Raw genomic sequence first — 101365 nt, forward strand, 5'->3', positions numbered from 1 at the left:
TTTTACATACCAAACAATCGTACCAAAGGTGATTTTTATACACTAATTAGGGGGTACATAAAGAGCCAAAATAGATTTTGTTAATTAACCGGAAGGAAGTTCTTTAAGCTATATATTCTTGGAAGCATCGTATGAGTCGCGGTCTGGTTGTTAGCGCTATGTGTAAAGATGTTTGTAGACCCGATGGTCAGGGGTTCGGTGCTGATCACGCATTAATTTTTAAATTTTTTTTTTTAAACTTTTTTTACATTTCATTTTTCGATATTTCAACGTGAATAAAGTGTTTGATATATAAAAATAATTATTCTTCTTTCGGAACTAGGGAATATTAGCTAAAAAACGGATAAATTTCGACTCAGGAGCTACGCACACGGCTCACTCCGTAACTCCCTTTAATATTGACTTATAATTTTCAAACTCTGCCGGAAATTAGAGTTTTATATACCAAACAATCGTACCAAAGGGGATTTTTATACACTAATTAGGGGGCACATAAAGAGCCAAAATAGATTTTGTTAATTAAACGGAAGGAAGTTCTTTAAGCTATATATTCTTGGAAGCATCGTATGAGTCGTGGTCTGGTTGTTAGCGCTATGTGTGAAGATGTTTGTAGACCCGATGGTCAGGAGTGCGGTGCTGATCACGCATTATTTTTTAATTCTTTTTCTATTTACTTTATTTTATTTTTTTAAATTTATTTTTCGATATTTCAATGTGAATAAAGTGTTATATATTGAAAAATATTTATTTTTCTTTGGGAGACAGGGAATATTAGCTAAAAAGCGGATAAATTTCGACTCCGGAGCTCATTATAGTCGGAATTTCATTTCATTTAAAATCCTCAATATTATATTTTTAAACTCCTCGAAAATGTAGTAAAAGAGGTATACAAATTAACTGTCGCAAACAAATTAATATTAAGTAAGAACGAAACAAAAATGATATGGAAATATGCTGAATCACTAATGAGACCGGGATGAAAGACATCGAAACCTATTTGATTGAATAGTATAACTAGAAGGTGTTTCTAAAATTCTGAAATCTATCAGGCTTTAATTTTTTTTTCTGTCACAAACTTTATCAGTAATTAAAAATAATAAATTCGTTAGATTTCAATATTAGTTCCGTTTTTTCGTTGATTAAATGTTAAACATTAACAGATATTTGTCTATTAAAACATTTCATTCTATAATAAGATACTTATTCGGTAATTGTAATTATCTGAAACTAATTGCTAATTGATATAAAGCTTTAGTGTGTTCCATTGATATGTTGAATGCTCGTTTTGGCTGGATGCCCGGGACAGTTGCTCTTTCACATTCTATCCACTATACACGATCAAGAGCAGAGCTGATACTTTAAACCCGTTAGCAAAAAATCGTCAAAAATTGCAAATAAAATATATTCAATATGAATCTAAAAAAAAAAACTCTATTAAATATATAGTGGCCCAACACGCCAAATTTTTACTCTGTGCTTAAAATGTGTTTCTTTTGTAACTTTTTCCCCTCGTTCAATAGATATATGTGCAATGAAAGAAAGGTTCTACATAATAGTCTCATCACAATTAATATATTTAACAATAAAGTAATATTATCAAATTTTTTAATAATTTAATGTTAATACTCAACAATAAAAAATAGTGATAGTTTACTTTAGGTGTATAGAAATGGAATTGAACTTATAAGGGCCCCATCATTTTCAGTAGCATAGGGCCCTACCAAGCTTAAATCCGTCCCTGTGACAAGGAAATCCCTGGATCAAATATTCGGAGAAATTTTGCCTGCATGACGGACTTTTTTGATGAAACTAACCCGCATTATAGTTGCATGGAGAATGAAACCTGACGACAAGAGGAATCTAACCCATGATCCGTCTACCACTAAGGATACGTTACATCAGCACTATGGTTGGTGCGAGCCGGGTGCAGATTTCGAACCAACAATGTCGGGATTCGAACCCGGTTCACCTTATTGGAAGTCGGAAACTCTATACCTTGAGCCACCATGCTCCCCCTTCTCTGTATTATGCTATCTGCCTCTCTGTTTGGCAAAGGTTTAATAAGAGTAATTCCGTATCGTGTTCTAAAACGCCAACTACAATTTCCAAGGCTCCAAATTGGTTTTAATGATTAAGTATAATCATTTTAAACTTTCCTTTAGCTGATTAAATTTCACAAACTTCAATAGTAAACTAATCTCTTAACAAGTTCATTTTTCCCTTTTTTTTTCAAAGTAAATCACACATATGAATAAGAAAATAAGACTAAATTGTACAAAACTTAACAACATATTATTTACAATTAAATGAACAATGTTTAAAACAAACCAAAGAAATAACAAAAAAATTCCTATTACTTAAATAAAAATAATTTGGAGTGAAATAATTTACAAAACCTTTCTTAAATTAATATTTAAACTGTTTTAGTTTTCTAGTTTAACAAAAATTAACTTAAGTTTTAACGATCGTTATACTTTATTATTATTTTTTTTTTTTGGCGATTAAAGATTATATTTTCATTATAATTTTTACTCTTAAAGCTTTAGTCAAATTTGGGGTAATTTCGAGATGCCATGACTTCTGTAGATGTTCTTTGACCATTTTTTTCGCACGCAATCATAAATGAAGGTTTTAGAATCAGGTCCCAGTATAAGAATGTCCTTTTCTTTATAATGCCTGTGCGAGAATTCTTCTCATGTTTTACAATAATTTTTTCAATATTTTTGGAAATTTAGTTTCCTTATATCATCAATAAGGTGTTGAGTACAAAAAAAAAAAAAAAAAAAAAAATTGATAGAAAACACAAATTTGACCTTGAGTTTAAGATGGCGAGGGCTTCCTAAATGCTTCGAAGTGAGTTGCAGCCTTTTGGTAAACTATTCTTATTAGTACAAGTGCTGCTGTTAGAAAACTCTGTTGTCGCATTAAGGGATGTTTTTTTTTATATTAATATACTATTTTTATAACTGATGGGAGTTTGCAACTATTATTCATGTCTGCTCTTGTTAGGTAAGGTTTAGCTATCTTTGGCTAATTCTTTAATTCACATAAAACAACAATAAGGGGGAAAGCCACCGTTTTAGGAAAACGTTAAAAATTTAACTCCATGTTGCATTATCTGAGCTATGAAAAAAATTGCAGAAAATGAGAAAAAGGCAATGATTTTGATAATTTTCATTTAAGTGGAAAAATATCGCGAAATTAGTGATTTTTTTTTATATAAAAAAAAAGGATTAATAATTATTTTTGTATATATTTAAGTAATTTGCCCGTTCTAATGCCCAGATAATTCTACATGGCATGATGGTATAGATAGATAATTCAAAATTGTAGCTTTCCTTCAAGTGTAAGGCGTTCAAAATAAAACTTTTATTTCCATTGGTGAAAGAGCTTCGAAAAACCACGTTTTGTTTCGAACAAATTTTGGTTGGAATTTTTTTTTTTTTTTTNTAAAGATGGTTTTGTTTCGAACACATTAAAGCTCGAAATTTTTTTTGAAGATTCTAAAACTTTTGGCATCTCAAACTATTATTCCTGCATTTTGGAATTTCAATATTAATTCTTTTTTTNTTTTTTTTTTTTTTTTTTTTTTTTTTTTTTTTATAAAAATTATAAAAATTATTTTAAAAGGCACTAATGAATTTTCTTACGATGTTTCAACCAACTGATTTTTAGTTTCAAGTCAAGTAGTCATCATTATTATAGTCGCAGTTTGTACTACATCCCCTACTATAAGTTAAGAATTAAAAAATATATTAAGGAAATAAAAGTGGATTTTAATTTTTATCCGTCGAATACAGTTTTGAAACTATAATCTATTTCAAGCGTGTTCCTTAAAAATATTATTTTATTTATGTAATAATACGTAATAAAAGTTATTGATATGTTTACCCGATTTCTACCCAGAAACAACAGATGAAGAAACATTAAAATTAAGGAAAGTATTTATAGTCTTCAATACTTCTGTTAACTAAAAGAAAAACTAAAATATTTATAAGTTTTACCTGAAAAGAAATGAATTAGACCATAGCTTAAAAGTTAAAAGTATTATGGTTGTATTATGGTTTGTATGACTTAAGAATTTTGTTTACAAGTGATTTTGATTAGATTGGGCAATGTATTATTCAAAACTATTATTCAACACTATAATTCAACTCATTTTCAAATGATTTTTTTTTTCCTTTTTACAAAACTAAATTCAGTTTTTTTTTCTCTTTGGGCAAAAGGTCTTTTCGAGGGGGAAATGGGAAAAACTCTCCTCATAGTACAGGGAATTTGTTCAATAAGGTCTTTATTTTGGAAAAAAAATTTACAAAACTAAAGGTTTGTTCTGGCTTTTAGAAAACGTTACCTGGGGTTGAATTGAAAATTATTTTAGCATCTCTCAGCAAGGTTTAAACAGATAATATTTTTAGTTTAAATGATGGTTCTTACAAATATGAACAATAATAACACTGGTTAGCGTACACAAACTTGCGTCCATTTACGTCATGGTCAACACTATTTTTTTATTGTAACAACTGGAAAACGAACACATTATTTCTTTCTTGCTCATTATATCTACTATTTTTCATCCCATTATTTCGAGCAAAATCTTTTTAAATAAAATACAGTTCTTTTTATAACCTTAAAAAATATAGTGCTTTTGATATGCAAGCAAATCTTCCTCTCACATTCTATTTTATTATTTGTGACAACAAAACATAATTACTTTAAATTATGGCAAAGTCATCGACTCTATTCTCCAAACGGAGAAATTAAAAAAAGCCTATTTTTTCTAAATAAAAAAGATTGTGAAAAGTGAGTTAAGATAACCTATACTACCTGCAGAGTTCGTTAACGGACTTTAATTATTAAAATTAAAGACACAACAGCCTATTGTGGGCTAGGGAATCACAGAGTAGCCTCTCCAGTTTCATGACAAACAAACGTTGCCGAATTTACTTTTCAGGCAAGATGGCAATCAGAAAAGTCAGGACAAAGTCAGGAAGGTATAAAGAAAAGTCTGAATAATTTCCACACAGAATACTCTTAATAAAATAGAGCAGGAAGATAAACAAATAAAAAATTTATGATTTGCAAAACTAAATAACTTCCAATAAAGTTATTATTAATAACTGCTTCCGATTTCATCAAAGTTAATAATCTAAAATTTTATTAATATAATTATATTTATTTTATTATTTTTATATTGTGTCAACTTGGTTGCTTAGTAACGAAGAAACACTAGGTGCATCAGCTCTCTTGTGCATCACTTATAATGTTTGGCTATTTTCGGGTGACTACGCCAAATATATATAGCTTCCTACCATAATCTGTGGCTCAATTTTTTTGAAATTTTGCCTATCTCCTACGTATTGAAGTTCAGGAATCCAAATGCGCAAAAAAATTGTATGTTTATTCGGAGAAAGTACGTTTTTGCGTCTGATTTCGTAACTTGATAAGATATATCTAATTACTCGCATGGTCACCCTCTTGAACCGAGAGTACGTGAAAATTAAAACGAAAGTTATTCAGGGTGATTTCTTTTTTATTTCGCGTGTGGTGGAGTTTAAAATAATATTCTGAGCCTATTAATAAATCGATTGAATTTATACCTTTCGAAAGACGTTAAACACTTATTCTAAATCTTTAAGAAGCTACTATATTTTCTAATTATGCGGTGGAAAAGATGCCCTTATCTCTACCGAGGTGAGACACCATTGTACACCGCCACAATGAACTTTCTTTCGCCTCACTCAGACAAAAGCATTGCAGGCAACAAAGTGGACATTAGTTAAGCGTCCATGTTCAAGTGACTTACGCCTGGTGCGAGGGGGCGCGGGTTCGAACCCCGGCCGTGGTCTACTTTAAAAAAAATTTCTTTTTTTCTCTTTTGTTTATTTTACATTTTATTATTTATTTAATGTGTTTTTTGATATATTAAAGGATCCTTTATGTAAAAAAAATGATTTTTTTTTTCGAAAAATTTCAAGTAATGCTTAAAAATTGGAAAAATCCCGGAAAATTAGTTTATTTATATTATATACCAGAGGTATTTTCTTCTACTCGGCTTGGAGAAGACATGNTTTTTACATTTTATTATTTATTTAATGTGTTTTTCGATATATTAAAGGATCCTTTATGTAAAAAAAATGATTTTTTTTTCGAAAAATTTCAAGTAATGCTTAAAAACTGGAAAAATCCCGGAAAATTAGTTTATTTATATTATATACCAGAGGTATTTTCTTCTACCCGGCTTGGAGAAGACATGTAAGTTCCTTCACCGATTTTGGACAGGTAGTATACCCCTTAATTCGGCGATTCAACTTGTCCCAGAAGTTCTCGATAGGATTCAGGTCTGGGCTCTGGGCTGGCCAGTTCATTCGATTAACCCCATTGGCACCATACAAAGCCTTGGTGACCCTCGCAACATGATAGCTGGCTTTGTCGTCCTGGAAATAACAGCGGTCCACCCCGTAAAACTGCCACAGCGTAGGAAGCACATTGTCGTCCAAAATAGTGCAGTAGGCATCGGCGTTGAGCTTGCCATAAATGGAGACCAAGGGTCTCAGTCCATACCTGGAGTAACACCCCCAAACCATAATTCCATCTATGCCAAACTTGACTGTTTGCACAACTGGCAGGAGACGATCTCCAGGCATACGCCTGACCCAGACTCTGCTATCCGAACGGTAGAGCGTGAACCTTGATTCGTCGCTCCAAAGAACAGCTTTTCACTGATCTACGGTCCAATTTCGATGTGTTTTGCACCACATTAACCGAACAATGTGGTCGTACTTTGTAATCAAAGGCTTATGGACAGCAGCACGACCATGAAAACCAAGCAGATGTGCTTCCTTACCGATGGTATTAATTTAAACAAGACTCCCAGATGCCTGTTGAAACTCCTGGAGTATGTGGGGGATCGGCTGAGTGCGTTTTTTTCCGAATTTCTCTGGACAAACCCGTCAGTCTCTATCTCCCAGTTTTGTTGGTCTTCCAACTCGGGGCACATTCCAACTCTCACCGCTTACCTACCACTTCTTAATCACATTGGCCACTGTCGAATTTTGGGTAATTCAGCTCGCTAGATATGTCCCTTAGGGATCGGCCATTTTTGTGATACCTGACAATTATACCTTTTTCGAAATCAGAGAGCTCCGAACTGCGTTGCATCTTGCATGGGACTAATGCCGATGTTATTCCCTACACGATATGTACCGGCGGAGGGCGTGACGTCTCTCAGGACCATAGGTGTCCAAATAATTATTGGTAGAAGCTAGGAGAGCTATAAGCTGCAAACTGCATAAAGCTCCAAAACTGATCGCCAGTGATCATTATCATCAAAATTCAAATCTTGTTAATTAGTAGTTCTTATGTAGTAGTTCAATTTTCCAAATACTTTTTTTGCTTTGAAACTTCTTAATTTATATTTTGTATTCGCGATTATTTCCAGAGTCTAAATTATTCATGGCAGTCAACAATTTCTACGATTCATTAAATCTGCAAACTGTGGAAGGCACTGAAACTTTTATAAAATTGGAAAAAAAGTTGCGTGATAATCATTGGTATAAGCCTATGTTGGACCAAGCAGAAGTCTCTCTAAATGTGAACCGAGTCTATCTTGTTTTGGGTAATGATTTATGTATATAAGCAGTCGAACTCGCTTATGACGAACACATTTGCTCGTTATCGAGTGCGGATTCGTGGAAAAAAATTATAAACTCTCATAAACAGTTACTAAATTTTAAAATATAATGTTTGCTTTATTTCTGCACAATACAAAGAAAGTTTTCTTTTCTATTGTCTGTTTATTGTAATATTGTTTTTCGGATCCACTTATACCCCTGCTTTTAAAAAAAAATATTTTAGTATTCTCCAAAACCATTGTATTGGATTCAATTCGAAAGGTAGATTCATTTATTGAAGGTCCCGTTTGATCATCGCTTTCATTATTTTTTTCATGTTTATATTGGGATTGGAGTATGTTCTTACTTTCTCTTGTCTATTGAGAAGCAATTAAAGTTTGTGAAAGTTCGCTTTAAAATTTCTAATGAACCTGTAATCTATTGGCTGAAAAACACTTGTAGAATTTAGTAGACAGGATGCTAAGTGTTCTTAAAAGGTGCTTATTTTCGTTTTTTTAAACCCTTAAAAGTACTTATTTATTGGGTGTTTTGTGTGCCTAATCATTTTAATTAATAACAGTGCTTAATTTTCAAAATGAGATTTCTATGTCGATTTTTGCTACAAATTATGCAAAAAGACTGCTCACATTGTTCTATTAAAGGTTTTCACAATTCATTCAACCTCAATTAATTTTGGCTTAGCGTACGAAGACTTCAATGTTTTGATTAAACACTCGTGGGTTCACAGCTACACACATATTAAGCTGGATTCGGTCGTAAGTATTTTTGTCGTCTCTTGTGAAATTCTGCTTCGCTTTGTAAGAGATTTTCAGGCTCCCCGATTCCATCCAACTGAGCATTGAAAAGTTTATTTTTCTTGTTAATTTCATTGTTGATGAAGCGCCTTTGTCACTGGCAAGCTAATGGCCATGCGATAAATCAGTACCATGTACTAGATTACTACTTATGGATCCTCAAACTTGACAAGGTGATCATTCAATAATTATGTATTTTCATGTGGATACCCAGAAAAAGTTTCCCTTTTATTCATTAAATTTGAGAATTAATTTAGAGTTTTAAGCATAATCTTAAGCGTCCACTAATTCAGGGTTGCCGCAGGCTACTAAAATGCAACTATTTTCGGTAAAAGGCAACTTTCTTTTACCTGAAAAGGCTAAAGAAGCAACAATTTATTATTTTTTTAAAGACTTTTCTGTACTAGTGATGCTTTCTTTAGCATAAATTGGATTGAAAACCTAGAGCCCGCGGGAGCTTCTGAACGCACTGAATTTTTTTCTCCAAAAAATAAATTTTTAATTGTAAATTTGTGTTATCACTTTTTAATTCGTTCAATTTGCACAGATTCTATTGTAAGTCTATTTGGTTTCTCAATCACCTTTTCAATTGGTGCAAAATTCCCATGATATTAAAAAACCCAATTTTTAATAGGACATTAAGATGCATGAATTTCAAATTTGAGTAATCACTTTTCATTATATATGTATTGTTTAATGGCGGGCACTTGGGTCTATTTTCCATTGGTCTCATAAATGCCAGAATTGCTACTCTCTTATCATTACCCAGTGAGCACCTATGGCTAAACCACGGCGCTGGAGTAGCGTTGCCACAACCACAAACCCGTTTATAGGGCGGGTCACAATCACACAGAAGAAAGGACATAGAACACTAAAAGGGAAACTTTTTTTAAAAAAAAGTATATGTTTTTTTTATGAAAAAGTTTTTTTTACTTTTTGAATGAATTCTTGTAAAAGCATTTAATTTCTGCAAATATACTACTAATTTTTTTTATATAAAAATTTAGTGCCACCAACTTAACTAAATGGATCATGGTATATGACAATTTAGTCATTTATTAAAATTTTAATCCTATTTCTAAGGATATTTTGTTTTTATTTAGGCAACTATTTTCATAGTTTTCGGCAACTATTTTCATGCTTTAGAAAACTAAAAGAAACTATTTTTTTCTGAGGCAACCCTACTAATGGCATAAAATTTTTAAAAACTCTTATTCTACTTTATTACTTTTTTTTTCAATTATTGTATTAATTTTAAAAAAATTTGTACTCTTAAGTTGTTCTATGAGAACTTTATAATATTTAGAGGCAAGATAAAGTGAGGGACTTTCAATGTTTTAAAATGCCACAAAATATCTTATGTTTAGTAAAAAGATTTTTCATTCCAAAAAAATATGTTATATAATTTACCATATAATTTTACTTCTATAATAACAGGGGTTTGTCCAGGCCAAATTTACTACCGTTTAACGGTACCTTCACAAATTCCACTTACGGAAAAACGGTAATTTCACAAAATACTTTTTTCTTAAAATTGTATTTTTGTATCTCGTAAGAAACGATAAATCCATATTTTTGTGTTGATTTTTTAATATAATTTTTAATTTTCACAAATTATGTCTAAATTTTCACAAAATAGGTACCTCTCAGAAAAACCTAGACACATTCCTGATTAATTATGTATATTTTATATGGTTAAAATATATATTATACCATATAATGATTTACTTCTGATAAAAATGTTTAGCTTCAATACTCATTGTATTTACATGTCAAAAGTACTTAAATTTTTGTTAAATCATTTCATTAAAGTAATCCTTAACCAGGTAACAAATAATAATAAACATTTTTAGGGGTCATTTGTAATATGAATTTCTTAGTTTGCTTAATTCTTAACATATCTTTATAAATTCAGTACTGGTCAATAATATTAATCATGTCAATATTTTGTTGAATATGCTTTTTTAGATAACTTTTATTTTAATATAAAAAATGCACTCAATAAAAATTTTAAATAATAGTTAATTTAATTATGATTTTATATTATTTTTTTTTACTTAAATAAAGTAATAATTATTATTTAAAAAATAGAATAAGCCATTCAATATTGAATATATTTAAAATTTTGTATAAATTGTTTTTACAGTGGCTGATATAATCGAGAAAAAAGTTCTTTGTCAGATACTAGAAGTTATTTTTTGATGATCATGTCAAGTCTTTGGAAATTATTTTATGTTTTATTAATGTATTTACAAAGATCTTTCACCAATAGGAAGAAGAAGGAAAAATTTATTAGTGCACATATCCTAATTGTAAGGTTAGGATTTTGATGTCAAAAATTGGTTTTGGATTTGATACATCAAAGACTGTATAAATCTGACAAAAACCTGAAACAAGTTACTTTATTAACGTTGGGGACATTTTACTACACATTAAATCCTGCACAATACTTGCATTTTATACAGCTATAATTATGATTTATATACCCGGGATAATTCACAATCACTGTTTCTGGGGTAAATAAAGATCACCTAAGTTTTTTTTTTAAATGAATATGTTTTTTAAATTTGAGAATTGGACAAAAATCCTTGGAACACTTTACTTAAGCACAACTACATTTTGTGGGGTCAGTAGTTAGTGACATTCTCAACCTTCATCTATGAAAAGGTACCCCCTGTCTGGAATAGAGTTTACCTGTCTTATATACTAGTGAATTGGAATTACATTTTTTTAGTGGTAGATACACTTCAGTACTCCCCCACCAGAATTATATCTGTGATAGAACTCGATGAACGGATAGGAATAGTGAATTCATTGTTGTTTCGTGAGAAGCCAGGAGAGCTGTATTGAGATCACCAGACTTTTGAGTGCTGATCGTATGAGTTGTATTAAGTTCACGGTCGAGGTCGCTCATGTGTTGCCATTAGCAGTGTATACGTTGTGTGTGGTCGAGACTGAGTAACAACTGTCAACTTTTCACTGTGGACCATCCATCGAAGTAGGCGTGCTCAAATAGAAGTGGCCGTTGCTGTCAAAGTAGGCATGTTATTATCAAAGTGGGAGTCTCTGTCAAGGTAGGCATGTTCACATCAAATCTGGGTCACCAATTTGGGGACAGTAGTTATCGACAATGCCAACCGTTATTTATGTAAAGGTACCCCAACATAGAATCTAGTTAATGTGTGTTATATACAAGTAAATTGTAATTATATTTTTGCAGTGGTAGATACACTAAATATTTATTTAATAATAATTTTCTAACAAAATCTTTCAAACTGCTTTCTATATTTACCATTTCGAAGATGGGTTTCTGAATATTCTGCAAAGATTATTTTGAGTCACTTTTCCTAAATAGTCTTTGATTATTTGTTTCCATCAAATGTTGTCCCTTACAGAGGGTAATTTCTTCTTATAAATAGTTAACTGGGGCTAGTTAGAGAACTTCGATCCTTGACTCTATGACTCTGCTTAGAGACCTACAGAGTACATGACGCATCGTAAAATCTGTCCTGTGGTCGTTGAGCAGTTATCATGGGTACCTGGAGAAAGTTTCCCTTCAGATCTATGTCTAAATTAAGAAAGTGGCTATCACAGGATTGTGATGGTGTGTCGACGGATCATCCCCAGGAATGTTTCCAAGACCGTCGTCACTAGCCCATTGGGCAGTTCTTGTGTGAGGTAAATAAATAGATAGCTTATAAATATAATTGTTGTTTTATCTTAAATGACTGTTTATATTTGTTAATTGTAAATAAGACAAATGTGATCTGATTTGCACCATTTCTAGTCTGTCTTATCTCCCTTGTATCTCAATTTTACGTGTGTACATTAGTTATAAATTAGCCTAATAAATAGGGTGAGAAAATACAAGCCTAAATAAGATTGGAAGCAAACTTATTGAATCTCTTTCAATGATTAAACATATCTTTTTCATTTAATGAAGAACACCTCAAAAGTGTCGGAATTATTTCTGCTGAACATGAGTTTGCCTAAAATGAAACTAAAAGAAATTCTGTAAATTTTGTAATCAAAAATGAGGAAAGTGGGTAGTGTTTTTTAAAAAGTGCTTATTTTTGTTTTTTAAAAGCTCTTACAGGTGCTTTTTTTCTTTGGGTGTTTTTAAAAAGTGCCTAATTTTCCCTTTTCCAGAGTGAGTTTTTTTTACCATGTTGATTTTCTCCACGAATTATGCAAGAAGACATTGTTCTACTCAACATTTTCATAATTAATGCAATCCCATTCTATTTCAACGTAGCATATATGAAATTGGCACACATTACATTGATTTGCAATACTATTGGTGAAAAAAGCGATTATCTAAATGCAGGATTCAAATATTACGCGTAAATTTCTGTAAAAAAAGTAAAGTTTTTTACGTTTCAAAAGAAAAATCTTTCTGCTAGAAATCTTTTAAGTTCTTCTGCAACAAAGTTGATAACTTTGGCTGTTAGTGAAACTGGGTGGATGATATGTGAAAACCCATTCCTCCAAACCATCTATCAAGTATTTCATCGCTCATTAGTTTGACTATTGTATATGATTATTCGAGATTGTCTGAATTAATTAAATTTCTTTTTATACAGGAGCATCATCAGTGTTCTTGGTTGGATTATTGCTTCAACACGGTGTTTCATTAATCATGAGTGGATTTGGCTTCATCTATCCTCTTTATCAAACGTAATATCTGTCTAAGGTTTTATTATAAACAAAGCAACATATACTTAGTGGCACGTGAAATGCAAATTTGATAATCTAATACTTAAAAGAAAATAGGATGTATTTTCATTATAACCTAGAACTTACTTTTTATATTTTCATTTATACGTTTTAAAACATTGCACATCATGCTTACACATGAGCAAACAATAGTAATGCACATGAACAAATAATATTGTACCAAACTACAATACTTGTATTTTAAATGTCATATCAGCAGATGTCACATTTTAATTTCATTAATTATCAATTTGACAGATTTCATTGCTTAGAACTGAATATCTCATTGTTTGAGGGACTGTTAAGTAAGTTAATAAATTTGTTTCTCTTTCCCTTCCCTTTTCAAAAATTGAATCGTAGATTTAATTAAAGATTAAATTTAATTAATTTTGATTTAACTAATTTTTAATTATAAATTAAATTTAATTAATTTTTTTTCAAATTTAATGAGTTTTTTTTTTTAAATTTTATAACTTTTTTAAATATTCTATTCTTTTAAAAAGTGCTTATTTTTGATTTACATTTTTTAAAAGTCCTTGAAGGTGTTTTTTTTATTCGGATTTTGTAAAAAGTGCTTCAATTTCTACCTTTTAAAAAAAGATTTTTTCTTCGACACGTCGATTGTCGTTCTAAATCACAAAAAATGCATGATTTTCGCAATTTTCTGCGCACTATATATCGAAATTAGCTATTTTTAGTGTGATTATGTAAAGTTTTTGAATTTTATTGATTTTCTGCTTATAACTTAAGAACTTTAAACCAAAGAAAATAATAATTTTTATGACTGCATAGATCCTAATTAAGATTTTTTTTTTTTTTGGAAAGTGATTAAAAAATTTTTTTGAGTGCTTGAAAAGTACTTAAAATCTGCTACTAATTGTTTGTTGAAAAATTTGCCACCCTGTCTATTTCTACTAATATATATTATACCCAGACCTATATTTGTTTGTGTAATTTTTATCCTAACTATCTTGGCAACCTATCTGGAAAGGTCACCAACAAGTTTAAGGGTACATCAGAGTATGAAAGCTCTCTCTAGGACCGAAATAATAAGTGGTGTCACCATTGTGATATGAGGGAAAAAATTGGAGCATCAAAACAGGTATGGAAGAGTGCATGCACTGACAAGTATAAGAGTTTTAAAGAAAGCAAAAGGATAAACCGAAATACTTTCAGAATCCTTATTTAAGTATGTTAATCCATGTTGATATTGTTAAGCAAACGTAATATTTTTACATTAAAAGATCAAAGTAAAAATCTTTCAGCCACAGGGCTGTTTAACAATAAGTCTTTTAAAAATAACTCCAATTTAAACAGATTTAAGATAGTACCGAAACATTTAAAATGGATCACATTTAATTTTTTTTTTTAAATTTTCATTTATTGTAATTTTATAGAGAATTTTAGAATTTGCATATATTATTTAAGTATTCATAATACTTAATATTATTTGATTTTTAACATTAGCATGCCATTTGTAATGGATAATTCAATGTGTATTTTCAGTAGTATCTATATTCAGTTGTATTAATAAAATTTTATTGTTATTTTGATGGTTCTTAATATAATTATAAAATGTAAGTTTTTCTAAACTCTTTAACGTAAAATATTAAAAAATTTATTATTTTGATTTTTAAAAAAATTTAAATATTTATTTTTTGCTTATTTAAAAATTGTGTAGAAAGTAGCTCGAAAATGAATACTAATATTTAAACTGGATTGAAATGATAAAACTTCCTTCCACGAGTTTCGTCACCTACTTGCCGTAGGTACAATAATCTCCCACTACTTTTCATCAAGGAGTAAAAATATTCTTTTACTAAATGATCCTTCATTAAGGAAAAATAATTGTTTAATGAACTATTTATCATCTGAAATCTTCCTTTACTGTATGTTAAAAAGCATTTTGAATGTTTTAGATTTGTAGCCTTAGAAAAACCAAATCCTTTAGTTGAGAAGAAGTGGTTGATATACTGGCTCATTCATGCTGCTTTGAATTTTGCTGAAACATTCATTTTCTTCCTTCACTGGCTTCCAGGATATTGGATATTCAAGGTGTGTGAACAAAAACAAATTTATAATTTACAGCTTTTTTTCTGAATTCTGATCGAAAATTGAACCGCATGTTATACGAAAGAATCTTTTTCTCTACGTAGGTAATGGGGGAATAGTTTGCTGGCACCAGTTGTGATGTAACCGGATGCCACCCTAAAAAGGGGTGTGCCGCCTCGATCAGGGTTTAGTTTATACTGCATCTCATTCCCCAGTGAATGAAAAGAAAAAAAAAAGATGCAGCTTTGATATCTGTACACACCCGTTTTTGAAATTGTTTTTTATCGCCAAGTTCAGCACCAGCTGATAATCTAGTTTCAATTTGTAGGTTGGAAAAATTGTAAACAGAAAGTTCCAGGTGGCGATTGTGAAAGTAGATTGCCATGTTATGTGTGCGATGTAAAATCAGATTTGTTATTGCACAAATAGGATAGAGTTGTTTGGTTAAGTAAAGAAAGATTCCTTGAAGTTTTGGTTTGATACGTAATATTTTTTGTGGAATTATGTGATTAAAATTTTGGTTTAGGAATTAATTTTCTGTCACATTACATTTTGTAATTGCTTTTGGATTTAAACTTGTTGATGTGAAGAGTGGTATTTTTGTTATGTTGATTTGAGTCATTTATGAGGCGAAATTGCAATGGTTGCAGGCTAAGTTTTCTGCGGAAACTGTTCTTGCAGTTCCTGGTTATCCTAATAGTGTGTAAAGTTATTCATGTGCAAATAAAAATGAGTTTTAGATTAATTGTGGCTGTTATTTGAAGATTTATGCTGGGTTAATTTTTGACTTAAAAAATAGCTGGGCACTAGAAGCGCACTATTTCCTCCTAAAAGAAGAAATGTTCACAAATATTTACATAGCTTTTTATAACACCCAAAATATATAAAGTTCTAAATTTTACCATTACTTTTTTTTAAAAGAATTAGTCAGGCTTCGCCATTGTCCTGTATATTTTTTGGGGGGGGGGATATCCTATGTGGGGAGAGAGAGTAATTATCGAACTTGTCAACCTTCATCTATGAAAAGGTAGAATTGGGTTAACATATCTTATATACTAGTGAATTGAAATTGCATTTTTGTAGTGATAGATACACTTCAGTACTCTCCCACCAGAATTTTATCTGTCGATGAATGGATACGACTAGTGAATTCATTGCTGTTTTTGTGAGAAGCTGTAATAAAATTACTGTACTGATCGTGAGAGCTGTATTAAGTTCACAATCGTTATCGCTCCTATGTTGCCATTAGCAATCTAGTGTATACAGACCAACGTTGTGTGTGAATAAGTACCCCAAGAATCGTTAACATGTCTTATATACTAGTGAATTGGAATTGTGTTTTTGTAGTGGTAGATATACTACATCCAATATTTAAAAAAAGTGATTTATCCTATATTTTTGTGGGATAAGGAAAGGATTCAGCCAAATTCTACTGATTGGGATGGATTAATTTTCATTTTTCACCCACCCTGAAAATAGCCTGCTATTTTACTAGGATGGTTCTTCTCTCATATTTGATAGGTACAGGGTATCTGCGCACCTGGAAAGTCATGAATTTTGGTATTGAACAAAATTTGTCGCCATGGTTTTTGCTATTTTTTTAAAAAATATCATAGAAAGTCATGGACTTTGGTCACTGAAAAATCTAATTTTTAAAATTGAATTTACCCCCCACTCCTCAATTTCATTGTTTTCGGAATATCTGAATTTGCAATAAAGTCCCCCCTCACAATCATATTTTATTAAAATATAAAATGTTTTTATCATGTTCTTTCAAAAAATGAAAGAAGGAACATCATTTCTAGATCAAATTATCTTTCAAACTTCTGTGATTTAAAAATTTTATTATTTTTTATTTTGTCAATTTAAAATTCTAGGTGAAGCAAGCCAGTCATTGCCGAATTTTTTTTAAAATTCCGAAATAAGAACAGAAAAATCAGGAGTGTTTCTTTCTTTCTGATGAATACGAAAAGTATCTTTAGAATATAATTCTTCAGAGAAAAAAAAATTATTTGCTTTTGTATTTTTTTCCCAGCTATTTTATTGCTTCAACTCTTTCTTTACTCTGTTTTTAAGATCTATAAATATGAAGATGCAGAGTATAGCAGTTTTCGGTTGTACCTATCATTTCAATTAATGTTATAATAATGTTTTTTTAAATTTACTGTTGTGTTATTGTTGGAGAAAATAGTAACTTTGTTAAGTCATGAATTTGAAAATCTAAAATGTAACAGATACATTTTGTCTTTAAGAATTCATGACTGCAGACACCTTTTTAGAATTTCTTGATATGGTTTAATACAAAGCTGTATGAGAGAGAATAAACAAACAAAGGTTGTTATTTTCAATATAGTTTATTCTTGTAGTGTCAAGAGAACATTTATTAACATATAAAGAAAAATCATTTAATATTATCTCCAACAAAAAAGATTTTTACTTTTTGAAAAACAATAATATATCCATCAAAATAAATTTTAAATTAAATACCTGTATATATTTTCCAAAGAAAATTGAACTTGTAACAGAAATAGTGTCATTAGGTAAGGGTCTGTTTAGAAGAAATTAGGGTCCCTTAACGGTTTCTTCACAAAATATCTTTTCATAAAAACGGGCCCTTCACAAAATACTTTAATTTAAAAATGGACCCTTCACAAAATAATTTATCTTTTAATCGGACCCTTCACAAATTTGTTTATCTTCATTGTTATTTTGTTAATCGAATAAACCTTTCCCAGGAATCTTCCTTTATTCGTCCGAAATGAATATTCTGCTTTCAGCAGTATAGGCTAAATACCAAATATTTGTATGTTGCATCTCTAATTTAGAAGCAGCAATTGTTGTTTATTTTTTAAAATTCAATTTTTATAATTATAATTTTACAGTGTTGAGCATAATCTTGAATGTCTTTACAATTCAAAAACTCTTCAAAGAGGTTTTTTGCAATAACAGGACCCTAGTTGAAAGAATGTGACTTAACGTTTATTTTATATTCACAAATTACTAGTAATTTTTTCACAATTTTACAAAATATCTGGACAGTCCCCTGTTAGTGTTTTTTGGGTTTTTTAAGAGTCTTTTTTTTTTTTAAATTTTATTTATGGATCTCATTTATCACAGATATGCTCCCAAAGAAAATCTTTTTTTTTTCTTGATTAACTTGTTGTCCTTTCATATTTTAAACTGTCAGCCTGAACAGAAAGTCACTGATGTGGTTTCATGCCTAATAAATTTGTCTTCTTCACAGTGTGGCTTCTTGTATTGGTGTTATGCACCTCAGGAGAGAAATGGCTCTGACATTGTCTACGACTATGCAATTCGACCCTTCTTCCGTACAACAAACGAGGAACACCAGAAGACTGCGCCACATTCCATTTACACAGACAGCCTGGAAGGTAAATTTCTTTCTTCTATGGAATATCTATTGATTTATTAAAATAATTTTTACTTATGGACATTTATTATACATTATTGATACACCCAAATTATATTTTCATGTTTGCAAAACTATGCTTTTCTGACCATGTGCAACCACAATTTATATTAGTTTTTCTAACGTCAGATTTTTAATTCAAACCTCATCAAGCTACAAATTAACGGTGGTCCATCGGTTAAAGACCTCTGAAATTTGATTTGCACCCCCTTAAAATAACTATTGATGGTCTTTTGGACTAGCTATAAAAAGATTTTTTTATTTTTATAAAAAGATATTTTAGATTTTGTTATGGAATAGAATATTACACATTATGCAATGCACAATCTCTCTATTGTAATTTTTTGTTTTAATTAACTCTATTATCTTTTTTTAAAGAAGTTTAACAGCAACATGCACAATGTGTACAGACTGGTATTATTTTCTAGTAACTGGTTCTTCAAACCTGTGACTTAATTTTTCCTAATAATAAAATATCAACTTATATTGAAACAACAGACAACATTTTCATTTTGTGCTAACCAATCTTTTAGCCCAAACATAAATATTTACGGCACTCTTGCAAAATCATCTATGTAAGGCAGTGTTTCCCAAAGTGTGGTACGCGTATCCCCAGGGGTACGGGAACAGTTTAGAGGGGGTACGCATTTTTATGCAAAGTATCTTGCAGCAAGCGAAAATTTCAAAAAAGTTTATTTAAAAATAAATCTAGCAATGAAAATTTACGATTACATATTTTTCTATTGGCTATTTTTTGCAGAGAGGCATTGTTAATATTTAATCTTTAGTGGTATCAACAGACAGTTGTGATTTTTGACTCTTGTGCAATTTTTTTATAGTAAAAAATACATAAATTTTTTTTATTAATGGTACACAGCGTTACGAAAAATTTAGAAAGGGTACACAAAAATCATAAGTTTGAGAAACACTGATGTAAGGGATCTTCACTACAGAGCTTCCCTTCCATTGGAACATTTATTCATTTTGAAGATACATGCTTAATTTATATTGATATGACATGTAATGATACAATTTTCACCCTTCATTAACTCCAATTCAATTGAATTTATTTATTTTTTTAAAATAATATAAACAGAATAAGTATGTTCTTTTGAAACGTGAAGTGGCTTTAATGCAACCGGGTGTTTTGTATCTCTGTAAACAATTATTCTTTTCTTTAGATTGATTTTTTTGTTGTTAGAACTGTAAGTCAATCTGTATGCAATCTATTCCAGTTATTGTATCATTGAAGATCGTATCAAATGACAAATTTTAAATAAATAGCATGTTACTTTTATAATTGCTGTAATAGTTATGGTTAACATATGAAGAAAGTGTTTGTAATCTATTAAAAAAGGAAAAAGGCTTAAGATCCAATTTTTCATTAAGGTCAATGCTTAATTTGACAACTTTCAATAATTTTTTTCTTTTAAATATTATAAATGTATCACTAATATAAAATTAGCCAAAGAAATTTCAGCAGGTTTTTTGTTTCCTGCTAAATATGGATTCTGTCTGCCCAAGTTTTCTAAGGTGCATTTTAACCTTTCACATGGTGCGTAGCGTATTTAAAAAGTGCTTAATGGTGCTTATTTTCGATTTTTGAAAGCCCTTAAAGGTGCTTTTTTATGGGGTGTTTTTAAAAACTGCTTAATTTTCCCTTTTCGAAAATGAGAATTTTTTTTTCTTTTCCATGTCGATGTTCGGCACGTATAATGCAAAAGCGTGGTTTTCAAATTGTTCTGTTCAACGTTTTCACAAATCATTCAAACACGATGTATTTCGGCATACTGTCGTTCCTTAGCGTATGAAAGCATCCATCATTTTACATGTTTGATGAAATGCTTCCGGGTTCGGGTGTGCATATACTGAGCTGGATTCAGTGAGAATTATTCATGCACTCTCGTGTGCAACTCGGCTGCATTTTGCAAGAGATTCTCAATTTCCAGCTTCATTTTCCTCACTCTGAAATTGAACCGAAAATCTCTAATCTTTTTAGGGTGGCTAATGTAGTCCAGAAAGAGTTCTTTGTCGGAAACTAGGTATTTTACCATGATCATGTAAAGGCTTTGAAAATTATATTTCATTTTGTTTTTGTATATAGTACTTAAAAATATTTTTGACTGCTTAAAAAGTACTTAAAAGGTGCTTATTTTTTGTTAAAAGATTTAGCTACGCATTATGTTTTAGTAACTGCTTAGTAAGATTAAAACATTATCTTCTACTAATGTGGCTGAAATTATTCATCCCCCTTGTAATGAGAGTTTATAAATGGGAGAAACATTCATGGGGGGTTGTAAATCACATATATTTTGACTGCTTACTTTTTTTTCTTCCCAACACATTGAAGAGTCAATATTTTTTTTCTAAATATATTAACATTTACTCTAAAAAACAAGCATGAATCTTATAAAGTTGACCAGTTGACAGTTTGACCATCTTCTAATTTATTTTCTTAGAGATCTTCATTTATCACACTATGTTCTGCAGCATTTGCATTGCTTCCCGGGTTTTCATGGTCAGTAACGTAACTGCAAAAAAAATCCTCTTCTCCAAATACCAGTCTGTTTAATGGGAAAATGCCAGGTTTTTTAAATCCTGACATTNAAAATCTCTAATCTTTTTAGGGTGGCTAATGTAGTCCAGAAAGAGTTCTTTGTCGGAAACTAGGTATTTTACCATGATCATGTAAAGGCTTTGAAAATTATATTTCATTTTGTTTTTGTATATAGTGCTTAAAAATATTTTTGAGTGCTTAAAAAGTAATTAAAAGGTGCTTATTTTTTGTTAAAAGATTTAGCTATGCATCATGTTTTAGTAACTGCTTAGTAAGATGAAAACATTATCTTCTACTAATGTGACTGAAATTATTCATCCCCCTTGTAATGAGAGTTTATAAATGGGAGAAACGTTCATGGGGGGTTGTAAATCACATATATTTTGACTGCTTACTTTTTTTTTCCTAACACATTGAAGAGTCAGTATTTTTTTTCTAAATATATTAACATTTACTCTAAAAAACAAGCATGCATTTTATAAATTATTTCAAATTTTTATTAATTAAAAAAGAATTGTGTAAATAAACTGCTACAAAAGAAATGCATACATTTCTTTAATGTATATAACATTGTTTGAAGTTTTATTCCTGTTTTAAAATTATAAACACATTTATTTTAATAAAGTTAAAAAGCGCAGCTTTTAAAATAGTTTGAAATAAGATGTTGATAAAACAATGTATGTTTTTTTACATTTTGAAAGTTAATTTCATTCATCGGATTAAAAAGTGAGAGCAAATGTTAATTTTTATTATTGTTTATTTATTTGAAGTGTTTTTCCCCTACCATATTCTTGCAAAATTTTAATACAGATATTCTAAGAAACAGAAGTTATATTCAAGTCATTAATATTTTTATTAGATAAATTTAATTATCAAATATTGTTTCTTGGACAGAATTAGTTAAATTTAATGATAGTTATTTAATCACTAGTTAAATTTAATGATAGTTATTTAATCACTTTTAATAGGCGGGATTTCCCTGTATAAATATTTTGTACAAAGGACATATTATTTATGTTATTTAGTTTTCATACTTGCATTCTATTATTGAAATGTTCATTTTTTTAATAAAACATACAGGCGAGTAGGGCAAAGTTATGCAACTAATACTTATCAGATTATGTATGTATAACAGTTGCTGTGTATATTATTCTAATAAATTTTTCATTTAACCTAATAAAAATTCATTGGTCTATTTGCTGTCTGTACCACATTAAAAATAAATATCTTTAAGATGGTACACATTTTGTGTCGTGCCGACACTGCTTAAGATTTGATACATTTAATTTTCAGTTTCTATAATTAAAACATTGGTCATGGAAAACTACAGCAGCAAAATTTATTTCTAAGGAAAAAATCATATTACGGGGTTCCCACGGTCCCTAAAAACTGCAAGTCCTTCAGTTTCCAGCATCACTATACGTGATTAAAAAAAAATTCAGTCTTACAAAAATATTTAAAACAAAAAATGTTTCTTTTATAACCTAGAATGAGACTATACATGGAGAGTAGAGGAGAGACAAAAAGAGATGTGTGTGAGGGGAGGAAAGCATACCCTTTCATTAGTATATTCTTCCTTTTGCCTAAAATGATGCTCTATGAGGAAAGTGAAGCATTCTAAAAGTAAAAAATAGTGTGGACAAGGGGATACTGCACATGGGATCCTGTTTTTTTTTAGGGGGGGGGGGGGAGAGTTCTAAAGTAGAAGACTCACACTGACCTTCAAAATATCATTGTAAATGTTCTCTCATTGTTCCATAAACAATATATATATTTTTTTTAAAGAAAAATCTTCCATAAAAATCCAACCTAAAATTTTTTTTACATACCGCAGTAAGTTCAGAGTTCAAAATGCTAACTTAGTTGTTCTCTTAATGGTTATTTAAAATAAATGGCTTTTTTCTGTCTAAAAGTAAAAGTAGATAAGTGGTAGAAATGAATGAAGTATTTTACAATAATAAAAAAAGGGAATTTTTCACGATCTATTTCGGCGCACCATTTTGTCAGAAACTAGTTATTTTATCATGATCTTGTAAAGTCTTTGCAAATCATTTTGCATTTCGTAAATGTATATAGTGCTTAAAAATATTTTTGAGTGCTTAAAAGGTGCTTATATTTTATTGAAAAATTTGGTTATGCACCCTGAGATGTTACGCTGATTTATAAACACAAAATTATTCAATTATAGTGTCTTTATAGTTATTTTTCTGTTTTTATGTATTTTAAAACCCAGAAGAGTTAAAAAAATATAATTGTTTTTATTTTTGGAATTCGTTATTCACATGCATGTTCCAAATATTTGCCTTATTTAAAATATAAATCTCAAATGAAAATAGGCAATGAAATAATATCTTCACAAAAATTTCCTCAAAACATTTATAAAATCAAGGTGGTCACTCACCTGGAATACAGGGCCGTAACTACGCCGGGGCACCGCCCCGACGGTCAAGGGGGCCCCATATGAAGAGACCACATCATGTTTTTACAAAATAAAGTACTCTAATTATATATAGGTAGGCAAGAAATTGTGTTAAGATAGAGTTGATGAAAATTTTCATTTTTGTAATTGCGTACCTACTATAACATAAAGGGAAGGGTGAAAAACTGTAAAACACCTTTTCGCGAATTACTTCCCTTTCTCAAAAGAACAAACACGCTTTGTAGAGAAGAGGAAAGGCCACAGCTGNTTTCAAGTAATCTATTTGTTGAGCCTAACAATGCATAAATAATTTTGATGTCAGTAACATATTTATTCATAATTTATAGCACTGTCCAGTTCTTGAGTATCCTCATCATATCATTGCCAAAGAATGTTCATCTAAAGAAGGCTTCAGAATTGTATTTTACACTTGAATTGTGTGTCGTTTTCTCAAAATGTGTTCGTGAATTGAAATAAAATAATGATTTTGTGAAGAATTTTGTCATATTTTATAAACACACTAGTTCTAATTTTATGACTTCATTCTAGAAAGGATTATGTGAATGCATTCTATGGAAGAGCATTTGGAGAAAGGATCCTTGAGGGGCAAATTTAAGGATGAGAGGAACGTCATTATAAGTGATCACAGGGTTGCCGCTCCATAGGGAATTTAAAAATCACCTAAAATAAAAGGGAAAGAGCAGGGAATTTTGTTTCATATTTTCGTCTTTTCAATAATAGTGACCACCCAAAGCGTCATCTATGGGATATTTAACCATGATATTTCAGCTATACTAAACTATTTCATTTACTATAGCATTAAAGTATGTCCAGCTGTTTGTCAAGCCATTCAAACTAATAAATATAGTTAGCTCTCAAAAGAGCACAGTCATTGTTGTTTCCTCATAATATAGTGTGTATAATATCTACGAGGGAAACAAGTGGAATTTTTTTTTACAGATATGAGTAGCAACACCCAGGAAATTCGTTTTAGACGTATACTCATCATGACCAGGTCCATAAGACCCTGAGAACACTGAAAATCTTCTGCTCAACCAACAGAAAAAAACTTCTCCCCATTCTGAAATATTCGTATACATTAAGCATCTTGAGGAAAATTTAATGAATTTTAAAATTTACGTGTGGGTCATCGAATGAAAGGTTTTAATTCACACCCCTTGATTTTAATATATCCACTGTTTACAAATATTTTAGTTTTAATATTCTCATGGATAACTTTTGTTCTTATGATTAGGTTAGGTCTTATGATTAGGTTGACCACAAAATATACTAATTAATTTAGAAAAACCAAGATTTTGATTCTTAACCAACAAAATATGCATAACAATTAATAATATTAACTTTCACTCTTAACATATTTCAAGATATTTCTGTTTATCTTATATGTTGTTTACAATTATAAATTTAGTTTATTCACAGATAGTTCCAGGTCGAAATTAATTGTCATGATTCTTTTATTAAATAAGGTTTGGAGAAAAATTGAATTTTAAGGTATATAATTTTTCCAACTATTTTAAATTAATAAAATGGGTGAAATAGTTCTTAAACAAAATTCAAAAATTATGGCCGTTATGAAATTTAATAACAAAGAAACGATTCAGTTTATTTTGTTCAAACTTAGTATTTTGTTACTTAAAATTACATAGTTTAAAATGATGTAAGAATTTGTATACCTTACAAGTCAAAAATTTTTCACCATTGTTAAAGGCATTGAATAAAAATTATTTTTTACGTCTTTAGATAAACGAATTATAAAATTGTGTGTCAAAATAATCTTAGCAGCTTTAAAACTTCCCAAGATACGCAGAAAGTGAAGTTAACATGAAGGGGGTTCAAACTTTCTATCCGAAATATCAGGACACTATTTTTCAACAGAACAATTAATGACAAACATTATCTTGTGATAGGGATGGACTGAGCCTTTTGACTAGCATTGTCCAACCTGGTTTCTTTCTGTTGAAAAATATAATCTGCTACCAAATCGTGATTTATTTCCCTTAGCTGATCGACAGGAAATTCAAATCGATTTTATCTTTATTGCTTCAGGAAAAGTGTTTGAGGTATGGGGATTCTACTGAGTCCTGGAGAAACATTTTTGTTCAGCATCATCAATGATTCGAGAGCCTTTGCCTTTTCACGAAAATTTTTCCAGGCTAACCTTTTTCCTCCTAGTGTTTTCCAGTTTGTAGTTCTTAAGACCAAAAGGTCTTTTTAGGCCATCTATCCATCTCAGATTTGGCCTGCCTCTTTTTCGTGTGTCAACTGGTATGGCATTGAAAACTTTCTGTGGTACAGTCTTCGTCCATTCTGATAATGTGGCCTGTCCACTTTATTCTTTGTCGTTTAATTAAGTTAATAATGTCAGGTTCATTATACGAATGATAGAGCTCTAGATTTTAACTTCTAAGCCACATACCATTTTTTTTTAATTCCTTCAGAAATACTTTATGGTTCATTCATGAGAAAAGAAGAGCTTCTCACTAAAAAACACTTTCCCTTTTTGTTAAGTTAAAAAAAATATTTACCCTTTTTTTTTAAATTGCTAATACAATAATTCATGTATGTATTAATAATTAAGCGTGCTACCTATAAAAGTTGAATTTAAAATTTTCAGCTTCTAATTTGCTTAATGTAATTAAAATAACTATAATCTTTAAAATTATGTAGATTTTAATGCTGAAAAAAAATATTCTGATATATATTAGTTTAAAGAGTTTATGATCGTTGTTGAAGATGTAGCAAAATGACCGCCGTTTTCCTACAATTTTGCATAAATTATCTGTTGGCTGAAATCAGGGATGAGAGTAGTCAGAAAGTAAAATAGAGGAAATCCAAGAAAAAAGAATATATAAGTCAAAAAAAGTGCGATTTTTAAACTTGTAAACCATGTGATTATAAATCCCGATATGAGGCTTTTAAATCACGTAAATATGAGCTCTACATCGAATTTAAAAAATGCGAAAATACAAATCATGATTTTTTAATTTTTAGATCACGATGCATAATTTTTAAATCGTGCGATATTACAACAGCAAAAACGAATCACGACATTGGATTTTAAGCTCGCGTGAATACGAATTGCTACATAGGGCTTTAAAAGCTCGTAAATACAAATCGCGATATTGATTTTTTAAATCTCGTAAGTAAGAATCGCACTGTACAATATTTAAATCGCCTGAATAAGAATCGCAACGTTCAACTTTTAAATCAGGTAAATACGAAAATCGAGATTTGATAATAAAATCGAGATTTGAAAAATGCATAAATACAAAACACGATATTGGATTTTTAAATCTCGTAAATAAGAATCGCAATGTACGATATTTAAATAGCGTAAATAAGAATCGCAATGCGCAACTTTTAAATCAGGTAAATACGAAAATCGATGATTGATATTAAAATCGCGTGAATAAAAATCGAGATATTTGCAGAGTCTAAAAGGGATTGGCTTTCTTGGGCTTGTTTGTATTGTTTTTGTTTAGACATATTAAAAAAAAATTTACAAAATTAATTGAATGAACAAATAAATAATTTCACCGCAAATCCACCTCTATTTTTGTTTTCCTTTTTTTTTCCACTCCAGAATACAAGGGCGAGTGGTGTTGCTTTTAGGCAACGGAGTACCTGTGCACTAGGCACGCACCTCCGATCGAAATATAAATGAAAAAGATGAAGTAGGGGGTCTGTTAATCTAATAAATTAAAAATAAATTGTAATAAAAGAGGGTGGGGTTAGGTCTAGCTAGTAATTTCATCATGTGGAAAAGATTAGCCGATGACATCCATCACACACTTCTACCTTCCCAACTTCAAAAGAAAAAGGATTACATTTTTATTGGAGAAAAAACAAAAAGGGAGGTTACAAAAGAGGGGATTACAAAGTGGTACATTGGATAAATACATGTAGTTATAATAGGAGACAAAATGTAAACATAGAATCAGTGATGTAAAATCCTTGAGTAACATAAATAGAAGAGAATGATTACAATAATCTGAATTATGTAGCAGAATTGTAGTAAAGATAAAAATTTCAATATACAATTATAGCAAAGAAAAGGAAATTAAAGGTGTAGTACTAAGGTAACTAATGGTATGAGCAGAAGATGGCGCCACCATGGCTGTATTTATAATATTTTGGTGTATGCATACCATAACTAAGCAGTAATAATTTGAAAAACAAGTGACAAAAGGCAGTTAAAAATTTATAATGAAGTATAAGATGTCTAGTATATTAATATTGTTGTCTGGGATGAATGGGTTGTGCGCTTGGTAATAACAAATAATATCCTGTAGCATGAGATATAATAGTGATATAATAAAGAATTTAGTACTGTAGATTTAGGAGCGGGATAAACTGGGTGGCAGGGACATAGTAGCTTGGTTAGAATGATTGGTAGGTAATAGAAAGTTATTAATAATGTTACGACTATAGGTGATACCTTGAGGATTAGCATGTATGTTTTACAGGGGTACAACATGAAAATACTGTAGCAGTGTTGTAGTATTCTTGAGTAACAAAAATTGGAGAGAGAATGTACAACAGTCTGAATTGTGTATCAGAATTCAACAGGGTGATATTAATAATATAACATTAGCAAATATAGAAGTTCAGTAGAAAAACATTGAAAAATAGAGGAAATAAAAAAAAAAATAATAAAGGTTGAATATAACTCATAATATGACAGTAAGATGGCGCCACTATGGCCATGATTTGAATATTTTGATACATGCATACATTCTAAGCAATAATAATCTTAAAATATTTAGGTAAATTTAAGTAAATACAACAAATAAACAGATATGACTAATATTGAAATTATTAGAATCTTAGTGATTTAATAATAATTCATGAGTAAATGTATTATGTTATTGGTAAGTATCAGTAATTATGGCGATAATAATAATAAGAAGAAATTCTCATAATAGAAGAGAGTATGTACAATAATCTGAATTTTGCATCAGAATTCAGCAGGGTAATGATAATAATATAACAGTAGCAAACACAGAAGTTCAGTAGGAAATACATTGTAAGATAGAGATCCAAAAATATAGTATGAGGATAAATTATAAATTGGAAGGTAGATGGCGCCACTATGGCTATGATTGTAATATTTTGATACATGTATGTCATTTCAATCAGTAACAATCTTATATAAATTTAAATAAAAACAACAAATACAAGAGATAAGCGTATATAACTAATAATGAAAGTATAAGGATCTTACTAATTAGATAATAATGCAGGAATAAATAAAGGAATAAAAATATTATGTGTTTGGTAAATATCAGTAAATATGACGATAGTAGTAATGATGATAAATTCACATGATATTAATAATAAGAAATTCACATAATTGGAAGAGAGTATGTACAATAATCTGGATTATGTATCAGAGTTCAAGAGGGTAATAATAATAAAATAACAGTTTCTAACACAAAAGTTTAGTAGGGAAATATTAAAACAATTAAAGAATGAAGATATCTCAAAAAGTTGAAAAGGAGATAGCGCCACTATGGCAATGATTCGAATATTTTGGTATTTGTATACCATATCAATCAGTAACAAACTTATAATAATAAAAGAAAAACGACAAATAAGCAGATATCACTAATAATGAGAGTATTAGGATCTTAGTAATTTAATCACAATTGGGTTATGTGGTTGGTATGTATCAGTAAATATGGCGATAATATTAAGAAATAACAGTAGTATTAGGATTGCGTGAGAGTGGTTAGGAGCAGTTTGAGACGATATTGATATGAACAGAAGATGGCGCCACTATGACTGTGATCTTAATAATTTGGTTCATGCATACCATATCGAGCGGTTCCAGAATACAAGAAACAGCGACGTCTGAATAACGAAAATACGAGCTATCCAGCCGACGGATAAAAGTACAGAAAATCTTATTTTCTGTGCGTGAAATCAGAGAAAATAGCTTATATAAGTAAAAATGCGGAAGGGTGAGCAGCTAGGGCATAGATTGAATTTTCTGTTTATCTTTGAAAATCGTAAATAAATATAATTATTTCACTTCAACGACTGAATTTAAAGAAAAACCGGGATATTTATAAAAAAACGAAACTTTTAGAGAATTGGAGTTTTTGATAAAAAGGCTGAAATTCGAGAGACAAAAAAAATCTCATCCCTGTATAAAGGTCAACCAGTTTTATCCCAAGGAAATGATTNTTCATACTTTATGAGAAGATTTCAATAATTTCGCTCCGCGGAAAATTAAATTCCTCATAAAATATTTTAACTTGTGCAAAAAACATTTTCAGCGGAAATTAGCGGGAAAAATCTGAAAAAAAAAAACGGAAATCCGCGGAAGAATCTCATCCCTGTGAAATGTACTCCTCTGACCATCGAGTGTTGAACGATTGTAATAGTACCAGTCACAGACCAGGTGCAAATGGTTAATAAAGTGAATCGAAGTATATTTGCGAAATAAAATCGTGTCAATTAGGAATATACAGCAGTAGTAATAATTTACATGTTGGAAAAAATCTTGCCATCGCTAATGAATCCCTTTATTTAATTTTGACAAGCAATATTTTTGCCAACCATGTATTTCTAAATAATTTATTTAATGTTACTAAACCAAACATATTTTGCGCAAAAAAAATTTTTTTTTGGCATTTAAGTTTTAAAATATAAAAATTATGCACCATTTAATTAAAATGTATAGCATATGAAAAAAAAAATTCTAGAGTTTTATTATTTTTTGAATAAAAACTATTTTTTTTGAATTTTACCCTCTAAACATTTAGTTCATCACATGAATAAATTTAAAAATAAAACTCTGGAGCTCAATCTTTGATTAGTTAAAAATTAAAAAATCGTCTTTATTTAAAATTCAAAAGTATTTTTTTAAATCTTTTATAAAAAACGAAATATAATTTCTTATTTAATGGATTTCAAGGTGTTCCATGTACATGAATACAATTTTTACTTAATTCTTTAAACAAAAATTATAATGTTATCGAAATTGTTTTAAGAAATTAATTTAGAACTACAAATTCCAAAAGTAAAAACAAAATTTCTAAAGATTTGGTAGTTTCAAAATAAATCAAAACTTCTTGTTCTATTCCAACATTGAAATTTTGATTTCTTTTTTTTCAGTCTGGATATTTTTTACGTTCACTATTTTAATGAATTCTGTAACATTTTCCTGTATTTTAAATTTAAAAATATATATACAGTCAAACCCCGTTATAGTGAACTCCCGGATATAGCGAACGAAATGTTCGCTCCCATGCATTGCTATACATATATATTTTTTGTGGATATACTGAACGAAAAGAAGAAATTGGATAGTATGAACTTTTTTCTGCTGATTTCTTTTCTTCATTTTGAAATTTCTACATAAAATAGTAAAACCGATTTTTAGAACCATCTATTGAGCGTAGCCATTTTTTCTTGTTTGCTTCTTCTATATCAGTTTCCCATCGCTGAATTTTTTGTACGCAAGACGAAGTCATAAAAAATAAAAGTGAAAGCATTTTTTGTTACTACATATTGTTTTTTAATCATTTTTGTATTTCCTTTTTTTTGGTCATTTATTTAAATAAGGTGTCATAAAAGGGAGAAGTTCGGAAAAATGAGTTAAAAATGTTTGCAGAACGGATACAGTGAACCGAAATTTTGGTCCCTTGAAGGCTCACTACAGCAGGGTTTCACTGTATATATATATATTTTTTTTTTTCATGAAGTTTAAGTTACTTTGAATTTCTAATTTCCATAAAAAATACTTAAAAAAATTGTAACTAGTTTTGTTCTGTACTTTTGCTTAAAAGTGCTTGTACTCAGTACTTTTTAAAAGTAACGTCCCCATGCATGCTTCTGAAGTTCCTGCCAAACCCCCTCTTATCTGTTTATGATCTGGCATGTGCTTTCTTCCATTTCTATTATTGATCTGTGCTCTTTAGAAGGGAACTGAATTGGATCGTTAAGAGTTAAAATTCTAATATATAATTGCTTAAAAATTTTATTTGGAAGGTAACTGAATCTTATGGTTTTAGGGGGAACTTTTTCAATACTAAAATCATTCAATTGCTTAAAATTTGTGCAATTTTTATTTGGAAACATTTCCTTCATAAAACTATGAGTTCTTTCTCATTTAGAAGGGAAATATTTGTTTTTTCTTTTACACATACAATGTAATATTTAATTACTTAAAAATTTTATTTGAAAAGGTACTAATGGTTTTGGGGAATGTCATCATCAGTAAGTCCCTCCAATGGTCAAACGAAATATCGTTCTGTCCATTTTATTGATTTTCTGACAGTTCTAAGCTCATCCTTCCGAATGCAGTGTTCTGATTGTTAACTTTGTCATCCAGCTGCGAAAAATTCATATCCTTGCTGACATTAATGACGGCATTCAGCGAAATTTTCGCAATTATGATGGCTCAATTAAGCAAATTAGAAGCCTGATTTTTGTAAGCATATTGCATTTTGAGATATGTAAAAGTAGAGGCTTTTGATTGGCCAAATGTGTCCATCGTCATTGAGAAAATTTAGCTGTATTCCGCTATAGAAAGCCATGGATTTACGAAATTTAGATTTTTTGTGTTAGTTAGATGTTTTGTTTAGATTAATGAGGAAGCTAGCATAAAACTGACGGATTTTACAGTGTACTGATATTTTGTTTAAAAAAAAGTTCATTAAAAAAGGAAAACATAAAATAAACTTTCTTTTCGATTTTGGGGCCCTCTCCTGGGGCAATCGCCCCGTATGCCCCTGCCTTGGTGAGGCTCTGCTACTAAGAGCTATACGAGTTACATTTAATTGCTTATAAATTAAAAATATATAAAATGCTTTAAAGTACGTAAAAATTATAATTTTAAGGGGAAACACTAAGAGCTCTTTTGTTTTCAATTACTTTTCTCAAAAATTTTTCCTACTTTGGAATGTTTCAAATTTTATATAAAAAATTTTCCAATTTGTTCAGTTAGCTTGTGAAATGAGTAAAAAGTAAAATGAATGGCAGACAGATTTCATTTTTGCATTGAAATGTCTTTGATACATGCAAAGTCACTTTTATAATGTTATTGTGGTTTTAACTAATAATCAGAATAAGATTCTTGTGACTACAGTGTTGAAGGGTTATTTTAATTAAGAAACAATCAAAGCTTATTTACACTTAATTCGCAGCTGTTAAAGTAAACTACAATTATGACCAAAAAAAAAATTATTATTAGCGGCTTCCCTGATTATTCCGAGTTAACTGTGTATATTGCAAATATTTATTATCCCGTGTAAACTTGGGCATAGCGGAATTCATCAATATGTTTTGTTTTATCACAGTATAAAAGGAATAATAATCTCCCGTGATTGGAAGTTTGCTAATTTTTGTTTGGGAGTTTTGCTGTTTGTGGGACTGCAGAAGTGTTTTGTGCAATTGTATATACGATGGATGTTGAATTTACATAGAAAAAAAAAAAAAGAGTAAAAAAATGGCACTCACGAGAGAAAGTAATGCAGATGATGAACCTGTGAACATATACAAAGACTAATATTTAACTTTTTCAGGGTGTGTAGCCAAATCTTTGAATCAAAAATAAGCACTTTTTAAAAACTTTTCAAGCACTTTACAAAAATTTTCTACTCAAAAAATTCATATTCAATCAATGATATTATTGAAAAACAAAAACTTTTTATAAACAATTTTAGCGTTAAAAAAAACCCAAAAAGAAACGGGCGTAAATCGAAACAATCAGTACTTTCCCACATCACCGAGTGAATTTAACTTGACCCTGAACTCAGAACAAAAGTACCCTTACCCCCTACGTTAAAAAAAGTGTTAGAAGTAAAATAAAATAAACAAGAACAAAATTAAAATAAATTAAAAAGAAAAACATTTCATAAGGATCTGATATTCTCTATCCAAATAGGAGCGCTCGGGTCTCGGTTTAAAGTGTGCGGGCAGGCACAAGTCATAACGTGGGTACGACATGAAGTTCGCAGGAATGATAATGTAGCAAACTCCTCATTTTTCGTGAAATGCAAGGGATCCACCAGATATCACTGAAGGGAGAAAAAAACAATTTCAGGAAAAAAAGCACTTTTTAAAAACGCCAACTGAAAAAAGCACCTTTAAAAGCTTTTAAAAACGAAATCCCCCAAAAAGCACCTTTAAGTACTTTTTACAAGCGCTACGCACCCTGTTTTTTCATTGGCCCGAGATCATTTGGGATAGTAAACTGATGAAAAATTAAAATTTCAACTTAGAACTTGTGTATTTTGTTTTGTTTTAGTTCCTTGTATTTATTAATGAAATAAAAAAATATGTTGATTTTTTGCATTTTTTTTCTTCGTAAGAGAAGGGGTTAAATCCAACAGAATAAATAGGATATCACATCTATTGAAGGGCTGAGGGTGACTTTTAGGAAGATTATAGGCAACTGAAAAAGATTCTGTGAAAATGAAATAATTTGTTCTAAGAAAACAGCAGGTGACTAAAAATATTTATTTTCAACGGTATTTACAGGATTTTTTTTTTTATAAATTATTTAGTATTAAACAATGTTTATGAAACTTTAATTACAATGTGTAAAAAATGCACATTCTAAATAAAAATTATTTCAACAGAACAAAATCCATTACTTACAAAACAAAGATATCACAGATTTTCAACTAACCTTTTTTTAAAAAGACATTCCTATTATAGGGTGTAAAGGATGTACATTAAAATGAATGAATAAAAATGATTCACAGGGTATGACGGAAACACAAATGCATAGTAATATAAGAATGATAATTAAATTATAAAAGTATACTCAAAAGACATCTTGATTAATGAGAAAAACCTTCCTAAAAGCTAAACGTAGAGCTGCAATGTTGTTATAGAAACTTAACTAAATTGAATTTTAAAATATGCATGCATCGTTTTTATGGTTGAAAACAATTATTTTTAAAAAATAACAAGTTTACTACTAAAAATATTCATTTCTTCCCAGCTAGATAAATTAAGCAACAAATTACGATTAAAATTCAATAAATAACAAGCAAAACGTAACACATTGAGTTTTTGAATGTGCAATGCCAACAGTTGTATTTAAAAAATAAAAATGATCAATGCATGAAGAAGAAAAAAAAACACAGTTTGTCACATTATATACATCAGTGTTCTCCCTAAGCGTTTTTTGATGGGCTTTTAAACAGCCCTTTGATCCCAATAAATGCACCCTCTTTGTAATAATAAGCTGCTATCCTTTAAAAACATTTCTATTTAATTCATATTCCATTTTAAAAATAATTTCCTGTAAAAACAATAATTACACACTGATAAAATTATGGCTTCATTCTAAATACTATTACAAATATTTACTTTGTTAGGATTATTCGCAAACTAGAAGTATCTTTTCAAACTAGAAGTAGAAGGATATTGGTACATTTTAAAACTACTTTTAAAGCAGGTATCTTTTTTTTTTAAATTGCACATTTAAATGTTTATTTTCTTATAATTTTCAGTTCTAATTATAGAAATAAGCAAGTTATTTATCAATGAATCATTTTTCGATAGTTAACTTTTTGAAGAAGAAAAAATATGCAGACCTATTTTTATTAACTACAAATTTTTTTCTTATTTTGATAATGAGAAAGAATTACTTTTTGAAATACACGCATAAAATAGTATAACATGGTAATTTAAAAATTGTTGACAATAAATGTCAGTTATTACATAATTTACACTATATACACATTTTTTACACTGCCCTTTTTTATTCTTAGGGAGAACTCTGTATATTTCATTTAAAGATTTGAGTAATATCACTATAAAACCATAATGACAGTCAGAAAAAAAAAACAGTCATTGCTCTTTATGTTTGAAAACCTTCAAAAACCTTCTCCACCAGCTGGATTTTGTTTTGGTTATGGAGAGGTGATCTTCACTGCTGCATTGAGACATCTCAAATGCTTTCCTCAGTTCATAAACATTCCCCAGTTCAACAGGAGTTGAGGTCATTCCTTCATCTACTCTTTGTCTTCTCGACCTCAGCTTCCTTTTAGATTTACGTTTCAGGATCAGGGTCGATTTCTGGAGGGTGCTCGTAGGGGAGGAGAGGGACTTCTTCAAACTCACCATTATATTCACGACGGATTTAGCGACGGCTTCGGGGGATGCGTTTCTTTCCGAGAGAATCGACCAGTCGGATTCGTCGACGCCGGGAGGTAGCTGCAAAGAAATGTAGATTGAGGTGAGAATAGTTTTAGCCTCGGTACGGGTGACGAATAAGAAGGTCGTCGTCGAGTGTTAAACCCGTTTACTTGAGCACACAAAATTAGGAGCTAAATTTATGATAATACACTAGTCAATTTTGAAAACAAAAAACTTTTTTTTAAATCTTAACTATTTTAATATAGTTATTTTAACACTTCAAGATTTGATAAAAAAGGAAAAAAACAATTATTGCTTCATAACCAGACAAAGAAACTGTGTTGGTATGCTTAAACATCCATCGTTGAATGAGGCCTATTTTAAAACATTACATAATGCATAGATGTAAGGAAAGATTGCAAACTTTAGGAGGCATTGTTAACATCCTTGTTACAGTTGAATAAATATGACGATGATCAACAAAGAAAAGAACTACATCTTTTTAATATTTCATTTTATTTATAAATATTATATAACTTCTTTATTACCTCAGTCCACATACGTACACACAATAAGAAAATTTATAGTTTAACCCTTGCCGGAAAATTCATTTCCATTAAAGCTTTCTGGGGATTCCAATTGATTATTTGAGCAGAATTCGACATAAGTGATTTTTGAAAAATGGACACGTATATCATTTTAAATATGCATATAATTTAATCATTTTAAAAATAATTATTTTCCTTTTAAAGCTTTTAAATTTGTATTTAAAAATAATACAGTCAGGAACATGCCATACGTATACCTTGGTACATTTGGAGAGTGTAGCAGTCTAGTCAAATGTCATTGTGCTATGAGTATTCAATTTTATATCTATTTAGTCAAATTATTATGCATATTTTAATTGTTTAAGATACATTTAATAAGAATTTTGAAATTTTATCAAGAATTATATGAACAGCTTAGTGAAAATGATATTTTAGTGAGCGCTTGATGTTCCTCCTTTTTATTTTTAGTATGCTTGTGAAGGCATAACTCACAAACTTTCAATTAGAACTCTTTTAGCAAGGAAGATTAAAATAATTTATGTGAGCAGCATTTGCTTGTTTTTGTGGATGACATCATCGAATATAATTGGGTTTAAAAATATAAAATACAGATATTTATGCTTAGATTCACAGAATAAAACATTAACAACCTTAATTTGAAGCAAACTGGTATTAAATTTTTTCGTGTCTTCTTAGTTCAAAAACCGATTCAGAAGCAGCGTGAGTGGAATAGGCGATCTTTTTAATTTTGTGCATGAATTTGCAATGTTGTTCATCACTGATTTATTGATTATTTAGTGTTATTTCAAAAAGAAAAACTAGTTTTCACCTAGTAATAACAAACTGAAAAAGTTGCCCAAGTGCAAAATAATAATTATTTTTAATGTGTTTCTGCCTTGAAAAAAAATTTTTTTTTTTACTTTTATTATTACTAGGGCAGTGTGTCTGAAACAAACTAATGCGAACCAGAAGCAAAAAAATTGTATGAAGCGGTTTAAGGGTTATTTCTCTTGTCTTTTTTTTTTTTTTACTATTGATTTGCAAAAAACAAATTTCTCCTCATGTCTTGTATGAAAGCTCTTTTTTCAGTTTTTTTTCTCCCGTATCTCGGCTTTTGATGCCAAGCAAGAGATTGTCTAAGGTTGTTTATTTACTATCTGTCGCCTAGTCACATAAACGGTTCTTCCCACCACTGAATACTCACATAATGTTTACATAGCCAGTTCTTCCACCGCGTATCTTCAGAATGAATAGATTTAGCAATATAAATAAATGTTATATATTTAAATAAAGCTAAATTAAGAACTTTCTTAGAGAAATCTCACTTTTTTTTTAAAAAAAAATGCCACTCAGCCAGTTTTACTGAACTCCTCATATCTATATATTTTTTATAGTTAATGTTTGATTCTTTTTAGTTTTCATTTTGCATCATTAAAATAATTTTAAAATTGAGATTTAAAAACTAATTTATGTAATGCATCAATGAGCTTTCATATTGTATCTCACTGTAAAAAAAAAACTTCATTTTTTTCTGAATAATTATTAAATCATTGCACAATTCTTACTTTAGGTGAAATATTTAAATTTTACTTAGGAAAAACGTAAAATTATTAGCTCTCTGGAAGTATACTTTGTTTATCTTATTATGATGGCAGTTGAGCTCTGCAGCAATGGTTCTGGGATCATTATTAAGTTAATAAGCCTAAAAGGAGATGTGGTTTAAAAGATCTTACTTCAAATATTTTGACAGGCACTCCATAGCATCCACTGGCAGCCCCTCCTGTAGACATGATTGGAATCACAAAATGATCATTCCAAATAAACTCTTCTACCTCGTGCACCACACCAGGTCCACCTACAAAATATTCATTTTGTGAGCTAAGAATATTCTTTCCTTTTTTACTTAATAATAATTTATAGCAATCAACTGCACTATTTAGAGAAGGTGATTTATTACGTCTGTCATTCATCACAGTGAATTTTGAAAGTTTCTTTAATAAAACTGGGTACTTCAAAATACAGGGTATCTGCTACAATTTAGATTTTCAAATTCATGACTTTTCATGATTTTCCATGATTCCAAGAATTTTTCATGAATTAACAAAGTTACTATTTTCACCGAAAAAAACACAACAATAAATTTAAAAAAAAACATTATAACAACATTTATTGAAATGATAGGTATAACAAAAACTGCTATACTCAGCATCTTTATAGATTTTAAATTTAAAAAACAGAGTAAAGAAAGAGTTGAAACAATAAAATAACTGGAAAAAAAAATACAAAAGCAACTAATTTTTTTTTTCTCTGTAGAATTATATTACTAAAGATACTTTTCTTGTTCATCAGAAAGGAAAGAAATACTCCTGATTTTTCTGTTCTCATTTCGGAATATAAAAAAATTCGTCAATGATCAGTTTGCTTCAACTAGAATTTTAAATTGATAAAATTAAAAAAAATTAATAATAAAAATTCTTAAATCACAGAAGTTTAAAAGATAATTCGCTCTAGAAATGATGTTTTTTCTTTCATTTTTTAAAAGAACACCATAATTTTTAAAGAACATGATAAAAACATTTAATATTCTAATAAAATATGAGTGAGTAATGATTTTGTTAGGAATTCAGATGTTTGGAACAAGATGAAATTGGGGGAGGGGATTCTATTTTAAAAATTAGATTTTTTGGAGACCTAAATCCATGACTTTCCATGATTTTTTTTAGAAAATAGAAAAAATCATGACATTTCATGGTAAATTTTGATCAATATATGATTTTTCATGACTTTCCAGGTGCACGGACATTCTGAAAATACAATGATTACTAAACTATTGAAAATTTGGTAATGTTTCCATTGCATAATTTGATATAGAAAAATAATACATAATTAATAAGCTACATTGAATGAACTTGAAAACAATGAGAATGTCGCTTATAATTAAAAACTGTCTAAAAAAAAAGAAGGATATAGAGTAGGCTAAGGCAAAAAATTATCAGATGCTTTTTTGCATTAGAATAAAACTGACTATTCTCATATAACATAAATTAATCTCTCTCCAGTCTAAGAAATATTACTGAGAATAAAAAGTACCTTCAATAACCAAGCATGTGTCCAACAGTCTTGCAACAACAGTTTCTCTCTCTTTGACAGAATCACCTAGAAATACAGTTTTTCCATATGGAAGAGCCTCAAAGCTACCATCAGCAAGGTTTTGTCTAGCTTTGGCTGTGAAATCCTGCAAGAAAACAAATTATGTATCTTTTTAATACAATTTAAATTATGTCTGAGAAAGTTACTTTATTGAACTCTCAAATCACTCTTAAAATTAATTTTTTCCAGATAGTAATTATGAGTACTGGTTTAACAGCTGAAGAGAAAAGTAATTGTATGCCTGATTCTAAATAATAAAGCAACCTAATTATAGAACCCACTTGCTTGGACAGAGTTTTCTTTTATTCAACATTGCCTTGTGTCTAAGTGAAAGTAGTTTTATTTAACAATAACAGTGAATAGTAATAAACAAATGAATAACTATTCATAACATGATAAGATTAGTACAATTTGTTAATTTTAATAATTATGAATGAAGCATCAATCAACAAAATATAAAAAGAAATTGGCAGGTTACAAGTGATATCTGACTAAAGTATATCATGAAAATTATAAGACTTAAAAATGAAAACCAGCACACTATTAAAGAAGGTATCATAAGTTATTCGCTTGTTCATAGACGACATTCCCTTTACTTTTTTAATTAGGGTTTCCATTACATATATCTCCTTTCAGATGCCATCCATGTTTCGAATAATTATTATAATAAACCAAAACATTTCATGATACAACTGTACCATACAATACTAGATTAGACCATTTACTAATTCAACTACTGCTTCAAATGCAGAATGATCTTTTTCAATTCTTTAAGAAAGAAAGTTAAAGGTAAAAAAAATTTAACCACGGAGCAACTATAAATGAATTACATTATAAGTTACAATAAAACTAACATAAATAATATGGCAATAATCATTTAAAAAAAAAAACATGTATTGGGTCATTTCTAGTTTTTTCCTTGCCTAGTTTCTTTCAATTTTTATCTCCAATGCATTATAAGTAGCAGGTTCTCCACTTAGAAATCTCAACCCAGATGAAAACATATACAGGAAATATTAGTATGAAAAAAGTGTATGTAGGTATCATACACTTTTGCATTTAAAAAGTTATAAATTATAATTTTCATAAATACTACATAAACTTTTACCTTTCATAAAAACTTTTTTTTTTTTTTTACAATTTTATTTCTTTATTGTCCAATTTTATAAAATTTTGATATTAAAGCTTAATTAAATAAAAATCAAAATTATAAGCTACATTATTTTACAAAATGAAAATACCTACTTTTTTTAACACTATTGCTTAGATAGATTGAATTATCTTTGAGTAATGGAAAATTATATAAAAAATTATAAAACTTGTTTGAACGAGCACCTAATTTTGTTACAAATAAGTTTAGAAATACGAGTAGAATAGAGTGTGTTAAAACAATCATGAAATGATTGTCTGACTATGAATTACGATGTTCTGTTTTTAAAATACGTCAATACAAATAAGAATATTTGGTTTTAAGTTGCATCATTGCGAATCGAGATGTCTTTTTATTAAACTGCATTAAAACTAATTGGGACGTTTGCTTGGTAAGCATGTGAAAACGAATCGTAATGTTGCATGAATGCTGCTCGAATACGAAGCGTGGTTTTTAATCACGGGCATATGAATCACGATGCCATACTTGTATATTAAAATGGATCTTAGATTTATCATCCCAAATGGTGTTGAAACTTACGAATCGTAATACATGTAAAATAAAAGTGAATCTTAAGCATTAAATTTCGTCCACAAACTATATAAATTGCACGAAAAAAAGACTTTACCCTCTGTTCATAAAATAACTTACAGTTAAATTGTATTGTACAGTTAAACTTCAACAAAATTCCCCATTTTTTGATAGGCCAAACATTAAATGTTAAAAAAAAAATATTTAACTTAGAGAACTTGAATGCAAGAATATAAAAGTAATATTTTGCACAAAAACTTGCCAATTTTAAAATCTCAATTAAACTTAATTTATTAAAAGTTACCTCAGTCATACATTAACCATCATATATATTTATCTTACTAAGAGCCAAAATTAATTTATTCAGAAATAATAATTTTTAAAAACTTGGTATTCTTCAACTACAAATAGGCTTAAGGTTTAAGAAAAATTTCAAAATTAGCAATTGTAAAAAAAAAATTAAAAAAAAAATAAATAAATAAAAATAGTTAATTTTTTCACAAACTATTCTTTAATTCTAAAAAAAATGTTGCAGTCCAATTTTTTAGAAGTTAACTTACTATCAAATTTAAAATTAGCTATTTTTTAGGTTTATTGCAAGATCTTTTTTACAGGCATAAAAATTGCGTTGCTATCAAACTGTTTATACCTCTGAATCTCTCATAGGAAGTATATGAACGACAGACTCTTCATTCTGTTGCTGGTTATTCTCTCTGCATTCATAGAATGTCTTTGCAATGATATCAGCTGCACCAAAAAAACCTCCTGTCACCAGAGACACTCTCTCCACTTTGGCCAACTCTCTTCCAATCGCTCTACAAAATGTAAAAAAACAACTATTTTAGTTTTTGCTTAGAATAAGCTGCTCACCTACCCTCAGGATTGATCCGCTGACAACAATAGTTTATAATGTTAAAAACAAAATAAATAATTACTTGGATTTAGAAAGTAAACAATGGTATTTGGAAGAAAAAATATCAAATCAAAGGAATAAATGAGAAGTAATTTTACTCATAAGAAATCAAATAGAAAAGGTTTTTATTTCCCTTGTATTAAATTTTTCATATTTTCAGAAATTTCAATATAAATTTTAAGATTTATATCGGGGAACACTTAATCCCCTCTCTCTTCTTCTTCTTTTTTGTACTTTAAAAGCACACACGAGAAAAGTAAAAATTGAGATATGAGTACCAGAAATTACAATAACTTTCAAACAACTTGGAATTTCAACTCTGTAGTAATTTAGCTGAGCAGCCCACAATTCTCGAACTAATTACTTTCAGTCTACATTTTTCTATACAATTTCATGCTTCTTTCAGTTTTTCAGCAATCAAAACTTTAAGGCAATCAATAGCCTTAAGGTTACGTAAAGGAAAAAAGAGCTTCCAAACAACATTTAAAAATTTAATAATTAGATCTCTTAATAAATATTACAAAATGTGTGGTAACACTCGTTATAAAACAATAGGACAACGAATATGGCACTCACGGGACCCATGAAATTTTGCATTTCAGAATTAGTCGAATTTCGGATCTCTTTTGGAAATTCCAATACGGCGCCCATATATTACAACAATTCAATTATACCGTTAATTTCAGAAAAATCAATAAATTTAATTAAGTTTTGATCATAGATTATGATGGGGTGAATTTAAAACTATGCCATCTTAAGCAATTTTATTAAAATAATAACCTATATAATAAAAATAACAATATATATTTTTTAACTATACCAAACGCATAAAATATGGAATACAAAAAGCTGCAAAAGGGATAGAATTCACTTTGTCGGTAGTTTCAATGTCGACTGGGTGTGGCCAATTTATGGTCAAATGAAAAATGTGAGGACAAACCAGAGCATATGCACATCTGTCAAGATTGATAGATCAGTTTCTCCCAACTTGCATTTCTGTATTTTCTTTATTGGAAATGCAGTTTTTATTCTATTTTAAACTGCTTTAGAAACAGATGTTTTGTTTGACACAGTATTATTATTTTTTTTTCTATGCTTTTTTTATTACTTACTTCAAGAGAATAAAATTCCACATAAAAAGAGAATATAATTAATTTTTTTTTCTCTTATCAATAAAAATTTCTTTTTTAAAAAAAAAAAAAAAAGAAAGATTGGATTAGGTGCCGAATTAGGGGTCTCATACTATGTGACAAAAAAAATAAATAAATACAGATTTCAAACATTCATGACTAACAGGAAGATGCTCTTATAAATAGTAACCTTTCATTCATGTTCATTGAGCACCTTTGTCATGCTTGTTTTGGAGTGATTTTTTGAACACTATATTAGAATGAATTTGGACCTTCAAATAACATTGTGTTTATGGAAAAGAAAACATTATGCATTGATGGAAGGAACTACTCAGTCTCGTACTATTATGACTTATGTTGTTCGTAATCAGAAATAGTGATACAAAAAAAAGTAAGTTAAATTTTAACAAAACTCTAGAACAAAAAAGTATCAACTACTTTATTCACAGCATTGAAATCAAGAATATCATATCAAAAAATAGTTTAGATAAAAAGAGAGACAAGATTTATAATATCAACTAGCTTCAAAGAAAATCTATAAATGTATTTAAAAAAATATTTATTGAAAAACGTGTAACGTACTTGCATATTTCTTCAGCTCTTTCAGATTGTAGTTTACTGCTACCAGCAACATAAACACACAAGTCTTGGAGAGGTAGGTTTCTTTTTAGAAAATTTACCTAAACACAGGGAAGTTCATGAAAATACATGCAATCAAATGAGGAATAAAAATTGTCTTATTTTAAAGTGTAATTACTAAATAATTCATCTTTGCTTCAGCTGTAGCATCTTTGGGTGTCTCTGAAGAAGATGGATTTAAGGCCCTCTTAACACGTGTCTTCAGAATACTTTCAAATTCAGGATTGTCCTTTTTCTGCAATAAAATATCTATTTAATATCATGAAATGTGCACATCATTTAGAAGAACTCAATTTTGATACAATTAGTTTAATTTTATTCAATAATATTAATCAGGTCCAGAAAAGAATGGTGACTCATTTCGCTTAGTCCACTAATATTTGTCTCAGACCACTATAAAATAAATTATTAGAGGTCTCTTAGGGACAGCAATCAATGGCTTTTGTTTCTCACATATTGGCAAATTTCATTATAAAATAGAACATCGCACTTTTCTGCATTGTAATTTTTTAAAGTTAGTAAATAGGTTTTTTTTAAAATAAAATTTAATAGAGAAAATGTAATGATTAGTAATATCTTTTAGTTATTGATTCTTTAGACCAGTGATTAAATTTTCATAATTTCTGCCCATGATCCTAAGTAACTAAATTTAATTATATATTCCATGTTTAGCAAGTTGATTTCTTAATTTGATACAACTAAAAAAAAAGCCAATATCATAACTGCCAACATGAATAGGGAAAAATCCAGTAGATTTTACGAAATTGCATAAATTTCTTGACACTTGTTACAAAATGTTTTAAATATTTTACACATAGGGAATTTTCGTCATTAAAATAAAAAACTGCAATATTTTCCAGTTATAATTAATACTAAATGAACTTGAAATGTTGTGTATTATGTTTACTTTAAATTTTGAACTGTAATAAGGATATAATTCATTAAAGACAGTTAACTGACTTTTATAAATGATAAATGATTAAAAAAAAAGCCAATATCATAACTGCCAACATGAATAGGGAAAAATCCAGTAGATTTTACGAAATTGTATAAATTTCTTGACACTTGTTACAAAATGTTTTAAATATTTTACACATAGGGAATTTTCGTCATTAAAATAAAAAACTGCAATATTTTCCAGTTATAATTAATACTAAATCAACTTGAAATGTTGTGTATTATGTTTACTTTAAATTTTGAACTGTAATAAGGATATAATTCATTAAAGACAGTTAACTGACTTTTATAAATGATAAATGAGGCCCACTTCTTTATGCATTAGTAACACTTATTTAAGTATTCAAGTAAGTAATAATCTGCTCAAAAATTCTATTTCAATAGGGATTTTTTAAGGAAACTTTTTTAATTTTAGGGAATATTCTAAAATGTACAAAAACCAGGAGAATTTCTATTAAACCAGTGGACCAGGAGAATGTGGCAAAATCCAGTAGAGTTGGCAGCTATGCAATATATAATACTGATTAATATTGAAGATGATTTTACCATAATCATATCATTTCCCATCAATAGCCTAAACCATTTTGGTATTGTGGCAGAATCACAGTTCACAAGGACGACTCGCTTCCTATGCTCACAGTAAAATACCTGTAAGAAAGAAAAAGAATTTATATGTGTCTATGAAATCTCCCGATAAGTTATGTTCAAACAATTTCTGATCAAAAACTGGGTGTTGAGGAACATATTGAAACATTTTAGCTTGCTTTAATAATGAATTTTAATTAATAAATATGCATTTATAAAACTAAACACAGTTTTAATTATGCAATTCCTAAGATTCATTATCTAGTACAATAATATTTTTAATTAATAATAAGTGTGGTTCCTAATTATAACTAAAACACCTCTATCAAATCTCTGTATACCTTATGTTCCATTTAAAAATAAGTTATGATTTTGCTGTATTAAGCCGAACTTGAAAGTAGATCAAAGACATTTTATGCTTGCTATTCAAAAAAAAATAATAATAATAATAATAATAATAAAAATTAGTAGCATATAAATAGACAAATCTGGTTTTGAATGTATGTTGTTGAATTACATTTTTAAATATTTTACTGAGAATTTAGAGTGTTAGGATTATTCTTACCCCTTATTCAAAACAGGAAAATTATAATAATTATCTTTTTTTATATTCCTTTATATAATTTTGTTCATATTGTTTCTCTTCCGAAAGTTAGCTCGGTTTAACTTTATGAAGTGAAATATCTAAACATTTTTTACTCGAGAATTCAAATGTTTATGAGCACAATTTAAATCTTACCTGTTGGTGTGAAAATGCTGACTTTGTATAGGCAGCAGAAACTAATACTATGATCACAGCTGCTTGGTCAACTTTCAGCTGAAAGGTGTGCAGTTGGTCAAGTTTCTCTCGACTAAGAGTTGAGGGTTGACTGATGTCACTTAATTGAGACATTAGGCGAGATAATGGTCTTCGTCCTATTTTTTTTTCAAATAAAAAAAGAATGCAAACTTATCTGTTGATAGTAATGAATAACTGTAATAAAAACAGCACAACAAATTTTCTTTTTTTCATAACTTTGAAATGAATCATTTTTCAACATTTACACTGATTTATGTAACTAAAAATTAAGCATAATACATTTTATGAGAACTCAATGTATTACTTTTTAAACGAAAATGAAGAGCTCTTTATAAAAATAAAGGAACATAAATACAAACAAATAATTGAAGAAAATTGATTAACATTTCAAAGATCAGTAACAGAGAAACTAAAATTAAATAGAAAAAAGTTTCTCTAACAAAACCAATAGTTAAAAAAATGATAAGTTTCTTAAAAAGTTGATCGAGATCACGAAATTTCAAAAAAACTTTCTTTTTTTTTCTCGATAGAACAACATGTCAAGAATATTTTCTCTAAGTTGTAAATCAATCGGAATGGAACACTAGAGGGAGTGCTTTTTGGAACTCTTTTCAATGAACTCCATTTGTTAAGAGCAAAAATAACGAGTTTTTCTAAACTAATTTTTTTAAAAATCATTAGGTGTATCGGTAAACCAAACAATGATGCGCTAACTAAATTTAAATTTTGCACACTTTTTTGAAGGCAAAATTGTCTAGAAATTCAAAGACAGGTATTTTTTACACTAGGAAGCAACTATTTTTCTTTATACAGCTAAATCAAACCAAACTCTTTTTCACATAACTTTAATAAAAATTCAACTATTCTTTTTTAAAATTCTTCACTAGACTTTATTTTCAAATTTTTTTTATATATATATTTTAAACATTGTTGTTTTTTTCTATGTTTTAAGTTTAAATTAAATAAGTCATATTTAAGAAAATATACTCTTATCCTTCTCCCAAAAGAGAACACTTACTTAGTTAGCTATATTGATTTTTTTTTTAAATTTAGTACTTAATCTTTCTTAATGTTGCACTAATGAAAGGGAAAATAATAGTTACCATAAGTAACTCCTGAATAGTTTTTATCACCACCAGAATTAAAAAGTTCTACATCCGTCTGATTGAAAAACACATCTCCCTCTTGTATAGTCGGAAGATGGGGTGTGTTAGGATCAGCAGCGGCGATCTCTTCAGATCCTAAATTTCCTTGATCCAAAAGATCAACAGAGCACCAGACTTCATGACCAATTTTTTCAAACATGTCTTTTAGATCCTGTGCCTAAAATAAACCACTGCTATTACTTACATGCAAAACAATTAAGATATTACTTTTGTCTAATTTAAATAGTTCTTTTGAAATTGAATTTAGATTATTATTTGTGCTTGCTTATGCAAAGAATAGATGTCTTAATACTAAAAGTAGAATAAAAAGGGGAAATAAGAAACATTAGGGATTTTATGTTAGCATTTCGCAGCATAAGCTTTAGTCAAGAGTATTTAGTTTTCATGCTACAAGTTCAAACAATACTAGACATTTTCTTACATTAGTAAAAAGAAAAGATAATAAATTGAAAATTTACAAATGAAAACAAAAATGTAATTTTTAATGGAGGATCCTTTGCATTGTTCTACATACTTTGCTAATATGAAACTTTGCTCAACTATAGCTACACTTTCTGAATGTTCGACTTCAAAGAACCCTGCTCGATACCCTAAATAAAAGCCATTCAAATGACCCTAAAGCACGCCCTCTTTTGATATATTTTTAGTCATTTTAAGGAGAGAAAAAAATTTTCATATTCAATCGCTCTCAAAATCGGAAAGCGTTTTAGATAGTTTTCTAAAAAGAAGAAACTAGTGATCCTTTCTCTTCAGTTGTTACATAAAAATTGGCAATAATGAGTGAGCCTGAAATCTTATTTACATAATAATTTATATTTATGCTTAACTTTACTAATTGTGTTTGATAAGAAGTCAAAACACAAGCTGTTATTATTATACTACTACTATTATTATAACTGTTATTAGATATTTTGCCAGTATTTCTTTTGCAGTGTAAAAATGTTTCTTATATAAATATACAAAATATTAATACAATGTAAAACCTTTAAAATGACCTTTCCAGTGATAAAAAAAATAGGATTTTGTTTTAGTACTTCCAACATGAATCTTTATTTAATAATTAGTAAATTAAAACAAAATACGAGGAATTTCATTTGCACTATAGTTAATGAGCTTCAGTAACAGACAATTCCAATTGTAGAATATTTACAAATAACTCACAAAAACATCTACCTTGCACGTTTACCTTTTTTAGGCATGAGAAAAAAACCAAAATGTCTGAAAATACTCAATTTATGAAGAATAAAAAAAAGAGTAAAACTATTTTAAGCTAAAATTTAAAAAATATCTGTGTACATTGAGAGTTTAATATACTGCTAAGCTTTATTAATAAATCGTGATTAAAGAGAATAAAGTTTAGAAAGAATCCTGTTCTCGATTTAACAAAACAGTCATAAAAATGTTGAAATTCTTTTGAGAGCATTCAAAAGTAATATTAATACAATATATAGAAACATAATAAATAAAAGCATTTTACTTTGGGAATCACTGAATATTGCATTGTTAAAAACAATAGTTATTTAAGATACTTACCAAGTNTATTCTTATTCTCCAAAATAGATCAAAAGAAATATTAATACGATATATAGAAACATAATAAATAAAAGCATTTTACTTTGGGAATCACTGAATATTGCATTGTTAAAAACAATAGTTATTTAAGATACTTACCAAGTACCTTTGCCTGGGATGCGCACTGATCACAATACTTTGTTTCCCATCAACATAATAATCATCTTTTGATAGTGAATAATAATCTTCACCTCTCTGAGACAGCAAGGGTCTGCTTACTTCACGCTATTGGAAAAAATAGCATTTTTATTCTTTGTGTCCAGCAATATGTTTTCATTTATTATCATTTGAACTATTTTTAACGAAATCTGTAGAATTATTGCAATTTCGCAGAGACACGCTACACTAAAATTTTACTAAAAAATGAAATGTCACACAAAATTTTAATAGATGGGCGATTGCAGAGTTAATGCATCTGTTACAAATAACAAATTAAATGCGAAATAAGTTATTCAACGTTTAAAAATAATTAATAGATATACAATAAATTAATGGGTGCAATCTTACTTAATATCAAAAATGACATATTTTGATCATTTTTATCAAAAATTTTCAAATGTACCCAGTTCAAATGCAACACAATTCCAAACGCATTAGGATAATAAATACTAATTTAAAATATTTGCATATTATATTAAGCAAGGCATTAAGAATCTAATATAATTAAAGTAAGTTATCAGAATACAATATATTGATAAAAAGAATAGGACTAGGAGCAAAAAATTGTACAATTGAACCATCACGCTTGCATCATGATAATAATCATCATTTTAAATCATAAACGCTGTGGCGCATCTCTGCAAAATTATAGTAAGTATTTTTTTAAATAACTGTGAAAGCATTGGTTCAATTGTACCCACGTGCAAATTCAAATTCCACAGAAATTATAGTAAATATAAAAAGAATAAAAATATTAATTATCATATAAATTTTAATACAAATATTACGACTCAAATAACTCCAAATGTCAAACTCGATGCAGTAAAACCAAATATTTTGAGCCCAAATGTGTACTTAAATCTATGTAACTTCTTAAAATGACTCTAGGATAAAAAAATGCTTTTAAATAGTTTGGTTTCGGAGAAGGTGGATAAACAAATTTAAAAGGGAAAAACTTTTCCTTTAATATTTGAATCTCTACATTGTCTTCTTTAAATACTTAACTAGGAGAGACAGATTTTAATAAGCATAATTAAAAGAATCGAGGATTCTTATTGCATTTCCCTCAAAATTTAAGAGTTTTAAATTTAAATCTATATGCCTTAATCAGAGACTTCTGCATCGATTTAATAGCTTAAAACATTACATGCACAAATTAAATAGCATATTTAAAATAACCAAAAATAATGTAACCTAGCATGCGGTAATCCAATTATTAAATCTAAGTTTTATTTTGCACACTGAACGCACATCTATGAAATCAAACACTTCTTCCTAAATTAAAAATATAATCATTTTTAAAACTTTAAAATACATATTCAAGTGTATCCTAAAGGATCGTAGCACATAACAGAAGTTTGTTATAAGGCTACAACTGAATTAAGACTGCTTATGTAATGACAGATTATCTCATGAATAAAAATGTTTTATGACACTCATGATTTCTAAACATAAACTTTCAGCATTAAATGGAGATTTCTTTTTTTTAAAAAGTCTTTTTTTTTTTCTCTTTGAAATTGAAAAGAATTCTATTTCAATGATCGGATTATAATGTTACATAAATTAATCTATAATAATAAAATGAAGAGTCTGTGCATGTATCAACTCAAGAATCGTTAATAAAATAGCTAGCATCCTAAAATTTGAACAGTGGATGAAAAGATTCCAAAATTGAATAAAAAAATTTAATTAGGAGAGACATTTGAAAAATTGGATATTTTTTTTCACTAGCTTGTCGCCATTAATAAAAACGAGGAATCGGAAAATTTTCTTTCTTTCAATTATTTCAAAGATTTCATTGTTGATATTTGCTGATGTTCTTTAATGATTAATTATTTTTTAATAGTTATGCCAGAAAAACTCTATGATCAGCATGAACATAATAGTCTTGATAGATTATGTCCCCAAATTATTTGAAACCATGTGTTTCACTTGTTTTTAGTTATGCTTTAAAAGTGTGAATCTATAAAAATCAACAGTAATTGAAATAAATAACAAAATAGGTTGAGTAATGGAAGATAATAATTTTGGTGTAAAGATAATAATTCAAATGAAAATATGAGCTATGTACTAAAAGCAATTATTATTGATGCCAATTATGTTTTATTAATTTTTGCAATAGGCACTAATTGAAATAAAAAATGAGCTATATACTGAAATAAAACTAATTGAAAAATATTATTAAGTTATTTAGAAAATTAAAAAAATTTCATTCTCTATTGATGCTAATGGTACTTGAACTATTTTGGAAAAGCACTTTTGGTATTATGGAAACTGGTGCAATTTTAATAGGTGCCAAATATACTTATATAGGTACAATTAGTACCTATTAAAACTGTATTAATACTCTGCAGTTTTAATACACATTTCTTATGATTTTTCAAAAGGGGGAAAATGTATGATTGTGGTAACTCTTCACTATGACGCAGGGGTGAGTCAAAATTCCTGAAAATTTCTTGTGTAAAATCATTAATGACGCATTTCAATTTAATGTCTTTCTAAATTTAAATCATTGATATTTTTAAAACATGAAATTCTAATATATATGCAGCATAATTTAGATGAATAATTATGAATAGGTTTACTTTTATCTCTAATCACATTTATTATTCTACCAGAAGAAGTATTTACAAATGAAAGAGATGCAAAGTATAAATTCTAGTACTAATATTTTTAAATAAAATATACAAGAATTTTTATTTATAAATGCGATCGATAATTTCTCGAAACTTCTGGATCTCGGATTTCCGGATCGTGGTTAGAGAAAAATCCGGATTTTTTTTTACGGACCACAATCATCTCTGATCATGTGTTGGCTTCAAACAATAGCATCATGCCAAAAAGATACTGATCATATTTATTTTGAAGGAATGAATTATTAAGAAGGTTTGCTTGCCGCCACCAGCAAGAACAAAAAACAACAAATAGAATTATTTTAGCTTGATTAATTGTGTTCAGTTTCAGTGATGTTCAGTACTGATTTATTCATTTCTTTTCCCTGTGCAGAGCATTCAGCTACTATTTAATCCACATCACATCATCATAGACAGCAGTGTTTTCCTACATTTTATCACAATGCAAAATATATTTACATAACATATACATGGAGGACTCTCCCAGTTACAAAACTCATTAAGTATTGCTTTTTAAGATAAGTAAATTATACCGGAAAATACTTATCAAGTTTTGCAATGGGATAATTTGCGCCAGTAATAAAATATAGGGAATCTACACGCATTAACCAATAACAAATATGTATTTACAGTAATTTCTTTGCTGGATGGAGTTCTTTTGGGCAATTTAAAATAATAGTCCTTAAAGCAATCAGCAATCTGACGAGATACTCTCTTGACGCATGCACGATCCCAATGACGATGATCAGTAGCTTTTTCAGGTTCAACTCTAGCTGCATTGAAGAAAAAAATTTCAATTACATAATTAAATAGAATAGAATCACTAAAATACAAAACAATGAAATTTCTAAATTCAACAATCATCTATGACATGTGTAAGACAATTTAATTATTAAAAGTATAAACAGGATTGTGATTGAACAGGAAGAACAAGATTGCGTATAGGACCTTCAGTCCCATCTATTGATTTATTTTCCATGTTCAGAACATGATAACCAACCAAAGAACAAAATTGAGATTTCTTCGGGAAGAAATCTATTTCTTCTAGGACAATGGGAAAAAAACGAAAAAAAAGAAGTAGAAAATACTGGGAAAGTAGAACAAGCTAAAAACTGCACAACTTGATTGTTAAATAAGTGCTATAAGGACTGATTAAATTAATAATTAATAAGGACTGAATAAATAAACTATTATACTACAAGGAAGTTAAGTTTCACGTCTACTTTTTCTTAAAATAACTATTTTCATACTGTTATGAAATCCATATAATCTGTACTAAAATTATTTATTTTAAATGGGATTCATGTTATTCTTATTCTCCAAAATAGATAAGTACACTTAGATCTTGATAAATTATGTATACTTATACTATTTTTTAGTTCATTGCATATTCTTTTATAAAAAATAAAAATAATAATAAATAAATACTTAGCAGTTAATAACTGCACACAGAATTATTTAAAAATTATTGTTTTTGTTATCTGGCCTAATAAAATAAGAACAATGCCATAATGAAACATATAGTAAGGAAAAATAATATTAATATTTATAGTAGATTTAGATAGATAATAATTGCAGATTCTTTAAAAACATTGTTTTAATGTTATTTTTCCTGTTAATTTTTTTTAAAGGCAGCAAAAGAGATAAAGGTGAGAATTTCATGCAATAATAAGAGGATATTTCAATATAAAAGGGACACTTTGAATATGCAAGATAATCAGAAATCAGAAAAAAAACTTTCTCAACAGAACAAACAGAACTTTCTGAAGAAAAAAAAATTTAAAAAATAACCTTACCTTTTCGATTTTTGGAACTTAATGTATGGGGTAGTCCCTCACTTAAAAAATATGGTCGCAATAGTTTAATCAAGTAAAAGATCAAAAGTTTGATTACTTAAATGTTATATTTATTTTTCAAACTCATTTTACAACATTCACTTATCCAAAAATTACCTAAATGATAAAATATTATTTTATTAAAGAACGATATAAAAAAATTTTAAAAAGATATAATATTCGCACCCACTTAAATAATAACAATTATAAGGTTATCTTTCTTCAACAAAAAAGCACCTTTTAAGTACTTTTTAAGCACCATATACATTAACAAAATGAAAAATAATTTTTTAAAACTTTATAATAATTAGTTTCGTTGAAATACTTAGTTTCTGACAAAGAATTTATTTCTTGATTATATTAGCCACCACAAAAAGATCAAAAAATTTGTCGGTTCGATTTTAGAGGGTTTAAAATGATGCCTGAAATTGAGAATAGTTTGGAAAATGCAGCAGAGTTGCAAACGAGAGTGCAAGAAACTCACCGAACCCAGATCAGTAGACGCACATGCGGACCTGCAAGTATTTCATCAAACATGACATAATGGGTGCTTTCATACGCTACGGATCAACGGTAAGCCAAAATGCATTGTTTGAATGAATTGTGAAAACATTGAAGAGAACAAAGTGAAAAAATAGTAAATGGCAAAAATCGGCATAGTGAAGAAAAAATCACATTTTCAAAATGGGAAAATTAAGCACTTTTTTTAAAAAAAACAATAAAAAAAAGCACCTTTAAGAGCTTTTAAAAAACAAAACTTGAAACTAAGCACCATTTAGCACTTCTTAAAAATGCTACAAATGAATTTTTGTGTCATTAACAGGCAAAAAAATTTTTTTGCAGGAAATATAACTATAAGTTGATACTTTTGAATTCCCGCACACAGCAGACTGCAGTCTAGAACGTGGTTACACCTTTAAGCCTTGAGGATTAAAAACATTGAATAATTGTTTCCTTCATTAGAGAAAATACTTTGATTACATAAAATTAAAATATTTAAGAAGTAGGAAATTCCTATTATTAGATTTATTCTCGGAGTTGTGCTTTTCTGTAGAGAAGAACCATCAAGTAACATTTGTTTCAAATAGACATATTGTCATAAAACTAGATTGCAACCAAAAACGTACTTTATTGTTATGAACATTTCTAATGGATGAGACTTACTGTGTTCACTCTCTTGCAATTTCCAAGGTATGTACTGCGTAGAGGCAAATTGAATAGCTAAACAAGGAGGGGGCCACTGATCCATAAAATTCACTGGTATTATCATTTTTCCCAGTACATCAGCTAATTTAACCTGAAAATAATAATCATTCAACAAAACAGTCACTTAAGAAGTTTTAAAAGAAAAATAATTCATCTATTTCTCTTGATATGTCATCCAAAGAAGTCAATTTTATCCCATTTACAGAAATCTCACATAAAAAAGGCTTATATTAAAACAATAGCAATTCATTTCCTAAATTTAGAATATACGAACATCGTCTTAATTCGACAGTAGGAAAAAGATTTAACAAGTGATGAAATTTTTGAGGAGCAAACCTCAAACCTGATACGTATAGATGACACATACAATCTTTATGTAACTCAACAGTCTGAAATAATATTTCTCATTTCATAATATTTACTTCTAAACAAGATATTCCTGGCTGATGCAAGATGCTCATTATAGCAGTTGTAAGAATTTAAATTTTCCAACGAATAAATTCGGTAAAAGAATATGAAATTTTATTAGCAATTTTCAATTAAGATATTAAACACTAATACAAAAATTATTGAAATAGTTTGACAAACAGAAAGTAAAAAAAAGTTAGAAATAAGCTATTTCTTTTGTGCGCGTCACTTGAATCTAAATATAAGTTCTACTAATTTTACATTTGTTATTGACATTTAGATTTTGATTATCATTAGAAGGAAAAGAAGAGAAAATGATAAAACTTTATTTTAGGGACGTAACGAATATTCAGCCACTGTTTAGTACTCAGCTCTTTCACCGAATATTCAGTAAGCTGGATGTTTATCCATATAATTTTTTTTTACTATACATTATTAGAAATAGTTTTTGCACAGATTTTTAAATTTCAAAATAGTTGATCTGAAAGACAAATGGAAAAGGAAAATTTGAAGAATTGAAACTTTATACTAAACTATGAGTTTTGTACAGCTGATTATTATATTCATGTAAGTCATTTTTTTGTAACACTTTTTGTTTAACTGATTCCCTTGCCCCTTTTTTTGAAGAAAAAAAATGCAAAAAAATCAACCTATTTTTTTAAATTTCATTTATAAATACAAGAAACTAAAACAAAACATAATACACAAGTTTTAAGTTGAAATTTAAATTTTTTTTTAATGAGTAAAAAAATATTTAATTTACCTTCAGTTTATTATCCCAAATTATCTCGGGCAAATGAAAAAAGATAAATATTAGTCCTTGTATATGTTCACATCATCTGAAACATCATTTGCATTACTTTCGCTCGCGGACACCATTCTTTTTACTCTTTTTTCTATGTAAATTCATCCACCAATATATAAAATTGTACAAAACACGTCTACAGTCCCACAAATAGCAAAGCTCCCAAGCAAAGATTATCATTATTTTTTGCTTTGCTTTCAGTCAATAAAACAAAATGTATTGACAAAATTAAGCTAAGTCCGAGTTTACTCGAGTAATAAATATTTGTAATTTAGATATACCTGAGTTAACTCTGGATAATCAGAGAAGCGGTTAAAAAAGTGAAATTTTTTTCTGCTTTTGCTATTTCAATTGTAGCTCAACAGTTTAATAGATTTCATTGTTTCTTTTTTCTTGCATGGTAAGACAGACAACTGGTAACATATACATATATATATATATATATATATATGTAATACAAAAATTAAATACTTTTGTATTAATAAAAGAATTAAAACTCTTTCGTTTTCATAAAATGTCTTTGTTAAAGAATAAGCGTAGAGAGATTCTATTTTGGGAATTCAAGGTTGAAAACATACCATTGAAATATAAATAGATTTATATTTCAAAGGAAGAGTTATTTTTAGAATCGTTCCCTTTTTCAATTCCATATAAGGAAGCAGAAATGATTTTCCTTAATGCGTAAGGTTACAAGGAATGTACGAAGGTGCCTTTTTACTTCAAATTTATGTTGGTATAAAACGTAAGAACGCATAGTTTTGCGTGTCCTTTTCATCATGATTTGATCCTGATAAGCTGTTCCGGGATTGTCCGGAGTCTTGTCCACTCCCCCTCCTTTGCAGGAGAGGGGACGTGAATTGTTAGCAACACCAGCCAACATTTAAATAAACCTGTTTAGAACGTATAATGGCTTAAGACTGCAATTATTTAAACTAAATACAACACTGATAACAGGGTTGGAGCCCTGTTATTACATATATATATAACTCTGACTCATGATGTTAATGTCATACTTCAGAACGAAGAAGAATTATTTTTTACTTCTGATTATCTTTTGCTCTTTTTTTATCAGCGTTTTTATTATGCCAGCAGTTTTTAAAGATTGTTTTTAATAAACGTTGTTCTTTTATAGTCACTTTTTTCTAAAAATATGGAAATGTGAAAAAGTTAAACTGAGATTTGGCCTAAAAATGAAGAAAATTTTTTGTTTTGGTTTCTATTTAGCTTCTCCCATTTCAATTTTAGATTTTGTTTTTTCATAGATTTTTTTATTACGACGCGACAATTAAAAGCCTTTCTATTAAACTTTTTTTTCACTTTTTCTAGAAAAAACAGTAATAAGAAAACAAATATTTAACTTTAAATTTCTTTCGTATTTTTATTTTTTCTGTTTTGTTTTTAGATAAACTTTTTATGTGCACTTTTGTGTGCTGCATTTTTAAAAGAGTTTCTGATAGACTATATCCCTTATTAATGCGTTATGGATACTTTTTTATTTCAGAAAATATTTTTTTCAAAATTTAAGTTTTTTTTTTAAGAACTACAAAAATATTTCTTCTATTTTTCTTTTTTTTTTTAATAGCTGTTAGTCTTTTTATATATCGTAAATAATTTTAATTATCTTAATATTTAATCATCTTTATCTTTATATTTGTATTAGGTTTTTTTCCCCTTTATACCCCATACCAATAATATAGCTAAGTTTTGATTATGTTCCAATAATGTCCAAACTAATTTATATATAAAAATTATTTAATAATGATGTTGTTGTTTTTTTAAATGTTGCTAATTGGCTGTCCTACTTTATTTATATCTAACCATAATTTAGTTAGATATTTTAAATTTTGAGTTGAATTTCTTCATTTTTTTCCCACTACATTAAATATATTTATAATTTTTTTTTTTTTAAAAAGTAGCAAAATTTTATTTAAAAAAGTTTACAAAAGCTACAGGGTATCTGCTACATTTTAGATTTTCCAATTCACGACTTTCCACGACTAATTCCAAGAGTTTTTCACGACTTAATGAAGTAACTATTTTCTCAGACAAAAACACAACAATAAATTTAAAAAAGCATTCTAATAACATTCATTGAAATGATAGGCATAACTAAAACTGTTATACTCTGCATCTTCATAGATTTCAAATTTAAAAAACAGAGTAAAGAAAGAGCAATAAAATAGCTGAAAAAAATACAAAAGCAAATAATTTTTTTTTTCTTTTTTGCAGAATTATATTCTAAAGATAATTTTCTTGTTCATCCGAAAGGAAAGAAATACCCCTGATTTTTCTACTCTCGGAATAAAAACAATTTACCAATGCCTGGCTTGCTTCAGCCAGAATTCAAAACAGATAAAATAAAAGTAATAACAAAAATTCTGAAATCACAGAAGTTAAAAAGATAATTCGCTTTAGAAATGTTTTTTCTTTCATTCTTTGAAAGAACGGCATAATTTTTAAAGAACATGATAAAAACATTTCATAATTTAATAAAATATGACTGAGTGGGGATTTTGTTACAAATTCAGATAAAAATCATGACAAATTTTGTTCAATGCCGAAATACATGACTTTTCAAGATACCCTGTATACAAGTTTGTATGCAAAACATTTAAGTAAATAATTTTAGAGATGCTTAAATGAAATGGTTAATACCTCTCTGTTAGTCCATTGAGTTTTTCCATACATTGGTGTGATGAGTGGAACAAAAAGAAAACAATGTGTGACAGCATGATTCAAAGCATCTTGCCAATCAGAACCAGTTTTAATTTCATGAACATCCTGTGTGGAGATAAAAACACTTCTATTACTGAGTTTGCATAAAAGATTCAAGTACGCTGTCATCCAATATCATTTGAAAGAGACAAAACAATGAAAGTAACTCATATTAATCTAGTCTAAAGCACTACTTAAAATAAAAAGGAGAATCTTCATTATTAATACCTTTACTGGTAGCCTTACTTCAGTATTGGCTTTATGTAAGACTGTTTGATACACTGAAACAGAATATTTGCTCTGCTATTGATCTTCCCTTGTTACATTCTATTGCTAAATACCAAAATAGTTTCTATAAATTGTGATCAAAAAATATATTGCTGTCATCATTTTGTCCTATTTCTTCCAGGAAGAAATAACAATGGCCAATACAATTTTTTTTCAATAACACTAACTTACAGTCCCTGGCAAATTATTAGACGATTCTATGTAAAATCTACTTATCAGGTGATACTATACAACTTTATTGTTTTTACACGAGAGAAACCGGTTTGCACTTTTTTATCAATGGGTTAACATTGTAATGCAATACGTTTAAAATAATTACAAATAGGAAGTATATAAAAAATCTCCTGAATAAAAACCCATTACATATATGTTTAAATATAAAAGTATTGCATATTATACTCGTGCAAAACATGTCATTATTAAAAACATTTAACATTGTAATGCAATACGTTTAAAATAATTACAAATAGGAAGTATATAAAAAATCTCCTGAATAAAAACCCATTACATATATGTTTAAATATAAAAGTATTGCATATTAAACTCGTGCAAAACATGTCATTATTAAAAAAACTAAAGCGCGTCTAATAATTTTATCTAATTATAGTAATACTATACTAATATAATGCGTGATATAATTAATATTCTATATTTATATAATAAATCATCTAATTTATCTTATCGTCAAATTTACATTATATATCGCCTAATTTAACCAATGGATACACTAACGTAAACAAGAGCAAACCGCGTGAAAACAATAAAGCTGTTTTGTATCACCTGATAATTATGATTTTACATAGAATCTTATAGTGTGTCTAATAATCTGTTAAGGGACTGTAGATCTAAACAAATTTATTTCAATATCAAACATTTTTTAACATCTATTTTTCCATAGTTTCAAACAGAATTTTAAAATCACATTATTTTAGAGTCAAACTTAATATTACTCGATTATAAATGCTACTTGTACACTATTTGGGACTGCAGATTCAATATGTGGTTTGTATTAGTGTTTATAATTATTTTAAATTAGATTGTGCTTAAAATTTTTTTTTAAAAATTGTAGGAATGTTTGATATTTCATTTAGAAAAAGGTTGGAAAAATCATTTCTGTTTCCTAGCTGATTGTCCATAATTTTGAACACTTTACTTATTTTTGGGTGCCCGTCAATCATTTATTTCTTCTTGAAGGTCCCGAGAATCACATTTTAGTTAAAAAATATACAACTATCGTAGCTTTATGTAAAAATATTTATGTTACCTAATTGAAAGGACCTAGATTTGGAAAATGATAAGATGTATTTGAATTAACCTAAGGTGGTTGCAAGACTCAATTAGAAGAAAGAAAAGAGTTTTACTCGCTGAGGAGAACAATTCAAATACTGTTTTTATGAAAAAATTTTAAGTTTCTTTTAATCTTTAAAAGTTTAAATATGAATATTAAGATTTATATCTGGCAACATGTTAAATGTGTCTCTTTTTCTTTTACAACTTTTAATTGATATTTACTCAAGTGTGCTCTAATAAAATAAAGATCTCGTGAATAAAAACTAAATTTTCAGCATTAACTTTTTGAAAGTTTTAAAATTATAATACAAAATGGCCCTACCAGCATGTCCAATTTGAACTCTAGTTGCATTTTAGTGAATCGATCAACATTGTTCATTGTTTTTTAACTACAGTTGATAATTCTGAAACTAATGATCAAAATTAAATTTTTTATATTCCATCGTATACTCTATACTTTTTCTACATACCTTTATAATTTCAAAGTCTTATAGATATTGAGCAGCTAAGCAAAGTACAACATTAAGCAGAAAAGGAGAAGAAAAAAAATCTTAAAATTTCAATCCCTTTCAAACGAGTTATTAACACCAAGTTGCTTTCCTGCTACCTGGTCTGTATAATACTTTTTTTTAACACAAACAGTTAATAAATCTAGAATCAAACGTTAAACTCTTGTCGCAATCTTTCGACACACCTCAGTCATTTCACGTTGCTATGTTGACAACAAAACAAAATGAACACCCATAGCTGCCAACATGGATAGGAAAAATCCAGTAGATTTTACATAATATAAATTTCCTGATAATTGTGGCATAATGTACTAAATATTTTAGGGAATTTTAGAGATCTTTATTATCATCAGAATAGAAAAACTGCAATAATTTCCAGTTATGATTGATATTAAACATACTTGAAATGTTATGTATTAAGTTTACTCATAATTTTGATTAATAGACATTTAATTCATCAAAGTTGGTTAAAAGTTTTGTTTTAATTGATTTACAAAAGAGAGTTCGGAATAAAAAATAAACTGAACATTTAAGAAAAAAAAAGTTTGAAATGATTTTTATAAATGAGGTTCGTTTCATTACGTATTAGTAATGCTTATCTAAATACTCAAACAATAATCCGTACAAAAATCCTATTCAATAGGGATTTTTTTTTAGAAAACTTTCCCCATTTTAGGGAATTTACTAAAATGTAAAAAAACCAGGAAATCAGTAGAAACTGGCAATAGAGTTGGCAGCTATGAATATTCAAAAGAGCATCACTTAATATAGAGAGACTAATTATGTAATTTCATAAATTCAAGAGAAAAAAAGTTTCTGAAAAATGAGAAGAATAATGAGTACCAGGTATACACTGAATCCCAAAGTGACCAGTTCTTGTTTCAAGTCTAGGGCATACTGGGCAGCTTCTGCTCTTACATAGCTGATCAGAATGGGTCTGACTAAAGAGTTTTTTCCTATTCTTGGTCTTTTATCACTGCTTCTTAATTTGATTGAAAATTGGCTTTCAGGTCTGAAAATATACAGTTTAAATACAATGTTTTACTATCATTTCAATCAACATCACATCCAAGAGTGAAAACTTACTGCTGTAGGGAAAGACAATCTATTCAAAAGGTACCTCAACATTGAATCAAGTTAGCATTACACTAGTCAATTGATGTTTAATAATCATAGTGGTAATTACGCCACAATACTCCCCCCCCCACTAGAATTTTATCAGGGATAGAATTCGATGAACGGATACCACTAATTACTGTATTTGTGAAAGACCGGGAGGAGAGATGGTTTAAAGTCACCGGGTTTTCTTTAGCCATGAGAGCGGTATTAAGTGTAGGGTTGTGGTCACTCCTGCGTTGCCACTAAAAGTCGAGTGTGTGCAGAAACCAGTTGTGTGTGAGACTGAGAAGCATCAGCGTGAGGAGGACCATGTCGCAGTCACAAAGTAGAAAGACGACTGTTGTACGTGGACCATTCATCGAAATAGGCGTGATCATATCACCAATGTGGGGGCTAGATCATTAGACAATGCGAACCTTCATCTATCAAAAGGTAATTATTTAAAAAAATTTTCAACTTTACTTGATCATTACCATTTTGTTAAAATCTTTTTTCAGTGACCGTACAAGTTGGCAGGTGTGTGTGTATATGTATATATATAGAGAGAGTATGCATGTCAGAAGGCGTAACCCCCTCCAAACATACAGTAAAACTGTGCCACTGCTTGCAAATGTAAAATTTTGTTTGACAATTCTCTCTAGGTGTTCTAATTTTTGGCAATTATATGTAAAATCTTTTTTTAAACAAAATCATACATGTTTTCCTTCTGCCTTTGGATAACTTGACCAGTTCGTGCCTGAGTGTGCATGTTATAAACAGAAACATGCATTTAATGTTAAAACAATAAAAAATTAAATACACATTTTCCTTTTACTTGAATAACTAATTTAATTTAAAATGAAAAAAAAAACTGCTTCTGCTTACAGATTGTAGACTGGACTAGGAGTCAATTACAATAATTGACATTATTGATAACACTGAATATTAATTCCAATAGCAGGCTGTCAAGAAAGGAAATAAAGGTGGTCAACAAAAGGTAAGTTTTTTTCTTTCTTTCATGAAGTGTACAGAAAAATTTCAACTGTAAAGAAACTGTAAAGAAACTTCTTCTGTAAAGAAACATAATTTGGTCAAAGGTAAACATAACGTCATAAGCATAATAAAATTAGGCTTGTTTTTTCCATTTCTCTAACGATAACACACATAAAAATGTGTTCCAATTGTTTTTAATCCTTCTTCATTCATAATCCCTCCCCTTTTTTTATGTACAATCTTGATCGCTTGAACAGTAAAAAATTTATTTATCTCAAAGAGAGAAAAATATTGCAGTAACAGCAGAAGACTTGTCATTTTTTGTATCTTTAATACTAGCATTTTGATGGTGGCTTGGAAACTTCCTTAACATTCTGTACCTGTTACATTGAGCTTTCACTGTCATTTACATATATAAAAATATGTATTTTTCTAAGAATGCCAGCCTATTCCTCAATTAAATATGAAAAAAATAGGTAGAACTTAATATAAAAAAACTAATAAATATATTCAGGGTGCATAGCCAAATCTTTCAACAAAAAATAAACACCTTTTCAGTAATTTTTAAGCACTCAAAAATTATTTTTAAGCACTATATACATTAACGAAATGCAATATAATTTTCAAAGACTTTACATGATCATGATAAAATAATTAGTTTCTGACAAAGAACTCTTTTCTTGATTACCTTAGTCATTATAAAAAGATCGAAAGATTTTTCAGTTCGAAATCAGAAGGTGGAAATATCTTGCAAAATGCAGCAGAGTTGCACACAAGAGTGAACTAATCTCACCGAAAACAGCTCACTATACGCAGTAGTAGAATAAATCTAACATGTAAAATGACTGAAGTTTTCATACACTATGGACCGACGGTAAGCTGAAATAGACTGTGCTTGAATAAATTGTTAAAACACGCTTTTGCATCATTAGAGAAATGCAAAAAACAAACCTAATTTTATTATGCTTATGACGTTATGTTTACCATTGACCAAATTATGTTTCTTTACAGAAGAAAAATTTTTCTGTACACTTCATGAAAGAAAGAAAAAAACTTACCTTTTGTTGACCACCTTTATTTCCTTTCTTGACAGCCTGCTATTGGAATTAATATTCAGTGTTATCAATAATGTCAATTATTGTAATTGACTCCTAGTCCAGTCTACAATCTGTAAGCATAAGGATTTTTTTTTTTTTTTTAAACACGGGGCAAAAATTGACACGGCGAAGAAAAATATTTCATTTTCGAAAAGGAAAAATTAAGCACTTTTTAAAAACACCCAATATAAAAAGCACTTTTAAGAGCTTTTAAAATTGAAAATAAGCACCTTTACGCACTTTTTAAATATACTACCCACCATGATAAAGAAATATGATTGGAAATAAAAGAAACAAGGCATACTTACTTAAATTTAATTGACTTCTTTCGTTTCACCAATTCTTGCTCCCCAGTAGTGCTTTCTTGAGGACTAGGAAGCTGACTTTCAATGGAAGTATTTGTATTATAGACTAGAGAAGTTGGCCTTTCTATTGAAACTGCTGGCTTAGAACAACAACTTTGAATGCATACAATTTGGCCTAACATTATGTCCAACAGGGAAAGGGTTGGTTCCTGCTTGGACATGACAGGCCAACCGTTTTTCTCCACAAACCTGTACTCCAACCTCATCTGTTGACTAAGTTTAAGCTGAAAGAGAAAGTTTATATTGTAAGCATGGACAAACCCTTTTGAAACCTCTGCTGAAATAAAATTTTTAAAAAATAGGGCCTTACTTGCTGTTCAATTATTTCTCGTAACTGCTTGATATTTACATTGAGATCTGCAAAAACGAACCCCATGGAATCTCCTTTGGATGTTACGACACCGATTCTAGACTTTTCTATAAAAAAACAATAAATTAAATAAACTAAGCATTTCTCAAAATCTTAAGATATTATGCTACAAATTAAATTACATAACTGAAACATAAGAAAAGATGTTTTATTAACTTCTTAAGGACCGTGACGTGTATGTGATCTGAAGGAGATCTCCTCTCACGGCACACGTGAGTCTTGCGTTAATGATGATAATGTCATTTGAATAGTTCCATGTAGATGGATTTCATGAAAATATCTCCCCCAATAAATCTATAGAAAATATCTCTTTCTTTTGGAAGAAGCATTGGATGTTTTTGACGGTCAGGAAAATTGGAATTCTTCAACCAACTCGGAGCAGTCCCCAATGAGTCAAAAAAGGGTGGCAACAGATTGCTACTTTTTGGAAGTGTCTTCTGCAGATATTCCATTTCAGTACCAAAAGCATTTTCTTGAACTATCTTCACAAGAGAATTTTTAATATTTTGTATCTCTGCAGTTGTTAAAAAGCTTTTCCAGTTGGAAGCTTGCAATTTAGATAAATCTTCCACACCAGGCAAATACTCTTTGCATCCACGATGAAATTTTATTTATGACGTTCATAAGATCAAGCTAACAGAGTCTTCCTTGCAAGCATTTATAATGTTAATGGGCTTAATTTGTTTCTCAACAAGAATTTCCACAACTAAGTGTCAGTTATTCAAAGAGATAAAACATTATTCCATTCAAACTCTTTAAAGCTCAATCAAGGTGGTCCATGCCACCATTTATATCCTTCTTTTAATTCGCTTGCTTTCCACCAATGTGTCAACAAATCAGCAGGATTAACAATACAACAGCAATGTCCCAAATTTTCTCCTCCAGTTTTCACTTTAACTTCCATTACTGTGTTCCCAACAAAGTACTTACGATTGTTAGCACACCCTTTGATCCGATATGTAAAGTCAACATCCATTCCATAAATAACAATTGTTCTTTACGTGAAAAACACTTCTCATGGAGTCTAGCACTCTTGCACCAAGGACAGCGGATAAAAGCTCTAGTCTCTGTAAAAAGCTTTATTATTAATTCTAATGATATTTATTTCTTATTTAATCAGTTTTATACATAAATATTTTCAGACCTAAAACTGTTATGTTAACTAATATTGATTTCTCTGAAGAATGATCACTTTCTAACTACTTATAAAGAATGAAACTAAGAAAAAAAAGTGTAGTTTTTAGCATTAAATTAGCATTAATTTAGCATTTCTCAATTTAATAGCAGTATTAGTGAATATTTATAACATATATACTTAATATCGATTCCCAAATGAAATGCACTAATAATTCTATGTATATGTCAGGCATTTATTTAATCTGCCATGATTTTTTTAGGTTATTTTACCTATTTTATCTAATGTATATTGAATATTTTACTAATAAGCACATATTCAGTATTGTACAAATATTTTACATGTATTTATCTGATTTATATTGAATGTTTTTCATACATGCAAAATGCGATAACAGAACTATTAATAAGCAAGGCAGGGCTCAAGCACAGAGTCCCCCACACTGGTCGTAACTTTAAACGAAATTTATTTGCTTATTCACAACATGCTGTTAAGTTATTTATTACATATGCAATTTATGATATATTAGTAAATTTAGGCTTCTTCCAATTTTTGCAAACTCATAAATCTAATAACAATAACTCTTAAGGAAAACACAAACAAAAATATATTTAATACTAATAGAAGAAAGCAAATATGAGGGGACCCTAGGCAAAGGTCTCTGAGGGCTTTTGATGAATCTGAGAAAATATTACATACTTAAAAAAAAAGAAGTCATATCTTAGTTTTGGTCATACACTTAAAAAGGCAGTAATCTATTTCATTGTAAACACTTTATACAGTAACGATTTTATCATCAGTCATTTTTATTATCACTTTGTACACCTAATAAATATTCAAGTATAAATTGCATCAATATCTGTAAAATATTTGTATAATCATTAGACATGAAAGTTGAATATTTTATAAACATTAAATAAATAATTGTAAACATCAAATGTAAACCCATTGGAAGAATATCCCCGAAAGACTTCAATCCTGCATCTTATAATGACATGATATTTTGATACGTCTGATTTATGGCCTGGTATATTATTCTAAAAAGATGTTGGGGAAATATTATCTTTGAAATTATTCAAATATTATATGATTGAAGATATCCATGGAATCTTACTTCCCAATATTTAACGATATTTCAAACGTGTATCACAACAACAATTTAATTTTAATTCATTACTATATGAGACACTTAGGGAATATCATTAGATAGATAACTGTCTCCTCACATTGATGACTTTGACATGATCTAATGTAAGGTGTCAACTATCATCTCATTGCTGACCCTAAGACCGGATCTGAACACGCCTATCTCGACNAAATTTCACATATGAATATAGGTTTTTGACATTTTCGACATTTTTGACAGTGAGGTTTTTGACGTGACGGTTTAAACCATGGTTTAAACTGTCAAAAACTGACACATGTCAAAAACCTGCCAACCCTGGATGGGACGCAGTGAAGAGTTGACTTTCCAAATATGACTGCAAACATTATCCTCCTCCCGCTGTTCCTACTCAGACTTAATCAAACACAATCGATACCTGCACACACTAGACTGCTAAACAGCAACACAGTAGTGAGCACCCCCACAACCATGATTTCAATACAACTATCAGGACCAGTGCCTAAAATTTCGATGATCTTACTACAGCACTCCCTGCCGCTCACAGAAATCAGCATTGAATCAATTAGTTGTATCCATTCATCAAATTCTATCACAGATAAAATTCTGATGGGAGAGTACTGTAGCTATTCAATTCCCGTTCACTAGTATATAAGACGCATCGACTCGATTCATCTGGTGGCACTTTTAACAATGAAAGTTTAGTAATAACTTTTGACAGTGTATAATGAACTGAAAAAGATATTGGAGTAAATGCTTTTCTGTGTTGCTGGAGTTAACAAAATTTTTTTGAAAACTAAGAGATTAAAATATTAAATTATCTTTTATCACGTCTTGGTTGCATATAAGTTTAGTGTTATCATAACATTGAAGTAACTAAGAGAAAAGAACTTACCATATTCTGTCTTGATGCAAATACAATTATCATCTCTAATAACATGACTAGAATTAATTTTATACTCCTGCAGTTTATGAATAGGCCACCTAAAATTAGAATACAGTTTCAATTTTGTTAATAAGAAAATAGTATGTATTTTCTGTTTTCATTATTCAAATTTTTGGAAAAATCGCATAAATATCTAAAGAATAATGCTAAAGTCTTGGGATGCTGCGTCATTAAAAGCTTTTGTTTCAATATCTGCATATTCAGAAAATTTTTGGCTATTCAATCTATGATTTCAGTATTCTTGTCTTCATGAAGAATATAAGTGTTATGTCTTTTACTTTTTCATCAATAACACTTGGTTAAAAAAATTTAATTTAAGTTAGTACAGAGTAATGTTTAACTGTTCTGCTTTCATATTAAATGCAATAGAAAAAACAATCATTACTGTAAATATAGTTATAATAATCCTTAGGTTAAAAATAGTGATGGAAATAATTGTCAGTTTGCCACAGTAGAATTGAAAGGACGTGAACTTCGAACTAAATAAAATAAAATTACAGTAGTTTTTTTTTTTTGTTATTGTTTTCCATATTGTTCCCAGTGGTTTCCATATAGAATTAATTCCGCAATTGAAAAAAAATTCTTTGTTACAACTGTGTCAATAGAATTTTATAAAAAATTTATTCTACTATTTTTTAACTTATGTAACCTTAACTATTCTAAACTTAAACAATTTGAAAACCTAAATAGCTCTATGTATTCCTTCTAAGGATATTTATTTCTTTATGAATCAATTTTAAAAATACACTTTTATACACAAATTATTATTATAAATCATATAGTTACATAAACAGATTTCTCAAAAGACTGAATACTTAGTGATAACTCATCAGTAATGAAACAAGGAAAAAGATAAGAGTTTTAAACACTAAATAAAAAATTTTAAAAATCTTTTCAGAGATCTTTAAAATAGCAGATATACCAACAGATGCCCCGATGAAATGCATTAATAATTCTATGCATATGACCTGGTATTTGAAACCGCAATGATTTTCTTAGGTAATTTTACATTTATTTATCTAATGTATATTTACTGACATACAATATTTTACACGCATTTATCTAAAACCAAACTTATACGTTATTTACAAAAAACTTTCTCAAGTTATGTATAACGTAAACCCATGTGGCAAAATTTCTTTGACCTTTTTGCGACAAAGCTCTCTTTCTGCAAGATTTTTTTTAATAATAACAAACATATATGTTACTTATTTAAAATAACAAAAGCGCTACGTGTTTACAAAAAAAGCTATTTAATTTTTTTTAATTGAACATGTAGCAATTTCGTATTCTAATAAAATGTGCGATATTCTCACACTTTGTTAGTGGGGGGGGCGCACAAATTATTTCCTTCGCATTTTGTAAATAATCACCACAATAAAAAAAAAAATTTAACATTTGTAGTAGTAATTGTTAAAAAAAAGATCGACCACGAAATCACACGCATCGGACTTTTCGAATAAGTCTTTCGTTTCGAGATTAGCTTGTTGTAATAAATAATATGTTATAAGAAATATCGGATTTGAAAGCTATCGAAAAAACAATAGCAATAGCAGCCAAAAATTCGATAGAATTATTGCCTTAAAAAGTAAATACTCAAATACATGATTTGAGTTTTGTATATTGTTTGAAATATATGGGAATATTTAATATCAGAAAAAAATCAATATCAATAACTGCCAAAAACACAATTGAAACACTGCACTGATTTTCGATTACTATCTGCATAAATTGAGCGTGTCAAAAGGTGATCATCTAAACGCGTGATTCAAATATTGAGTGCAAATTTCTGTTGAAAAGAAAAGTAATAAACTCTGTAACAATGTCGCTATTATTAAGCCAGGTGGATGTAAACAAATTATCATATATAAGTAAATTTTAACTTCTTTTAATTTTCATTTACTCATCTTACTAATAACAATAAAGGAAGAACACAATGTTACAAAACATATATCATTATGTGTTAAGTAAATTTTGCCATATACTAAATTAATTTAAAAAACTTGTAAATACTTTGCACCGTAATATTATTGTAATCACAAATCTCATTCTAGGCAGGGTAAACAGGGCGCAGCATCCTTTTAGTCAAAAGAATCCACCCTGTTGCCCCTGAAGTAAATTAGTGCCCTGATGTAATAGAGTCCCTTTCTTTCCTCAACCCTTCTTTATTTTTCCACCAAACTCTACAATAGATTTCTTAAACTTTTCAATGCTTTTTATTTAGTTTGGTGTTGCTGTCAATACATAGATTTATATGGGAAAGGAAAAATAGCCATTATTGCACTTATCTTTGAAAGTTTGCAGTTACTTCCACTATCATTAAATCATAATTATTAATCATTTTAATTATTATATTTAAATGAATATTTTTTTTTGTAGTTACTTGGGATCAATTATGCTACTTTTGCTTATCACAGTGGTTTAAGGATGAATAAATTACAGATTTATTGACAAACAAAACATTAATACAACACAAAATATACACATAAACATAAGCAAAGTATATTTTAGGTTTCACTTTCGCAGAAGATTTCTACAACATTTGTTTGTTGCGACACCTATCTCAGCAAATACATTGCCTCCGATTTATTTTAAAGGTTAATAAAAATATTAATAATTATTTTTTAAACAATTTTCTTCAAAACAAAAAAATCATCATTTTACAATGTTCATTACTTGATGTCAGAAAATAAAATAATTGCAGCCTTCAGTCTTGACTTGTAATATAAAAGTCAGGGCAGCAATCATAATCACATCATGTACAAATATTGCTGCTTAGCATATATAAAATACTTGTTCAATTGTATTATAGGTTAAATTACAGATTCCTTTAATGTTTTCCTCTTTTGAAATTTGTTTTCTAATATTTAAATGTTTAAAGATAGGTAATCTTTCATAGAAAATACAAAAAAAAACGTCTACAGCAGAATTTCTTATTTTAAATATGCAACACAACTCACAGCAGAAATAAGTGTTGAATCAAAAATGTGTTAAAATTGAATCTGAGGTGAATATTACAAAAATTTAAAATTATGTATAGTATGCAATAAATGAGAAGAAAATAAGGTTAAGTGAAAGAGAGGGTCATGAACAGGTACTCCTGAAGATATAAATACTGGTGCAAAATTATTACAAATCAAATAGTTACTTTTGTAATTTTGCCAATTAATGTAAGTGAGTTGATTTAATTTAACAAGCCCTGCCTCCCATACGTCCTTGAAAATCAAAGCAAAAAAATAAATAAATATTAGACAAATGGAATTGAAATATTGCTCACCCATCTCTAGTTAAAAAATTAAACGAGGCAGGTAAACAAGGAAGTTCCGTACACATCAAACGACGTAATTCTTCTAAATTAAGTTGGGTATTTTCAGTACATACAGTGCCTAGAACAACATTACGGCTATCCGCACTGACATTTACTTTACCTACGGCCCGATCATCCACAAGTAGAATGCCAATTAATTCCATTGATTTCTTTCTTTCATTATTATATTCAGATGAAAAGTTTCGAAGTTGTTGTTCGTGTATATTCGCTACAAGCACGACACTGTCAGTTTTTGTAGCGAAATCATTCGACGATTGTGGCACACCGGGTGCCATGGAATGCTGGTAACACAGCTGAGGAAAATCGCCAAACATCGGAAGAAAAAATTTTCACATAGTTTGGAAATGAAAAATATTCCGCCACACCTGTAAGGATCAAAATGCTGTGATTTATCACAATCCTATCTTGTTCAGTCTTGATTGTACGGTTGATAATTCCTCAGCAGGCGGTAAAAAGAGAGAAGTCCCTCCTCATTCGAGTGGAACGAATTTCCATTGCGTTCGTCTCTTTTGGTGTAAAGTGATATAAGAGACTGACGATCATCATGCAATAGATTGGCAAACTTGGCATCTATGCTTGGCGTAGAAAAACTATTGCGTTTGTCGCCAATTTCGCTTGATTTGGGATGAAAGAATGAATAACAATTTAGAAATTACTGCAAGAAGTTATTGAGTTACAAGCATCTAGGGGCAAGACGATTCCTTAATACTAACCAAAATAGAAAAATCAGAATGCAAACGAAAAGGAAAAATTTTACTGGCAGCAATATTTACTTTTTAAAATATATCCAAAATTTAGCAATAAATTTTGGCAGAGTTCTCTTCCTTAATTTTTTTTTCTACCAAATGTAGGTAGTAAATAGGTATTATAAAATCAAATACTTATAAATAGTAAAAAAGAAACGGAGTTCTTAATAGGGATTTCAATGTGCAAGATTTTTTTTTTTTTTTTTTTTTTTTAATTTTGTGAGATTGTTCTAATGTGAAATTGTGATAAATAAGGGGGTGGGGGAAAGGCGCTTCTAAGAAGTTTGACATCACATATTCTGGTTAAAATAAAAACCCTTAAAATCACCCGTTTAAATATACTAACATTATTTAGTTTTATATTTTTTCACATCTTTTATAATTTGAAATTTGAAGCGATGTTAACGCTGTGATATGCGCTGTGTGAGTTTAGATTGCATAGATAAAGTTTTAAAGTAAAATTTTAATTATGATGTAGAACTGGCAGTTTTATTTAGTGCACTAGAGCTGCACAGTGTCATATTGGCGACGTCCTGGGAAACATCCCTGAGGATGATCCGGAGACAACACAGTTAAATCCTTTTTTACAGGGAGGACACATTCACACACCATTCCATTTGTAACTTAGACTTGAACCAAAGCACCATCCATTTCCTATCCACTACCCCCAGAGATATTAATTTTTAATGGGAACTTGGATGACTTTGTGACCCAGACAGATTTAGCGTACACCAGTCTCCATTTTGTGCACTCAGAATCTTCGGAAGGAGAGAATCGATCGTATGGGCCTGAGGAGAATTAATTATCGACTATGTCAACCTTCGTCTATCAAAAGGTACATCAAGATGGAATCAAGTTAAGATGTCTTATATACTGGCCCAACGCCCTAATAGCTAGGCTATCAAGACCCAATGCGTCGTGAAGTGCTCTAAGGGGATCAAAGAGTGTTTTTATATGGAACATCATTTATGAACATTGAACAGCCTCATTTTAGCTCCTTTACAAATTTTATAGACATTCATTTGCTGGTGTTATTTGGATACCTTTGAATGCGATATAAGGAAGCAAATGAAGTCATTCATCCCATCGTTATTTCCCTCTCTTTTCTGACCTCACATTTATCTAAAAGATCATTTAAATAATCGTCATTACATATACATGGTGCATTGCTTTTTTAAAAAATGCTTAAAGGTGCTTCGATTTCGTTCTTTTTTCATTGGGGGCTTTTAAAAAGTGTTCAATTTTTCCTCTTCGTAAATTAAATATTTTCTTTTCCATGTCGATTTTCGCCAAGCGTGCTTTTTACATTGTTCTACTCTACGTTTTCACAATTCAGTCAACCACAATCCATTTCAGCTTACCGTCGGTCCGTAGAGTATGAAGGCGCCAACCATTTTACATGTCTGATAAAATACTTACGAGTCTACTGATCTGGGTTCGGTGAGATTATTGCACTCTCCTCTGCTGCATTTTTCAAGATATTCTCCATTTCAGACTTCATTTTCCACCCTCTGATATCGAACCCAGAAATCTCTCGATCATTTTATCATGGCTAATATAATCAAGAAAAGAGTTCTTTGTCAGAAACTAGTCATTTTATCATGATCATGGAAAGTCATTGAAAATTATTTTGCATTTTGTTAATGTATATAGAGCTTAAAAATATTTTCTACGTGCTTAAAAAGTACTTAAAAGGTGCTTATTTTTTGTTAAAGGATTTGGCTACGCACCCTATATCTATACTATGTATATATACGCTTATAAATATATATACGCTTATATATATATATATACGCTTATACATATACCATTATATACAAATACTTATATATACACGTACCTATATATATACACCTATATATACATATACCTATATATATACTCTTTTTTTCAAAAGTGTAAGTGCTTAAATTTTTTTCTTCTTTTTTTTCTTTTTTTTTTTTTTTTTTTTTTTTTTTTTTTTTTTTTTTTTTTTTTTTTGCTTTTGGGGTGGGGCATTTTCTAGCACGTCCACAACTGACAGAAAGAGAAAAATTGATAGTTTGTTTTAGACCAATCTTAGTGGAATGTTATTTTAATTTGAATTTCCCAATCAGAATGATAAATGTCTGTGTAGAGCACATAATAAAAAGGATTTTCTTTCTTTATTTAATTCCTTGATTTTGAACTTTTTAAAACAGATGATCCGGATATTTTGGTTTTAATATTTTATCGAATTTTTACTGATTCAATAAGGCAATTGTATTTTTATTCTAATCATGAAATATTTATTTTCAAGGGGCACATTAAAGTCCAAATTTATATCATTTGTGATAGAAACCCGCTTTTGACAAAAATAAATGAATTAAAAATAAGTAATTTGAAAGTTTTAGATTAGAAGTCTGCTGCAATCCACATTATTTAGCTTAATTCCTTTTTAAATTTTTTATGTCTTTAATTTGGCTTAATTTTGTTTTTACTTTTGTCTGAAATTTCGCGTGTTACAGCGTTTAAATTAAATTCATTTTAATTAGATTGAATGCGGGGTTTAGTAAAACAAGATGTCCTAACCTTAGAATTTCGTATCGATCAGAACTGAAATTACTCAAAAAACTGTATTTGCTAAATAACAACACAAATAAAAGTTTAACGCATATTTTTCCATTTATTTCAAAAACAAATTGTCACAATTTGAGAAACGTATAATTTCTTTTTTTTTCTTTTTTTTGTCATTGAATTTTTTATTGCAAGTATACCGGGCAGTGGCATACAAACGTAATATATATCTATATATATATCACTGTAGAGTATACTAGAGTATGTATATAGAAATGTTTTAAATAAATTTATTTTTAATTGAGTAAAAATAATTTAATTTTAAAATCCTCATTTGTACTAAAATAAATTGAAAGATTACATATTCTCAGCTATTTATAAGTGAAACTTTGTTTATATTTTTCTAAATTAAAAGTAATATAAATGTTTCACTTTTGAATTGTAAAAAAGATGTTTAAATTTTCAATTTACAATTATAAAAATTTAAAGGACTCATTTTAAAATTATAAGATAAGTACAAAAATCTGAGCTAAAAATAGAACCATGCATGTACAATCAAATCTAACTTGCTAAATAAATAAACTTAATGCACAATACAAATATTACATACAAATATATATGAATTAATACAAATATTTGCTTACCTCCAAATGAATCAATTTGTTTGAAGTGTGTCTATTTAAGATGAGAAGATGTCACATTTTGTTTGAATAAAGATAAATTAATAAAATTAAAAAAATTTGAATAAAACCTGTAACACGCATGATAAATCAAATTAATAGCCTTCAGTTAAAATACGTAATAATAAAATTGAATAAAAGAAACTTCTTATAAGGAAACGAGTTTTAAATTGGAAACGTTTACATTGAAAAGCCGGAGGTCCCGCTGTGAACTGACAGTTAAGACACGGTTCCCAGCTGATCACCGAAGTCAAGCATTACTGGCTGCGGTCAGTGTGCGGGTGGTTGACCACTTGGATCAGTCTGCGTAGGGACCGAGGGTGTGCGGTATTGGTCCTCGTTAAACTGTTCTACCGTAAAGAGCTTGACTTCGCGCGCAGGTCGTCGGGCTACCGAAGCGGGGGTGCCACCCCCTCTGCAGAGGATCAAAATTGTGATGGCATATTTTCGGATCATGCTCAGAGATGTTTCCCAGACCTTCGCCAATAGCCCATTGTGCAGCTCTAGTGCGACGTAAATGAACTGCAATAACAACAACAAAAACTGGAGGGAAAAAAATATGGTAACGCTTTTGCAGTGACTCAGTGACTGACTAGAGAGAGAGACTTCCTCTTAAGAGGTTGATCTAAACATTCCTGCAACAGCCCGCTGTGGTTCAGAGGGTCATGGAGGTCCACAATTTTGTGGCCATGATTGTGGTCAACACTGTACATCCCAGACAAGCTGGTACTCATCGATCTGAAGCTGGGAATCGAACCCCAGTTCTTCACAATGACACTTCAGTGCCATTGAGCCATCTAATATATTTATTGTCCTTGAAATTCTAGATAATTTTTTGTTTGCGACAATTTATGACAGTGACAAAGAATTGGATCTATCCAATATTTTGAAACGTAATAGAAGGATTGAAAAAAGAGTAATAGATAAGAGAGNCAATATATATATATATATAGATATCACCATACGGTTTACGTGTAAACCTTCTAACCTTAAAATGCAATGCAATTTGATCCTATCACTCGTGTGTCGTCAGCTAAAACGTCATTATAGAACTAAGTGACAATACTTTTAAAAAAAGCTTTAAAAAAAGATTTTTAATTCCTTTAGGATGAAAGGCTTGAAACTGCAATTTTTTTTTTTTGCTTTGCTAAAAAAGGGGTTTTTAGTACAAACATTTTGGTGAGAATGAAGAGAAAATTCGGAAACAAGATTGCCGTAAGATTGCATGCTATCTGGGTTGTGATACTTGCATCATTTATTGTTCTTTCAGACTCATAAAGCTGTTCCCATTTTCAGAAAATAAATTATTGTTGCTGTAGTTTCGGTAGAGGAAATTAATAATAAGAAAAACTACCTTACCAACAACTTCAACAGATTTCTTCCCATCAGGCTTATGCAGAAGATGTATTAATAGATAGTGTAGTTCACCTGGAAGAAGAGAATTTGATTCTTTGCCAAATTTAAAGAAGAATGAAATCTGGACATTCTCTCTAAAAACATAAATCATCATTGAGTAAATTTCGGAAAATAGAAAATGGTAAATTTTATACTAATTTTTTTTTCAAAAAAAGAAAAAACTCTATTTTTTAATTTTTGAATAATTTTGTTTTGTTTAAAATAAAAAGTTTTAACAGTTTCCAGATTAACTTTTTTAAAGAAGCAATGAATAACTGAAAACATAGTATAAAATTTTTTTTATATTAGTGTTGCAGAGTAAGAATAATAACCAGCGTCAATTAATGATGAATAAGGCAAATCAATGATAGTAAAAACCACCCTCACAAGATTGTTAAAAATAATAAATAAGTGTTATGAACCCCTGAATTCGTCATCATAAAAATTCGATCATGTAAAATTGTAATAAAATTATGAAATTTTAAATTTTAATGAAATTATGAGGCATTTTGTTACAATTTGTAGCAATGGCTTTAGCGAGAACCCTGTGTAGGACTAAAATAAAATTATATGTAAATCTACGCCGTAGTCATAGATGGCATAAGATGCAATTATTTTAAAGTAAAATATATTCTATATAAAACTTTAAAAAAAATTTTTTTTCAATTTATTATCAAAAAAATATTTTGTAAATTAAAAATTATTTATATAATTGACATGCATTTGAATTAGGGGAAATCTGTACAACGTTATTACTTAATATTTACTTTCCTAGATCTCAGCAATAACCAAATTTTGAGCGAGCAATTGAAAAGTATATTTATAATTGGTGAAGTGATCAGGTGCAAGAAATTATCATATCGACGAAATGAGCATGCAGCAAAATGATCATGTTGGCGATGTGAGCACGCCTAAAAAGAATAAGTTTCTCTGCTTTCAACGTTTATTTTCGTTATTTTATTTCAACGGAAATCACATTTTTGCTCAATAATTTTCAGTTCATGTATTCAGTTTAAAATTTAATTAGACTGTTCCAGACAATGCCTCCTATAAAACTCAATTTTCAGACAAATATCGATGAAAACATTTCATTCTTCAAAAAGTTAATTTATCAAATATTTTTAAAATAATTCACAGAATTTCAATCATTCAATATTTTTCAAATAACAGTCTTTCGTTTGTTATTGTATTCACAATTGCTAATAAAATGTATGTATCAAGTATCAGGCTTCTGCCAAAAAAGGTAGACTATTTAGGGGTTCATACCCGAAAAAAAAATGTAATGAAGGCGTAAATTTTCCAAGAAATGAGTTCTACTTATAAAAAAAAAAAAAGAAAAAGAAAAATGGCAGTATAGTAGGTGATTTAAAAAATGAAATATTTGAGGTAACAAAACGTATATTGATGTAGAGTGTGAAAAATATAGAGCATGTCTCGTGAAAACAGCAGTTTTTAAATATGGAGGCAAAGTTGAGAATGTTATTCAGAAAATTATACATAACTTAGAAATAAGAATGAAAGCAGTTGGTTTTCTCTGCTTCGAAAAAAATAGATAGCGTCTATCAATTTATCCGCTTTTTTTTTTTTTTTTTTTTTTTTTTTTTTTTTTTTTTTTGTAGCGGAAAAATGTTAAGATAACAAGAATATCAATATTTAACAACTGTAAACACGTTGTATATCCACGTTGAATTAGATGGATATATATATTGATGATTAGATCTTAACAACCCTGTTAAAGTTATCCTTACTTCTCTCCTGCAATTGTGCAAAGTTTTTTACACCTGTTTATAATTTTTTTAAGGGGGCAAAGCAAAGATTTTATTCGAATCCTAATAGAATGGTGGAATACATATTTCTTCTAAGTTTAATTCTGAACAATTGTTTTAACCACTAGATAACATGATTTGGTTTCCTTAAAATAAACGAAACAGCGCTTTCCTAGAAGTCTGTGTTCATAAGTTCGTGCTTTTCTCCGAAATATTTCCTTTCAATTTATTCGATAGACCTTTAAGAAATGCTCCGTTATCATCGGTTATTTTTCGAAATATTGCACGCGTAAATAAAATAATCACTTTTGTCCAGTTTTGCGAGAGATTTATAGTATTTAATTTCTTTGAGTAAGTGAATGCTTGTAGTTTGAATAAGTTGTGTCGTCATCATTATTTATCCATTTAATAATATGAAAAAGGGGCGGCTTCTTACACAATGAATTCACTTTTGAAAAAAGATTTAAAAGAGATTTTTTTCTTCCTTTTTTTTGTTACGTATAAAGATTTTGGGCAAGCTCTGAAATAGCGGCAAAAAATAAATAAAAGAAAAAAACCTCATTCACTCTAGTATAAATGTAACAACTGACTCAATTCGGGCCGTTGAATACGAGTTTTTAATTAGATATTTCTTAAAAATGTGATTGAAATACAGGATTAACTTTAGAGTTTACTGAAAAGAACCCACTTTATTTAACAAAATGATTAGGATTCTTCAGTAGTTCTAAATTTTACTGATTCCACTAATTATAGTGTGATACAATAATACATATAATACTTCTTCAACTTATTATTTTTGTTGATATTTTTAATTTGAAAGACTACTGTTTGTTGATAAGCAATAACTATGCTACTACATAACTGAATTAAACGGAATTTTTCCTAGCCATCTTGCTTCTTTGAATAATATATATATGTACTGTTAGTTCAAATCTATCTCATTAGGAAAAAAAAAGAGATTTGAATAGTAAATTTAGAATCTCAGCTTCTATCTTTATATACTACTCTATAATAGCGTTAAATTATCGTACTAAATATTTTTACCGACTAGAATTTGAAGAATGCATCGGAAAAAAACAAAGACTTCCGCGGAAATACCTGGCATTACCCTGAATTGAGGGGAGAAGCAAAGAACATTTTCTAAACAGCGCGCACTATTTATCCCTGAGAAAGAGCTTCCTTTCCCCTACGGTTAGACCTGTCTTTTCAGATTGTTATTGCACGTGAATCTTAGCTACAAAAATATACGAAAATTTCTTAAAGTTGAATTACATTTGACACTAGATTCCATTCAAGAGGGCAACTAAGAACTTTTTCGAAATTTCCAATAAAGAAGAAAAGAGCAAAATCTGGTAGGGGGAAAAATGACCCGTATAAATTGCTTTGAATTTAACAAAGAACTTTATTCTAAGAAGGAAATTCCGATCATTATTAGTAGTCGGGATCCTATACTGGAGCGCCTATCTAGCTTATATTTGGAGTAAAGAAGCGACGTGTTTATCGTATTTATAAATTATTTTATTCATAAGTTTGTATTACTGTCTTTCAGGCCAGCCCTAACCTTAGGAACCGCTCGTTGAATTGTTCTGTTTACTTTGTTATTGTGTTATACAGATTGCAAATATTTGATGCACACATTTCATTAAAACGGTATTATGTATAAATTGTTGAATAAAACGTTTATTCAATGTGTGTTTCACTTTAGGTGTCCTTTTTGTGAAGTCTCCCAAAAGATGAGAAGGATGTGGTTTTGTGAGTAACATTCCGAGAAGATGAAAGGGTGGAAGATGCACATGAAAGGGGTATCATTTGGACGAATGAAAAAGAAACATTTTCTTTTATTACTATTATTACTTAATTATACAGTATGGAACTGACTCATCCGTTCCATTCGTGTTCATAATAATAATAATTAAAAAAAGGAAATTGCAGTGAAATCGAAATCCTTGAAAGAAATCATAAAAGCTATGCATATAATGATTAAATATAGAATAAAAAGAGTTCCTGTGTAGCTTACAATATGTTTCGATTCCTTAAAACAAGTGACCCGCAAAAATAAATAAGTAAATAATAAATGAATAAGTAAATAAATAAGTAAATAATATATAAATAAGTAAGTAATAAATAAATAAGTAAATAATAAATGAATCAATAAGTAAGTAATAAATAAAGAAGTAAATAATAAATAAGGAAGTAAATAATAAATAAATGAAAAAATAACAATAAAAAACATTAATATTTGTGATGCAGTTATTTGGATGGTTTATGGAAACAATTTGAAGCTGCTTTAACGTGTGTTCGAAATAGTGCTTCCAATTTAAGTTTGCTTAGTTCCAGAAACACTGAAAAATTTGAAGAAAAAAAATATAAATAAAATAAGAATTACCTAAAATTAAAAGCAATTTTTTTTAAAATTTATTTTTTAGAAAAAATCAAACTAATTTTAGCATAAAATTGAAAGAATTTTCGAAAATTTCTACAGCTTGAAACTTCATTTTAAAAAAAAATCAACAAAAAATTTAAAATAAATAAATATTTATTATAGTCAAAAACAATCGTGTTACGTTATGATAATAGTTTAAATTCATGTCATACCCTTTAATAATAATTAATTTGGGTTATCATCAAAGCTTTAAGGGCGATCCATTACTGCTCAGCCCCTGAAAAAAAAAGAAAAATAGAATTAAAATTTTTTTTAATTACAGGAAAATATTTTAAGAACAAAGTAATTTTATTTTATTTGTTTATATTAACGAAAACAAGTCTGAATGATACATTGCAATAATTTAAGCGATCATAAAAATGTATTATAAAACAGTTTTTCCTTATTTATTTTAAAGACACATTCATATTCATTCAGTTCCTTAATCTCCGTATAAAAATGAATGCGTCCTTTATTAACACGTAAACCATCCGACCGAAAGCGGTGAAATTTGGCATACCGATAACTCAAAGCACGGTCGACATTAGAACCGTCATTTATTTTAAAAATGTCGGCTTTAGTTTGCTGTATTTTGCACAAAACTCAAATGTTGGACGCAATAAGTATACAAAAATAGGTTATTATATTGATATATTTGGTGATGATTAAAACTGTAATAATAAGCAGTTTTAATACTGTGAAAATAAGTGTCTTTATAACCCCTTGAAAGGGATAATGTACCGAAGAAATCCTAAAATCGTTCCGGATGTATTTTACGGAGTCGTTTCCTCCTAGAGATGACATTTTATGGTATCTTCCTTTTATGTTTGGTTGTACTTTTTCAGAGGATTTCTCAGATAATAATTACACTGAATAATAATAATAAATGAAAATTTAATTACTTTAATTATTTTATTCAAAATTTTTCTTAAAAAAAGGGGGGGAAGAAAAGTTTGGAGGTTTGAAAGGGAAGAAAATGATTTAGAACTACGTTTATATAAATAACAAGAATTCTTATTAATTTCACTACATAAAGTATTAAAAGTATTCTTTTTATAGAATACTTCTTGAAATAAATGAGTAAGGCAGTTTATGGCATCAAATTCTATATTTTAATGGGTTCCTCTATAGAATTATGAAATTTTTAGATCCTGTACTTTCATTTGTACTATACTTAAATTAGATGTAGTGTTAGAGTGCATTTATGCATGAGTTATGACCGATACTTTTTTTAAAATCGTGCATGCGGATAAAAAATAAATACGACATGAAAATTCCACATTAATTAATCTAGTTTCAATAGGGAGAAAAATGGTAAGTGAATGTAAGATTTGTTTGATTTGCAGAACAAGAAGAAGAAAAAACATTTTATCGTCACAATACTTATTATCGGGTTCAGTAATATAACTGTCACGTTCTTTAAAAGATAACATAATCTCTAATCTTGAAGAGGAAACGAATAATTTATTCTCACTTTGTTACGTCATTTCATTCAATTTTGTTGATGTAGAAGGAGAGGAACTGATTTTTATTCTCCTCCCATTACAACGATACTACCCATTACAACGACGGATTAGCTCTCTTTAGAACGTCCGCACTATGATCCGAATTTACTTCCCTTTCTCGTCATATAATAAATAAATCTCCATACATTAAACAGAATGTTAATAAATATTTGGGTGCGTATATAAATCCAACATTCTGGACCGATCCCCGCACCCCCAATTGGGTGTGAAATGCGTTCGGAAACACGGCGGCACACACAACCCCCCCCCCAAAAAAAGAAGAGTTTTTAATAGAATTAGGTAAATACTTTATAATAGGAAAGATTCGCTAGCTTGCTGATTTAATCAATCAAAAAATAGTTTTTATGAATTAGCTATCTTTTGTTTCCGTTATTACAGACAAAATCAACGTTAATAATTTCGCAACGTTTAATAATTAGATATATTAAAGCGTGTTCTTCTATGAATGTTGGAAGAGCTAATGAAATTAATTTGAATGTAGGAAAATTGTTGTGAAATTTGGATTTTTTTAAATGTCGCACATCTTTCGGTGAGTTGAGGTCATTATTGAAAATCTAATTAGGTGCCATGAAAAATGTCATATTAAAGGTATTTATCGATTTCGGAGAAGTCTAAAAAACATTTTATCACAGTACCTAGATCAGGCAACTAATCTTTTTCTCTGATAATCAGTATAGATGTATTAAAGGTGCAGAAGAAGAAACTCTTAAAATTTTCAAAATTTATCTATGGTAGTATTATGTAACCGTCGTTGACCAGCTGACCCAATTTTTTGGTTTATGACTCATGTTCAACTCCGTAGCCTTGCAATTTTGAACCCGAACCAGAAGACAAAGAAACTTCTGGATCAAGTATTGGGAGAAATGTGCCTTCGTGGAGAACTTTTTGATGGAGCTAATCCGCATTTGCTTTACATGGAGAGAAAACCTCCCAAGGTTAGCTTGATGGCAAGGGGACTCTTACCCATGATCCGTCTACCACTGAGGATATTTTACGTCAGCGCGTTTATAGGGCTAACCCATTCATACACCCATTCATTTATCCACAGATCGCAATTTTGACCAGAGAACAATCCATCTCGAATTCAGTACCCTCAGAGGTATTGATTTGTTATGGGAACATTGAGGACTTGTTGACCCGACAGATTTAACGTGCACCTGTGTCCACTTTCTACATGGGGAGTCTTCGGCTGACTGATGTATAGACTTTGGAAGAGGAAATCAAATTACTAAATTGGATGCAGAACCTCTTATAGAGGCAAAATAGTGATTATATAAGTCGATTGGTCAGTAGTTTTTGCAATATCAAAACTTGTATTTGTTACTAACAATGGCTTATATGAATGGTTAAGATTGCCATCTCGGTAAAAGAATGCTCTTTCAAAGAACAATCCGCTATATTCTTCCTAAATATTGCAGCTAATTATTTTGACAATATTATTATTACTTTTTGCTTATAGTTCGCTTTATCATTTTAACCTCTTCACTACTGAAATATAAAGGAATGTAGCAAAAAATATTTTGCAATTCAGAATTTTTATTGGACTGCCATAAGTCATAATAAGATAAATAAAATATGGGGGGGGGACTAATAATTTTAGGTACACATTCGTGAAGCTTTAACGAAGTAAAAGAATATATAAATAGTTGAAATATTAAATGGCACCTAAAGTAGGAGCAGATATTGTTATATTATGGTCTATTTAAATACAATAATGAATACAATTAATATTTATTTAGAAAAAAGAATTCGCGAAGCTTTATTTGAGAACAATGCAATACGGCATCAAATCTCAGTTTCAAAACTATTTTATTTATGCGAACCACTCAAAATAAATAATTATTGAAAAGAATCTCACATTAATTATAAAAATAAGAAAATTTAATACTTATGGGTAAAATTTTAAAATTATGGAAGGAAGAAAGAAGTGGAATTAGGGTACTAAAAGTGGAAATTAAATGTATATGTATGTACCTTCATGTGTGTACCTAATTAATTGTTGTTCCCATATATACAGGGTGTCTCAGTTAAGCGTTTCAGAACTTCTAAGAGGGGTAGGGGGCATCCTGACGACTCGAAATCATATAGCAATGTGTGGTCGGAAATGCTTTCCTGAAGCGGTGACGTACACAGAAGCACCATAAAGAAAAGAGACCGTAAGTGAAAAATCGATATAATAATACATTGAAAAAATTATATGGCCTCCTCGGTCACCCGACCTATCATGTCTTGATTTCTGGAGTCATATGAAAACACTGGTTTCAAGGGCGCCGGCAGCCGGGTGCAAGGGGGTGTACTTGCACCCCCCTGACTTTTTTTTTTAACAATTGAAGAGTATAAATTTTTTTTATTAAAAATATTTTTATTCGAAGACAAATAATTAAGTAATTATTGATACATAACAATTAAAAAACTGTTTAATCGAACAAAGATTGTAATCATTTTGTTAGCTGCCCAAATCTATTTATAACTTTTTCAATGAATTCTGAGTCATCTTTGATTCTTTTCTTATGCACACTGAGCATGCACAAACTACTTAACCTCTCGTGAGGCATTGTAGACCGATTCCATTTTTGATGCGTCGCATTGTACTAAAAGTGCGTTCAATAGTGCACGTAGTAGCTAGAAGAGTTAGGCTAATTTTGATTGCCTCCGTTATAGCTAGATAAAACGGTGTGGCCTCAATAACTAAATCGATGAGGGATTCATAAGAATTTTCTCTATTCCTCCACATTTCGTACCACGTAAATTCGTACTTTTTTTTTAAATGTCTTGTTAACAATGAAGAAATGTATCTTGAAAAAAATTAACAGATGAAAGTATATGTAATAACAAAACAAAATGTGATAACAGAATATTTGTAATTTCTTTGGGTGGGGGTGGGGAGTAGTTTGTTAGAGGGTTGCACCCCCTTTTGTATTATTCTGCCGGCGCCCTTGACTGGTTTATGACACCCCTGTTGATAATGCTGGTTGCAAGAATCGCAGTAACTGCCTGCGAGATATGCCTGGAGCTTGGCCAAAGAATACCTAAAGTATAAAGTAAAGTATACCTAAAGAATACCTCTTGTTTTTTGTTCGCCAAGGCCTGGAGTATTGCAGAATGTTCGAATGTCCATGCGCCGGAGATGTGAGGTGTACATTGTAGCCGGTGGCAGAAACTTCGAACACTTATTTTGGCCCATGTACCATATAATTTTTTCAGTGTATTATTATAGCGATTTTTCACTTACGGTCTCTTTTGTTTATGGTGCTTCTGTGTACGTCACCGCTTCAGGAAAGCATTTTCGACCCCACATTGCGATATGATTTCGAGTCGTCAGGATGCCCCCTACCCCTCTTAGAAGTTCTGAAACGCTTAACTGAGACACCCTGTATAAAAATATAACTAAATGCAGGGTGGCTACTAAATACTGTAACTCTCCAAAAGTAGTAATTCATTTCGATTGTTCAGTAAAACAATTGATCTCTCAGTGTTCCTGTGAGTGACACTTTCTATAAGTGCAGACGATTTTTGTTTAAAACAAAAAACTTAGAATCAGTTTAAAGATGGAATCAAAAAAAGTTCATGGTTGAACAGTTTTTCGATAGTGTATTTTCTGGAGGTAGAATCTTTAAGCGATTAAAATCTCTTGCGTTTAATGGAACATTTATATATAGAACTATAAATCGATTGTTCGATACTTATAGCATCTCGCCGTTCACTCTCATATCGTACTAAAGAGTGCATTAGAAGAATTCGTGAAGATATACAAAGAAATCCACAAAGTTCTGTTATAAAAATGGCTGCAGAAGAACTATGCAAGTTATATTAAATGAAGACCGGGGTTTTCGACCTTATCGCAAAAGAAAAGTTCAAGGTTTGACTACTGCATAAAAATTTAAAAGGTTACAAAGATGTAAGAAATTTCTGATCCTGCATGATAGCACCAAAAGTGTTGACAGAATAATCTTTTCTGATGAGAAAATATTTTCCCCGAAACAATGTTATAATGCTAGAAGTAATGTAGTTTATAAACTCGGATATGATATACCAGAAAGTCTTCGAACTGTTCAACGTTTTCAGAACAAGACTTCTGTAATTGTTTTGGCTGCATTGTCAAATAACGGAAAATTTCCTCTGAAATTCATCTACAAAGGGGAAAAAAATCAATGCAGAATATTGCAAAAAAAAAAAAAAAAAGAGAAGAAGGAAAAGTATTGGCTACACATGCTGACATATTGTAAACCAAAACGGTTTGAATATTTCAGCCAGATATTGCATCATCGCACCGAGACAATACAACACATGCATGTCAATTGCCCGAAGCTTATCAAGAAGGAAGATTGGCCCCCTCCTTCACCGGGTCCTTTAAACTATTGTGTTGGAGAATACTAGAGTCTAAAGTTAAGCAGCACAGAGCTTCTTTATTGCGTGAATCGGACCTCTTAAAATGATTCGTGTGTGAAACCGACATAAGAGATTATCTTTAGTAATCGATAAAGATGAATGTCGATTCGAATAAGATATTTTAAGGTAAACTTCTATTTATAATGTTCATCCTATTTGTGCATTAAGCGTTTTCTATTTAATATCTGTACAATAAAAGCATTCAATATTTTGTAGCCACCCTGTAGATATAAAAATTTAATACTCATAACACTACCAGATTTCAGTGTCTAAATTCCGCCATTCATACCTGTATGTTCTTGACTGTATTATTTCTAAATATCAGTAAATATAAATTTAAAAGCTTCATACGGAACTACTAAGTCAAAAGAAAAATAATTATTTTTAAAATAACTAAATTATAGGATATTTAAAATGAGTTACATTTTTGAGACCATAGATCGGATGTAGAATTCTACTCAAATAACTTCTGCAAGTTCACTGAGGGTGTGTTTTTAAGAGCTGTGAACCGAGGAAATTTTTGAAAAACTTAAAATATTCTTTTTCACAAGCGAAAATTTAAATTTTAGGTTTTAAAATTTTATTCTTGGGACTTCTGATTATGATAACATAATAAAAACCTCCAACTAATGTTAAGTCTCTTGAAAGGTTAAATGAATGTGTAACGATATAATTGTGCTAAAATTCGAGCAGCTTTAAATAATCATCTGAAAAGAATGAGTCAAGAAACATTCGAATGTTTCAATTCGTAAACCTGTCTTAAAAATAGTTAATCCTAAATTAGAATGTTATGTTTTTGTGGATGCATGTCAAAATGGTGCTGAAGTAAACAGCCTTTAACATCCAACATTCTCGTTCTTTAAGAGAACATGTTTTGATGCATTAACATTGACAATAAATTTACCACACACAGATCATGCAGCATGCATTAGTGTGGTTAAAAAAATGCAAAAAATTTAAAAGCAATGCCGATCTTTTCGATGAAATATTTATGCTTATATAAAATACTCCAAAGACGCCTTAAATTTTAATGCTGACTGGAATACAGCTGACAATAGTAGTAGTAGTACATAGTAATAATAATAAAAATATTGAAATAAATAATGAAAACTATTTTTTGCAGTTACTCGAAATTCCTGAAGTCCATCAAAATAATTTAACTGGAAATTTTATTGAAATCAATAATATTTTATACTAACGTAAAAACGGTTTCACCAAAGTTCTTGTTCCGTTTTCTTTAAACCATAAATTACTTGAAATGATTCATAAAAAAAATTATGTCATCCGAGGATTTAAAAAACAATTTTATTACTCATGTTGGGAAAATACAACTAAATTATTAATTATCAAAAACATTGCTAAATATGTCGAAAGAAAAAAAAAAGAAAAACTAGACAAAAATGATTTGGATTACTTCAGGTTTCACTTGACAAACCTTTTGAAGCAATTGCTATAATGGTGTAGGAGAGTTTATTTATTATAATTCTAAAATTTTTTGTAGAATTAATAATTGATCATCGTACTCGATATATGCATGTGTTTGCATCGAAAACTTAAATTAACTTTTCGCTCCTAATTTTTCACATTTAAACTGCAAAAAGTATTTTGAGTGCTCGAAACGTAGCATTTATTTCTTATTATTCTTATTATTTTACTTTTATTTTATACAGTCGTTGAACAGCCGACCTGATTTTTGGGCTTGCGACTACTCATGCTCAACTCTGTAGCCTTATCATTTTGAACCCAATCCAGAAGACAAGGGAACTCCTGGATTGGAGACATTTGCCTTCGTGGAGGACTTTTTGAGGGAACTAACTCGCATTAGCGTTACATGGAGAGCAAGACCACGAGAACCTCCCACGGTTAGCCTAACGGCAAGAGGACTCGAACCCGTGATCCGTCTACCACTGAGGATGTTTCGCGTCAGCACTGGGGTCGGTGCAAGCCGGATGCGAAATTCGTATCGACCCGCCATCGCAGGGATCGAACCCGGTTCACCTCCTCATTGAAAGGCGAACCCCTGAGCCCATCGCTGCTCGAAAAGAGTAACTGAAAAATATAATTTGACTTTACACTCGATAACTAAATTTCCATCAGCTTTTTTTAATCCAGCACGATGTACACGCCCTTTGTCTGAAGAAATTTAACCACCCCATGGAAGGAAAAATTGCTGCTGAAAGAACAAAACAATATCCTGAAGAGAAAAAAAATCTTTTACTCCCATCGAATTTTCTCCTAACGATGTATACAGAGATTTCAAATACTATAAAACTTATAGTGGATCCTTGTCGGACTGGCCATAGACCTGGAAAAAAAAAAAAAAAGCCCTGGGCCCCAGCCAAAGTGGTGGAGGGGGCTTTTCTAAGAGATAGACCCCTTTTGAAAAAAGTTTTAAAACATTCTTTGTCGTCATTTGTTTTATTCTTGTCATTATGAATAAAGTATTTAGTTAATGAATAAGTCTGAAGCTATATAAGTGTGTTATACAAAAAAAGAGAGAATTTTTTTGTAGGGTTGCTGTATCCTGCCTTTACGAGTGATTTTGAGAGTGTGGAATCCCCTCCTGAATCACCCTCTTCTTCAACATTAATGACAGCTGCTATATTTAAGCTTTTCTTCGTGGCTCTCTTACAATGTATATTAGAAGAAAAAAAGATTCAACTTTATATGACTCATTTGAAAGTAAATATATCAAAATCTACTTAACGTGCAATGAATGGATTACTGTTAAAACTTAGGGAATCAACGTTTATTAGTCATTGGGCGATATTTTTATTGATGATTCAGACATTAAATGATTTTTCTTTTGCATCTTCTATTTTTATTTGATTGATAAAAACAATGCTAGAATTTATTTGCATTTTTAAAAAACTTAAAGCATTAGTGTTAAGTTAATTAATGTCTTTTTCCCCCATATATATATGTATATATATGTATGTATATATGGGTCCCATTTAAAATGACGTCGTAAATTAAATCTTATTAAATTGCGCGTCTATCTTTTAATCTTTCACGACTTTTATGAAATGCATTTCGTCAAAACCATCTTTCACTAAAACATATCATTTTCTACTGATACCATTCAATTTATAATCCTCTTTATCGGCAGCACAAATATTGTCCATGAATTGAATTAAATCTCAGTCCATCACACTAAAAATAGAATGTGATAAACACGCTGTGTGAAACCAATTCTTCCAGATATCATCATCTTTCATGCGAAAAGAAGTTTTTTTTTTCTGACTCGGGGATAAATGAAACATGACCCATTTTTAAAAACAGGTTTTTTAGAGATCATTCACTCTATTTACGCTAAAATCTATTTTCTCTAGAGGAGGAAAAGAATTGTTATTTACGCAATGTACATCACGTAATAAAAGCCCAACAGGAACTTCTTAATCTTAGAAAGAAAGAAAAAAGGAGTATCACGGTTTTGAAGAATGTATCATGCACCCAGTGGCGTAGTTTTGCGGAGAAAACCTCCTCCGAAATTATACATTACTAGATTAATGAGTTATTCAGTTCGATAAGTTGGAAGTAGACATAAAAAAATATTCATCATTCATTTTTTTAACTTCACTTTTTTCACAGAAAGAACTTCTTAGTTGTAGCAACATTATAGCAGTTTGGAGCATCAATTTAAATTTTCAAACAAAATTTCAACCTACCACGACAAATCAATAATTAAAAAAAAATAATGTAAATATGATCTATTTTTACCTTACTTAGATTTTCAATGTTTAATTAGTTTAATTATTAAAAGATCTTTCAAACTTTACTCGCGACCGCGCAAGTTGGCATATATATATATATATATTGTATTCAAATTTAATGATTTAAAAAAAAGTTAAAAGAATTTCCAACCACCTGTATTTGATTAAACGCGTTTCTGAAACAGTGTTATTTACATGCGGACATTATTTATCGTTAAAATTTTCTCCATATTAAAATTTTCAGTGAAATTAAAGTTAAAAAAAGTCATTCATTTCTGTTAAAATTGAAAAAAAAAAACCTTTATATGCATTTCTTATGTATCTAAAAAAGTGATTGAAATATGAATGCGAATAAAATGTGAATTATTTTGTGTTTGGAATTACTATGGGAAACTTTATTATTTCCTCTGATCTTTTTATTTATGGTTGTAGAATAACTTAGATCAAATCATCGAGTTTTTTTTAGAAGGTGAAAAACACACACACACACACACACACAAAAGGGAAGAAGAAACAAAATAATGAGAATTATTTGCCGAAGAATGATTTCCACGAAAAAAAGACATTCAGTAGGAAATGAAATGCTACGATAAGTGAAACGTTCTTATTATATTCATAAAACAAACACTAAAGTTCTATTTTACGACATCGTCTGCGGTATTCCATTTAGAGTTGTCATGGCAAAACCCATAATTGGAATTTTCTCTCAGAAAAATTCTCTACTTAAATAATAGTTTTTAGAATTCCCATAGATACTTGCTGGAGCATTATTTTTATATTAAAAAGGATCTCTAAATCTTAATTTATTATTTAATCGGTATATTCGTGACAAATGACCTGAAATCAACGGCAAAATATGGCCACCCTCATTTTATTTATTTATTCAATTATTATTATTATTATTTAGTTTATTTCATTTTTTATATTGGTGGGGAAAAAATCCTAGAATCTGGTAACGCATTGCAAAAAGTCGAAAAGCTATGGAAGTATAAATTTATGGGCCATTTCAACAGTAAAAGTGTACTAATAATTATATAAACTATAATATTATATGAACTATAATATTAATAAACAGATCAAAAGCTATTGGATTTATATATAACTTGCTGAATACCCGTTCTTTGTACGGAATAAATAAAAAAGAGAAAATAATAAAAAAAATTATAAAAGAAAAGAATCACAATAAATCAGAACCGACGAAATCATGCACGGTACTAAAAGGCATATACCGACACAATTAAGAAAGCTCAAATAATTTATTATTTTTATTCATTATTGTTTGTTGCACTTTCCAGTGGCTTTATGTTATTAAATCAAGAAAAACTCGCTTTTTATAGTTCACCTCATTAGAATAGAAATGAACTGTATTTAACGTCTTTTGAATTCGATGCTATTTACTTGCTGCCAATCCATAACAGTTCAAATGTACCCCGATTGATTCATTTTCTCTCTTTCATGGGGGCAGTAAAACATTCATTTCCACTCTATCGGTATTAAAAATGCTTAGTATGGATGCTGTTTTAATAAGCACTCAATATATCAATACTTCGTACCTATTTCAGTATATTAGGTACTTATTGCATAATTCCTCAACATTTGAATTTTGTGCAAAATACATTTACCAGTGGCAGCAGAGGAAAGTCAAGAACTTCAAAACAAATAGAATTCTTAATAGACTTTAATATGGACTTGACCATTTATCGATTTGACCTTTAATATATTGTTTAAAATATTTATAAGTAATAGAGAAAAAATTATTTTTTCTTCCTATTTCTAATTCATTAAAATATTAATACACGCTACCATTAGAAGAAATATTTTTTAATCATGTGGAAAAGGGGCCCTTCTCAAAACTAAATTGGCCCGAAAGGAAATTTCTCCATTTGAAAACAAACAGTTTCTTCATGGTAGATTTTCTTGAAGATGAAGAGCTGAAATTATAAAAGAAAATAAATGAAACTTTACAATGAAAACAACCAAATTTAAGACAATGAAACATTGATTGAAACTATTTAATTTGAAAATATTTTTAAAATAGTGTCATTATCCTTTACAATGAAACTCAATGGGTAAATTCCGATAACTTCTTTCGAAAAATGTCTTCTATTGAATTGGAATTATATTTTTGTAGTGGCAGATACACTACAGTATTTCCCCACCAGATTCTTATCTGTGATAAAATTCGATGAATAGAATTCCACTAGTTGATTCATTGCTGTTTTGTGGGAAGACGGGAGAGCTGTGTATTAAGATCACTGTACTTCTTGAGTGCTGATCGTGAGAGCTGTTCACAGTCGTTCCCTGTGTTGCCTTTAGCAGTCGAGTGTATACGTTGTGTGTAATCGAGACTGAGAAGCAACAACGTGAGGAGGACAATGTCACAGTCACAAGTCAACTGCTCAATGTGAAGGATCCATTAAAGTTGGGCTGTTCAAATCGAATAGGGCATTACTGTTAAGATAGGCGTGGAGTTTCTGTCAAGGTAGGCATGCTCATATCACCCCCGAATGTCCCCCATGTGGGGACCCTGTCAACTTTCATCTATGAAAAGGTACCCCGCTATAGAATATTTTAAACGTGGAATATTACTTCGGTATCAATATTGTTTGTATTAAACTTTAAACATTCTACAATGTAATGATTTTAACTGTCTTAACATGGTTAATTTGTTTACCGACAATCATTTTTTTAAAAATCTTTTTTCATTGTTGCAGAAAAAGTTCCTCACAGACGAGTAACTAAGTAAAAGTTGTTTTACAAGTTCTGAACTAACAGCAGTATTTATAGCTTGACAATACGTTTTAACAGAGAAGTCAACTATAAAGTGCGAACTGTTCATAGTCAATAATGGTTATAATTCATACTATTTACTGACTTTATTCGATACAAGATCATTAAATTAATTCTTAAATGTTTTGATTAAGCGCTCACGTTAATTAGGTACACTGAATGGTTCTACTACATCTTGCTTTTTATAACTTTTCCAGCTGATTTTTAACTAAAAGAAAAACACTATCTACGATACTATTTTAATGTTTTATATAGCTATCACTGAAATTTATACAGTTTACTAAAAATTACAAAATTATAAATACCTTAAGAAGTAGAAGCGATTCATTCTAGCTGCCGGCCACGAACAATATAACATTTGGCAATCGTGAAGAAATTACAACTCAACAGTTGAGTTTTTCCAGTTTCATATCGTTCGCGAACAGAATTTACTTCATCTTATATTTTCTCGCGTTTTCTGGCATAAAATTGCATTGGGTAAAATAAAATAATATTTAATTTATTGTTTTCTTTTATAAATGTATGCTTATTTGCTAATCATATGGGATGCCCTTTCATAAAAAATAAAAAAAATGACGCTGGATGATAATTTTAAAAGTATGAATGTTAGATTGAACACTATTTGATGTTATATAATATTAGCTGTATTATTTACAGATAGGATTCAGAAGGCTAGCGTTTTTTAGCACCGCAGTCAGTGGCGTAGTTCTGGGGGACAAAACCCCCTCAGAAATTATATATACATATTACTTGATTAATGAATCTTGTACTTCAAGTAGCATGTAGATATAAAAAAGTAATTTATTATTCATTTTTTTGTAATTTAAACATTTGTTGCTGTTGTTGTCGGCAGAGGGGGTGTGTGATTGTTCTTGTGTTTCAGTAGTGCCATCTATGGCTAAGAAGTCGACCTCTTCCACACCCATACGTCCCACCCGTTTATAGGGTAGACTCAATAAATGCTGGTTTATAGGGTGGATTTGACATGGGAATATGGAGGACTTTGTAAACCGATCGATTTGATGTGCATCAGTCACCATTTACTTCGGCCGAGCGGATTCGAACTCCCGTTCTCACAAACGGGAGTCCAGCTTCCTACCAGCCAGGCTATTCCAGTCTATTTAAAGGCTTCGAATATATATATATATATATATATTCAATTAAAATCTAAACAACATATGAAAAGAGAAATAAAATTAGTATTAAAGTAAAATTTTTAAAATTAATTAANATTTTTTACATATATATACACACACACGCATTAGAAGGGGAGGTAACCGATAGTCCCCCTCGAACGTGCCTTAAAACTGTCAGCAGAGTATTATATTGCATCTTTCTAATGTTAGATAATATCATGTTGCAACCTGGGTGTTGTAGTCAATTCATAATTTAAACAAATATTGTACCGGTTGAGTTGGTAATGACGCAAATGAAAATCATTTTTAAGATCATAAAATAGATCTTTCACTTGAGATGGTTATCAATAACACTTGAATTATCTCTCCTATCTCCCCTCCCCCCTTTTTCCCCTATGAGAGGAAACCCGAAGGTATGCAAGGTGGATTAATTGACGTCATACGCAACTTCCCCTTTACTTTCTTTTCTATAAAAATGACTTTTAAAGGAATCTTATTATTATTTTTACTTATTTATTTTTCAGATATTTTTCTTTCTTCTTCTAGTGGCAGCAGCTTCCGTTGTTCGACGGAAGATGTTTTATGTCACCATAGAAAATAAAAAAAACAAAAAATAAAAATAATACATCCCATAAACAAAACAGAAGAGGAAGCAGTCAGAAATTGTGGTATCTCAACCATGTTAGCCGTCATTTTTGAAAGCGTCTATTTGGAGATAAAAAAAATAAAAATAAAAACTTTTTGTTATTTTTAATAAACATTGTTGCATTTTGATGTTTCAACAAATTAAGGTGTTAAAAAAAATTGATTTCTGTTTGCTAATACAAAATTCTTTTAAACACTAACTCTCAAAAGTCACAGACTTATACCTCATGCCAAAAAAAAAAAAAAAAATAATAATAATAAGGCCAACTATTTCAATGACTCACTTAATTTAAAATGTAAAAAGAAAATTTAAAAAAATAGCTGTATTTTTTTTGTAAACTTTTCTTAAAAATTAATAATTAAATAGTGAAAATTAGAAAGCCTTTGTTTATTGAAAAACACATTTTTAGGGGTTGCTATGAATGAAATAGTGTAGAAGCTTTTTTTTTTCTTCATTACATAGCGAAAACTATCATTATTCGAATATATAAAATGTGTTCTATACAATTTTTATGTAATTTTCAGTCATTAATGTAATCTAAAAAATACAAGAATTATACTAACCACGTTTAAAAAAATCTCCTTTTTCTTCTGAAAATATTTTTATTTTCAGTAAGAACTTTTTTAAAAAAAGGGTTAAATTTTATTTAAATATTTAGATCCATCTACGATATTTTCAAGCAGCGTGTCGACTATGGATTGTTAAGACCTTTATCAATATGAAATTTTTCTGGTTTGGGAATGAAGGCTATAATAAAACCTAACTCTAAATATGCAGTGTTCTTCTTTCCTCCTTTCTTTTTTTTTTCTTTTTTTTTTTTAAGCAAAGAGATAAAAAGAGATATGAAGCTGATGAAATATGAACATATTACCGAAACATTCTTTTTATGGGGCTGATTATTTTTGTTCTATTTGCTTGATAATGTTAAGTAAGACTCCATTATACTTTGTGATATTTCATATTTTCATACGTCTTCTGATCTGGAGTAGTGCTGTGTTTCTCAAAGTGTAGTACGCGTACCCCCAGGGGTACGGGAAAAGTTTAGATCATAAAATGACTGAGCTTTCGTATGCGAAATATCTTGCAACAAACGAACATTTTAAAATATTTTATTTATAAACAAAGCTAGCTATGAAAATTTACCATTACGTATTTTTCATTGGCTATTTTTTGCAGATTTAACAGTTAATAAATAGTGGTGTCAACAGCCCGTTGTGATTTTTAACTTTTGTGCAATTTTTTACAGTAAAAAATACATTAATTTTTTTATGAGTATACAAACACTGGTGTAATGGAGGAGATACACGGAGTATCTATCTCCACTGTTTGTTCCCTTTTTATAAAATGTTTTCGATTTTTATGGGATGCCTGCAAGTGACGTAGAGTGAATATCTCGATCATGATTGGTTGTTGAAACGTGGCATTTGTTTCCGTTAATAACTGTTCTTTCCATTCCATTTCAAGTAAACTAAGCCAGTCAAGTATCAATTCTCTTACGTGACACATTCTATATTCTTTCACAAAGATTCTTTTACAACACTTCAATCCTTTCACTCTATACTTCTTACTTAACACAACGACAGGCACAAAGCCATGTAGAACATAAGTAAACAAATTACGCATCGAAATTGCAAAAATGCATCACGGTCACAATAAAATGTGTAAACAAATAATAAATCAAAGTTAAAAAAAACACGTAGACAAGAAAGAATTATATTTAAGCAATTTAGACGTACGGTGCTGTATTTATTTAACTTTTTAAAAAAAGCTGATTTAAAAATTGCGGAGGTCGAAGTAACTTGGAAAATAACTTCGAATTTCACTTGTCGTGAGCAGTTGAGAAAATGTTTATAACTCTTACGTCACGACACAGTGAAAGTTGAAGTTATTTTCGAAGCAAGGAAGTCGACCGTCTGCGCTCCCGCAACCATACCAATCACTCTGACTTTGATAATGGCTGAGAACTGAAAAGAATCATTTATTATAGTTTAAAGAATTTTAAACTAGATGCAATTTGAAACAGAAGCTTCTATAAAAACCCTGTTGTTGTTTATTTACGTCGCTCTAGAGCTGCACAATGGGCTATTGGCGAAGGTCTGGGAAACATCCCTGAGGATGATCCGAAGACATGCCATCACAATTTTGTAACGGGGTGCCATCTCCTCTGAAGAGGAGATGGCATCCCCGCTTCGGTAGCCCGACGACCTGCACGCAAAGTCGAGCACTATACGGTAGAAAAGTTTAACGAGGACCCATACCGCACACCCTAGGTCCCTACTCAGACTGATCCAAGTGGTCACCCTCCAGCACACTGACCGCAGCCAGTGATGCTTGGCTTCTGTAATCTTAACGATCAGTCCACTGCGAGACCTATGAAAATGCTACAAGTCTATTTCTAGTATATTAAATGCGGCAATGCTAAACGTTAACCCTTTGAAAAATTTGCCATTAAAACGGCTCTGGTTTTAATGTAGTTTTATTCATAAAAAAGATATAGAAAAAATAAAAATGAAAAAATTATCAAACAAATGCTTCTTCTTCAAAATAAAAAAGTAAAAAAAACAGGTTTTTATTAGTTGATCTAGTTTTTATCTTAATTTTAAAGTGTTAAAAAAAATACTACTATGCGCAACAAGTTAGTTAATAAATAACAAATGTTTTTTCTTTAAAAAAATAAATATAAACAGCAGGTTTTTATGAGTTGTTCTAGTTTTCATCTAAATTTTAAAATGTAATTTAATTTAAAATTTTAAAATAAACACAACAAGTTAGTTAATAAAACAATTTCGCATTTCGATATTACACTAATCAGAAGTACCCACAGAGGATACCAAAGAAAATTTTGGGGTAAAAGTTTATCAAAAAAATTTTTATTTGGATACTTTTTTTAAAAATATTTAAGATATTTTTTGCAGTCTCTTAAGTGTAAAATTAATTTTGGAGAATATTTATGATTATTTAAGGGGTATTTTTTAAAAATTTCGAGGGGGGCGGGGGAGGATGTTTTTAAAAGATTTTTTGGTGAGGGATTTTTCAAGTCAAATTATTACGTCCTCATTGAACAATCTTTCAACAACAAAAAAAAAAAAAGAAGAAGCAAATTTATTTTCAGTGGTTTTAGTTAAACAGTCGAGATTTTCTTTTTCGTTGCGAAAAGTAATTTTTAAGAATGCTGCAGAAAACGTTTTGGAAACACTTTTTCAGTAAGAGTTATTTTTTCAGTCAAACATATTATTTCACCCCAATACATCAAATAACGAATAAAAGAACCACAATTGGATGTTTAGTTGAACTGGGATGTGAATTTTTAATTTTTGTTGGAATGGGGTCCACAGGGTGAAAAATTTTATTTCATTTTTATTTTATATCTGTTATGTCTAAAAATGATACTGACACAAAGAACATTGGAACAAAGAAAGATGATACATATCTTACAGTCAATTTTAAATATGCTATGCGAAATTAGAATAATAAAAAATTAAAAAATCTTTTTCAATAAAGAACATTTCTTTTGATCTCATAACTTAAGAACTCTTCAATGCAGAATTTAAAATATTTTTAATTTCACATGAGCAGTTTTTTCGATGTATTTATTTTGTTTTTTAAAAAAAAGAAAAAAATTTAAGTATATTAATGCTTCTCTATTTTATTTCGGAATGAAAGTCTCATTTACAAGAAATACGGAAACCAAACCCTGAAATCCTTTTCTATCTCCTTAATAAAAATGTTATACGTAGTACTTCTAGTTTTATTGTTTGTATATAGCCACAAGAGGCAGAAATCATAATTCTCGAGGCCTAATCCGCCATAATCTTCGGAAGCAAACTTTTGATCCTGAAAGCAAAAGTGTTCCGTGCAATGACTAACCTTGGAATGTTACAGGTAGAGAACTATTTCCTGCCACGTGTGCTGTTGTCGTCTGCGTTTCCATTATCGTTTGTGTGCGGGATTTTGGTAATTCAGGGTTATCACTTCATTTGAAAAAACTTTAGAAGTCGTTTTCTCGCGTTATTTGGAGTTTAACGTTACATTTTAAATTTTATTTTTAAGAGTTTTTTTCTTTTTGTTTTTAATTATTATATCCTTTGATTATAAAATATCATTGAAAACACAATACTATATAAAGATTGAAAAGAAATGCTTAGTTTAAACTGTGAGAAATAGCAATTCGTAACTTTTGTTGATTTCTTTTTTTCTCAAACTTATAAAGTGTATCAATCTAATTTTGCAGTTAGTAGTTAAGAGTAGGTAATTTATTAATTTCCATTTTTAAACTTTTTATTATGAACATTTTATTTTTGCAATATTTATTATTAAAATTTAATTTATTATTTAAATTAATTATTAATTAAAATTATTATTTAAATTACTTGTTAGTTAAATTAACTATTTAAGTATTACGTTATTTATTTTAAATTTTCGTTTTGAACTTTTATTTTTTACTCTATGACGGCGAATTCAGTCACGAAGCAAAATATATCTTGAAATTTTTGATTAAGAAGAAAATAATTAAAAGATGAGAAAAATGTCTTCAAAATTGCAGCCATTTTGCGGAAGATTTAAGTTTCGCATTTTTAAATTTTTCCTTAGAGGAAAAATAAAACAGACTTCGTTAAAAAGAAATTTCGGTTCAAGTTTTTTCCAATTCTATTTTTATTATATATATAAAAAAAAAGTGCAGAGAACAAAAAATAGAACTTATGAATAATTTATGATACACGGACTAACATGTGGTTTGAGGCGTTTGAAATTTAATTAGACCAGGTGAAGTTACAAAAGCAAACACGTTCTGCATAAAAGAACTTTTTGTTCTTGTTGCCGATGGATTTCTAATCGTTAAAATATGAAATGACGTAATCTTTGAAATATTATGGTTTAGTTGTCCTTTGATATCAATATTAATTTCTTTAATTGTATATTTCGCTATATATCTCTTCACTCTTTAAGCGATTAAAAAAATATTTTTGCACTCTATTATGAGTTTCGTTTTTCCATAAATAATTTCTTTATGGCATGCAAAAAAAATTTTTTTAATAATTATTTGTCACTTAATTTAACTTCTATCGTAAGCATTATGAATAGTAAGGTCTTCACATTTTTAAATTATTTCAAATTATGGAATATTACAAATTGAAAAAATACAAAATGAGAACAATTTAGGTCGAACAGTTCTCGAGAAGAAAAAAATTAAAAATACAACCTATTGTAAGTTTTATAGACCAGAAACAATTGAGCCGAATTCATTCAAATTTTGGAATTTTTTAATTATGATAACCCCCACGTATTTTATAAGTCAAAGGCTGAAATAAAATGTAGATGTGATTATTTTACTTAAAATACCGTTTGCTTTAATTAATTAACATATTTAGGGTTTAAAAACATTTCTCGAACTGGATTAAAAGTTATTAAGGTTGCACACAGCACATTTTATAACATCAGTACCACAGTATATTAATGATTACCATTTTTGTTCTTTCCACAAATATCCTCAATGGCGGCTTGTCTGGGCAGTACAAAGCATTGGTTACGAAACATCCATGATTCCCCACGACCTTTACATTGAATCCGAATTTTATCTAATGACGAATTTCATGTGAGTTTAATTATTGAAATTGTTTTTTATAATTATTTTGTTTAATATTATGAAGTGGGTTTAAATGAACCCTTATATATTAATTAATATTTTTAAAAAATATCTAATTTTATTCGAATGAATATTCAGTGACATTAAATAGATTGTTAAATTCATATACTTACTAAAGAGGGGTTTTTTTCTGGTGCTCTTTTTTTGGTGCTTCTTTATCTAGACTTTTTCTCTCGGTGCTTTCCTCTCTCTCTCTTTTTTGTTTTGTTTTGTTGCTTACCCACTTTTTACTTTCTCCGATCGTCCTTGATTGTTCCGTTTCTTTTATTAATGCATTTTCATTCCAAATAATTTGCTTTGGACCGGGATACCCTGGTTGTTAGGGCACTGGGCCCATGTCCAAGTGTTCGTGAGTTCGATCCCAACCGGCCGAAGACTCCCCGTGTAGTAAATAGTGACTGGTGCACGTTAAATCTGTCGAGTAGCAAAGTCCTCCATGTTCCCGTAACAAATCAATACCTCTGGGGGTACTGGTTCGGAAGTTTCCTTGTCTTCTGGTTTGGGATCAAAATGACAAGGCTACGGAGTTGAACATTAGTAGTCGTGAACCCAAAAATTGGGTCGGCTGTTCAATGACGGATATAAAACAAAATAAAATTACTTTGCTTTACAAAAATCCGGAATAACTTGGACATGCCATGTATTGGAATGTCGGAATTCCTACACACACCTGACAAGCCCCATCACAAGTCGTCATGTAATTCCAGGGCAAACGAGAATAAATGTTAAGTAAATTATTTATTTTCTCCTTATTTTAAAGTTTTATTCACTTTCAAAATATATTTATAGCGTTCTCACAAACGGGAGTCCAG

General features: G+C 29.5%; 2 protein-coding genes across 4 annotated transcripts; one reads left to right on the top strand and one right to left on the bottom strand.

The window, feature by feature from the left end:
* The first annotated feature begins 7305 nt into the window (after positions 1-7305).
* LOC107441407 (receptor expression-enhancing protein 5) lies at positions 7306-24096 on the top strand. Of its 2 annotated transcripts, XM_043054212.2 has the most exons (5): positions 7308-7615; positions 13009-13102; positions 15061-15196; positions 18438-18585; positions 23947-24096. In XM_043054212.2, the coding sequence occupies exons 1-5, from the start codon at positions 7453-7455 to the stop codon at positions 23961-23963; spliced, it is 558 nt and encodes a 185-aa protein (XP_042910146.1). In that variant the 5' UTR covers positions 7308-7452; the 3' UTR covers positions 23964-24096. The 2 variants fall into 2 exon arrangements, with proteins under 2 accessions (XP_042910147.1, XP_042910146.1); XM_043054213.2 differs by lacking the exon at positions 15061-15196 and having other exon boundaries at positions 7306-7615.
* A 9975-nt stretch (positions 24097-34071) lies between these two features.
* Positions 34072-73373, bottom strand: LOC107441406 (uncharacterized). Of its 2 annotated transcripts, none has more exons than XM_071182868.1 (18): positions 73331-73373; positions 67787-67875; positions 64574-64680; positions 64207-64487; positions 61554-61722; positions 58564-58689; positions 54654-54786; positions 52285-52427; positions 48962-49087; positions 47228-47447; positions 46065-46240; positions 45287-45388; positions 43902-44018; positions 43727-43824; positions 41751-41916; positions 39361-39505; positions 38004-38125; positions 34072-35800 (listed from the first exon to the last, which is right to left on the bottom strand). In XM_071182868.1, the coding sequence occupies exons 3-18, from the start codon at positions 64637-64639 to the stop codon at positions 35435-35437; spliced, it is 2556 nt and encodes an 851-aa protein (XP_071038969.1). In that variant the 5' UTR covers positions 64640-64680; positions 67787-67875; positions 73331-73373; the 3' UTR covers positions 34072-35434. The 2 variants fall into 2 exon arrangements, with proteins under 2 accessions (XP_071038969.1, XP_015910132.1); XM_016054646.3 differs by lacking the exon at positions 73331-73373 and adding an exon at positions 71115-71730.
* Between the last annotated feature and the right edge of the window lie 27992 nt (positions 73374-101365).

The sequence above is a fragment of the Parasteatoda tepidariorum genome, chromosome 6 (genome assembly GCF_043381705.1).
Source record: "Parasteatoda tepidariorum isolate YZ-2023 chromosome 6, CAS_Ptep_4.0, whole genome shotgun sequence".
NCBI lineage: Eukaryota > Metazoa > Arthropoda > Arachnida > Araneae > Theridiidae > Parasteatoda > Parasteatoda tepidariorum.

What these genes read in the sequence shown, in the direction of transcription:
- LOC107441407 (XM_043054212.2), top strand. Translation starts at nt 7,453, where the DNA reads ATGGCAGTCAACAATTTCTACGATTCATTAAATCTGCAAACTGTGGAA. An exon ending in CCGAGTCTATCTTGTTTTGG is followed by an intron (nt 7,616 to 13,008) that starts GTAATGATTTAT and finishes CTTTTTATACAG; the next exon opens with GAGCATCATCAGTGTTCTTG. An exon ending in ATCTATCCTCTTTATCAAAC is followed by an intron (nt 13,103 to 15,060) that starts GTAATATCTGTC and finishes TGAATGTTTTAG; the next exon opens with ATTTGTAGCCTTAGAAAAAC.
- LOC107441406 (XM_016054646.3), bottom strand. Translation starts at nt 71,479, where the DNA reads ATGTTTGGCGATTTTCCTCAGCTGTGTTACCAGCATTCCATGGCACCC. An exon ending in CACATGCTTGGTTATTGAAG is followed by an intron (nt 38,126 to 39,360) that starts GTACTTTTTATT and finishes AATATTTTGTAG; the next exon opens with GTGGACCTGGTGTGGTGCAC. An exon ending in TGCCTGTCAAAATATTTGAA is followed by an intron (nt 35,801 to 38,003) that starts GTAAGATCTTTT and finishes ATTTCTTTGCAG; the next exon opens with CTACCTCCCGGCGTCGACGA.